Genomic DNA, 114304 nt, shown 5'->3' with positions numbered 1-114304 from the left:
CCTCCTGTGGTGGCTGTGCAGTCATAATCTGCTCAAGGGTCTTTTGCTTCCGGGGCAAGTGGTGTGATGGTAAGCATTGAAGGTTCAGATGGACAGTGCAACAGCGGTGAATCATCTGAACCACCATGGATGTTCCAAAAAAGTGCAGGCAATGAAGGAAACGGATACATTTCCACTGGGCAGAGAACAATATGGCCCTAACAGCTGTCTTCATTCTCGTTGTAAACAATTGGAGACTATTATCTCAGTAAGCAGAATGTGCAGGACCTTGTCCTTCCATCATGATCTTTTTTTTTAACAGCTGTTGAGGCTGGGCTAAGACTAGGTTCCCTGAAGATTCAGGTTTCATCTTCATCACTAATATTACAAATAAAATAGAGTAATAAGTTCAGAAATAGCCTTCATATGATATGGGACTCCACTTATAATATATGAAGACTACTTATGGACTTATTACTCTCTATGATATCAATTTTATTTTTTTCCAGTAATATTAGTGACATTTTCCATAAAATATGCTAGTGCAGGGGTAGCCAACCCTGGTCCTCAAGAGCTACCAACAGTGCATGATTTCTAGGTCTCACAGAATCACAAGTGAAATAATTAGCTCCACCTGAGCATCTTTTCAAATGTGCAAGTGAGTACTGAATACACCTGTGCACCTGCTAGGTGCTCTGGAAAACATGAACTGTTAGTAGCTGTCGCGGACCGAGGTTGGCTACACCTGTGCTAGTGACTAAACTGCTGAAGTCATCAATTGTAAAACTGAATAATCAAAAAAAGATTGTCTGAGGTTACTTGTCTCATTCTGTGCATGCTACACAACCTCACCATTCATTATAGCTCTTCCCTGGGAGTGAAAGTGAATATGCTTCATATGGGACATTTACCCCACCCCACTTTCTCGTCACTAGAACCTTTTCCTGTAAATGAAACCTTTCCAATCATGAAAACCCGTGACAAACATGTTGTAGATGTCCACATGTTTTCAGACTTTTAATGTCTTACTGTTAATTATTAAAAAGATTTAATAAACTTATATACACAAAAAGCTAACTCTGTTACTTTTGCCTTTTTTTTTATTATACATAGGATATCTGAATAGTTTTACACAAAGACAATTCCAAAATACCTTTATATAATTTAAAACTAATCTGATACAATATATTAACTTTACAAAGGTATATTATCTTGCTATATAAAGCATTTTCAAAACCACACATTCTACTCCAGCATTATTGCACAATATCTATATGAAAATATCATTCTTTTAAATTATAAAACATAAAAATGCATTCTGTATAGAAATGGGAAAGTCTTGATGAAACAACAGTGTCGCTACTCCACATTAACACGAAAAGGGGATAGAACATTCATAATTCTTAATTTCACTTAAATTGTTATTCTACAGTATGGAAGCTAACAAATTCCAGTTTATGAAAACTATAGATTTGATTTCTATAAATTCATGCAATTGAATTGTTATAAATTCACCTGTATGTTCATTTTATTACTAAAAAGCCTCACTAAGGTAAAATACAAGCTAGCATATATAAAACGGCTTTATATTTATAATGTGTGCACAAGTTTCCTAAAAAAAAACTTTAGAAATTTTAGAAATGGCCCGTAGCAGAGAACAATTCATTAATCTTTCAAACACAACATTATTACAGATGTTATCCCAAATTGGTTTACTTTTGCTATGCTTGTTAACTTTAAAGTCACTTGCTAAATTGTATATGCTAGGTCAGTGGTACCCAAACTCTGTCCTCAAGGCACCCTAACAGTCCATGTTTTAAGGCTACCCATGGCTGAGCACAGATGTTTAAATCGGGATCGGTATGAATGACCGCCGGACCCAAATCTCGATGCCAGAAGACCGGCAGCAGTGAAAATCCAGACAGGTAAGTAAATACACTATCGCTAACCCTTTCCCCCCTAACCCTCCCTTAGGGGTGCCTAAACCTAACCCCCCGTCCCCGCAGCCTAACCCTCCCGGGAGTGTGCTTGCCCCTAAGTCCCCCCCCGGGAGCCCCTAACCCCCTTCCCACGGCTGTCATAATTTCAACGCCTCTCATTAGTCCCCCATCGGAATTGCACAGTCGGGAAGCCGGCGGTCGGCATTTCGACCGCATACCATTTAGATCAAATTGACTGAGGTAGTAATTAAGCCACCTGTGCCCAAGCAGTGTTATCCTTAAAACCTGGACTGGGTTTGGGAACCTCTGTGCTAGGTTATTAATTAGAATCAGGTTGCTGAATTTTTACATCTTATGTCCTGTCAGATTTGTAATCTTTGAAATATTAAATAACTGTGATTAGCATTAACAACTTGTATTTAGGTTTAGTGGTTGTTTAAAAAAATATATACTTAAAGGCACAATGCATCTTGGCATTTCAGCAAAGTGTCTGACTTCTGTAAAACTAAACTGGTCTTAATTCAATAGCGAGAATTACATTTTCTTTTTCCAAGGCAAAATAATTACAAATTTGTGGGATTCATTTGTAGCACCTTTCTGTCTTCATTATTAAGATCAAACTGCAGAGGTCTTTTTATGACTTTAAAGATCCCCATTATTACAACTGACTAAACTTTTTAAAGAGGTTCCATTATATACAGATGTGTTCTCATTCACCTATCCTTTCTGCACCATATGGTTAAAGATGCATGGCTCCACCACTGGTAGCGATTCTTGGACTTTTCATACTTCTAGCCTAATTTATCATTTGTGACACATTGTACCTGCATCAAAAGTCACTTATAGTGTCCTGTATCCTTAGGATTAGTATTTTTGTTGCAATGGAGTTGTTATAAAGTGGCAGAGTAAGCACAATGCTGCATGGCATGGCTCACTCTTATCAGTCCTCAGTGTTTTTGCCTTTTTTCCAGGTAAAGCTGGCCATACACCAGACCAACTTTCCTCCAGCCATCCAACTAGTTGGCTGGTTGAAATGAAAATTTGGTAATATTTGGGAGCAAATGGCTGATTCTCATTTGCTCACAAACACCAGAAAATAGTCAAAAACTTTTTCAGACAAGTTTTTTAAATGAAACAGATTTAACCAACTTGTCTGAACAGGATGTAGTTATGAGACCGGTGGCCACAATGCCGCCGGTCTCAATACCGACATCCAAATCTCGACACCTATCTTAATCCTGACGTTGAAGGACGCCAGCCCAAACGAGGTAAGTCCGGGGCGCTCTTAGCAGGAGGGTTAGGTTTAGGGAGCATAGCGGGGTTAGGTTTTGGGGGGGAGGTTAAGGTTAGGCACCCCTATAGGGGTTAGGGGGGAAGGGGGAGGGTAAGTATACTTACCCGTCCCGTCGGGATACCAACCATCGGGATGCCGCTGTTGGTATTCAGCAGGAGTTACATACATATTCCGTCTGAACGACACGTATGTTTTCCGTCATTTAGGCGCAAATGGATGATTGTCATTTGATCCTATACATTACCAGATTTTCATTCCAACCAACCAACTAGTTGGATGTTTGGGGGAAAGTTGGTCTTGGTGTTAGGCCAGTTTTGCACGACCAAATCGCACACACTGCTGCTGCACGCAATGCCTGCGCCAGTGTCCAGGATATTTGTGCATTGTACTTTTGTTGCATTAGTGATGTTACTAAAATTCATATTCGGTACATAACTGTGGTGGGATGCATGGCATGACTTAGCCCCGCTTGGTGTGCTACAGATTGTGACTATTTGGCGCGATTTGAGAATAGGTCATCATAGACACATCTGAAAGACACTGTCCTGATTCTGCACACCTTTGTTCTTGCTAATCTAACTTGTATACTCCAATCTTGATTTATATAATAACCCAACCTTTACATACTCACGGATTGCTGTGTGGTTATGCATACTTTATTGGGAGCAAAACCCTTATAATATGGGGACACCTAACTCAAATTTAAGATCTTTTGTAAAACAAAACTTTCAATTATACTTCATACCATGCACAACAGATACTGTAGGTCAATTGTGGGCTTGTATTCTACTTTGGTCTGAATATATTACTGATATACATGATCAATGACACATACATAGGTACATTGGGACAGTCAACTGTATTTGCTCCCACATTGTGGGCATAAACAAAACACATATTGTGCCTGTATGCAGAGGTGTACTGTACACATCTTTGAGGTCAGACTGCCTCTATCCATACTCTGATACAAGTCATTATAAATGTGCACTTGCACCACCTCTATCCCTGTTGGAAAAGATCCATATAAAAACAGGCATAATTACACGTTTGTACAACACGCAATTCTGACGACATGCCCGCTCTGATCTTAGCCTTCGGTCACAGGTGGAGATGCATGAGGCTCTGCATGACCCATACTTGATACAGACTCAGAGCGTGCTTTTAGTCTGAAAATATGTAAGCTACGTTTGCCAAACCGACATGCAGTCAACTCTATCAGCCCCATTGTCTGAAGCAACATTAACCACCTCTCCTTTGACCACTGTTATTGTCTGCATTGAGGAGAAGCCAAATGTAAACCTCCCTTATAGTCACCTGGCATGATAAAGGAGGTTTAAGTTTGGTATTTCTGCAGTGTTGCTGCTTTATCTATCACCTATACCACAGGTTCTCAATCTCGGTCCTCAGGACCCCAGACAGTGCATGTTTTCCAGGTCCCCTCACAGCATCACAAGTGAAATGATTATCTCCACCTGTGGATCTTTTAAAATGTGTTAGTGAGTAATGAATACACCTGTGCACCTACTGGGTGACCTGGAAAATGTGACCTGTGTGGGGTCTTGAGGACAGAGTTTGAGAACCACTAACCTATACAAAGCTGTCACTTCTGCTTGTGTGTGTACAAATAAAGTGCTAAGATGGAGAACTTCCAGGAGGCAGTTTTTACAAATGCTTTGTGAAAGCATATGGCCACCTATTAGCCTCCACAGCAAATGGCCCAAATGTTATTGCTCTGATCACCCATATATACACTAAATCGCCACTCTGGCCAACTTGGCCCGGCCACCCATCCACCATCTCCATTACCTTAACCAATCATTAGCACACAAACTGCATTTTGGACACCTTTTTCCTCTGTCGGTGAAGCATGCGCCTGCGTGTCCACAATGATGTGCAATGCGTGTGGCCGCACATTCATATTTTTCATGAATTGTTTTGCATATTGGTGACCTGGCAAATGTTGAGTCTATACTCCATATATAGAAATAATACACTTTTTACAATGTAATCATATTAATTCAGTAGCCAATGTGCCTAAACAATTCCTGCTTTTGGGAGTCCTTTCTAGTGAAGTTCTAAATGCATTTCATCCAACAGTTCTTTCTACCTCAGATCTGATTTGCAGTTTCTTGTACCTTATTTTGTCCACAACAGTATCACCTGCCAGATTCGGTAACGTATTTCCACTCTACTTGCCAACTATAAAACTTATGGCAAACATGTTAAACACTAGAAATGACTGTTACAAGTTCTGTGACATACATCTCAGTTACAGCAACTGACTAACGATATACAATCTATGAATGAGCCAACTCATTACAACATGATGCATGTTTTCATTTTGTGCACTTTAGGTATACAATCCTTATTACACATAGATAATAAATCCTTGAATGTCTTACCAAATAACATTGCCCTCCAGTATAGCATTTGAGTTATACAATTTTAAGGTCCAAAAACTTTTTTTTTTTAAATTAATTTGCTATCATTGATATTGCATTTTTAAACTTTGAAACAATGAACTAGTCAGAAAAATAGAAATGAAGTGTATTAAAAAAATAAAACAAACCTTAATGTGTCACAATTATTATGGACCATTTTATTCAAGCAGGAATGTACCAACCAGACACGGCCTGACTCAGATGTACGCTAATGACGCTGTAGGTGTGAATTTGTACGCAGTGGCTGTGCGAAAAAATGTCACGGCCGCCAGGACTTGTATTCAAAAGCATCCACTGGCGGCTTCGCAAATCGAATCAACTGTGTACAAAGATGCAGCATCTGACGTAGATCAGTCCATAATCAGTTCTGAGTAACCCTATGATCGCGCAGAATGGCCGCTGGAAGGGCATCAGTATTTAATGGCAGCCGTTGGGATGCCTCCTGTCAGAATACCGAGAGCGGCATCCTGATGGTTGGTATCCCGACAGGTCAGGTAAGTGTACTTACCCTCCCCTTCCCTTCCTTTTTGTAGCCTAACCCTCCCCATTAGTGCCTAAACCTAAGTCTCCCCCCTTCGTGCCTACACATATCCCTCCCCCTTAGTGCCTAACCAGTGGTGCCTAACTCTAACCCCTCCCCCACCCCCCCATCTGACCCTCTCTATCGCTCTTAGCCATCGCTAAGGGTGCCCTGGACCTACCTCATTCGGGCTGGCGTTCCGGCGTCAGGATTAAGATAGGCGTTGGTATTTCGACACCTATCTTAAGTCCCTTCTCGGGATTCCCGTCGGTATGGAGACCGGCGACATCGTGGCCGCCGGTCTCATAACTACATCCCGCTGGAAGCTGAGACGCCGAAGCCTGCAAGATCGCAGTCGCAGACAGACGCGTTCTCAATTTGGTCGCCGCACGCCTGCATTTGAGTCCCCACCTCTACGTTGCCGCCTACAAACTGTCTCTGCTTATCAATCACTTTGCAAATAATTCCTCACTTTGAGCGACGTCGGTAATGAAAATTGACGCATGCGTAGTGCGACCCAGACAAATACTCAGACCACTGATAATCTCCCAACTGCGTTTAACATTGGCAGTGTGTCCACCTATGAATCAGGCCCTCCATATGTTTTCAATTCATCTTTACTGTTGGGAAAACAATATGATGTCAATGTCTTTAATTACAAAATAATTTAACTCTTTCATAGTCTGTTGTATTTAATATGCATATGCACTTAATTTTATGTAAAAATAAGAAACCCCTGTCGATAAGACAAAATAATAACACTTTAAAACAAATGCCTTCAATTTTGAAACACGAAAGATCTTGGTATAGAACCTGAGTCTTTTATGTTACCTGTACAGACCTAATAATATACAGTATACCAAACTAATAATTATAATATATGGGAAAATGTATGCCAGGTACTGTAACAGTACTAATACTATTATTAAAATTGTCATCTACATACAGTTAAACAGAACTTTTCTAGTCCTAGAAAAACATAGATTATAAACTTTTATCCCCATAAAAGTAATCTGTATCTAAAAACTTGAAAAATGAGTACAATGACACCGCTTAAAGTCAAACATTAGTGTCTTTGTGTTGTAGTTTTATCAGATTATGTTTTATCTTATGGCCGGCATAAGCAAATCTATAATCTATTATCTGTCTATCTTAAACAATGTTCTAGTGAGTGGTTAACAAGCTATTTAACGCTAAACTTTACATTATAATACAAAACACTTCTAAATGTACAAAACAGCTCATCTCAACATTATATACTCTAGGCCCTAAAGGTTTTAAATCACCCTTTTCTAATAAAATCTATACAAAATCAAGCCAAAAAATAATTGCTTAAAGGTAACCAATAGTATGAAGGTTAGTTAAGATCTCACAAGAGTGCAAATTGAAAAGCATGGTTTGCAGAACAGTAGGCCAGTCACTAATATCAGCATGTTAACGTAACACTGTGATCATCGCTCATTTGTCGATTAGTCCAGCCTCTTTAATTTTAGTGTAGAAGAATTTTTCCAGGATGTTTGCACATTTGAAGTATTCACTCTCCGGAGGATTGTACTCTCTGCAGTTTGTAAAAATCCTCTGCAGATCTGCCATGAACAGCTTCTTTGTCACGTAATATCTGTTCTTCACTCGTTCACTCATGGTTTTGAGATCTGTATTTAAAAAAAATATAATGCACAAATTAGATGTATGACCCTTGTTTCATATAGAAGTGTGTTTGCCAACACACAATCTTCATGCATCAATGTTTTAGGGGAGCCTCACATCGCTCCTATTGAGGAACCCGGTCCTTCCACTATGTCTAGTGGAAATGACAGCACACTCCTCTTTTGCTGCCATGAACATCCTGATAATGTTATTGGCAAATAAATGGGAAACATCGACGTGGAGGCGACAAAGATGGGTAAATGAGACGTTTTTTTTTTCTGTTTTGCTTAACATGGTTGAAAGTGTATCGGTGTGTGCAATTAAAACAGAACATTTGTACTTGCCAGTAAAATCTTTCTCTGATTCCATGAGAACACTGCAAACAATGGGGTACAGACTGTGGTGTGTTGAGCCTGGAACTTTAAATCTTGAATGAATTGAACATGGCTCCTCCCGCTCTATGCTCCACATAACGTCAGTTGAGTTTAACTAAGCCTACGACGAGATGGAAAGAATAGAGGAGAAGTAAAGCCCCCAACTGACAGAACACATCACCACAGACATAATGGCAAACAATCAACAAAACCGCATCACAAACAGAATATCGCCATCTAGTGGTGGGGGGGGGTGGGTTCCCCCATGGAATCAGAGAATGGGATTTTACTGGTAAGTACAAAAATCCTGTTTTCGCCATCGTTCATTGAGGGACACTGGAAACGTCCCAAGGTAGTCCTCACAGGAGGGAGCATGTTGTAGCAGTACAAAGTACCCTGCACTCAAAGCTGAACACTGGAGATGTCCCAAGACAGTCCTCATGGGAGGGAGCACGTTGTACCAGTACAAAGCTCCCTGCGCTCAAAGTTGACCTCTCTGGGTGTAAAATGGCAAAAGTGTACACAGAAGACCAGATGGCTGTCCTACACCGCTAACAACAGCGGCCCCATGGCACACACCCCATGAGGTGCCAACCAAGCAAGTGGAGTGAGCCATAACCTTGGAATGCTCCGACTGGCCCTGAGCAATGTATGCCTGTCGAATGACCACACAATGCCAACGGGATACTGTTTGCTTCAAGGCCGGCCAGCCCTGCTTATGAGAATCACATATGACAAACAAGTAATCCACTTTACGCAAAGCTGAGGTTCGGCCTTCGTTGGGCCTAAGAGCCTTTGCAACATCCAAGGAATGACCAGAAGAATGCTCAGACAATGAGCCACCACAAGAAAGGACCAGAACTACAATTGGCTGATTGATGTGAAACAAAGACGACCTTCGGCAAGGAGGGTTTGGTACAGAGCTCCACCCTGTCAACACAAAAAGACGGGATAAGGAGAGTGACAGGATAAGATACCCAGCTCTGACACCCTTCTGGCCAAGGCAATCGCCAGGAAGACCATCTACCAATTAAAATGCTTGAGGTCCACCGACTCAAGTGCCTCAAAAAGATCTGACTGCAAGAAATAAAGGACCAACTTCAGGTCCCATGGAGTTGTAGAGCCCACTGCATAAATATCTACAATTAGGGAAGCAAGGCGACAGCTGTATCTTCAAGGATCCTAAATGAAAACCAGTCTCTGGACCCACCTGGAGGAACAAACGAAGATGGGAAAGGAGGATGCCTCTTGCACCAGGATACAAAGGCCCAGCATATGCACTGGTGATACTGAGCAGAGACCGGCTTTCGAGCCTTCAACATTGTCAGAATAACAGCTTCCGGAATACCCTTTGCTCTTAGGATGGCGGCCTCAATGCAGCCAATGCAGATGGGTCCGCATACATCTAGCCTCCTTGCGCGTTAAACAGCCCTTCTAGTCGCGCCATGCCGTGGTGTGACTCAGTAGATCCGAGCTTCTTTTGTGCAACTTTCTACCTTCAAATGCGTCTTATTTGCACAGTGATGAATAGATAGCACAAGCAGCTTCTGCTGCTTAAAATGATATGCAGCACGCCTATGTTACGTGAGCGTCTGCGGGTGTATCTGCATGCGAAACTCTACGTTACAGTGTCAGCGGCTGTAACACTATTCGCATCGCTGTGCAAATAAGATGCATTTGAAGGTAAAGTCACATGAAAGTCGCTCAGCGCTACCAAGTCACACGGAGCTCCTGTGTTATGTGACGCGACCTGTAGCACACGGAAGATAGATGTATGTGGACACATCTGTAAGGTGGGGTGGATGAATGGCCCTTGTTGAAGGTCTAGGCGAGCAGGAAGAACCCAGGAGATGTCTATCAGAAGACCTCGAAGTTCTGAGTACAATGCCCATTGTGGCCAATCTGAAACCAGCAGAAAAACTGGAAGCGGGTAGAGCAGATGAAAAGTTCTTGGCACAGTTGAGTCATCCACCATTACAGCTCCTGGGTATTTCATTCTGGAGCAATAAAGGACCTTATGGTTTAGTCAAGATACTATGAGATCAACGTTCGACAACCCCCACCTCAACACCAGATCCTGAAAGACATCCGGGTGAAGACACCACTCCAGGGTGAAGATATTGGCAATCTGCCTCCCAATTTTGGACCAGGGACTGAACACAGCTGCTATTAGAAGAACGTGGCTTTCTGCACAACGTATGATGCCCATAACTTCTGCATGGCCAAGGAGCTCTTCGCCCCCCTCTGGTGTTTGATATAAGTCAGAGTCTTGACCAGTCACCCCTGCAGATTCTGCTGAACTGCTGACAAGGTCTTAAAGATCGCCCTGAATTCCAGGACATTTACGGGCAGTAATGCCTCCTTATAGGAACAAACTACTTGAAACTGGAAAACCGCAGCTCCACAGCCCCTGAGACTGGCATCCATGGTTACTAGAGTCCAATCCAAATTGTGAAAGGATGGCCGATGCTGAGAGGATAGTAATAAAGCCACTACAGGAGGGACAGGTGAGCCTGAGGAAAGAGACAAATGACCCAAGACAGGTGGAGATGAGAACCGTCCCATTTGGACAGCAGGGCCAATTGAAAATACAACCTTCCAAACGAGACTACCTCAAAGGAGGAAACAAGCTTCCCCAACAGATGCATGCACAAATGGACTGAAACAATTTTTTTCCGCAGAACCAAGTGCACCATTGACAGGATGGCCAGGAACTTGACTGGCAAAAGAAACACTTTCTGCAATGACATCTTGAACATAATGCACAGGAAAATCAGTCTGTGATCGATTGGATTTTTATTTAAATTCACAATCTAACCATGACATATGAGAGTCTGATGTGTTAGAAGGACATGAGTGAAGGACCCCCCGGGGTTGAAGCCTTTATCAAAAGGTCGTCAAGATAATGAGTGATAGTCACCCCGAATGACTGAAGGTGAGCCACCATGACTGACATCACCTTCATAAAGACCCGTGGGGTGGAAGAGAGACCAAACGGGAGGTCTCTGAATTGGTAATGGTCATCCTGTATCGTGAACTAAAGAAGGGATTGGTGAGGCTCCCAAATAGGATATGTGGAAATACGCCTCTGAATGTCCATAGATAACAGAATTTCCTCCTGTTTATCACTGAGTGCAGGGAAATGTAAGTGAATGGGACAACTGGGACTGATGGTCTTTAGACTTGGCACTCCTGGCAGAAGACGACTTACCCTTGGACCCGTGGAAATGCGACTTACCAGAGAGTTGAAAGAAAGATCTAAAAGCAACTCTGGGTTTTGGAGCAGAAAAAGAATAGTGTAGAAACACACCTAAATTTAAACAATTTCTCAAACACTGCAGCTCAGGAATGCTACTACACCACCATCCATTCAACCCCCCCTGAGACTGGGGCAGTCTTATGCTGCAGCCCAATCACACTCAACAAACTGCTGGATGCGACAAAACCGCACACTTGAGTGAGGGAGAAGCTAGACGCAGGCCGAATTACATGTCCTGTTGCAGTTTACTCCATTATTTTCATTTCTGATTAACTTTACCATAGTTTTTATAATGCTGTCACCATTGTTTTAACTGCCATTTTATGCCTTTGTATTAGGCTTCTCTCTGCCTGGATGTTATACTTCCGCGAACTACACACCCTGCCAGAAATAACTTACGCAGATGGCTGCCTCAAATGGTTCTTTCTTAGGCAGGATGAACAACACGTAGATCTATTAATGCAGTGCATATCATATTACAGATGTTTCAGTCAACCGTATATGTCTTAGGGCCTGATTCAGACCCGGACACTAAGCCGTGATCGCAAGCTATGGCCAATAGTCGTCCGTCTGCGCATGCGTCGCAGTGCGCGAGCACGTCACTGCGTTCAGGAATCGTGCGCTCGTAGTACAGACTGGACGCTACTTTGAGTGACAGTGCCATTTGTGGATGGTGTCAGGGGAAGGTCTATGTAAACGGGGGTGTGGATGTGTGAACGCAGGCGTGCCTGTGTGATCTAACGGCGTTTCACGGGCGTGCATAATTAGCATGGAGGGGTCATTGTACACGTCACCTGGTTGCATTTCAGCCTGCAGTGATTGCAGTGCTTGCGGCAGGATATCGTCTACTTCAAGGGCTACGAGCAGCTCTGATGGCTTTTGATGTTACTGATATTACATACACCTCCTGGAGATGACGTGTGCTGCGAAGGAAAAGGGGGCGTCTTTAGACCGGCGTGCGTTCGCACTGCCGTCGCTGTCGAAGACATAGAGGGTGTCCTTAAGCCTTGCCGGGCGATCATGGAATTTGCCCTGATGGCAGCGAAAGTGCGCTGATTTGCGTCCGGGTCTGAATCGACCCCTTCGTTTCTTGTATGACTTATGTCACACTTGGAACTGATGGTTATGTAAGGGCTCTGCTTCTACCTTAAACTAAGCTGTAACTTCTCCATTTTGTGTCATCTGTTCTAGGCTTATTCCAACCAGGGTAACCTATGTAGTGCGCCCAAAATGGCTACCTCGTTTGGTACTTTTCGTGGGTTATGTAACCTGTGAAATTTATTACCCAAAAGAGCTGCACCAACCATGTATTAAGTTAATTGTCCCCGTTATGTCCACTCTGTTCATTGCTTTTCATTTTATTTTCTTCTTGCTGTAATATTAAAAAAATCTTTGCTATGCTATTGATGCGTGTAAAGCGACTTTGACACCTGCTGGAGAAAAGTGCTATATAAATAAAATGATTATTATTACCCCACCATCACCACCCATAATCAGAGCAATGATTTTGTCCAGCTTGGACCCAAACAGAATCTTCCCTGAAAAAGGACCACTTAGATTCTGCATCAGCTTGCCAGGTTTGCAACTAAAGGACCCTACGAGCAGCAAGAGCCAAAGCAAAAACTTTAGAAAATAACTGGTCTGCATCAATAGCAACCTCACCTAGATAAGAAGTTGATTCTCGGATATGCTCAACTAGTAGAAGCAGATCAACCCTAGATGTACCAAACTGCAAACTGTCAGCAAGCAGGCCCGTCCAGTTCCCATCATATTTACTGAGACACAGACCAAGATGGGCTGAAGAGATGCCCCAGCTGCCACATAAATTAATTTCAGTGAAGATTCAATCTTTCGATGTGAACTATCCCTGAAACAGGTAGATCCCAGAACCGGAATAGTAGTTTTTGACAACCTGGCAATAGAAGAATCCACAAAAGTTTGGGATTCCCATTTAGATCTATCTGCTGCTAGCAGAGGATTAAGGAAGATTATGCGCCTGGAAATTTGGAACTTGAAATCCAGATGCACCCACACCATGGACAGATCCTCAAATTGAGGAAAAGTAGGAAAGGTAACTGGCTGTTTACACTTCCTCTAGAAAAGATAGATCTCATGAGTCTCCTAAGAGTCAGGATCTGATATACCTTGAAATTAACCCTCCGACTTTAAATCCTCCCAAGACTGAAGTCTTCTCTTTTGAGGATCACTCTATCTGGATGCCTCCCCTGAACCACTGGAGAAGGGGTCAAGTAGTCTCTCTAGGGAGGTAGAGACATGTACCAAGCAGGTCAAACCCTGAGCCCAAGCAGGCTCAACAGACTTGAAAGACTAGAAAATGGGCAGCCCATCAGGAACCAACTCAGAGGAGGGGCCTCCCAAGCATCCCGCAATCGGAGACTGAAGGGGCAGAGATAGAGGTGCTGCCTGCTAGCAGCCAAATAGTGTGAAAGTTCTGACATTGCCCCGGCAAGCGTTGCCACCCAAGCTGGTGTCAAGTGCAATGAGTCTCTGCAGCAAAAAAAAACACTCCAGCCAGATCGTGCATGAGGAATTTTGGTTTAACACTTTGCACAAGCAAACACTTAGTACAGCCCTACTCTGATCAAGGTGTGACCTCCGCAGTATTGTCCTTCAGACATAATGGTGAAAAGGAAGAGAGACAAGTAGAGAGGTGCAATAGGAAACTGACCCACGAGCAGCATGGGTTATAAAACAAAAGTACAACATGAGTGCAGCAATGACATACAAAATGATAGAGGAGCACAAACAGCAGAGCCTTTTCACAGAAGACACATTTTTTGAAAAAAAACTGGGAGAGACTGACTGTGCTTAGTAAGTCACTGACATGCAAGTCTGCACAAACACACCGCGGCTTACAGAAGTGTCGCTCTATCCCTCTATTCACGAGGACGGATCCTACTTACTGCTACTATCAATTTTCCAGTGTGCAGCGGAGCTATACTGTCCGATGACACTGTGCTCAGGGAGCCTAGACACATATATGTGTTGGTAGTGGTGGGTCTCTACGGAGGTGCCCACATAGCGGGCAGAGCCTTATAGCCAGAGTCTGCCCGGCAGGATACTAAATAGAAAAAAAAATGTAGCACAGGCTGCCCAGCAGCCTGAGAAAAAAGTGCCTGAATACATCAAGCACTTAAACTAAACTGAGGTCAGGTGAGGCAGGGGGAGGAGCCATGTTCAAATCATTCAAGATTTAAAGTGCCAGGCTCTACATACCACCGACTATACCCCACAGTGTTTCCAGTGTGCCATGTGGAAGGGGGAGAAACAATGTTAATATCAAGAATGTTTTAAGACTGGAGGGGACCTTGAGTAGATGTTCACCCTTATATAAAAACATTTCACCTATGGCACTATGCGCAATAATTATCTTTGTACATAGATATCACCAGTGCCATAAGGTAAGTAACGGAAATTCCCCCAACTAGTTTATCTATACTAATATAAGAAGAATGCTGTGTCAGTTTGTTTGTTTGAAGTTGGTGCAAAAACTACTGACCCGATTTTCATTAAGACGGAATCATTTTGTAGTGGAAACTGGTGAAGATGCTGCTGCCACCAATGTCAGTATGTACCCTGTGCACAGACTGTTATGTAGCCTATCCTATTCAAGTGAACGTGGGCACAAAGCACCTCTCCCCCCACCCCTTACCGGCGATGCGGATGTTACCACACCTATATATTTAAACACAACGGAGATGGTAACAATCGTGCACTGTGTCCATTTGCGTCCCAGAACTAATATTCAGAGTCCTATATATCCATTTGGAGTGACCAGCCTGACATGCTGTATTCTAGGAGAAAATAAGGGGCGCACAATTGTAAAGGTATATTCAATTTTATGTAATAAAAAAGTATACAGTTATCCATTAAGATTATGATCTGTATGGACCAGTCTGTTAATTGCCGATATCCAGGGACCCGTCACCGATAGCCAAAACAAGATCATAATCATGGGGGCCATCAGCTGATCCCGGCAGAGACCACTCATCAAACACTGTGCCTGGGACTGCAAGGCACAGTGTGTAATGAGCGGTCTCTGCTGGGATATAGCTTGCCTTAGCTGCTGGCCACCAGGATTATGATCTCATTTTGGCCAACAGTGACAGGTCCCTGGATATTGGTATGGAATTTTACGCTCCTTATTTTTTTTTCCAGAATATATATATATGTATATATATATATATATATGTGTGTGTGTATACATTTAAATATATATACAAAAATATATATAGATCAGCAATACAGGCAGGCTCGCGGCACTTGTTTGAAAATAGATCTTGTATTCACATACAGTATAGCGGAAAAACAGTACCTACTGTAGGTACTGTTTTTCCACTATAAGTGAATACGTGATTCAATTTCAAACAAGTCTCTGAGTGCCGCGAGCCTGCCTGTAATTGCTGATCTAAGAATTGATTCCAGAGGGCACCTGAATACAATGAATTTCAGACAGGAGAGTGCCTGTCCTTGTGTGACTGTAATATATATATATATATATATATATATAGATATATATGTATATGTACTGTATATGTAAAGAATAATAACAAAGTGCCCTCCTTGTGCGGAAACCTTAACCAATATACAGTTGTATAGTGTGACACTATGGTCTCCTTACATGTTTTGTTCTCTCAGACTTTTTAATACTTCATGACATATATTGAAAGAGGAAAGGAGTTCACAGCTGGATAATTCTATTTTATTCGCTGGTTCAGATAAGCATTCATTTAATTAACCTTTATTAGTACATGGCCAATCACTTAATAACTCACACTATACTATATTGGTTACATTTTCTCCACTAGGAGGCGCTTTTGTTATTATTTTTTAGTGAAACTTTCAGTAATCATCAAGTGATAATCAACGAGGTGCTGCTACTCTATGCAGGGAGAAATCTAGGCATTATAGTTCTATTGGAAGATAGTATTTGATGTTATTTTTTGGAAGTGCACAGTATGGGGTGAATTAATTTTACTTAGCACCACTATTTTATGAGAGAGAGGGATGTATGTATATATATATATATATATATCTGAATTCAGTGTTTCGTTACTATGTGCATCATAAATATTGTGAAATTCAACACTTTGTTCTCTGATGGGCCAGAAGGAGTTCTTCCGGCTATTTTTTTGTATTTGCCAACTTGCTCTGTGAGTTCTGTGTTTGTCCTCATGACATCATTAAGTAGCGGTGATTTTGGCAAAAAAATTGAGACCATTACGCCACGAGCAAACCTTTTGGGAGGGAAGGCTGTAACCACTACATCAGCACCTGATCCATTAAGAACAAGATATCATTTTGTGGAATAAGATTTAAAATTATCTCTTAGGAGTGGAAATTGCATATTTTATATGAATTTAGGCTCACAGCCAGGTATTTCTCAGGCACAAATATCCTGACATTTTCAATGTTTCAAAGATTGCAGAAATCAGCACTTTTATAACCAATGTCATATCTTCTGAGCATGCACAGGGCTAACACTGGCACAGTGATGCCACAAGCAAGGCTGGCCAAGAAGAGCAGACCTTTGGCCTTGCTTGGGAGAATTTGTGATACCGTATTCAACCTAGGGGTGTGCACCGGCCACTTTTCGTGTTTTGTGTTTTGGTTTTGGATCTGGATCTTTCTTCGTGTTTTGGATCTGGATTGGTTTTGCCAAAACCACCCTTCCGTGTTTTGGGTTCTGGGTTTTGTGTTTTGGATCTGTATTTTTTTTTTAAAAAGCATAAAAACAGCTAAAATCACAGAATTTGTTGGTTTCTCTGCTCCTATGCTATTATTAACCTCAATAACCTTAATTTCCACTCATTTCCAGTCTATTCTGAACACCTCACACCTCACAATAGTGTTTTCATGTCCAAAAGGTTGCACCGAGGTAGCTGGATGACTATGCTAAGCGACACGAGTGGGCGGCACAAACACGTGACCCATCTAGGAGTGACACTGCAGTGGCAGACAGGATGGCAGTTAGAAAAACTAGGCCCCAAACTGTACATAATGCAAAGAAAAAAAAGAAGTGCAAGATGGAATTGTCCTTGGGCCCTCCCACCCACCCTTATGTTGTATAAACAGGACATGCACACTTTAACAAATCAATCATTTCAGCGCCAGGGTCTGCCACACAACTGTGGCTGAAATGATTGGTTCGTTTGGGCCCCCACAAAACAAGCTGGAAATTAATGTGTCCCTGCACAAACTGGCTCTACGGAGGCAAGATGTCATCCTCATCCTCCTCATCCACCGATTCCTCACCCTCTTCAGTGTGTACATCCTCATCCTCACAAAGTATTAACTCGTCCCCACTTGAATCCACCACCACAGGTCCCTCTGTACCTTCTGGAGGCTGGTCTCCCTGGAAGAGCTGATAATTCATTTTGATGAACATCATCTTCTCCACATTCTGTGGAAGCAACCTCCTACGCCTTTCGCTGACAAGGTTCCCGGCTGCACTAAACACTCTTTCGGAGTACACACTGGAGGGGGGGCAACTCAGGTAAAATAGAGCCAGCTTGTACAGGGGCCTCCAAATTGCCTCTTTTTCCTGCCAGTACAGGTATGGACTGTCTGACATGCCTACTTGGATGCTGTCACCGATGTAATCCTCCACCATTCTGTCAATGGTGACAGTATCATATGCAGTGACAGTAGACATGTCAGAAATTGTTGCCAGGTCCTTCAGTCCAGACCAGATGTCCAAACTTGGTCCTGCCTGCCCTGCATCACCGCCAGCGGGTTGCTTAGGATACCTAAGTTTTTTCCTGGCAGCCCCAGTTGCGGGAGAAAATGAAGAAGGAGCCGTTGACGTGTCACGTTCCGCTTCAGCTGACAGTGTATTCACCAGCAGGTCTTTGCACCTCTGCAGGCTTGTGTCGGCCGGAAAGAGAGACACCACATAGGCTTTAAACCTAGGATCAAGCACGGTGGCCAAAATGTAGTGGTCTGATTTCAACAGATTGACCACCCTGGAATCCTGGCAAAGCGAATGAAGGGCTTCATCCACAAGTCCCACATGCCGAGCGGAATCGCTCCGTCTTAGCTCCTCCTTCACTTTCTCCAGCTGCTTCTGCAAAAGCCTGATGAGGGGAATGACCTGACTCAAGCTGGCTGTGTCTGAACTGACTTCACGTGTGGCAAGTTCGAAGGGCTGGAGAACCTTGCACAACACGGAAATCATTCTCCACTGCGCTTGAGTCAGGTGCATACCCCCTCCTTTGCCTATGTCATAGGTGGATGTATAGGCTTGTATGGCCTTTTGCTGCTCCTCCATCCTCTGAAGCATATAGAGGGTTGAGTTCCACCGCGTCACAACCTCTTGCTTCAGGTGATGGCGGGGCAGGTTCAAGAGTGTTTGCTGGCGCTCCAGTCTTCGGCACGCAGTCGCTGAATGGCGAAAGTGGCCAGAAATTTTTCGGGCCACCCAAAGCGTCTCCTGCACGCCCCTGTCGCTTTTCAGAAAATTCTGCACCACCAAGTTTATTGTGTGAGCAAAACATGGGACGTGCTGGAATTTGCCCAGATGTAATGCCCGCACAATATTGGTGGCGTTGTCAGATATCACAAATCCCCAGGAGAGTCTAAGTGGGGTAAGCCACTGGGCGATGATTTCCCTCAGTTTCTCTAAGAGGTTGTCGGCGGTGTGCCTCTTACTGAAACCGGTGATACACAGCGTAGCCTGCCTTGTAACGAGCTGGCGTTTCTGAGATGCTGCTACTGGTGACGCTGCTGCTGTTGCTGCGTAAGGTGATACATCTACCCAGTGGGCTGTCACAGTCATATAGTCCTTAGTCTGCCCTGTTCCACTTGTCCACATGTCCGTGGTTAAGTGGACATTGTGTACAACGGCATTTTTCAGGACACTGAGGACACTTTTTCTGACGTTTCTGTACAGTCTCGGTATCGCCTGCCTAGTGAAGTGGAATCTAGACGGGATTTGGAACCGGGGACACACTACCTCCATCAATTGTCTAAATCCCACTGCACTAATGGCGGATACCGGACGCACGTCTAACACCAACATAGCAGTCAAGGCCTCAGTTATACGTTTTGCTTCAGGATGACTGCTGTCGTACTTCATCCTCCTCGCTAAGGACTGTTGGAGGGTCAATTGTTTAGTAAAAGTAGTGGTGTTCCTACTTCCTCTCTGGGATGATGAACGACTCCCAGCAGCAGCAACAGCAGCAGCGGCAGCAGTAGGCGTAGCAATGCAGGATCCTCCAGAGGAATCCCGGATAGGAGAGTCAGTCATGCCAGTGACATGGCCTGCAGGACTACTTCCGATCCTGACTAAGGAGGAAATTGACGAGGAGGGAGTTGATGGTGTGGTTTGCAGGCGCTTGGATACAACAGGACAACGGGATTTAGGTGTCCCTGGACTGCTTACGGTCTTAGCCAAAGTTTCTGAACTTGACAGTAACTTTTTATGAACGCGCTGCAGGTGCCGTATAAGGGAGGATGTTCCTAGGTGGTTGACGTCCCTACCCCTACTTATTTCACCTTTACATATGGTACATATGGCAAGACAGTTGTTGTCCGGATTTGGATAGAAATATTGCCAGACCAAAGAGGTGGAATGTTTGGTCTTCTGCCCAGGCATGACCGTGATGGGCTTTTTCATCCCACGGACAACAACTGTCTCCCCCGGAGCCTGATTTAAACAAACCACATCACCATCAGAATCCTCCTCGCCAACTTCCTCCTCAGCGCCAGCTACACCAGTATCCTCATCCTGTTGTACTTCAACAGTGACATCTTCAATTTGCATATCAGCAAGTGGACTGTGGGTGCTCCTTTCAGCACTTGCAGGGGGCGTGCAAATGGTGGAAAGAGCCACCTCTTCCCGTCCAGTGCTGGGAAGGTCAGGCATCGCAACCACCACCACACTTGGACTCTCCTTGGGGATTTGTGATATCTTCTTAGAAAGCACAGTTCTTCGCTGTGCTTTTGCCAGCTTAACTCTTTTGATTTTTTTAGTGGGAGGAGGGCTTCCATCGTCATGTGAAGCTGAACCACTAGTCATGAACATACTAGGGATCGACCTTAGCCGTTCCTTGCCACTCCGTGTCGTAAATGGCATATTGGCAAGTTTACGTTTCTCTTCAGCTGATTTAAATGTCTTTTTCAAGGTCATTTTCCTGAACTTTGCCATTTGGGATTGTATGTGCCCTCTACTATGACATTGGGCATCGGCCTTGGCAGACGACGTTGATGGCATGTTATCGTCTATGTCATGACTAGTGGCAGCAGCTTCAGCACTAGGAGGAAGTGGTTCTTGATCTTTCTCTATTTTATTTTTATCGGAGAAAGTTTGGTCCTCCATTTATGTTATATCGATTTGATATATACGTGCGGCTAAACACAGAAAATAATTTTTTTTTTGGTTTGGACTGGAGTGTACTTTGTGGGTTACAGCACCCTTTAACGGTCAAGCCAGCCGGCCCTTTACTTATGACACAGGCGCACTCTTGGCACTACTTTGTTGATGCACGTGCGGCTACTGCGCACACAATTCACAAACACAGAAAATAATTTTTTTTTGGTTTGGACTGGAGTGTACTTTCGGGGGTTACAGCACCCTTAACGGTCAAGCCAGCCGGCCCTTTACTTATGACACAGGCGCACGCTTGGCACTACTTTGTTGATGCACGTGCGGCTACTGCGCACACAATTCACAAACACAGAAAATAATTTTTTTTTGGTTTGGACTGGAGTGTACTTTCGGGGGTTACAGCACCCTTTAACGGTCAAGCCAGCCGGCCCTTTACTTATGACACAGGCGCACGCTTGGCACTACTTTGTTGATGCACGTGCGGCTACTGCGCACACAATTCACAAACACAGAAAATAATTTTTTTTTGGTTTGGACTGGAGTGTACTTTCGGGGGTTACAGCACCCTTTAACGGTCAAGCCAGCCGGCCCTTTACTTATGACACGGGCGCACGCTTGGCACTACTTTGTTGATGCACGTGCGGCTACTGCGCACACAATTCACAAACACAGAAAATAATTTTTTTTTGGTTTGGACTGGAGTGTACTTTCGGGGGTTACAGCACCCTTTAACGGTCAAGCCAGCCGGCCCTTTACTTATGACACAGGCGCACGCTTGGCACTACTTTGTTGATGCACGTGCGGCTACTGCGCACACAATTCACAAACACAGAAAATAATTTTTTTTTGGTTTGGACTGGAGTGTACTTTCGGGGGTTACAGCACCCTTTAACGGTCAAGCCAGCCGGCCCTTTACTTATGACACGGGCGCACGCTTGGCACTACTTTGTTGATGCACGTGCGGCTACTGCGCACACAATTCACAAACACAGAAAATAATTTTTTTTTGGTTTGGACTGGAGTGTACTTTCGGGGGTTACAGCACCCTTTAACGGTCAAGCCAGCCGGCCCTTTACTTATGACACAGGCGCACGCTTGGCACTACTTTGTTGATGCACGTGCGGCTACTGCGCACACAATTCACAAACACAGAAAATAATTTTTTTTTGGTTTGGACTGGAGTGTACTTTCGGGGGTTACAGCACCCTTTAACGGTCAAGCCAGCCGGCCCTTTACTTATGACACAGGCGCACGCTTGGCACTACTTTGTTGATGCACGTGCGGCTACTGCGCACACAATTCACAAACACAGAAAATAATTTTTTTTTTGGTTTGGACTGGAGTGTACTTAGGGGGTTACAGCACCCTTTAACGGTCAAGCCAGCCGGCCCTTTACTTATGACACAGGCGCACGCTTGGCACTACTTTGTTGATGCACGTGCGGCTACTGCGCACACAATTCACAAACACAGAAAATAATTTTTTTTGGGTTTGGACTGGAGTGTACTTTCGGGGGTTACAGCACCCTTTAACGGTCAAGCCAGCCGGCCCTTTACTTATGACACAGGCGCACGCTTGGCACTACTTTGTTGATGCACGTGCGGCTACTGCGCACACAATTCACAAACACAGAAAATAATTTTTTTTTGGTTTGGACTGGAGTGTACTTTCGGGGGTTACAGCACCCTTTAACGGTCAAGCCAGCCGGCCCTTTACTTATGACACAGGCGCACGCTTGGCACTACTTTGTTGATGCACGTGCGGCTACTGCGCACACAATTCACAAACACAGAAAATAATTTTTTTTTTGGTTTGGACTGGAGTGTACTTTGGGGGTTACAGCACCCTTTAATGGTCAAGCCAGCCGGCCCTTTACTTATGACACAGGCGCACGCTTGGCACTACTTTGTTGATGCACGTGCGGCTACTGCGCACACAATTCACAAACACAGAAAATAATTTTTTTTTTGGTTTGGACTGGAGTGTACTTTCGGGGGTTACAGCACCCTTAACGGTCAAGCCAGCCGGCCCTTTACTTATGACACAGGCGCACGCTTGGCACTACTTTGTTGATGCACGTGCGGCTACTGCGCACACAATTCACAAACACAGAAAATAATTTTTTTTTGGTTTGGACTGGAGTGTACTTTCGGGGGTTACAGCACCCTTTAACGGTCCAGCCAGCCGGCCCTTTATTTATGACACAGGCGCACGCTTGGCACTACTTTGTTGATGCACGTGCGGCTACTGCGCACACAATTCACAAACACAGAAAATAATTTTTTTTTTGGTTTGGACTGGAGTGTACTTTCGGGGGTTACAGCACCCTTAACGGTCAAGCCAGCCGGCCCTTTACTTATGACACAGGTGCACGCTTGGCACTACTTTGTTGATGCACGTGCGGCTACTGCGCACACAATTCACAAACACAGAAAATAATTTTTTTTTTGGTTTGGACTGGAGTGTACTTTCGGGGGTTACAGCACCCTTAACGGTCAAGCCAGCCGGCCCTTTACTTATGACACAGGCGCACGCTTGGCACTACTTTGTTGATGCACGTGCGGCTACTGCGCACACAATTCACAAACACAGAAAATAATTTTTTTTTTGGTTTGGACTGGAGTGTACTTTCGGGGGTTACAGCACCCTTAACAGTCAAGCCAGCCGGCCCTTTACTTATGACACAGGCGCACGCTTGGCACTACTTTGTTGATGCACGTGCGGCTACTGCGCACACAATTCACAAACACAGAAAATAATTTTTTTTTGGTTTGGACTGGAGTGTACTTTCGGGGGTTACAGCACCCTTTAACGGTCAAGCCAGCCGGCCCTTTACTTATGACACAGGCGCACGCTTGGCACTACTTTGTTGATGCACGTGCGGCTACTGCGCACACAATTCACAAACACAGAAAATATATTATTTTTTTAGCACTTGGGGGGAGCACCCCTGATGGACAGAGCACCCCCTGGACAACACTACAGCACTCCTTTAGGACTGGGACACTGCACAGGACTTTGGAGTGGACACAGCCCCTATGGAGAACTGACTGCACAACACAGTCCAGCCAGCCCCTATGGACTTTGAAGTAGTGGACACAGCCCCTATTAACAACAGCAGCACAACACAGCCAGCCCCTATGGACTTTGAAGTAGTGGACAACAGCAGCACTACACTACACTACACTACACTACACTACACAGCCCTAACTCCCACCCTCCCTCTTCACTGTCCACAGCCGAGTGAGAAAATGGCGCCGACGCGGGTACCTTATATAGGATCCAAAACCCGCGAGACTCGGAAGGCGGGATGATGACGTTTTGCCTCGATTTCAGATCCGAGTCAGGCGGGAAAAGTCGAGCCTGACTCGGATCGGGGGGGCTCGGGGGGGTTCGGATTTCAGAAATCCGAACCCGCTCACCCCTAATTCAACCCCAAGCTCTATGTCTTCAATTACCCTTTTAGACTACAAGCCCCTTAGGGAAGCAAACTGTATCCTAACGTACTTCCTGCACTTGTTCACTATATGTAGAAAATACGTTAGGATACAATATTAGAAAGCAGTAGTGTACAAAGTGTGGCACCACATAAATAAACTTATGTATGTAATTAATTGATTAGAAACTACTTGCTGTTTTTATTAAATTGTTCTCTGGTAGAAATAAAAATGTATTAATCTTTGCCTTGATATTCTGGCAGTATTATAATTTATTTTTTAACCCAAGAAAAAGATATAACTGAGTAACTGAGTAGCACCACATGTTTGCCAGCATTTACAAATTACAAATTCAATGGCTAACTAGAAAAATAACTTTTCAATGTCATTACCCATAGGAAATCTTATAACTTCATAATATCCTGGTGCTTCTGTTCTTTTCACAGGTTCCATGAAAGGCCATGCACTTTGATGACTCTTAAATAAAAATAAAATGGGTAACATAATTTAAAAAACCAACAAAAATCTGTAACTCTTGTACACAGGCAGATGTATTCATGCTCCAAGTTCTGCAATGTTTAAAAGAATAAGAGAATTTGTATCCAAGGTAAATACTGTTCCCTGCAGAATTGCTCTCAATATATTCACAGTAAGGTGAAAGACCTGTCGGATCACAAAAACGTCCGCAGCCAGTTTCCCAGTCAAACAGCCTATTGCTGGGCCCTTACATCAACTCTATTGTAATACAAAATTACATCAACTATATTGTGCCTAGACTCTGCCTGTAGTCTGACACTGTACTAATGCTATCCACTAATTATATACAGAAGTCTTTATTAAAATATTAAATCTTCTCAGTAATCTGTTTCATACAACTTGGTTACAGATTAATATTGTTGTTCTGGTTTTATTCTGTAGAAAAATGATTGGGAGTTACCGTATGACCAGTAAGAGCATGATAATTTATCACTCGCTGCCAGTGCAAAGCCACAGGTTCACTATAAGACTTTAATTAAATTACATTTACCAAAGAAATACTGTGTATATATATATATATATATATATATATATATACTCCAACTTACCTTTACCTGCTGTAGAATATTCTTTAGGGTGTTGTATAGCTGCTCTGGATCTTTTGACTCTTTACTTGAAATAAAAAGATGACAAAACAAAAAAAAATAAAATAAAAACAGCAAGGGAAAAATAAAAAAGAAATCAGTTTAGATTAACTATACTACACTTACTGCTTAATCAAGATACTTGTTGGTCTTTCTGACTTGTAATATAAGAGAAGATTAACCTCGTGAATAATACCACCAAGCTAAACAATAGCATTACGTGATAACTCAAAATTGCAAGCTGTATACATTAGAGATATGCCACTACTGTGAAGTCTATTGAGTCTATGTACTAATATTGGGCTTTAAAGCAGAGTATTGTCACCAGACATATAGTTATCTATTGCCGCAATAAAATAAATATCACTGCAGCTGCTCAGCAATGCTAACAGACATCCCGGTCCGCTAATGGAATCACATGATATGCAATGAGGATTGCGGATTAATCTCTGCACCGTTTAGCTTCTTACCATTCCTAGACTTTTGTGTTATCGCTTTGGACCCCATGAATAGGATTTATAGTGAGAATACCAATTTACTTGCTGCATAAGGGTACGGTACTGAATTTGGAGGGTGCTGAGCCATTACAGCATTCTGGAGAACACTCCTAATTGGGATCATCAGCTCTCACACCTCATAAAGACTCCCTAATACAACCTTTTCTTGTAGCTGTTTCTAAACACTCACAATTTAGTGCTGTCTCTCATTTGTTGTGGACTTAAAAAATTGAAAAAAAAAACTCTGTAGATAAAACTTATTTGTAGTAATCCTGACATTACCACAAATCTGTAGCAGAATAACTCCCCACATAATCTTAAATCCATGATACCCTGGAGCAGTAGATTACTAGATTATATTGTGAACCTATGTGTGAAGTAGATAAATACTTGTTGTACAATGACAATTGGTATTGCATCCCAGGTCGAATATGTATATCAGCTAATCATGAATGTTTTGGAGAGACAAATTACATTTACGCCACTGATCATTATTATTACAGTTGCTCCCTTAATAACTACAAATGACAGCTCATTTATGTTATGTTGGGAAACATATTAATATGCTTCGGTTACTGGGTAGTAGGGGTACAATAATGTTCTACATATCTATAAATAAGTTAGACAACTACCAATTGACATTATTTGTACAGATTATAAAAACCACTGTGAAAAAGGAGCACTAAAGTGATTGGCGTACATGTTACTAGGTTGTTATTTGAAAGGATAATATGCAATTGTAACACTGCATATAAAACATGTCTGCACCACACGGAAGATTTAACTATGTGACCTAAGTATAAATTACCTTCTATCTTTTATGCTTGGTTTCCAACCTGTCTCTCCTGAAAGACAATGAAATAAAATAAATACTATTTCCATAATTATAAGGTGACACAACACATAGTCACGGTGCCACTCCCAAAAATAGCAACGGTCATATGATTAGTAAGGAAAATAATAGCTGCTTCAATGCTAGTATTTTATAATTATCGTCCTGCCACTTGTCCCAACTAGACCTGAGAGTGACAAATTCACTTTCTAGCTTGGCGATATTCGCTGGATGAGATCTGGCTGTTTGGCTCTTGTGTCAAGCAGCTGGATCACACATGCATAGTGCTGTAGGAAGATGACTGTACACACAAGCCAACTGCATTCACAAACATCCCTAATAATGATCAAATCAATCATCAGGCATTATTGCACCTACTTTGGGGCACACACACAGTGATATTAGGCAACTTAGCTGATATCGCATCATGTGATACAGGGGAACATCACTTCCTATTTGCACCACTATATTAAACAAATCAGCTTTTACTTGTATGAAAACTACGTATGTACATTTCTCCTGCTATGCCAGCCCACTGTGGTTGTTGGCACATGCACCACTGTGTAGCAAGCAATCACTTGCATACTGTATAGCCCTTATACAGCACAGTGGTGCATCCCCACGTAGAGCCGGATTCAGTTACATGCCAGCTGCCATTATCAGCCAGTTTCGGTAGGCTCATCCTGCTCGCACCCCCATAGGCTGCAAGAAGAATCAGCCTTTAGTGAGGTAAGGCACAAAACTATTAAAAGCCGTCCCAGCGAATTCCGGACTTAACTGAATCGGCCTCTTTATTATGATATATTCTCTGTCAGATAAGAATTTGTTCTAGTTTTTAAATGTGGTCTGTTTACCATTATCGGATTACTGCAATTATTATTACCTGTAATAATATACTGGCCAGATACTGTAGAAGCACTAATTGTGGCTCATGCAGTAAATAGTGTAACTATAATATTGCTCACAATTAGGATATCTATCTATCATTTCACCTGGCTTTTACATTTATTATATTTGGACAGAAGAAAGATCAGTGAAGCTCAAGTGGTTCTTGGCTGTGTGTTAAAACATACCAGTATACAAAAATACCATCATATCATTTCACAATAACATATATTACTAGATGAATTCACATGATTACAAATGCTATTTTAATACTTTAAAACTTTAATGAAAAATAAGGCCAATACCAAGCAGGTTATTGAAACTGAAATTAATACATACTAATTCCCGGTATGCTTTCAATTGGTATCTGTCGTACTCCTTCCTTAAAGCAAGACAGTCCGGGGTACACCTTTCTTATCTGTGCTTGTTTCCTTTCAATCATCTTTTTTATTATCTGTAATAATGAATATTGATGTTTAGCCCTATGCATATTTTCTTCTACTGTATTATAGTAGATGTTACACTTTGTGCCTCAATATTTTGCATGCAGAAAGTTTTGAAACAATCACATAAATAGGCAATGTATTTGCAAATATAATAGTACTACTACTAATAATAAAAAGACATTTGGGGAATGGTTACTAATGGCCGCAAGAGTGGATTTTCCTTAACATTTTTAACTTTATAAGAGAAATTACAATTATGTGCGAGTTGGGTCCTGCGGCATGCTTTAACCATGAATAGCATTTGCAATTCAATTCCAAACTCGCATCACGCTTTCTAATGAAATTTGCATTTTTTTGTGTGCACCCCAGAGCAGATGAAAATGTAGGGAAAATCTTTATTAAAAGGTATAAATGTCGGGCCACAGTGCAGAACCGCTGGTACACCCTCCTAATGAATAGTTGTGCACTTGGAGGGGTTTAAGTAGCATAATTTGGTCAATAAAACATGTCACTTTTCAGGTGACTGTCTCTAAAAAGCTCAAAACTTGAATAAATTATGTGAAACAGGTATGTGGAAATATAAATGATGTGGGACAGGTATGTGGAGGTGTAAATGATGCGGGACAGGTATGTGGAGGTGTAAATGTATGACAGGTACAGTACGTGGAGGTGTAAATGATGTGGTACAGGTATGTGGAGGTGTAAATGATGCGGGACAGGTATGGGGAGGTGTAAATGTTGTGTGACAGGTACAGTACGTGGAGGTGTAAATGATGTGGGACAGGTATGTGGAGGAGTAAATGATGTGGGACAGGTATGTGGAGGTGTAAATGATGTGGGACAGGTATGTGGTGGTGTAAATGATGTGGGACAGGTATGTGGAAATATAAATGATGTGGGACAGGTATGTGGAGGTGTAAATGATGTGGGACAGGTATGTGGAAATATAAATGATGTGGGACAGGTATGTGGAGGTGTAAATGATGTGGGACAGGTATGTGGAGGAGTAAATGATGTGGGACAGGTATGTGGAGGTGTAAATGATGTGGGACAGGTATGTGGAGGTGTAAATGTTGTAGGACAGAAATGTGGAGGTAAAAATGATGTAGGACAAGTATGTGGAGGTGTAAATGATGTGGGACATGTATGTGGAGGTGTAGATGTTGTTGCACAGGCATGTGGAGGTGTAAATGTTGTAGGACAGAAATGAGGAGGCAAAAATGATGTAGGACAGGTATGTGGAGGTGTAAATGATGTGGGACAGGTATGTGGAGGTGTAGATGTTGTTGGACAGGCATGTGGAGGTGTAAATGTTGTAGGACAGAAATGTGGAGGTAAAAATGATGTAGGACAGGTATGTGGAGGTGTAAATGATGCGGGACAGATATGGGGAGGTGTAGATGTTGTTGGACAGGCATGTGGAGGTGTAAATGTTGTACGACAGAAATGTGGAGGTAAAAATGGTGTGGGACAGATATGTGGAGGTGTTATGGTTGGATGAGGAATTTAGAACTTGCAGAAGAAGTAAACGTGTTTATTGCAACAATTTACAAACTTGTATAAAGCCATTTGACACCAAGAATGTAATATAGTGGAAACTTCTAAGCAGTTTTAACAACAAATACACATTATGGGGTCAATTCAGTTAGGAGCGAGTTCGCGAAAGTGAGTTTGTATTATGGAATTCACATAAATCATGTGAATGTGCTAACCTGAGATGAGAAATTCAATTAGAAATGCCAATTCGTGGTACTCTGCATTATTGAGCAACTTTTCTACAAAAAGCAACCAGGGAGAAGGGCATGAATACAGTGAGGATACCATTCTGGAACCCAAAAAATTGGCAACTGAGATAGCAGAACCATATAGAATATTTTGTTATTGCTCAGCTTTAACTTGATAGATTGAGATGAAACAAAGTGCGGGTTATTTCTAGGAGGTGATGATGAAAGTTCAGTAGTTTTTGTGCTAACCTTGGAACAAACAGACAGACACAACATTCTTATAATATTAGTGTAGTTTGCCGTCCATATAAGCATTTTATCACCCTGCTGTGTTTCTGTCAAATGCCTCTTATGTCCCTCAACTGGAAATATGCACTTCACCCTTATAAGTGTTAATATAACGATACTTACACTAGCAGACCATTTTTTGGGATATATGTATATTCTCTATATGGATACACAACACTCTCAGGTAAAGTCATAGAATGCGGTCCTTTTGTATGACCTACATGTCTCCACTAACAACTCTGCTAATTTCTATAGCTTTTCTACTGCAACATCTCCATGCTGAAGTCCGGCTGCAGAGCATTGGGTCCTAGACCACCGATGTTACTCTTTATACCTGACAAGGCGGGTTCCTGTGAGATGGAAAAGGTCAGTGTGACATTCTACATTGCATCCAGAGGGCTTCTGGTTGCTCACAGCTAAGCGGGCTTATCCCACTAATGCCTCAGAAGCTGCTCCTGTCAATGCAACCTGACATTACACAACCGTTATTCTCCTTTCCACACTCTAGCTGCTGTCCTAGCAGTCATTCGCCCTTTTATGGTACCTGTTCATGTCAGTTGGCTCTACAACTTAGAGTTTTCCTAGCGTGTAGGTTCATAGTTCCAACACTGAGATTAGCGACACTACTTGACTAGAATCTGTTGGGGTTATACTACATTCTGGTCTGAGGTACATCTATGGGCTAGTGCACGTTTGCATTAGTGTGACAGTCACAGGTTCGGTTCCTATGACAGCATTGTTCCATGCAGGGGGAGTTGTTGGTTTCACTGTTCAGTATCTGTTGATACTTTCATTACACTGACAGGTAGCAATTAATACTTAGAAAAAAAAAGCCAATGGCGCTAAATGGAGTAAAGAATGAATTAAGATAAATGAAATAAAATAAATGACCCTCACGCAGCTGTCAAAATCAGGTGGCAAACCAAAAAACTACTGAATTTAAAATATAGACAGCGCTAGAGAAGGACACATATAACCTAAATAAAAATAAATAAGCCCATATTTATAATAAAATTAATTAATGTTTAATGAATAACAAATTACTGTTCTGAATAAAATACTAAAATATATAAATACAGTTCACATAAAAAAAGGAAACATGACCTTTAAGCAATTCTACACATATACAATATATAATACATTGAATATACAAAAAATAATTATTTGAGATGACCACAACAGACACCCCTCTGAAGAAATCCCAAATAGGGAAGAAACATGTTCGTCTACAGAGAGAAATCCACACAGTATTACACGGGCTGCACGCAGACTATCGTGCATGTCCCGCCACCTGCTGTTCCAGCACTTGTTATCGCTAACTACCAGCCACTGCCTCGAATGGATTACAAGCTACGGCTCTAGGTGTAACCTACTTAAGCCTTGCCAGTGGGATCGGATTCCCCCAGCCAGTACCTGTGTGCCGTGCGTCCACCATACAGCAGGACGGAGATGGAGATCAGAAGTACCGTCAATTACACCAGACTTCTCCGGCTGGTGCATTTACAAACCCTCCGGAGAAAGGGAGACGGGGATCGGGAGTCCCGCAAGCTATATCGGGTCCCTACAACCGGGGCCTCACACCATATACCCTCCAAATAGACGGAGACGGAGATTAAGAGGCACATGGAGTGTTTAACTCAGGCGGCCAACTTCCTATAAAATACGGAGGTAAAAACCATTAACTGCATCTTTTTCATGTAATAATCAGCTGACACAGATCTGTTTGCTCAGCATTTTGTATCATCATACAGCTTGTTATTAAATACCAGCAGTGAGCATATCAAACAGCTTGTTTCTAACCATAAAAACTGGAACATTGTTACCATTCCAACAACATTTTGCTTTTCTGGTTAAACAGCTACATTTATATGGAACATCCAATAGTTTATTTCTTCTATATAAACGGAGACATTATATTACCATAAAATCCAGTGTCCCCTTCTATTCTACATCGTGGGACTGTTTATCTCAATTGTCATTGACTATTGGAGCTGGCAGCAAGTTCAGTGTGCATATCTATGCTGAGGGATTTTCCTTTGATATCATAAATCCCCTCCTATCAATACTGTTATGGTCATCTCAAATAATTATTTTTTGTATATTCAATGGATTATATATTGTATATGTGTAGAATTGCTTAAAGGTCATGTTTCCTTTTTTATGTGAACTGTATTTATAGATTTTAGTATTTTATTCAGAACAGTAATTTGTTATTCATTAATGGTTAATTAATTTTTTTATAAATATGGGCTTATTTATTTTTATTTAGGTTATATGTGTCCTTCTCTAGCGCTGTCTATGTTTTAAATTCATTACACTGACAGGGACTTTCATGGTTGTTCTAGTGCCCTAGCCTCGTTGTATAGGATACTTCCCTGTATCGGTAGCTCGCTCTCACGGGGTGCTGTTGCTTCCGTGATTCCTAACTGCTTGGGTATCCCGGTTGTTTCCATACTATGTTCGGACCAGAAGCTGGTACTGACTACACACTTTCATCACATTGGAAATTGTCTGTTGTTTGGGGTTTTCTTTTCCACTGTTGCCAGAGGTTGGTTGTTTTTTCCAGGCGAAGTGGACGCTTCCCTTCGCCTAGGCTCGCTGAAGGGTTCCAATGACTCTTTTATCCAGAATGGGTTGTCCGGCTGTCTGACCCTCTGTAAGGAGTTGTAGTCTCAATCCTCTCGATGCTGCCTCTGCCTCATGCCTGTGGGATTTCCACTTTTTGGAGACTTCTACGATCTAACCCTTCCGCTGGTTAAAAACCCCTTCATTAGTTCAACCTCAAGAATGGTCCTGGTCAACTGTTCGGTTCTTGGTTTTGGCCTTCATGTATACTCTTTGTTAGAGTCAGCTCTGGTTCTGTATAATTATACATATATCTATATAATTGTTTTTGCCAAGCAGTGCTGGGATTCTACTGTCAGTGACTGATGCATCTTCCTATGTTAAACTCTGGTACGGTTTTCTCGAGTTTTGTTCACGTGTTGCTGCCCTTCTCCTATGGCTTCTTGTTGGGGCTCTCTGCTACCAACGGTCAGGGTTGGTCTAGTTTCAGCTGAACTTACGGTGTCCTGACGATTCTCGTCTGCTGTTGTTCAATAGATAATTGTTTTTCTTGTTCCATTCTACTTACGCTGTATGTTGTGGACTGTTCTGTGGCTGTTAAGCGAGGAGTTCTGATTGTCTCCTGTGCTCTACGAAGCTTGGTCCTCAGCTCTTGCTTTTCTATTGGACCTACAGTTTCTGGGGGTCCCTGTGGGGTTGGCAAGTACTCAGCGTTTCCCACCTGGGAGGTTAAGTTTAGGAAGTTCCCAGTGTCTTGAGCTCCAGTGTCCCCTAGTGGATGAAGGACAAAACAGGATTTTGGTACATACCGGTAAATCCATTTCTCTGATTCCACAGGGGACACTGGACGCCCGCCCAGCGCTGCGTACCTGCCACTTTGTTTGGTTCATTATATGGTTGTGTGACTGCATGTGTTCCCTGCAGTGGGTTCCTCTGTTCTCCTTCAGTCGGTCTTGTTCCGGTCTGTGAACGTCTCCTCGTTTTCCTGTTGTCCTCCGTCTCCTCTTGGGCTCAGTTTCTTAAACTGGGGTTGATGGGGCATAGAGGGGGAGGAGCCTGTCACACTTCTAGATTATTTAAAGTGCCAGGCTCTACTCTACCACCGTCTATACCCCAGTGTCTTGAGCTACAGTATCCACTGTGAAATCGGAGAAATGGATTTACCGGTAAGTACCAAAATCCTGTTTTTTAAAGCTGCAATCATTTTAAAGGCAAAACCAGCTTGGTTGTGCTTTTAAAATGATTGCTGCTTTAAAAATTAAAAATAGATTCACAACCTATCACATAAGCCCCTATATGTGTAAAAATACCCTCTCATCGTATGAAGGTATAAGCTACCTTGCCGACAACAATGTTGATACAGGTTGCATATTCCTTTCACTCCAAAACTGTATAAACTTAAGAGGAACAGGACTAACAGAAAAACTAAAAGGAACATATGCGCCTTATTAGGAAATGTTTTCTATGTTCCAGTATCCCACTGTATTACTGGCACGAGTCCTGCAGTGAGCACATTTATTTCAATGTTCCTATTACACAGCACATGTTCTTAGATTGATAGGAGTATTTGTCTTGTTTTACTAAATGATTTGATGTGTGTGGTGACAATGCCAAGTTTGACTGTTCAGAAATCAGGACTTGGCCTCATTCAGACCAGAGCGTTCGGCTCTGAATCAGGGCCCTCCTCCCTGAAAATGCAGCGGCCTTATGGACGCTCCCATAGCTATAGCGAGCGTCCATGATGATGGTCGCGATGGTCACGACCATCGCGACCATCGGGCTTGCGACGGAGAACCTGCGGTAGGGTCTCGCTGCCGCAAGCCCTGGAGTGATTTTGGCTCTATCAGAGCCAAAACCACTCCCACTGACATCACTAGTGATGTCAGTGGGGCCGGCTTCAGACGGTAGGCGTTCCCATGGGAACGCCTCCATATGGCAGTCACGCCCCGGGCACGCCCACCAACGGGGTCGTGCTGTCAATCAACATCGACATCACGCCCCCTTTAGTGCGAGACCCGGAGCGACGGAGAGCCCGTCGCTATCCGGGTGTCGTGCGCATGCGCAGTGGGGCAACATCGACCCGCTTGCGAGCGTCCTGTGCTCGCGAGCGGGTCTGAATGACCCCCTTAGTTCTAATACAACACAGTTGCAAGACTGGACTATAAATTACATTGAGGATTAGTTTGACAGCAACTATATTGAATGCTGAATGTTAAAGCATATGGGGATATGTAGATTGGGTGGTGTTTTATGTTTTTTTTTATTCTATAAATGATATTTGTTTATAATCATGTAACAATTTGTGTGAAGACCCTTAGCGCTCCCTGCACATTTGTTTTATTTTTCTGTGGGATTTTATGTGTGAGGGTCAGTGCCTCATACTGGGAGAAGCAATTAGGTCTACGCATTAAGGCTATTTGATTTCAGTCACATTGGATCAAGATTTGCACCTTAGATATTTTGTTTCTAACAAATAATGACAGGTTAATTTAATTTAATACATTAAGATAACAATTATCGATAAGGGAGAGACAGACATGTACATGATAAACAATTTACACTACTTTCCAAATCCCTTTATATAACTATTAACATTCAATAGTCATTTGTTCAATACAGATATCAAACTATGGGTTTGAGTATTTAATATACAATGCAGAGATGATTTATTAAACCATTCCAATGAGTTCAAAGAGTGCACTATTATATGGCCTTTTTTTATACGAATATCATGGACGTCTCTTACTTAGTAACACTAGACTACTTATTCTGCAATAAGATGTTTTGTTTTTATTTAAATTATATATATTGACATATAGAGACAGATCCAATTAGCACCAGTGTTTACAGTGCGGCTAAAGCTCCGGATTTAATGCCTGGAGCTATTCAATTATTGGGCAATTTCTCTGCACGGTTAAATCCAACTGCTAACCTGCGTTATCCCATAGATTCTGGGCTAAGTGCACAGAATCTATGGGTTACCCTGTGTGGTAAGCCCCGGATGGTGCATTTATCATCATTTTTTTTCCTCACAGATGCTTGAGGCTCTGGGGCTTACCGTGCGGGGTGCAAAACTAACTAATAACTCAGGGCAAAGCCTTAGCCGTGGGGTAAACCATGCGGCTAATTGAATCTGTCCCATAGCAGTCATGCCTAAATTCTAAAAGACTTCTACTTTTTGCATATTATTGTATTTAGTCTCCACACATGTAGTTATTTTTTTATATATCTCATTGGATCTCCGCCATGTTTAACACAACAGGTATGAATCATAGTCTGATATATTTGCTCTAGTAATTCAAAAATATAGCTGCCGATTCTCTAAGCCTAAACTATAGCATAGTTATACAGCACTTGAAGGGAAAATGCCCTCAGAAAATGTCATCCTTCATGCATATTCACCTATTTTTATTGCCCTGGGATAAATAGCATACAAGGACTGGTCTATGTATTGGATACAATTTTATCTGCACAGATCTATTGACAAATCTCAAGTTGGCTGTTTTGTTGCTATTTTTATAATCTTTTAAGTAAATCACATACATAATCATTTTGAAACCAACAAAAACACTATACCTCTTTCTGTTTCTTTATGATGACAGAAAATTCTGTGTATGGTATCCTGGGATTTAACTCACATCCCATTAAAGTGGCTCCTTCATAATCCTTGATATATCCAACATACCTTGCTTTAGGTACTTTAATGTCTTTAGAAAAACCCTAAATCATAAAACAAACATAAAGTAACTAAATACAAGTCATCTGAGTTCTCAGTGGGGTACAAACAATCAACAGTAAAAAGGTTGGCAGTCAATAGGTCGATATGAACAAAAGGTAGACAGTGCAAAAGGTCGAGAAGTTCAAATGGTCAACACAATATTTTTTGTACTTTAACCCTAGTGCCTAACCCTCCCCCGGGTGCCTAACCCTAACCCTCCCCCTAGTGCCTAACCCTAACCATTCCCTCCGGCAGCCTAACCCTCCCCAACATCCCTAACACTAACCTTAAAAATGAAAAAAAAAAAAAACATTACAAACATGTTGTCCATTTGTGTGTCGACCATTTGAAACTGTCGATCTTGTTTAACCGTTGTCCTTTTGTACCTGTTGACATATTGCATGTCGACCATATGATGTTGATCTATTGACTGTCATGCGCCCACCCGTAAATTCACAAGCCTATTGACTTTGGAAGCCTGCATGACGCAACTCCCAGGGCTCCAGTGAGGGGCGCTCTGGGTGGGGTACTTTTCATCACCAAACCTAGGAGTACAGTATTAAAGCATCTAGTATGTCGTCAGATTTCTTACTGTATTTTCATTCCACTTACCAAAGCTAGAGTTTCTATTTAACTATTTAGAAAGCTACAGGACCATCTCCATGGAAGGTCAGTGGTATTTAAATAGGATTTACAGACAACAACAAAAGCATAACAGTGAATGACAGAAGTAAGCAAGGCCGGTTTAAAAAAGATTGATCAGAATACAAACTGGGGCCTTCCTATGCAGTAAGTAGTATGTCCACTAGTATTAGAACTCCCATGCTTCAATTGACCCTTTAACAAATTTTTTTCAAAACAAGCAAGAGGATGCCCTAGAGACTGAAGATTTTTTCTATTTCCAATACTAAAAGATAGAGTGGATCTAACCTTCAGCCATGGAAATATCTAGTGATGTCTCCGTGGTAGAGCAGATGTATCAATCTTGGTTTACAGTTTTAAGAAAGATGTCTGTGTAGCCGCCACCTCATGTCCTAGTCTTATAAGAATACTGGGGCGAGTTGTCCATGGCTTTGAGCAGAGGTTCCCAAACGCGGTCCTCAAGGCTCCCCAACAGTTCATGTTTTAGATATATCCATGGTTGAGCACAGGTGAATTAATTAGTACCTCAGTCAATTTGATTTAACCACCTGTGCTCAACCATGGATATCTCTATAACCTAAATTGTTGGGGAGCCCTGAGGACCACGTTTGGGAACCTCTTGCGTTGAGGTTTGCTATAATGAGCTTTAAGTGGTGCTATATTAAATACAGCGAGGTTGCTACTGTATGTGTTATAATGAAGCATGCTATGCAATAGGAATTAACAGTAAATGCACTATTTTGCCATTAAATTAAACTTGAAGATTCACTGATCAAATATGAAAAAGCATCTAATGAGTGTATACACCCAATAAACTAATGTAGAATATTTAGTGACTGACACAATCTGCTCTACTTTGGGTGGCAGAAAGTGTATAATCTCTCATTGTAAAAAATAAACAACGAGCAAAAAAACCCAAGATGTTCACATACTGCAGTATGGATGCAGCGTTCCAGGAATTTACCTGTTTTTTGAAATAGCCTATTGCATACTCATCAGCATAGGTGAGGAAATTCAGTACATTATGTTTGATGTGATACTCCTTCAAGTGGTTCATTAAATGAGTGCCATAGCCCTGCAAGGCAAACACATAGAAAATGAATCGTTATATGAAAAGCATACATCTTCACCAATATCACCATGCCTGACTGTGTGATGAAGTCTGCTTGTGTTTGTTCTACTAAATTTCTAGCTGACATAACCTGATCTAAATTAACTCATTAACATTTTGGGTATTTGGAATTCATTCATCATACTGTAAATAAGTTGCTAAAGCACCACACTAGGAAAAGAAGTGTGATTAGCAGAAAACATTAAAGGCGTTACACAATTCTATTTCCATACTTACAGTAGATTTCAAATTCTCTCTTTGTATACATATATTATAGAAATAGGGGTATATAGAGAAATAATTAAGATGTATAATGAGTGGAATTCGGAAATGTTTGGAATTTGATTGTGTCATGAATACCAGGATATTCCTAATAATTAGAGATATTTATTTAGAATTTATAGCTTTCATTTGTAACCTAACAATAATCAGGTTTAAAGGTCTTGTCTTGGAATTCCTCTTTCATACAGTATGTCCAGACATTCACAGATATGGAATAATATTCAGTACATACATTTGCCCTTTAGCATTCAAGCTTTGTACTGTGCTGTTTGGTGGGAATAGGGCTGTAGTATACAGTGCATCCGGAAAGTATTCACAGCGCTTCACTCTTTCCACATTTTGTTATGTTACAGCATTACTCCAAAATTGAATAAATTCATTTTTGTCCTCAAAATTCTACACAGAATACCCCATAATGACAACGTGTAAAAAGTTTTTTTGAGATTTTTGCAAATTTAATAAAAAAAACAAAAAACTAAGAAATCACATGTACATAAGTATTCACAGCCTTTGCCATGAAGCTCAAAATTGAGCTCAGGTGCATCCCGTTTCCACTGATCATCCTTGAGATGTTCCTACAGCTTAATTGTAGTCGACCTGTGGTAAATTCAGTTGATTGGACATGATTTTGAAAGGCATACACCTATCTATATAAGGTCCCACACTTGACTGTGCATGTCAGAGCAAAAACCAAGCATGAAGTCCAAGGAATTGTCTGTAGACCTCGAGACAGGATTGTCTCAAGGCACAAATCTGGGGAAGGGTACAGAAAAATATCTTCTGCTTTGAAAGTCCCAATGAGCACAGTGGCTTCCATCATCCATAAATGGAAGATGTTTGGAACCACAAGGACTCTTCCTAGAGTTGGCCGGCCGTTTAAACTGAGCGATTGGGGGAGAAGAGCCCTAGTCAAGGAGGTGACCAAGAACCCGATGGTCACTCTGTCAGAGCTACAGCATTCCTCTGTGGAGAGAGGAGAACCTTCCAGAAGGACAACCATCCCAGAGGCAATCCACCAATCAGGCCTGTATGGTAGAGTGGCCAGACAGAAGCCACTCCTTAGTAAAAGCACATGGCAGCCCACCTGGAGTTTGCCAAAATGCACCTGAAGGACTCTCAGACCATGAGAAACAAAATTCTCTGGTCTGATGAGACAAAGATTAACTCTTTGGCGTGAATGCCAGGTGTTATGTTTGGAGGAAACCAGGCACCGCTCATCACCAGGCCAATACCATCCCTACAGTGAAGCATGGTGGTGGCAGCATCATGCTGTGGGGATGTTTTTCAGCGGCAGGAACTGGGTGACTAGTCAGGATAGAGGGAAAGATGAATGCAGCAATGTACAGAGACAACCTGGATGAAAACATGCTCCAGAATGCTCTTGACCTCAGACTGGGGTGACGGTTCATCTTTCAGCAGGACAATAACCCTAAGCACACAGCCAAGATATCAAGGAGTGGCTTCAAGACAACTCTGTGAATGTCCTTGAGTGGCCCAGTAAGAGCCCAGACTTGAATCCGATTGAACATCTCTTGAGAGATCTGAAAATGGCTGTGCACCGACACTTCCCATTCAACCTGATGGAGCTTGAGAGGTGCTGCAAAGAGGAATGGGTGAAACTGCCAAAAGATAGGTGTGCCAAGCTTGTGGCATCATATTCAAAAAGACTTCAGGCTGTAATTGCTGCCAAAGGTGCATCAACAAAGTATTGAGCAAAAGCTGTGAATACTTATGTACATGTGATTTCTTAGGTTTTTTTTTTTTATTAAATTTGCAAAAATCTCAAAAAAACATTTTACACGTTGTCATTATGGGGTATTGTGTGTAGAATTTTAAGGACAGAAATTAATTTATTCCATTTTGGAATAAGGCTGTAAAATAACAAAATGTGGAAAGAGTGAAGCATTGTGAATACTTTCCAGATGCACTGTATACTGATTATTTGAAGATATAAACAAGCTAGTGGTAGTTACCTATGGATGGCAAGAGGAAATGAAAATTAGAGGACCCTAACTATGCTATTGGCAATGAATCAATAGACTGAGGATTTTTTTAAACACTTCAATAAACACAGACATAGTATCCATAACTGTTGATATGCTAAATGTATCCAGTAATTGTTTGGCTGGTGATGGACACTAAAGTGTTATTTTAGCAGTTATTTTTCTTTGGACCATGGTCTCAGATACTATTTTTGTAGCAATTCTAAATATAAAATATTAATGGAGAATTAGAAACTGAGAGGCAAAGTGCCTGTACCATTACATTTATACGTTTATAAAACCTCTATACTATCACATGTTTATTACATTCTTCTGCTTCAAAGTCAGCACGATTCACAATGACCAGTTTTCACCTTCACTTGCTCATTTGAAGTCACCGCACAGAAGACTATTTCTGTGAATCCTTGGCTTGGAAACATTCGAAAACAGATGCCCCCGATTACACGTCCATCTTTGATTAAAGCAAGTGTTTTGTGTTTTCTGGAAAAAAATGAAATAAAACATAAACACTGTCCTTTTTTTTGACATATTAGATATGCTACTTAGGCTACAATTCAATTATCTGCAATAACCCATTTCCGCAGGTTAATTTTTGCTTACAGCCCCATGGCAGGTGAAAAGTAGTGAAAAATCCCTATTTTAAGGTAAAAATGTGAGGACTTTAGAAGCCCTAAGACAACCTCCACCATCCATTGATAAATAAGGCACTTAGAAGCTTCTAATTAGTATTGTTTGGCCAATAATGACAGGTAATTTTTGGGGTGATATTCTACAAAAAGCAGAATAAAGGATTAAATGATGTGGGACAGGTATATGGGGGTGCTATATAGATGGGACAGGTGTTTTTAAGTTTGCAGCTGGGAGTTACAGGTATTTTTTGACACATTTCTCAAAATTGCTTAATAAACACAAACATCGACTTACAGACATTTTATGCACCCCAAAATCATCTACAGCCCTTAAATTGGTGAAAGGCATTTATTTTCTATGATTATTTCACTGTCAGTAAAAAAGCAAAAATCAGCCATTGACACCTTTTAAGATACCCTAATACTTTGTTTATAGCCACTAATAGCCTTTTACACAGTTATCCAATGTTAGTTGCCACTTTTTTGGGGTTCAGTGTAATTTCTCCATTTTTAATGCAGCTAACACCAGGCAGAGCTACCGCACTAGCCACAGGATAAGCATTTTAGAATTTAAAATTGTGGGAGGGCACATACACAGCAAGGGAAATGACCACTCAGTAAGCATGTTAACGTCAGCTGTGGTAAAAAAATAGTTTACAGTGGTTAATTGATTTCAGCCATTAGAGTGTCATTAGTAATATAAAAGAACCCTAAAATTAAATACCTTTAAATAATGTGTATTTTCTTATTCAATGCTCTGTATATGTGCATTAATGTAAACGTAATATAAATGTAAAACTATTGTACTTCCACGATAATATATCATTCATTGAAGCAAACAAAACAATGACCCTTATAATATTAATAGAATTGTTATGCAGCTTCGATAGTAACTTCAGAGCTGAATATCAGAGATGGGAACAGGGTTGGACTGGCCCACAGGGGTACAGGGGAATCCCCCGATGGGCACCACTGCCTGTGGGCCCACCCTCTCCTCTAGGGATCAAGTTCAAGACTGTGCACTTGAACTATACATTATACATATGTTACATTATACTGCACAGGACTATGGTGTATTTCCTACAATGCACTGCTGTTATTAATCTGGTACATTATCATGCATGCACTAGAAGTATTCACTATATATACATTTTTAAGGAGCCAAGTCCACGCACTCTCTGGGGAGGCTGGCCACGCCCCCTTTAGAGGCTTGCCACACCCCTAAATATGGGCCCCTATCACTGCATTTTCCCAGTGGGACCTTCATTCCCTCAGTCCGACACTGGATGGGAATAACAGTATATTACTCAGTAAAAGGACCTCATTCAGAAGCGCGAGATGTGACTTACTCTGTACAGGTAGTAAATAAGCCTCCCTCCCCATGCAAGTAAAAGGAGCAGATGCGCCAGGAATACAACAGACATAATAACACAGTACACAACTCATACACATTACAGTAAATGGCAGAAAAGTGTAGATAATAAGTTTCCAAGTCATGTGGAGCTATTGAAATGAAGAGTAACCAACACAGCAAAGCAGGAAATATGCTTCATTTAAATCTAAATTTTTTTTTTAATATTTGCAAAATTGGATGCATCTTCGACACATTCGGCGAATCAGATGCAGCCGTCATCATCAGCTAGTAACTTGCTCTGGGTTTACATCATCCCTCCAAACAGGCACATTTGTCTCTTTAGGAGGCATATTCAGGGCATTTTGCTTCAACTTTCCCCTACTGTACTTTGGTCTGCACACTCCACCAATCCCCATACCGCCTGCCTTGTCGTAGGGAGTTGTAACTGCAACTTGCCAGGAAAAAAGATGCGCATGCACACTATGAAAAAGAACAAGTCGCACCCAAAAAAAGGTGCAACTTGGGTTTACATCTAACTCAGAATGAGGTCTAATGTGCATAATAGTTTTGAAACAAGCATTTTTTTTTTTCATTATTCACAAGATTTCAGAATGAAATATAAAATAAAGAAAGAAACTGGGGATTACTTATGTTATCAATAAAACATGCAACAGCAATCACAAATAATAAAAAATAGACTTCCAAAAGCAAATATTAAACATCTAACAATTACCGTTGAAGCTATTACTCTCAGTAACTGACATACAAAGTCTAAAAACATTCTGGTATGTAGATATCAAAAAGTAGATTTAAAATATATATATATATATATTTAAAACATATATGTATTAAGAACTCACGGGTCAAAAACAAGACGAGTGATATACTCTTTAGGCATCCTAGGTAGCTGATGTGAGAAGACATTCTGTAAGCCAACGAGCCAAATCATGATCTTCTTGTTTGGTTTCTGGTTTAGAGAATTTCCGACCACGTGAAACTCAATTACTCCCCTGCGTTCCTCCAGCCTAGCTGCTTCGTCTCTGGCAGAAATAGCAGATAGGAAGCTAGTCTTATGAGGGAAAAAAAACAAAGCGAAAACAATTGTAATTTATTCTTCAACACAAATCAATGTAAATGGTTGAACAGTTTTGTTTTTCTAAAAAAAATAAAAACACAATGCTCTTATTTGGTGGAAAATGTCACCAATTTAGTTGTCTGCTAACTTTATAAGGCAAATGCCTTACATGAGATGTAATATAAAAATTAGGCTTGTAATGTGATTACTATTTAGAGCATGATTTATGTCCGATATTTCCAAGCTAATTTTGTTTCACAGTTTACAAGATACCTGACGTGGACTGAAGTATTCAATATTTGTGTAATAAAAGCTACTAACCATTTTAGCAACAATTAGGTGATTTTTAATGTATTTGTTGTTACTACTGTCAGCCCCCGGCAGACGTATACACTGATGTATGTTTCTTTATGATGCATGAATACCACATAAAGACCCTCATTCAGAGGCGGTTGGAGGATGCAAGCGGTCGCTCAGAAACTGGGCGGCCGCTTGCATCCTGACCGGCCGCCTCTGTTTCGGTCGTTAGGCTGTGGGTTTACATCCACAGCTCTAACGACCGCTAGGGTGATGGTCGTGATGGTCATAGACCATCGCGACCATCGGGGCTTACGACGAGACCCTAGGGTAGGGTCTCACTTGTCGTAAGCCCCGGAGAGCTTCTGGCTCTGTCAGAGCCGGAAGCTCTCCACTGACATCACTAGTGATGTCAGTGGGGCCTCCGTTTGGGCTGCCACCCCACCGGCCCGCCTTCCAAACGGGGCGAGCTGTCAATCAACATCGACAGCTCACCCCCTTTGGAAAGAGACCCGCTACGACCGGCGCTGTCGGTCGTAGTGGGTCTCACGCATGCGCACGAAGGAGCCGGCTCCCTCGTACGCATGCGCACTGGACAAACATCGAGGCGGCCGTGCAGTCGTAGACCGTACGGCCGCCTCTGAATCAAGCCCAAAGTGTGTAGAACATGGCGGCTAATGCAGCATTCAGTAAATGGTGGATTCAGCAACTGCTGCTGTGGAAAAAGTGTTCAATGTGGTCAGTATAGTACATCATATCAACCAGAACCATCTGCCATTCACCCCAGAGTAAAGGCAGGGACTCTGAAATTGGAAACCTCAGCTATTCTGTCACCTGTAGAGTGATTGAGCCATACCCATATTCCCTGTAGAGTAAGTAAAAATGGGAAGTATTGATATTTGTGGAAACTTTAATACAACTATCAATCCTGTAGTAGTCCACAGTGCAGTATATATTACCAAAGAGTGTGGACATATATTCTGTCCGGAGCAGATAACTTCACAAATATAGATATGGTACAAGTTGATCTACAGATGGAAATTGAAGAAACATCAAAAATATATTTGACAATTGACATGCATAAGGGCTTATTATAACACAACTCTCTTGTTTTTGGAATTGCCTCAGCCCCAGCTAAATGGACCAAGTATTACAAGGAATAACGGTTATCCAGTGCCATCTGGGGGGGGGGGGGGGGGGGGCTGCTGACAGGACATGTAGAACTATCTGACCCAGCATGCCACACTGCTAAAATGTTCACTCAGTTAGAGACAAATGCATTTTCATACACACATTAAATATGTCTTTATACCAAACCCTGAATACCCACACATTTCATATTCATACATAAGGTTCAATAAGCTTTAAAGTGTATGATTCAAGAAGGTTCAGTTAGTTTAAATGCTAAGAAATAAAGATATTTGTTAACTAAGGAATTATACAAGATAAACACGTCATTCTTGGAGTTGTTCTGATGCATACTCTTTCCACAGTTTCCCGGTGCTATCGGTGAGGAGATCGCATTATGCATTCTCGAGTTATGGACCGCAGAACCTACAAGCAACCAAAATGTATATTTTAGATTCAACTGTTAGGATGCTGAAGAAGGCGTGAGGAGGAAGACCCCTAGCTGTTAGAGGCAGGGAAAGTCTGTTTAAACCAGCCTGTTAGATGCACTGTAACAGATGCTTCACCTGACATCAGCAACAGACATACCTTTTGTCTTGTTTATACTGGGGGGGTATAAGTATGGGTGCACGGACACTATTTGGGAGTCTTTGTGCTGAATGCTGAATGACGAGGGGTCTCTTGCTGAAGCCTATCTCTGGGTCCAGAAGCGCCTGCGTACGTATACTCTACTTGTGGTCTGTATGATTTACTTTTGCGCCTAAATTGTGTCTTGATCAATTGCGTGTAACTGTCTGAACTTTTACCTGAATATCACTTGTGCTTTGGAACCACAGGTTCTATGTCTAAGTCTTTATTTATGGTGTGACTGCGTACGCAAATTAGCGTCATCCTTAGAGGTTTATAGGAAGGATTTTAGAAGGTACAGGCAGGGGTACATAGAGGTTCTGATTAGGGATGTGCAGGCTCGGTTCTACTCGGTTCCGTTCGGTTCTTTTTACCGGATCTTATTGGGTTTCAGCTGTCACGAGTTTTGGATAGCCAATAAGGTTCGGTAAAAAGAACCGAACGGAACCGAGTAGAACCGAGCCTGCACATCCCTAGTTCTGATCCAATATTGTTACCGCTTATCCCCGTATTCAATTCGAAATCAGCGAAACTAGAACCTGGCGAATTCGGACATGGCAAAAAGTGCAGTCAGATTTGGGGAAATCAGCCTGACATCCCCCAAAAGATGCACTGACATTGGGAATACCCCTGAATAGGCCTGCTGAAGGTATTTGGGGTACTTAAATTATCTCAATAGCTGCTAATTAGCGTCTTTGCAAAAGTAGTGAAGAATAGCATTTAGCAGTTTTTTTTGCAAAAGATAAGTAGTCCCAGCAAATGTGGGGTACATGAACAAGGGTGCTAGCATATTTTAAAATTGCTAAAGTGAAAGTAATTTTTTAGGGTGTTCTTAAGGTTTTTTTAAACTTCTTTTGGCACAGTTTAGCTTTGGGGGACTGTCCCAAGGGTGATGGGTGGTGCCCGCAAGTTTGCACCCCGAAACCCCAATTCTGCACTTTTTTTTGACAGGTTTCATAGGCGAATCTTTTTCGCTTATTCCAATGCATTGACTTTCCGCACCTACGAAAAATCTTGAGAACTGATTACAGGGAAAAGTTTTCGCCTGGCGAAATGACGTCACCGCGAAACTTTTCCGCACCTAATTGAATACCCCCCAAAGTCTTACATAAAATGTAAGAGTGTTTCAGTTGCTGCTACATTGTTACTTACATGTTGAATCATTGTTTCTTGTCTAAAGCTGCCCACACACAAAGCGAAATTTTACCCGATCTGGCCAATTCCGACACATTGGAACGACAGATCATATAAAATATGGCCAAATTCTGAGTAAATCGTGAGTCCCCACTCACGATCACGATGCGATGTGCATCCCCGCTGGCCGCACATCGCATCGTCAGATCTGCCGTGCAGTAGGGCAGATCTGACAATCTAGGACCTGATGCACCGTGAAAGTCTGGATGCAGGAGAGAGCGTATGAAGATTGGACACCAAATCGTGTTCAGATCATGTGCAGAGCTGCCGGGGAGAGTTTCAATGGAAATCGTACACATCGGTTGATCGTGAGCACATCGCTATGTCTGTGGGCACCTTAAGAAGTGAGGAGTGTAGTGTGTATTTGTTATTATAACTTTCAGCTCCAGGGCAATGGGTTTTTGTAAGATGTATGAATACCATATAATGTGTGTATTGCCATGTGTTCTGTAAATGGTAGATTCAGCTGGTGCTGCATCTCTCCAAATGTGTGTAGTGTGGTTATTACAGTACAGTATACACCACACTTTTTTGGTAATGTTCTCCTTTAGTATTCCAGTTTTACCTCTGGACCCAGCATGGCAGCTGGATCTGTAATTGTGGACATTACTTCATTGATCAATTCAATAGGAATGTCTCCTACAACTCTTGGTCTTTTGGAATCTTCTCCAGAATATGGTTCACTGCTTTTCCTTTTTTCACCTGTGAGAATAGAGGATTATTTAGTTTTTATCCTCATACAACAATATATGTTGATTTAATGAACATAGTGTAATGTTTACGCCGTTCTTGGTGCTACTACAGGGTTTTTGTGGACGCGCACTGCCTACAAGGGAAATGCATGTAACAGCTATAACAAGCCCTGACTGTCTGATTCTTTCTCCTTTAGCATAGTATAACCCAAACACACATTAGATATAATTTAAATTACCATCTTATATTATACACACACTCACAATAGAAAATGTTCAGTTATATGCAAAAGTTTGGCCACTTTTGGTGAAGTTGCCTGTTTCGGAGTCACTAAGTTAAAAAACAACAATATTGTTCCAAAATGTTTCCAGCCTTTTTAAGTATTGTCTTACATTCTGCGGATGTTAAGAATTAAGAAGCCTATTCATTAACATTGATTTTAATCGCTGCGTATCGCTGTGATAAGAAAAATCTGTTAACACAGAAATCAATCAATAAAATGTTGTATTAGTGGTACTGGTAATAAGACTTATGCAGGGTACACATGGATAGCTATATCGCCCGTTCCATTGCATGAGCGATTATCTGTAACGCATCGGTGGGTGTGTACAGACAATGACGTAGTTCAGACATATCACATCTGCTCTGCAGCACCACTGATGCCAGTATATTGGTACATCTGGGTGTGTGTGTACTGGCGACCCGCCCATACACTTGCTGCAGGCACTGCTGATGACTGACATCACAACTGGACGGGCAAATTTAAACACCCGTCCAGTTGTGATGTCAGCTCAGCTGCTGTTTAATTGCGTAGATTTTTGTTTCTTTAACACTTACCTATGTTTGATTCCAGTACTGGTTTACCAGATGGGCTCAGGCTTCCACCGTTGGGCTGCTCTAAGGCTGATGGGCTGGCCACATAAGGAACTGTTCTTGCTACTGGAGGATTTGTGATAACTAAAATGATATAATTAAATGCAGATGATATTTAGCAAGCTCAAATACAAAATATTAAAGCTGTGAATTCATTTCTCTACTGCCAAAGGTTCCCTAAGGGAGCCTATCCACTAGGCGACCTGAAAGACTAAACGACTAGCGTTCAGACCTTCAGGTTGCCGAGGTGCGGCGCCCGCACTGAACGGCGTTCACTGAACGTCATTCAGTGCAGGAGCCCGACCTCCTATCTCTGTACATGTCGAACCAGACGATCGTCGTCAGGTTGACGGGCATGTTCAGTAGTCGGGGTCGGCAAGGCCCCAACGTGCAAGCACATCGCTGGTCCTTGATGGCTATCCATTACACGACTTTCTGTACAATACGACCAAAACCTCCTGGTTTTGGTCAGATCGTGCGAAAAGTCGTGTAATGGATAGGCCCCTTAACTCTGCCGTTGCAGTCCAGGTTTAAAGGATATCCATGCTTGAGTCCAGATGGTTAAATGAAATCACCTAAGGTGCTAATTAAGTCACCTGTGCTCAAGCAAGGATATCCATAAACTGTGGACTGTAATGGCGGAGTTTTGAAACCTCTGTTATAGACCAGTGGTTCTCAACTCGGTCCTCAGGACCCCACACAGTTCACTTTTTCCAGGTCGCCAAGCAGGTGCACAGGTGTATGTGTTAAGGCCCCCATACATCAGAGATTGATTGCAGCAATCGTGCAATTTGCAATCGATTGTGTATAAAAATCTTTCCCTTTTTCAATCGATTGCAGATTGCAGAATTGCCACAATCGATTGAAAAAGGGAAAGATTTTTATACACAATCGATTGCAAATTGCACGATTGCTACAATCAATCTCTGATGTATGGGGGCCTTTACTCACTGACACGTTTTAAAAGATCAACAGGTGCAGCTAATTATTTAACTTGAAATTATGTGAGGAGACCTGCAAAACATGCACTATTTGGGGTCCTGAGGACAGAGTTTGAGAACCTGTGTTATAGACCATATAACAGAGGCCATACCTCTGTTATAGGCCATACCTTTCAATGTTGCTTTAGCTGAAAAAGCTACATAATACAACACAGTCTCAAAAATTTTAATATAATCAAAAAACTAAACAAACATACTGTAATAAAATACATTTCATTTTTTAAAAATAGCGTTTTCTGTTTTTATGATTGCAGCAACTTCCTCCACATATTATTAATGGTACTCTATGACAATGTGATCAGTGTAATAGGCAAAATCATATCAGAATTTCATGCACACTTTGGCCCTCATAATAGCTATTTTTTTTAAATAAAATTACCAGCTTGGATTCCAAGCTCATTCGTCTGGGAAGATGATGACATAAACTCTTCATCCCATATTGGAGAATTTGAACTGTAAACCTCTTCTTCCAACATAGACAAAAATCTAAATGACGAAAAATAGAACCGTCCGTTATACAAAGTGGTAAATAAATATTCTTTGTCTAAGACTGCTGTGGCAGATGAACATGTTTTACACGACAACACTGGTTTAACCCCATTTGCCAACAATTTATGTTATTGGTACATAACTTGATTGGCTCTAGGGATCAAATTTAAGTGAGTTCTAAGGAGCAGGGACACTGAATTTGGAAACATACAAGGACAGTGCTAAGTATCTGCTATTTTGTATCGAAACTGGTTACTATGAATTAACGTTATAATTTTATTATGTATATTGTAGAAAACAATTCTAGTCAAGTGATTAAAATCACTTTTGTATCTATTTTCTTTTCTTATTCTTTTTTTTATTAATAACACTTTGCCTTCTCTAATGCCAGTGGCACACAATGAAAAAAGCAGTCAGAATCAAAATATATATTAGTAAGGAAATACTGTCCCCATTACTATACCTTTGGGTAAAAAACCTCAAAGAAGGCTATAAAAAATATTTTTTCTAATTAAAAAAAACAACAAAACAATGAATGTATCACTTACTAACTGTAATTTGTACATTATGCTTAGAATCTATATTAGCACAATCACTCCTACTATTATGGGCTTAGGCACTCTCCAGTGCACCCCTCTTCCTGTCTACATTTGTTCTACTGTGCTCTAGGGTTTAAAAAAAAGTTGTGTAATATGGTGTTACATAATGCTAAATGCATCATCCAATATGGTAACTATAGCATCATACAGTGTTGCCTCCCTTCATCATTTATCTTTTTAAGTTTTAAACTTTATACATTTTTTCTTTCTTCTTTACTGCTATTGTCTAAAGATTTTTTTTTATATAATAGAATATATTGGTGTCTACTGTATAATTCATACCACCATGAGCATTGGATAAAAATACTCAGATTAAAAATGAAGGTGCATTAGATTTGAATATCCCTGCAGCATCCAATGAAAGTCTTCACATATATGCAATATTCACCACTTTCAGCCTATTTAAATATATTGCACATTACTACATGCTATAGACACACACCCTCATTGTAAGTGCTGTTTTTTGGGGCCTTAGAATGATGCGAGTCGGCTTCATTAACAACCCTGATTATCAGCTAGAATTAGTATTAAAGTTTTAAAACAACAATGCGATTTATATTTGAATGACAAAATGTAGAATATTTGCAGATATTTCAACTATACTTTTAACATGTCAGTTTACGCAGAACAAGACATGTGTTACTGGATGTGTGTCATACTTCGGAAAATGGGTCAAAATTAATGTTCTCTTCTCTTGTGGAAGCTTATCTTTCTCCTGCCTGGCCTGCTCCAGCAGCTGGCGTCTCATTACTGTGAACACTGAACGCAGCAATGTACGGCCAAACACCTGTGTCGTTTCATATCGGTGCAAGCTGTCACAGAACTGCGGGACATTGCAGTAACATAGCCACCTACAGTATCAAAAACAATGTTTCCTGTTAGTTAAGAAACATGGTTTACAAAACAAGCATCTCATTGGAAAAAATATATAATTCATTATTTAAAGGTCAACTTGCAAACAGAGAAGGCATCTTGTAACATTCACAATGATCTAGGTAGAACTTTCCAACCCATAAGATAATACAATGGCATTTAACCAAACTTATGTATCAGATGCATGTCCGACATGGTAAAAGGTCACTGAGCTACTGTGACACCGCACCAGTCTGCCTGCACCAACATTTGATTTATTGGTCCTGACATATCTACCCAGAGAAGGATGAGGGGTGGGGTGCACAGGGGGTATGTACCCCAACCCCTCTCTCAGGGCCCCCTGCCTTTATTTTCAGAACTGCACTGCAAGCTGAAGAAGTGAACAATGAGATGGAAATAGAGTCCCGGCAGGGGGTGGGGCTACATGGCACTGCTGCAGACAGTGAGTGTACAGTATCAAGAATGATGATGTGATGATGACTATCCAACTGTAAGGTAAGAGGGAGACACTTTATTGTCTGTATATGTGTGACTGCATGTATGTATGTATGTGTATGTGTGACTAAATGTGTATATATGTGTGTAACTGTATGCCTAACACTGCATGTGTGTGACTGTATGTATGTGTATATGTGCGTGAATGTGTGTATACTTGCATGACTGTATGTGTGTGACTCTATGTTTGTGTATATGTGTGTTACTGTATGTATGGACCCCACCAACCATCATGATTTTGGCAGGACAGTCACGCTTTACGGGATCTGTCCCACTCATGGGACGCAGTGTCCCACATGGGGAATGATATGGAGGGAACTCTCTCACCTGCTGCACAAGTGAGACTAGAGACAGCCTAGCATCTTGGGAAGAGCTGTGCATGTCCTAAATCTGACGAGAAACAGCACGTGACTCATGGCAATGCCCCCCTTTCTTGTGCATGCCGAAGGGCCTGTTTCCCAAATGCAGCTCTTTAGGCCCCCCAGGACTTAAGTGCCCCTGGCCCCCAAAGCCTTACTCCAGCTCTGGGTCCATCTTCTACATTCTGCTCCTGAAGCAAGTACAGTGGGTATAAGGGAGTGGTGCCTATATTGTGCGTGCACAGTAAGCCGCAGAACTTAGCTCCACAGCAGGTGATGACCACGAGCAGGGCAGCACCAGCCATTATCAGATGACTGTTCGTTTTCCTTGTTCAGTCAATAGAAACGCAAACACAAAAAACTCCAGGTTACAATAGGATTGCCATTTTATCTTTCTCTTCTCTAACACCACCCCAGAGAAAAGAGAGGTTCAACCCAAAGATATCACAGCCAAGGAAGCGTAAACTTTATAATTGCTGCCAAGCTCCTTACATTCCATTACGAATTGAGAATTACATGTGAGCCTGATAAATATTTACATGCCATCACAAAAGTTTATTTTTGCTGAGCAGGAGGAATTTGGTGGCCAGGTTGCCCAGTAGTACCAAGTGCTCTATTCCATCAGTTGTACATTATCCTTTGATTTTAGATTTTATCTCTAGCTCTAATCAGATTTACTTTAAGTCTCTCAGAACTGGTATGGCAGAATGTTTTACATCCAACAGCTAATTGAATATAGACAAAATGTACAGGATCATAATATATGTCCAAGCATTTACTATAGTCCTAGAGGGAAAATTAAAGGGTATTTGTCACCTACTGTATACATAGTGATGTTTTGGGGTGATCCAAAATATATATCAATTTGTTAGGAAGCAGTGTTATCATTGAAGAAATTTGTTCATAGGAAATTGACAGGATGGATTCTCATAAATATAGGTCCAATTCACAAAATGTCTGCTTACACTAAAGGTAAAGGCAGCCACTTTGTACTTCTAGTACAAATCTAGTGAATAACAGGTATATTTGTTAAAACTAGTTTGTGGGAATTCCTATGAAAAAAAAAACACTTTCAGAGGGTATCCATAAAATGAAGTACCCCCTAAATGTAAGAAGGGTTAACCACAGTAGATATCAACAAGCCCATCCATTTTCATGTGCAAAAGCTACAATATGAATTGTACCAAGCCTTGCAAAGCACAGCTTCCAGAGCTGGGCGCTGACCGTTTTGATGGCATTAGCAAGAGGGATCCAAAGTCCACTTGCATATGTGCTGATGGATGTTAAGAGTTAGAGCAACTGGAATACTATGACAGAATATGTGAAGCGTTTGTTAAGGAGTAGGGTCCTCTGTGCAGATTTTTTTTTTTTAATATATATATATATATACTGTATATACAAATTAGGGATGAGCGGGTTCGGTTCCCTGAGAACCGAACCCACCCGAACTTCGGGGATCCGGGTCGATCCGAGCCCAAGCTCGGATCTCCCTGTCTGCCCCGGATCCCTCTCCCGAGGTAAAACCTCGAGATCTGCTGTCGGATCTCGAGGTTTTGCCTCGAGCGGCCATTTAAAAAAAAATGCCTTTGCCTTTAATGGGCAAAGTGCTGATTGGCTGACAGAGCCGTCTGTCACGGCTCTCAGCCAATCAGTATTATGGTGCTCATTAGCATGTAGCACGGACTCGTGAGATCCGTGCTACATGCATCTGTGTGACTGACAGTGACACAGAGCACAGATGGGTCAGTGAGACCCGTCTGTGCTGCTGTGTATTTCAATGACACAGATGCACGCACGGACCAGGAGATCCGTGCTACTTGCACCTGTGTCATTGACACAGAGCACTGACGGGTCTGTGAGACCCGTCTGTGCTGCTGTGGTAAAAAAAAAAAAAAAAAAAACCTGTGTAAAAAAAGAAAAAAATGGCGTGCCCCCCCCCCCCCAAAAAAGAGCAACCAGCCCCGGGCATTAGTGACCCAGTGCTGGGTGTGCTTAAATACAGGGGACAAACGACGTAGGGGTCCCCTGTACTTAAGCACAACCAGCACCGGGCTAGTCAGAACCAGCGCTGTTTGCCAAAATACGGGGGACAAACGACATAGCGGTCCCCCGTATTCTGCGCAACCAGCTCTGGGCTCTGATCCGGTCCTGGTTCTGGAAATACAGGGGAAAAAAATTAGTAGGGTTCCCCTGTATGTTCCAGAACCAGCACTGGACTTTTTCTAGCGGGGGGCTGATGCCACAGCCAGGGGAGCCCTTTCACCGGGCCCCCCAGCCGCAGCATCAGCCCTGATCGCTAGTCAGCCCAGGCCGGGGATCCCTGGAGAGCTGGGGACCCCCCCAATAAAGGGGTCACCCTCTCCAGGGCACCCCAGGCCCAGGCTGATAGCCCGGGGCTATCCCCGCCACCCCTGGTGGCGGTGGGTGGTGGGTTGATTGTGTGGTGTGGTGTAAATAAAGAATATCAAACATTGTCTTTACAAGTAGAACTGCAAGTCCCAGCAAGCCTGCCCCGCATGCTGGTACTTGGAGAACCACAAGTACCAGCATGCAGGGCATTAAGGGCCCACTAGTACCTGTAGTTCACCTGTAAAAAAATGTTTAAAAAAAACACAGGACACACACACCGTGACAGTATAAGTTTATTAAACATACATACACACACACACACATGTACACATACTCACCTATGTAACCTGTAGCATCGGTCCACTTGGGACCTGTGAAAAAAACCATACTCACCATCTCCTATGCGAGGTTCTGTCCTCTTCGTTCCAAAGTAGGCATCCCCGGACTTGGCAAAAAAACAAAACGAAAACGCGATCCACGAACTTAGTACCGTTCTATAGAACGGTACTTCCCGAATGAGAGCTTAGCGGCGGGGTATCACCATGGAAACCCCGCTGCTAAGCGTTCATTGGCTGAGAGAGGTCATCTCCCGTCTCTCAGCCAATGAACGGCTCCCTCCATTGTAGTCAATGGTGGGAGCCGCAAGGTTATTAAAGTTTACCCTGCGGTTCCCACCATTTCCATGGTGATACCCCGCCGCTAAGCTCTCATTCGGGAAGTACCGTTCTATAGAACGGTACTAAGTTCGTGGATCGCGTTTTCGTTTTGTTTTTTTGCCAAGTCCGGGGATGCCTACTTTGGAACGAAGAGGACAGAACCTCGCATAGGAGATGGTGAGTATGTTTTTTTTCACAGGTCCCCTATGGATACTTTACCGGACAAGTGGACCGATGCTACAGGGTTACATAGGTGAGTATGTGTACATGTGTGTGTGTATGTATGTTTAATAAACTTATACTGTCACGGTGTGTGTGTCCTGTGTTTTTTTAAACATTTTTTTTACAGGTGAACTACAGGTACTAGTGGGCCCTTAATGCCCTGCATGCTGGTATTTGTGGTTCTCCAAGTACCAGCATGCGGGGCAGGCTAGCTGGGACTTGCAGTTCTACTTGTAAAGACAATGTTTGATATTCTTTATTTACACCACACCACACAATCAACCCGCCACCCACCGCCACCAGGGGTGGCGGGGATAGCCCCCGGGCTATCAGCCTGGGCCTGGGGTGCCCTGGAGAGGGATCCCCGGCCTGGGCTGACTAGCGGTCAGGGCTGATGCTGCGGCTGGGGGGCCCGGTGAAAGGGCTCCCCTGGCTGTGGCATCAGCCCCCCGCTAGAAAAAGTCCAGTGCTGGTTCTGGAACATACAGGGGAACCCTACTAATTTTTTTCCCCTGTATTTCCAGAACCAGGACCGGATCAGAGCCCAGAGCTGGTTGCGCAGAATACGGGGGACGCCTACGTCGTTTGTCCCCCGTATTTTGGCAACCAGCGCTGGTTCTGACTAGCCCGGTGCTGGTTGTGCTTAAGTACAGGGGACCCCTACGTCGTTTGACCCCTGTATTTAAGCACACCCAGCACTGGGTTACTAATGCCGGGGGCTGGTTGCTCTTTTTTGGGGGGGTGCACGCCATTTTTTTCTTTTTTTACACAGGTTTTTTTTTTTTTTTTTACCACAGCAGCACAGACGGGTCTCACGGACCTGTCATTGCTCTGTGCCAATCACACATGTAGCACGGATCTCCGCGGTTCGTGCTACATGCAAATGGGCACCATAACACTGATTGGCTTCCTGTCTGCCACTGCAGTGCCACTCCTAGATGGGCCACGTGTTTGTGCCGCCCACTTGTGTCGCTTAACATAGTCATCCAGCTACCTCGGTGCAACCTTTTGGCCTAAAAACAATATTGTGAGGTGTGAGGTGTTCAGAATAGAGTGGAAATGAGTGGAAATTAATGTTATTGGGGTTATTAATAGCGTAGGAACAAAAAAAGGCCCATTTTATGTGATTTTAGCGGGGTTTTTTATTTTTTAAGAAAAAATCCAGATCCAAAACACAAAACCCAGAACCCAAAACACGGAAGGGTGGTTTTGGCAAAACCAATCCAGATCTAAAACACGAAGAAAGATCCAGATCCAAAACACGAAAAGTGGCCGGTGCACACCCCTAATACAAATCAATTCAGTAAGATGAAAAGTAAAGCCAGAATCACATTCATAACTGAGATACAGTTACTGGATAAAATATATTACCTTGTGTAATTTACTTTATATGCAGCAATGTCATCGGTCGGGGATCTTTGCCTTCCCTGTGAAGGAGTTTCTAGGTGCCAGTAGTTGATGCGATTCAGAAACATTTTTGCCAGCTCTATAATAGTTTGTCTCTCTTTGGCTGGTAGATGACTAAATTTATACTGTACAAAATTATTTACACCCTGTAGTGAAAGAAAAACATAATCAAAAATAAATATGCTACAGCCATACACTTAATAACATTGGTCAAATAAAAGATCTGCTGTAATCTATTGCCAGTGCTAGCACTGATCACTCAGTTATGCCAATGAAATTAGATCTATGACTGGTTGCTGTAGATACACATATTTTAACTTATTTAAACTATGTTTTGTAGTCTGTGTAAGTTTTTTTTAATAATTATAAGTTATAAAGTAAGTGGATGCCAATTAATATTAGGTTATATTAAAAACAGTGATGACCTCATCAAAAGTTTACAATTCACTTTGGTATGTTTCTTTACAGTACCTTTATGGAACTTTATATGTTTGTGATCACAGTGGTTTTCAAATTTTATTTTCACCTACAATAAGTGTAAATAATTTCTTATTAAGTGTAAGCGAATATTATATGTTTACAGATAACGATCTCTGTTGTAAAACTTGCTGTGATCGGTAGTGCATAGGAATATTCGTGTGTGTGTGTGTCAGTAGTGCCATACCCAATTGGCAGATAGCAGGAGTCACAGGTGGAGTAGTCCTGGTTGACAATTAAAACCACGCACAGATATAAAATACAAACCATTCACTAGAACATCATTATGTGACCTTTTACACACACAGGTCCATTAATCCTTTATGTATATTTTCTGGAGGTGAAAGACACCACAAAAATACAACAGCAATTTCATTTATTTTACACATTATCCAATAACGTGTAATTAATGGATAATTATCTAGGTAAGATTATTATTATTCATGTATCTGACGTTACTCATAATATGCACATTACCTATTTTAAAGGATATCACACATTTTTAATTGATCTTAAGAGTTTAATATTTTAATTTGTTTAGAATGCTAAAATATAATTTAATAAACGTTTTTACATTGGCAACCAAAACCACTTATATGTCTTTCAATCCATACAAGCAAAAAGCTAATTACTAGTAATCTGTGTAAATGAGAAACAATAAGACACCATATTGGTAATTGTAACACTTTACTTGGTCACAACACTAATACAAAACATGAGAGGTCATTTTCCACTGATTCCCAAAAAGTTTTCTAAAAAATATTACCAGGCATAAAAATCATTTGATATCTTTATACTGTATGATGTGAATTGTTTTAGTCTCTGCAGTTTCTTCTATAGCATATGTTGCTGTTATAGAGATCAGTGGTTCCCAATCTGGAGTATTAGTACCCCCAGGGGTATTCGCTGTTATGTTCAGGGGAAAGCAGTTTCCTAGGGATCTCTTGCCCCGTGCATGACATTGGGACCCTGATAACAAAATGAAAAAGTCCATCCCTGTAAAAGAAAGCATATGTGGACTATAGTTTTATTGTCAGCTTTTCTTCAATTGTAATATTTGAGCTTTATATATGTAAAAATCTTGTTTACAGCACATTTATTGTTTTCATATATAGTGGCACCTAAACATTTTATTTAATAGCAAGATATTCAAAACAAGTGTATTGCTTTGCAAATGTTGGGGGTACAATTAATGCTAATGGGTTGCCAGGGATACCCAGGTATAAAAAGGGAACTACTGATAGATACCAATTGTCTCTTAAACATAATAGAAACTAAAGTATCTTCTCAAAGTCAGAAAAGTTTATTGGCTAAAATGATTGAATACTAGTTAACAGTATATAAACTGTCTGCTTTGTCCACTTTAAGAAGTCAAGAGAGCTCTATGCTGCGACAGCAAAGCAGTAATGAGTTAGCAAATGACAGACTCTGATTCAGCACTTCCTGTCTGAAAGTGTGCGGTTACCTCAGTAGGACTACTTAATGAGCAAAACTAATCATGCACTGCAACATCGCTGGAATAAAACATAAACTGGAACATGAACACTGCAAAGATTCTGATGGATAAGGACATTTTCATTTAAAAACAGCAGAAGTTACATTACATAAGCTATCCTCATTGCATGTTGTGCTGCACAAAAAATTGTTATCCAGATTGCTTGAAACTTTGAAGCACTGGGCAACATTTTTGGAAACTGAAGGAAAGGTAGTGCTCTACCTAGCAACCAAACATATGTAATCTTTCTTAGAAAATAATAGCAAACATCTGATTGGCTGCTATAAACAACACAACCATTTATTTAGTTACCTGTAGAATTCATAAATGTCCCTCTATATGTTTAAAACTGAACTTTCGTTGGTTGACATCTCTTTTTTTACATGGTATGCTGGCATTCCCGCAAGTGGTGGCTGTACAATGCACACATTAACTAAGTTGTGACTCTTGTGTGGGGCGTGGTCCCTATGTATATTAAATATAACGTAACTATCTTTGTCATATGCTGGGAGAGGTACTGGCCACAGATACAGAAGATAAAGGCTGGTTATGGTGGCTGCCTATGGCCTTTTCCCTTCCATTAGTTTTGGAATTAGAACAGCTGTTGCAACCAATTAATTTATCTTACCATCTTTATTTATATGAGGCTGGTGTCTCAAATATAGCAGTTTATAGATAAGTATATATTCAAACTAAGGCCCTGTGCATGAAGCCATTCATTCCCTTTCATTGCTCTTTAAGGAGGGACACAGAGGCAGTAGACATGGACTCCAATGCAAGAGCAAGTATAAGGTAAGGTAGAGCGTTCTCTGGGATCCAGCAACGACGATGGTGTACCCTCAGCAGCAGCATCTCTCCATAGAGATTAATGATGTAGAGTTTTCAAATATAATTGGCAGCACAGTGGTTGAAACTAGAATAATCATATAAGGAACTGTAGTAAGTGTCTATGGGCAACCATGGTTACCCTAATAATGCAATGAAATCACAATCAATCCCATTACCTGTTCAATACTTGGCTTCTCAAATGGTGGGCCTTCCAATGATCCTTCCACCACAGGTTTCCCCATCTGTAGAATACACTTTCTTAAAAGCTTCATGTAAGAAAGGAGATAAAAACAATAAGCTGTCAATGTTTTCTCTTTAGGGACTATTAAGGACTAATGTTGTCTGTTAGTTCACTATGGGCCTGATGCTGAGTTAAGTACAGATGTGTCCTCTTACATCTAGCCTCCTTGCGCGTTAAACAGCCCTTCTAATCGCGCCATGCCGCGGCGTGACTCGGTAGCGTGAGCGTCTTTTTGTGCGACTTTTGCCTATGTTCCCTGTGCGTCTGCGGGTGAATCTGCATGCTAAACACTACGTTACAGTGTCACAGCCGCTGACACTGTAACGTAACATTTCACATGCAGATACACCTGCAGTCACTCAGAGAACATAGGCATGCCGCATATCATTATAATCAGCAGACACTGCTTGTGCGTCCTATTCACATCACTGTGTGAATAAAAAACATTTGAAGGTAAAAAGACCCATGGAAGACGCTCACGCTACCGAGGCATGCGGAGCTCCTGCGTTATGTGTGGCGCGACTTGTAGCGCATGGAGGATAGATCTATGTGGACACATCTGTACACAACTGGCCATAGATGCCCGCTCATTACATGCATAGCAATACATACATATTTTCACCCAAAACTAGAGTTGTACATATCTTAGCTGTGCTCCTGTCCTCTATTCATATGCCTGGTTTGACACTCATCATCACAATAAGGGAGCACTTGCAGCAGCCTATACATTGATCTTTGTAAGATCGCCTCTTTACTGCCCAGTTACACCTCTTCAGTGGTAAGTTGAAATGTGACTGCAATGCGTACAACCCTGCATTGCCTGTACTTGAGTACAATTGGTTCTGGAGCATGCGCAGTGCAAAAACACACGACCTACGCTCTGCAAACAGGCATACGTTCAACTCTACATCAGGCCCTGGGACTCTGGGACTCTGGGACAACGCCTCATCTGGTGATAGTCTTATTTACTTCCTCAGCATAGTGCAAACAATAGGTCATTGAGACTAAAGGAAAAAAAAATCTACCTTGTTCATAGCTGCAGTAGAACATATTGAGCCGTAAAAAACAGGCGATAATTTTGCCAAAAAACAGGCGAAAACGCAATTGGCGAAAAAAAACTGGAGAAAAGTTTTCTCCATTCCAGACCAGGAAATCCATATTTTTGCCTAAAACACTTTAGACACCCCCCCTAATGATAAATGACCCCCCAAAAAATCGTAAGTTGCGCACTTTGGCAAAAAAACGACCGGCAAATTTTGCGTTTAAAAAAAACGTTAATTATTGGGTCTGATTTTTCGGGGGACGGTATGGATGTGTGAGGTATTTTAAACATCGCTCACGGTCGCAGCAGGCGTTTTTTTACGGTTTTTAAAATTACGTTTGTACGACACGAAAATATACTTGCACCCATTTTAACATACCCCCAATTTACGTGGAACAGTAATTTCCTGGAAAAAAATTGCTTCCTATAATTTACAACGTTTTTTTTTTCACCAAAAATTGTGCAGTCGTTTTTCACCAAAGTGTGCAATTTATGATTTTTTTGGGAGGTAATTGATTATTAGGGGGGTTTCCAAAGGGTTCTGAAAGAAATCCCCACATTTTTAGCCAAAAATAGGGATTTTGCTTTTTTTTCGCTTGGTCTGGGATGGAGAAAACTTATTTCCAGGTTATTTTCGTCAATTGCGAATTCACCTGTTTTGGGCGAAAATATCGCCATTTTTTGGCGAAAAACGTCCGTCTTTGCCTATGACGAAAAAAATTTCTGTTTTCGCCGCTAATTGAATATGGCCCATTGTGCGAAATACTATACTAACCCATTCTGATAGCAAGGTTTTGATATGTAAACCACTCTAAATTACACTTTTTTATATTTGGAGGCTAAAGCAGACAACGTAGGGAGTCAAAAATACTACCCCATTCAATAGTCACCCCTTTTACTGGGACTAGTCATCACTGGTCCTTAGCTGATGAAAGAAAACAGACAGACATACATGCTACGCAGGGTAATAGCTACATCTCAGTCTCTGCCGCCTTTAGGCTCATGTCCAGCGATAGTCTAGTGCTGAACTGTGATATGCACATGTATTTACTGTAAATCACCATCCAACCTCCCCTGAACTGCATATAGTACCTTAAATAGATAGAAATACACTTGTTTAGTATCAGCATCCTCTTCTTTGTGTACACAAGTGAAAAGATATTCAACATCTAGTACAATCCCCAGGAGTCTATTAATTTCCTCTTCTGACACATTCTCTAAATGGGAAACATGTGAAGCTGAAAGAAAACAAGATTGGAAAAGGACAAACTTTTAGGATCATAAATATATATATTTTTTCTCAGCAAAAAATGAAAAGATCTATTAAATCTCTAAAATTATTTTGTTATAATAAAGTATTTTAAAAATTGGTATTTTTTAAACAGTAAAAATAAAACATCCATAATAACTACAACAATGGATGGGGAATACGGTTTTTGGTATTCTGAACTGTGAAGTTATAACAAACAGTATATAAGTAAAAGATTCAAAATAATTGCCACTTTAACCATGACGGGGAAATTCAATTCTAAGCAGCAGCAACGAAGTGCCTGCTATAACAGTCGCTGCCATTAAAATTGCTAATTTTCCCTAGCGCCCCATAGAGCAGGGGTGGGGAACCTTTTTTCTGCCGAGGGCCAGTTTGATATACTGTATATAACATTATTTGCAGGTTGGTGCAGGCCACGCCCCACCATGTGAAATCACATAGGAGCGGGGCCACAATCGTCAGTGATTACAGCAAAGCCCGGAGCATCTCCAGAAGCTGTAAGGGCAGCGGTGTGACCGTCTGAAGTGTCCTAAGGACGCTCCAGGCGACACTGCTGCATAGATTCTGGCTGCAGGGTGCCATTCTAGGCAACCTGCTAGCCAGATGAGACTAACAGAAAAAAACTCAGAGGGCCAGACCAAATGATTCTGCGGGCTTTATACGGCCCCTAGGCCTGAGGTTCCCCATCCCTGCCATAGAGGTTGGTGTTCTGTATTCTACCATGAAGGGTGCAACCAATCATTGCGGCCCAGAGAATTGAGTCACATATCAAATTAATCAGTGCAGACTCCGTAACATCCTCGAAGTCAATGGTGAGGTTACCAAAGGTTAGCCTGCGGTTCTCAACATTGACTTCAATGGTGGGAGCCATTCATTGGCTGAGAGAGGCGGAGGCTGACCTCTCTCAGCCAATGAACGCTCAGCCAAAGTACTTCATCTCAGCCCGTCATTAGGGAGGTACCATCCTTCGAGGATGGTACTGAGTTTGTGGGTCAGTATTTTGAATTTTTTTTATTTTAAGAAGACCAAGGATGCCTACATGGAGAAGTGGACCAGTCCAGGTATTGTAGGTGAGTATGTTAGAGCGTTTATGTGTGTATTAAACGTATACTGTCACGGTGTGTGTGTCTTGTCTTTCTTTTAACATTTCTTTATCAGTGAACTACAGGTACCAGCGGGCCCTTAATGTTCCGAATGCTGGTACATGTGGTTCTCCAAGTACCAGCATGTGGGGGAGGATTGCTGGGACCTGCAGTTCTACTGGTAAAGACAATGTTTACACTTCTATTTTACACACAGGGGTGATGTTTCGGCCAGGAGACCCAGTGATAGGATTTCCCTGGCTGTGACATTACCCCCCCCCCCCCCCCCACTAGAAAGGGTCCGGTGCAGGTTATGGAAATTACAGGGGAACCCTACACTTTTTTCCCTGTAATTCCAGAACCAGGACCGACTCAGAGCTTGGTGCTGGTTGCACTAAGTACAGGGGCACTCTATGCATTTTTTCCCCTCTATTTACACAACCAGGACTAGCTATGAAAAGTCTGGGGCTGGTTGTGCTCTGAGGGGGGACCCCAGGTCAATTTTTATTTTTAATTAACACTTAACAAGCTTTTTACACTAAGGACCTGATTTAGACCCGGTCGCTGAGGAGCGATCGCTCGCTGCCGGGAAAATGTTGCTCAGTGCAGATGCGATTAATTTGCAGCGTGCGAGTGCAAGCCAGTCTCAACGATGGGGAATCGTGCGCTCGTAACACACAGACTGCCCGCTACTTTGAGTGACAGATAGTGTCGTTTGTGGGTGGTAACAGAGGAAGGTGCTTGTAAATGGGGGTGTGGTGTTGCGAACTCAGGTGTGTGAAGCCAACAAAACGCTGTTTAAAGGGTGTGCATAATTAGCAAAGTAGCGTCATTGTACACGTCACCTGCATGTATTTCAGCCAGCACTGATCGCAGTGCTTGTGGCGGGTTAAGGCTACCTCAAGGGCTGCGAGCAGCTCTGATGCCTCTCGATGTTACCAATTAATCCAACAATTCCAGGAGATGACGTGTTTTGCGAGGGGAAAGGGGGCGTCTTAATACACTTGCGAGCGCTCAATGCCATAGCTCGCTAAGACATAGAGGGCGTCTTTACGCGATGCAGTGCGAGCACTTAATTTAAATATCCGGCCCCTTTTTGCCAGCAAGCGGCCGCATCTTTCGAGCAGGTCTGAATGAGCTCCTAAGATACATGCATGCATCTCACTGATGTATGCATGCATCTGTGTCAAAAAGAACTGCTCATGCTGAAATCGAAAGCATGAAGCTCTTCTATTCATTTGGGGATTTGCAGTTCGATTTTGTTTTCGTTTTCCTTTCGATTTGCAAATCAAATGTTAGTAAATGAAGGGATCCTATAATCTTCTAGGGGAAAACATCGATGTTTTTCAGAAATTCGATTTTGAATCAAATACATTTTTCTGTTCGATTTGATATTCGATTTGGGCTTTAGTAAATCCCCTCTAAGAAAATCGAATGGCAAATCGAACGGAAAAACAAAATCAAACCTTTGTAAATATAACCCCTGGTGCGTCTCAGTCGCATCGCATCGCAGCTAAGATACATTTTCGGACAAGCAGAGTTGCATGGGACATGGCTGCTCACTCGTATGAAGACACATATGTATGATATCCAATAAAAACGAAAGGAACACTTTTAAAAAAAAAATTTGGTTATATATTACACAGCATAACCTTACCGAATACATAATTCATGATGACTATTCTGATTTTAGGAGCCAAACAAGTCACTCAGATTATCTATGTGAATAAACGGATGCCTAAAGAGTAGGGTATGGATGCAAAGTAATTGGGGTTTCCATCTGAGTCTGGTTGTAGGTGGGGAAAGGCGCTGTGCACACCAACATGTTTCTATTGGTCCATACTTTCACAGCCCCTTAGGCTGTGTGCCACATTTGCTATTAACAAGGCTGTACCCAAAAAGCAGCTGCAATAGGGCTCAAGTCTGTACATGGGGCCTTGTGTGAGATTACCCATAAAAGGACAGTTTTAAAGAAAATCTGGGCATGGGGTTTTGACTCAAATAGAGGAACTGGTAATAAGAACAAGCAATACTACATGGGCAGGCAGTTAGATATGTGTTTAACGCTTTTACCACAACTGTCCAAAGGCAACATGTCGACATCCTCAGAATGTCGACATGTTCAAGATGCTGACATCTGAAATCCTGATATGTGGAAACTCAACATGCTCAGAATGTCGACATAAGGGTCAGGCAGTGGAAAGGCAAAGTTAGGCACTAGGAGGAGGTTAGAGGTAGGCTGTGGGCAGAGGGTGTTAGGGTTAGGCACTAGGGAGAGGTTTAGGGATAGGGGGAAAATACTCAACCGATACCACTGCTTCAAGGTGTCCGCTGGGACCCGGAAGACGCCGCTGGTGCAGGGAGCAGGTAAGTCACCACTAGACCACCAGGGATGGTCTGTTGACATTCTATCATGTCGACATTCCAGCAATGTACACGTGATGAATGTGAGCATGGTAAATATCAACATTTTAACCATGTGGACCTTATACTATACACCCCATTTGATCTGGCTACAGAGGGATGAGAGAGAGAGAGCAAGGGATAAAAGACAATAACAATAACAAAAGGTGCTGTGACCCTACTCATAAGCACCTGGAAATATGTTTCCTTACCAAGTGTGTGAGAACAACTACGGCATGGCTCAGTGAGGCTGACAACGGTCTGCTGAAGATCTATACGGGGTGGCGTGGGCGGCGGATTTGGATTCTTCCAGCCATTGCACTTACATGTTTCGTCAGCCTGAAATCATTGCAAAATTTTTGTTTTAATAAACACAAATCAGAAACCCAGTGTATTACTTATTAGGGTTATTTATTATTTACAAGTTTTACAAGACAATTCCCTGAAATGTCAATAAAAATAGAGTTGCAGGATGAGACTCTATCTAGGCTATATACAGGTATTGTGTCTGTGAGTTTTTCTCTGTGCTGTTTTCAATAGCTGATATAAAAAAAAACGTGTTTCTGTTTCTATACTGGCTGCTGCCAAATGTTAAATGGTTATGTACCATTTTCCCTGTCCCCCTACTCGACTCCCTTTTCTTATTATTTTCCCTTACGTATTACCTACAAAATCCTACAATAAACTGAAAGATTTAAAACAAAAATATAGCAGTTGTGTGTTAAATTAATCTATACAAAACTTTTGTTAACGGGAATTAAAAAGCAACATTTAGGCTACAACCAGGCATATCCCATCTTAGGTAGTAAGCTTCCTCTCCTCCTGTATGTATTCAAGATTTTTATTATATTAACTTACAATTTTGGACCTATTAACATCTCAACTTCATTCACATTCCACTTAACATGTTACCTGGCAAATAGAGTATTTGTTTATTACCATGGGCAGAAACACCTTTTAAATAGGTCTAAAATAAGGTAAAACCTTTATATTTTACAAAATGTATATTTTGTCTGTCTGTGCTCAAGTTACAGGCCTAACGCAATTCTGTCAAGACTCATTTTGAAAGTGTGCCATGATGTCAGTGAAAGGAAAACATATATGTGATATGCTAGATATAACATAAATGCAACTTATTTTCTATGTGCAGGGCTTGAATTGTGCAACAAAAAAATGAATCAACAACAGCAGCAAAATTAAGACAGTTGCTGTACTATAAACTAGGCATAAGCCTATTACACTGATAAATAACACAGCAACCCACAAAGCAGTTGATACCACATTAAAAAGACAGTGATATGCATGTCAGAAGTAGTATAGCTTAAACATTCAAGGTAAGTCGTTGCTGGTCTCCTGCAAAGTAGTCTATAGTAGTAGTAGTAGTAGTAGAAATAGTTTTACTTTTAAATATCTTGTTTCTTTTTGTCTTAAAATATCCATGAAGTTTTAAAGTCGTAGAAGTTGACCTCCATCTGTTGTAATTAAGTGTTTTCTCCACCACTTCTGCTGACTGTTGGGTACGGGATGCCGGCGATCAGAATACCAACAACGGCATCCCGACCCAATTAGGTGGTGTCCTATCCCCTAACCCTCCTCCTAAACCTAACCCACCTTTCCCGCAGCCTGACCCAACCCTCCCCTCCCTTTTCCTAACTCTAACCCCCCCCAGCCTAACCCTCACCCTGCCTAAGCCTAATAGGTACTGTCGTGGTGCCAGCGATGGTAACTACATCCCCTTACAGCTGCCAGGAGCAAATAGATACAGTGAGATGGTCTCCAACTAATTCACAGGCCTGAACTATTTCAAATATAATATTGCATTGCGGCAATCAGAAGATTGCTTTCCCACAAGACATTTGATAAGTCAGGCTTTGCATCAGAAAGCTTAGAGGATTCATTTAAAATATTAAGGGGTCTATTTACTAAGCAGTGTTAGGAGACAGAGTGAAAAGTGATAAGAAAGTGATAAGGTGCCATCCAATCAGCTCCCAACTGTTTGAAAAATTACAATTGGGAGCTGATTAGCTGGCACCTTATCACTTTTCACTCTGTCTCCTAACACTGCTTAGTAAAAAGACCCCTTAATATGTTAACCTAGGCCGGCGCTTCAGAGCAGCAGAAATCACTGGGAAAATGGCGGCATGCACAGTACTGCTGTCCCCGGGAAAATGGCGCGGGCACCATTTTCCCGGAAGAACCACGCATGCGCAGTAGACTCTGGCATAACTGCACTGTGACTCACCGCACGAGAGAGGAGGGGGCCCGCACTAGGTCTGCACAACGCCCCTGCTAGAACAAAATGTGTAATTGAAATAAGATGAAGCAGTTTCCCTCATTTGTAAGTAGACAAGGAGCAACAAAAACGCTTCACTTATGTTATTCCCACTTGTAAAGAGTACAGCAGTATTTAAACTAACAAAGGAGCAATGATCTGATATTCATCATCTACACTATTCCGGCCGTATTCCTGTTTTGTTTAATTCCACATGTCATTTTAATGTATACATAGATAATACATGATGTACAACAGCATGGATTAGGACAAAGTTCAACAAAATTACTCTAAAATACACCGGTAGTTCCCAAACTGTGTGCTGCAGCAAACTCACACGGGTGCTATGGGACCACACTAATAGTTCATAACTACAATGTGAGCAGTCGCTGGTTGACAGCTAGCTATAACGAATCTGAAAGAAATTACAGCCACGCATGCATTAGCATCCGCCTCTGAATAAGGCCCAATATTCTTAACCTGGGGTATTCCAGGAATCGAAACAGACAAATCACAAGTGCACAACTCCAAATTACTAATTATATATAAATACATAATGTATTTATATATACGGTAATTAGTAATTTGGAGTTGTGCACTTGCAATTTGTCTGTTTCTGTGCCTGCAATTAGTCTCATGAGGTAGCACCTCCCATTATATATATTCAGGGTGTGCAGTCCAGGAATCTTTCCTATGTATTCCAGGAATCACCTAAACTGGACCGTGAGACTCACACTGATGATATGCCCAAAGCAATTATTAAATTTTTTTTAGTCTCGTCTTTTTCACATTAACATATCAAAACAAGTGAGGCAAAAAAATAATCGCACCACATAAAATGTGTGTCACTAACCTCAGTGACTCTGTATGGTAACAATCAAATGTTGTAAAATCACAGATAAGCATTCCTGTAAAGGTATAGTGTTACCAAGGTTTGCTTGCCAATGGGAGTATAAACTCATTCTGTAACCCATACACTTACAATTTATGTGTGGAAAACTATTTTATTTGCCAGAATGTAAAATGCTGCAATGAACTTGAAAAATATTACACACTATGAACCTATTTATAGACTGGTACTCCTGAGCGAAACAAATTAATTGCTTCCACTTACTTGCACAGTCACACATTTGAGATGCAAATTAATAACACAATTAGCACTTTCATGGCAGGCACAGAAACCCAACACAATACACTGAGGAGCAAAGAAACTGTAATGTGATAATGTACAGGATGTAGTTATAATCCAATAGAAAGGATGCTATCACCTGTATACTGTATGCCAAGTTATCTAGCGCACTTAGTTCATGCAACCATGGAAAATAAGAAAGTGCATTAGAGTAAAAACATTGAAGATTTAGATTTATAATTTTTCCAATACTGTTTCTACATATTTTAGTTAAACCAAAAGCTTAAACCATAGTAATCATGAAGTAGCTATTGTGATGGATTGTGAAGAGATGGAAAATCACAATTACATAGCAGTTGTTGTCAATATATTTGCAGATTGTAAAAATGTACTGAAGTTTCAATTAGTAAAAAACAGACATTACTGTACTCAAAGAAAGGGCTACCCAAAAAATTTCAAACGCATTTAAGATTAAAAACTCTCTTTTCTTTGAAAAATCTTGGTATCACCAAAAAACATTAACAAGGAATTACAAACCTGCTGACAGAGGTGTATGTTCATAAGAGTGCACACAAATAAGACGAGAAGAACTGGAACACATCCATAAGTCAGTGCCAAGCATGAATACGGTAATGGTTAGCAAACTGCCTCACAGCACTGAGGTCTTGGGTTTGACTCCCACCAAGGCCCTAACTGTGTGGAGTTTGTATATTCTCTGCATGCTTGCGTGGGTTTCCTCCCACACTAATATATACTGATAGGTTATTTTTTGTTGGAAGCAAATTAACCTTAGTGTGTGTGTGTACATGTGGTAGTGAACATATATTGAAAGCTCCAGTCAATCAGGAATGGTCAACAATGTAAAACTGTCTGAGGTTCTCTTATTTATTATTACCAGTTATTTATATAGCACACATGTGCACGCTTTACAGAGAATATTTAGCCATTCACATCAGTCCCTGCGATCGTAGAGTAATTGACAGGAAGTGCCGGGTGGTCAGGCGAACATAGCCGTGCCAGCGCGTTTCAATGCCGTTGCTGAGGCATGCATAAATTATCCACTGCGATACCAGATGCCGCCTGAGCCCTCATAGCGTGAGCAGAAGTTAGCAGTTCCTGAGTGAGGTCAGACCCTGCTTTAACTGTGCGTATGGGTCTGATGTTACCGATTATTTTGCTATGTTGCCAAAGTATATGGATGTAAGGAGAAGTGGGCGTCCTTATGTTAGGTTGTGATCGCAATGCAAATGCAAACATTTGCAGATCACCGCTGATATTAGCAACTGCGTTGCGTGCGTATTAGCAGAATAGCAATCCTTGCTGAATTAGGCCCAAAGTCCCAACCAACCAGCTCCTGTCATTTTTCAAACATAGCCTGTGACATGGCAGTTAGGAGTTGATTGGCTGGTACTTTATCTCCATTCACGGCTTAGTAAATAGACCCGTCAGTGTCTACAGACGCTCAAAATGGTTGTCTCAGTCACATTCAGACACACGGCTGTACATCAGGGAAGGGCTTGTAGCATTATTAAGATAAAGTTGTAGACACGACTGCTGCAAAGACACGGACGTGTCTGACTCAGAATCACGCCCAATAAGTATATAGATTTGATATACTTAAAATAATCCACTACACTGTAAGTGATCAAGAGCACCTTGTATTCTCATCCGTAGCCCGTCTCCTCCTCTGTCCCGCATGTCTACGAGCTGTATATTTGTACAGTTTCTACAATACTAGGGGGTAAAATTACAAAGAATCTTGTCTGGTGGAGATTGCATTTCCCTTGATTTTGCAACTCGTGAATGTGTAATAAAGGGATAAGTCATTCAGTGTGTGTGACCTTTTCTTTTTATATATATTTTCTTCACAGTGAAACGTATATTGACATGATTAGCTATTGGTATAGAAACACTGCAACCGTTTGTTTGTATAATAACATGTTTTGATATAATGCTACTGTATGTTTGAGACAATATGCTATTTATATTGTTGTATACGGTCTGCTCAATTTGTTTATCTGGTTCCCAGGACGGTAACTAGGGTGGTGCAACAAGTGCCATGGCATAGAGCGCAGCAAGGCAGGGGGCGCTGTTCCAATGGCGCCTATCAATTTTCTGTTTTAAATCAATTTCACTTGCTGTACTTCTGGTAGCTGGCCCCTACGGAGATCCATTTATGCCTTTCTTTGATCACTGGCATCTCGTCTCCCTGACTTGCTCTGTTTCTAAAATCATCCCCCCCCCCCCACCGCCCCTCCTTCCAGGATGGCTCCCTGGCCACCCCCATCCTTCCCATCTCCTCCCTGGTCGACTCTCACCCTGACCCCTCTCCTGTTTGTCAAAATTCCCCTCCATCCATAAGTAAGGCTGACAAAGCAGAGACTTTTGTTTGTCCAGTAAGGCTTGTCCTCCTCAGGTGAGCAAGAGGGCGGCGACGGTGTGTCTAAAGCCTCCCCTCCGGATGAGTGTGCTGTCTGTGAGTATGTCCCCATGGGAGAATGCACTCACCTTGGGGTCAGGGTCGATAGCACAGGGGGTGGCTGAGGGGGGTCTCTCCACACACTCGTGGCAGATACGTGGAGTGGGTGCCCTCCGGTACCTCCGGTATGCCCTGACACTTGGGGTTAGGCATGGGGCAGAGTGACTGGCTCCTGTGCCTCCCCTGCATCCACCTGTCAGCACAAGCTCCTCTCCTATACTAAAATAAATAAATGCAAAATCTGGTTCTGTAGACGATTGCATCTCTCTAGATAGATACAATTCCAGATAGGTCCACACTCACGTCTTCACAAACATTTTGCTGGGGTAGCTTACCCAAAAGGGAGTCACAGAACCACCCTTAAAAGACAAAAATTTGAAAAAATGGGGTGCACTCAACAGTCTTCTGAATAAAACTCCTTTATTAAATTATAACATAGCAGGTTTCACATCAAATCGACGATTTGATGTGAAACCTGCTATGTCATAATTTAATAAATAAAGGAGTTTATAAAGGAGTTTTATTCAGAAGACTGGTGAGTGCACCCCATTTTTTCTAATTTTTATCTAGATAGATATTATCCCAATTCAGAAGATGTAAGCTTTATTTTACCTATATTGTATATGTGGGATCCCTAGCTCATTGCCCTGATATTTCTGTTACCCTGTTAGATCACCCACTTATGTAGAATAGAGTCTGGTGCATAGTTAGCTGCTTGGGGACCAGAGACAAGACATTTGGTAAACCCCGGGCCGCCCCGGAGCCTTAATCCGGCTCTGAACACAGGCGATTCCAGACATGCAGTGTTACCAGCACACTTCCTACAGTACCCTTGCCAGTGAGTTCAGCTGCTGGCACAGGGTACATACACTACAAGCAGCACTCTTTCAGTGATCTACACTGCCGCCTCTAGACTGGTGCACGGATGTTCTGATGGACAAATCCTGCTGCAGGTGCAGCCTCACCAGCGCTCTCCTACATCTAGAGTTGGTCTGTTATACTGCATAATTACTGTGTATCATCACTGCAGCCATTGGATTAACACTGTATTAGTCAGTGCACCTGGAGAGCTGTGGTACAATGGGATCGGTACCCCTTCATCATTGTATGGGACAAATTTGATTTTTCACGCCCCTTCCCCTTGAGGCCAGGCCCTTTTTGCACATGACTAATGTCCATATTTAAAAAATATGTGTGTGGTAGGTGGGGGTTTGGCACCAATGCTCTTTCTGGCACAGGGCACCAAAATGTCTAGTAGCAGCTCTGCTGGTTCCTATGGTGACAGGTATCAGTGTAGGATAATGTGGGGTGCGCCACATCTGCAATGTGATGATGTAATTTTTCAGCAATGCCGCTCTGTGGCCGGGATTCGGTGAAGTGATTACACACATGTAGTGATGGTGAAAGGGACATAAGGTAAGAGTTTGCACTTTTCTTTTATTACCCTGATGAGAATCAAATAGACTGAAACATTGATATTACCTCTGTAGTTACCTCTGTAGTTTGAATCCTGAGTGCAGCACACCAGCATAGGTGGTGTGTGTGTGTGTGTGTGTATTTATCTATTTATTTATTACACACACGTGTTTTATATTATATATATATATATATATATATATATATATAACACAAGTGTATCTTTGACCTGAGTGTTGTGTATATAAGACCTAACCAGGGGCATAAGTTCATACAAGGACCCCAGAGGAGAGTTAGTTGTTGGTAGTAAATGCAAGCACTCACACACTCCTCCTAAACCACATTCACTGCCAACACACCAGCAGCACCCAGTTACACACTTTCTTCCCCCTGTATTCACACCCAACACTCCAGCACCACCCAGACACCCACCTATCCACCCTGCTTTCACTACTGACAACTTAGTTGCACCCAAACACACATCCCCCTCCCCTGCATTCACTGGCAATACTCCAGCAGCACCCAGACACACACCTTCCATTCGGGCATTCACTGCCAACACCCCAGTAGCACCCAGACTCACTCTCCTCCCACCCCATTTACTTCCAAGGACCAAGCAGTAACCAGACACACACTTTTCTCCCCAGCATTCACTGCCAACACCCCATCAGCACCCAGATGGACACCTTCCCCCCTTCGTTCACTACTAATATCCCAGTAGCATCCAGATAAACTCACTCCCAACTGCATTCACTACTAACACCTCAGTAGCACCCAGACTCACACACTCACCTGCTTTCACTGCCAACACCCTAGCAGCACTCAGACACATTCTCCCCCTCCACATTCACTTCCAGGAACCCAGCAGCACCCAGACACACTCTTCCCTTGCTTTCACTGCCTTCCCCCCCATCAGAAACCACACGCTTTGCCTCTCCGCATTCACTGCCGTGCAAACACCCAAGCAGCAGCACCTACACACACATTCCTCCCCCAATTAATTACCAACACCCTCGCACACAAAACTACCTGTAGCTGATCATTATTGCTATTTACTGTTCCCACAAACAACAGCAGAGGAAGCAGGTCACACGTGTGTGAGGGGGAAGAACCAACACAGGAAGAAGGGCCCAGCACTCCAGGCTCTGCCCTGCACAGGGCACCAACCCTTTTATGTACATTGGGTTAGTTTCCTTGCTGGAGATCTGTCCCTAGAGACTAGACTCCAGGGTGGGGGCCCTGGGAGAGGGAGGCCCACCGCACATGCCTGCTGGGTTCCCTGCTTATTCCTGCCCTGAGGCGCATAAAGCAGAACCTAAAACAATGGAGGAGGTCATCAGTGTGCCCCCTTCAGGCCTGGTGCCTGGAGGTGACTACCTTCCATTGTCTCCTGTATTTACGCCCCTGGACCTTACAGTTTTTTTTATTAAAAACAGTGGTTCATTTGATCATTAGATTATCTCCTATTGGGAATATCACCTAGAATTGCCAGCACAATTAGGGTCATAGCTAATTAGTTGCAGGGTTTACCTCATGACTAATTGACAGCCCGGACCTATTTAACAATATCCTGCATGAGCTGTGAGGAAATATCTGCATTAAATGTAGTTTCTGGGGTTTCAAGGGGGAAACTCATGGATTCCTCCATTTTAAGCAGAATCTAGCCTAGGGTTTAACATGCAGGAAAATGCAGAATTATTGAATAGCTCTAAGAGTGAAACCCAGAGCTTTACCTGCACCTGACTGCACATGCCTCAGTGTTTATTTGGACTTACTTATTTTGGATTAATTTTATTGACTAATGCAATTGTTAAGCACACTGCTACAAATTTACATACAAGCGAGAAAGAACGTCTGTCTGTTTGTACTTTATGTACGGCCAGAGTTTTAGACCTAGCTAAATAAAATTTGGCATGGGTGTAGTTTGACCAGGATTAGGTTTTTGCCTAGGTTTGAACTTCGTCAGGACCACACACTGTCACACAATCCCTAAAACTGGGGATGCTCTTAAATTACACAAGTTCCGGGACTGGCTTCAGTGGAAATTGGAAGTCTGCCAAAAACCTGTGGGAAAGCTTTAAAAGCATCCTTTAACCTCAGTCTGAGCAAACTTGATGACTCATGGAAGTTCATATTAAAATCCAGAGCCTCTGTGTTTGCATGCTAAAGGTAAAACTAGAACTTTGTGGGCCACATAACAAGATCTTAAAGGGCTCCCCAGAGGTAAAAAAAAAAATACATTTGCCCCCACACAGTGCCTATTCAGGTAATGCCACACAGTAGTACACCTTATACACATTATGGCACGCAGTAGTAGTGCCCCTTATACATTTATGCCTCACAATAATGCCTCTTATATATTATACCCTTTTAAAGATTATACCACATACTAGTAGAGCGCCTTATAACACATTCCATACAATACTAGTGCCCCTTACACATTATGCCCACCCCCCAGCAGCTCACCTCCCCGTGTCCCTCCAGCAGCCTCTCGCCTCCCCATGTGCAATCAGCAAGTGTGGATTTGGGGCCAAGCCACCAGCTAATTACAGTTGGCGCACTGGCAGGCATGGACAGACAGCACCAGAGCAATTTGAATCTGGCGCCGGTCGCAAGCCAGTTGGAGCTTGAGGATCAGCAACCAATCAGGAGCAGACACTGCTTATTGGCTGCCGGACCACAAGTGCCTTGCGACCTGCAGCGCTCTCGCTCTCCATAACTGCTTGCCAGTGCACCAGCTGTAATCAGCTGGCGGCCGGCACAAAATAAACATCACTGACACAAGGGCCCCCCTCAACAGCCCTGACTGAACCTGCCCACCTTGTGTGCATGACTGGGTGTGGCAGGCCACAGAGGCAGCTCAGGCACCATAGCAGCTGCACCCTTTGCACCAACGGTAGTTGCACCACTGTTTGCATGCATGTTAGCAAACAGTGTGATCCTTTTCAGGATCCATGGAATGGGGTTATAGGCGAGAACAATGTAAACAAATAAAAGCTGCAGGTGTATTTCATGGTAGAGTCTTCAACCTGGGCAACACCGGGTATCCCAGCTAGTAGATAAGTGATAGAAAGATCTTCCTGGTATGACCAATTTAGCAAATACGGGTTGGGTACGGGATGCCGGTGCTCAGGATCCCAGTGGTCAGAATCCCGACATCGGCATCCCAACAGGGTTAGGGTACCGACACCTTTCGGTCAGTATTCTAACCTTCCCCCTCTCATTACCCCTCCCCGCTTTCTAAACCTAACCTCTCCCCCGCAACCTAAACCTAACCCTCCCCTTTAGTACCTAACCGTAACCCTCTCTCTAACCCCAGTACTTACCAACGGGATGCCGGCGCTGGGATTCTGACAGGTTTCCGGTGTTGGCATTCTAAGCAGTGGCATCCCGACTGTCGGTATTGTGGCCGCACATCGGCAAATACATGTTTGTTTATTAAGCAAATTATTTTATAATTAAATGAAACATTTCCACTGATTTTCTAGTCGTGTAAATTAAGTTTTGTTTGTTTCTCTTTCTTTGTAGTAAAATTCCACACCAGAACATGTTGCAATTAAAACTATTTTATTGTGCCATAACAACCGCTGTTAAGTTATTTTTATCCAAAGGATTTATCTGCATCTCTCACCACTTATATAAGAAGTAAACAATTACAATTTTATTCAATTCTGATGTCACAAAAAGTCAGTAGTAGGGTTACATACATAAACATACTAACATACTAACTCTGTTCCAGTGAATGTTCAATCAAATAGGTGGTTGTTATACAGACATAGGTATACTGTACATGTCTAAAGGGAATTCAAATACAAAATAGAACAAAAGCAAACAAAAAATAAAAACACAAAGAAGTAAATATAAATGAATCAATCTTGTGGACCAAAGAATAAATAGGAACACATGTTTGGGAACCCTCCCACCCCATGCCTAAACAAAAGACACACCAATGATTTCATTAGTGTCCCTTAAAAATAAAATTACGTATAAATTAAATGAGTATAAAAAATTATTTTCCAATTTCTTTTAGTGGAAAAAAACCCTTCATGTGCATGTACACGATGCGTATGATGAGTCCAGATGACTTGAAGTGAAATAAAAGTAAGATTTAGCATAGAAGGCACAGAGTCATGGCAATTCAAGGTTCACATCCAAAATGCTTCTTGTTCAGGAAATCTTTGGGAAAAAAAATCTGCCACATCTGGGAAAAACATAAACTTAGTCAATAAGCATACATTTAAGGACACCACAATATAGCCATTCTCAAGGAAATGCTTAGTTATGGGGGTATACAAAATTTATCTTTTCCCGAAAGCTTGTCTTGTTGGATTTATGTACAGAAATTATATCCTTTAATATTCAATCTTTTTTGCCTTTTGAATTATTTAAAAACATTTGTCCATATAGGGATGAGTAAGAGCCTCATAAGATTGCCCAATACAATATAATCTGTAGTTTGATAAATCACTCATTTATGTCAGAGTGGTAAATATATTGGTCTCCAACAATGGAGCATTAATAGCAATTTTTGAACATAGTTTTACGTGTTGTGACTCAATTCTGATTTCAGTTCAATAGCAGATTCCAACCTCTTGTCAGTGGTAACAAATCCGCCAGCACCATCTACTGGCAGTCAAGAAACAAGTTGGCACTGGTAAAGAAAAGAAAAAAATCACAATTTTAACAGAAGAAATCACATTTCAATACTAATGTCAATTAAATATATAGGATAAACCTACACTGTAAGAGCAGGGACCTCAATCTCATGCCTGCACCTCCTTCATCACACAAACTCTAATCTGTCATTCTGACTGCATGCCCTGAAAGTTTTGTGACATCTTATGAGTACACGTGAATAGTAACAACTTCAAAAACATCATAGTGATTTTAGCCAATTCTTTTATAACAATTAGGTTACTAGTAAAAAGCAGAACACAAAATTCAGATTTTGAAAGGGAATTAAGCAGCTGAAGGTGTTATTACTGGTGAAATGCAAAGTGAGTGCCTATCAGTCACCTAAATGTACATTTTTTTGTTTATGAACCTAGACATTATTTATACATCTGTATAAAAAAATCAGAGATTCCTGACACATCAGAACAGCAAACTAGCTTGTCATTGCTGTTAACGTCAGGTACAAACTGTAATAAAACTAAAAAAAACCTCACTTCCTGATTCAGTCTACAGGACGAAGATACAATCAATAGAGCACATTTCTGGGGAAAGAAAAAAGTTTATTAAAAAAGATTATCAACCATATATTGGCTTATGTAAGTATTCACATACCCCACATCTATAATTAATACCATTGTGATTTCCTGTCATGGAAAATAGTTATTGGTCTAAAATTTTAAATTATTTTAGAATAACAATAACATAAATTCCACTAACAGCTTGAAGTAATCCATTGGTAGATCGTAGTTTAAAGAGCATCTTAACTTTTCTATTGAAAAGACTAACCAGTGATCATGATGGTGGATCAGTTGGCCCTTTCCTATTGTACTATTCCAGTCATATCGTCAGGTTGAATTTAAATACATCCAAATGTTGCCTACATCAAAATGAAGTAGTGTCTGTGGTACATAATTGACTTTTCTGCAAAATATTTAAAATTTATAGTGGAACAATATATATTATCAAATTAACTACTACATTATCCCCTTCTGAGAGTCTTTTGCAAGGTACTGCTTGTTTCCTGCTATTGTGGATGGGATAGCTTACTCTTTTTTTGACAGAAAAAAGGCTGTGTGATTAATTGTGTGGAATAATTCTCCACTGTTACCATAGATCAGTGTTTCCCAAACTCATTCCTCAGGGAGCAATAACAGAATCACAAGTGAAATAATTAGCTCCACCTGTGGATCTTAAAATAAATACACCTGTGCACCAAATAGGAAAATGGAAACCATGCATTGTCAGTGCTTCCTGAGGAATGAGTTTGGGAAACACTGCTGAAGATGGAACATCGGTGCCATTTGTAACTGGTCTTAAATTATACTTCTTAGGAACCATTTGTATTTAGAAAGAATACAGACTCATTTGTAAATCCATTTCATGATTCCTTGATTCACTTCTAAAGTGTTGACTTTTTGGAAGCATTCTGTTCCTCTCCATGTTTTGACACATTTAATTCAAGACCCGAAATCCACTTCATTACCTGATGCTTCTTCAAAGTACTAAACTGAGCTGTTTCAAAGGCTGGGATATCACTTTGGATTGCTGCCAATTCTCTGCACACTGCCTTATTGTCCAATAATGGGTATTTTTCTAATTTTGAGAAACTAATGAGAGATAGATAGATATTTCCTTTATTACAGTTCAAACTCACATTAAATGGAGCATTGCTTGAAAAATATTTTTTTTTTTCAATCTTCCCATTGCGTCTGTAGAAGACTCCGTAAATTATAAGTGGTCTGCATCAAGACCAGAGAGAGTAGGAAAACAAAAATAGTCTTCAGAAGTGTGTATGACCAGGTCAAGATAAGCTGAAGGAAAATAAATATGAAGTATACACCGAAAACATTTTAGAAATAATTATATATTCAGTCCCTAAGGGCTAATCAACCCAGGGTGTACATCCAAAATGTGTCTTCTTGAAGCACTCTTTGGTTATAGACATGGCCGTCGGAACAAACATAAAATCGTTCCAACGCCCGTGGTTATAGATGCTCATGAAGATTTTCTAGTGCAAATCAATAGTATACCTGTTGGTGGGATCCCCCAGAGAGTGTGTGCATTAATCCATTGTTCCACAAGTTTATCTATATGTATAAACATTTTTAAATTTGTCACCAGTCTGAAATATGATACACTGCTGGTACAGCCACCTGAACATGATTTATAAATGTAAAACAATAGTACGGATAGCTTTGGAGTTGTGGAGTTGTGTGTGGATCACTATAAATTGGATCACTATACATTAACTATAATAAAATAAATTGGTATTACTTGGCAGCTCAGTCTCACTTGCAGACATGTCATGCATTAAAAGCAGACAAAAAACCCACTAACTTGTTTGAGAGAATAGTTGTAGAGTATATTGCTACAAGACATCTACTGCCTTCAGAGTGATCATATACAATAAAGCAGCCAATATAACAAGAAAATGTTAGGTGTGAGGGGCTATGTTACTTCATTCAAATAATATGGAAAAAAGAAAAAAAAAAAAAAACAGAGACACTTTGGCCGCGATTCAATTCCATGCGATGTTGAATTGCCCCGGGAGGGAGCTCCCAGAGCTATTCAATTCAGCACTTTATTAACCTGGGTGTTCAGTCGTGACAACCACCATTCTCCAACTAAAGTGCCAGCCATGAGGCTGTTAGCATCGCCCTAGGCCGGCAAACAGCCGCGTGGCCGGCACTTTTGTCGGATTTCTCCTCGCATTCCGAGGAAGATGTAAGAAGAAATCCTTTAGTCCAACCAAACATCTCGTTGAAATAAATAGCTTTGGCAGCTCCCTTCTGGGGCTATTAAGCATCACATTGAATTGAATCACGGCCTTTATTTTTGGGTGCATCCTAAACAGATCATACAGAGCAGAGGAATGAAAACTGTATATAAAGAAATTGGACCATGATATGTGTAGTGTATGCATACTGATGTATCTGTAGAGATCCCATAACTCTGAACTGAAACTTACTATAGTCACAATAAACGATCTATAGAGATGTGGACAAATTGGTTGGTAATCCTTACAATTTATTAAAAGAATGCTTCATTCCTCCCGTTAAATGATGAAATTAAATACTATTGTCTCACATATACCTGCATGTTTTTGCTGTGTCATAGAACACAGCAAAGAAACTCTCCAAAAGGTATTCTAAAACAGCCTGGACAGATTTATTTGTACCACTTAGAAAAGCTAATAAATAATTGGATTATAGTGATATTGAAAAACTAATTGCTTTTTTTATTTCGCCTCACACATCTTCAATATTTTATTCATGCAGACTATTTAAAAAGGAGAAAAGTAGTCAGTTAGGTATCATCGTGTGCACCACACTGAACATGGACCAGAGAAAGCAAAGGAGAGAGTTGTGCGAGTTTTCCAGAAAGAAAATTCTAGACAAGCATGAGTGTCCTAAGGCGAGCTCAGGGAGGACAGAAACCTCCCTTGGAGCAGAAGGGCAAAAGCTTGCTTGATCTTGATTTTCAGTATGAATACAGACCGTGAAAGCGGGGCCTCACGATCCTTCTGATTTTTTTGGTTTTAAGCAGGAGGTGTCAGAAAAGTTACAGCTTGATGCTCCTGTGACTACAGTTACAAATATTAAGAAGTTTAAAGCCTGTGAGACTGTAACCAACCTTCCTGGACACGGCCGTAAGAGGGGAGAAAATAAAATAATCTATTCCTAGATTAAATAGCAGGCTAGCGAGAATAGTAGAAGAGCTGCTTAGGAAAACTTCAAAAAAGATACAAGCTGAACTCAAAGGTCAATGTATGTCCGAATCTGATCGCACCATCTGATTATTTTTAAGCAACAGTGGTCTCCATAGAAGATGAGACAGGAGGACAAAAAAAAGCCAGACTGGAAGTTTCTAAAATGCATATTGGCAAGCCTCAATGCTTCTGGGAGAATATCTTTTTGACAGATGAGTCTAAACTGTAGATTTTTGGCAAGTCACATCAGGTCTATGTTCACAGATAAAAGAATGAAACTTTCAAAGAAAAATAAACTGGGATATTTGCAGTTTGATAAGAAGAAAAAAAAGCATACCTACTGTGAAACATGGAGAAGGCTTGGTTATGTTTTGGGGATGTTCTGCTGCATCTGGAAGGGCACCATGAAATCTCAAGACTACTATGGCATTCTGGAGCGAAAACATACTGCCCAATGACTGAATGCTCTGTCTCAGTCACTTCTTGGGTCTTCCAACAGAATAATGGCCCACGGCTAAAAGTACCCAAGATTGGAGAAGAACAAAACATTGGACTATTCTGAATGTCCTTTGATGAGCCTTGATCTGAGTCCTATCGAACATCTATGAAAGGAGCTGAAATATGCATTCTGAAAAAGGCAGCCATCAATCCTGAGACAGCTGGAGAAGGTTGCCCAGGAAGAGTGGGACAAACCACCTGTTGACAAGTGCAGTAATCTCATTGAATCTACATAAATCACTTGATTGCAGTATTTGCCTCTTAAGGTTGTGCAACAAAATATCCTGCAGTATTTGCCTCTTACGGTTGCACAACAAATTATTCTGTTAAGGGTCTAAGGTGTAAATTTACTAAGAATCGAGATTTGTCGAGGTGCCAATCTCGGGTGATTTAAGGCTTTATTTTCATCTCGCAATTTTACTAAAGGCAAAGTTGGGTGAGTTAGAACTCATAAAACTCGGGTGAGATCGCAATCTCGAATAAAATCACCATCCGCCCAAATCGGAAGAACTTTTTTCCTAAAACATACATCACTCAAATTTTCCATGAATCGGGATGACAAGCTCGGGGGAGATTGGAGCAAACTCTCTTGCAAAATCAGTTTTCAATCTCTCAACCTCCTGAGCTGCGAGATGGTCAGAAACATACACAAATCATTGTGATTTGTTTATGTTTCTGCATGTAAATAGTTAAAATAGGGTTAATTAATTTTTTTTAAATGACGTAAGGTCCGCCCCCAAAAGACTAACCAGCCGCAGACTTGTCAGCCTGTCCTGGTACCTAAAATTACGAGGAACAAAACAAGAAGGGTTCCACCGTAATTTAGGTACCAGCACCAGGCTGCAGGGCCAGTCCTGGTTTTAAATATAGGGGGGGCGAAATTGCGTAGGGGTCCCCTTACATTTAAAACCAGCACCGGATCCAAAATGACCGGGGTGAAATGCCACAGCCAGGAGACTGTTACCGGGTCTCCAGGGCCAAAGTATTCTCACCCCAAGCCGGGGATCTCAGGGGTGGTAGGGACCCCCTAAAAAAGGGGTCCCTCTCTCCCGACACACCAGGCCTGGTCTGAAGCCCGGGCTCTTCCCAACACCCCTGGGCTATGGGTACGGGGGTAATAAAGTGTTAAATTAAAGAAACTATTGTATTTTACAGTGGAAGTAAAGGTGCCAGCATGTAAATTTTTACCCCCCTTTATTTAAAACCAGAACTGGCCCTGCAGCCTGGTGCTGGTACCTAAATTATGGTGGAACCCTACTCGTCTTGTTCCCCATAATTTCAGGTACCATGACACGCTGACAAGTCCTGGGCTGGTTATGCTTTTTGGGGGGGGCTTGTATGATTTAAAAAAAAAAAAAAAAAAGATTTGAACCCGTTTTTTACAGGACTAAAACACAAGCAGCTTACACATATATCTCACTGATGTGCAGGCTGCTAGCTTGGGAGAGATTTGCTAAATACTGCAGTCTCGGGTGAGTAATCTCCTGCAAAGCGAGATACTCAGGAGAGATGGCTTGCTCTGCTTCACCATCAGCCAACTCGATTTGCCTCAAATCGCCTGTTGGTGAATTTGATAGATAAAAAGTTATTAAATCACCCAAGTTTTGCTGAGTTCCAGCGAGATTAATCTCCTTGAAAATCGGGACCATCTCGAATCTTAGTAAATTTACCCCTAACAATTTTTGTCCATGCTATTTTCAATTGGTTTATTAAAATATTCTAATCAAATGCAAAGTCTGTATTATGTTTACTTTATGGAATAAATAATGATGGATGCCAATCACTTTTGTCAGTTTGTTTCAGAGAAAAATATGGGTTCTTCTTGTTTCTTGGAAGGATAATAACAAATTTGACCACATATGTACATTGTTTTGAATCCCAAATGAAGTAAAACAGATTAGAAAACAGATGTCTCTCTGAAGGAGAGGAGCTTGCATGAGATATACAGCGTTTCAGTGTAAAGTGGGAGGACTGGAGGGGTTTTGGTGAAATAGAGGATGGGCTCATTTTGTTCTGCTTTTCCAACTTAAATGTTGGTTGTTATGATTTTACCTTCACTATTTATATATAAAAGTTTACATTTGGATATTTAGTGGTTATTGCATATGCAGGATCTCAGGTGGTAAGAATGCCTGAGCAATAGTGATATTATATGTATGCATTTGTAACCAAGTGTTTAGTAACTAAATACCTGATATATGTTCACCATCGTATCATAAATATAACGAGCAACTCTTTAAATGTGGTCAGTTTCCTATATATCAACCCACTATTAATTTATAATCCTTAGTTAAAATCTTTGCACGATTACATTTACCATATTAAGTATCACTGGTTGCAATGTTGGGTTACGAACTAGCTAGTTAGTAACTATTTCAAAAATATTTTATGTGTTCTTTTCATATGTTTAATAATGAATTTTACTAGTTCTAAATATGGTCTTTTCATGTGCACATTATATGCCAGGCATCATATGTTTCAGATTTTATTGTGTACTATGATGATTATATATAACAATTGAATGTCAATATATTATGACTACTGTTATCACAAATAAATTATACGTGCATTTAAAGTAACTAGTCCCTACGCACACAATAAAATATCAATGTAATCTTTTATCATTTCTATGAAGTGACACAATATATTTAAATTCTGATGAGGTAGGTTGATTACCTGTGAAATGCATCATAGGATTATGCAATAAGATTACTACTCTATCACAATCAAGCTATTGTACTACAAAGACATTTAGATCAACTGTATTATTTTAACGGGACGCTTTTAAAGAGACGATTGCACTGTTTGTTGCAATGGACTATAATATTTAACACCTATTTTCCACTTCTAGTAGAACCTGCGCTCAAGAGGAAATTGTTCTCCCATATCTACATAAGAGACTATTCTGGATCCCTCATGATCACTGAAAGGCAGCATAGTTTCTATAGTGGATAAGCATGGATCGACCACTTCTATACTTTCTGAATTCAGAGTTATTAAAATGTATCAGTGATTGAGAACCCTATAGATCGTAAGCTTGCGAGCAGAGCCCTCTTACCTCTTTGTTATTAGCGAGTCTTGTTTTTTTACTGTTTGTTTTGTTCCCAATTGTAAAGTGCAACATAATATGCTGGTGCTATATAAGTAAAATGTTAACAATAATAATAATAACTTTTTAATCTGCGACCTCATAAAAAGGGATTTTGTCAATAGGTCGACATTTACAATGTTTACAGACAACATTTTGACATTGTCAGAATGTCGACATTAGGGATAGACAGTGGGAGCAGGTTAGGGTCAGGCTACGGCAGGGGGGGATGATTATGGTTATGAATAGGGGACGAATACATACCAACAAGCTGGAGAATAACATGTCTGACCTGGAATTAATAGTCACATGACCGCTGGGAGCCTGAAGCAGAGCTTGAGCCACTGCAGCTGCCCGGAACAGGTAAGTCACCGCTGGGCCACCAGAGGCGATATGTCGACATTTCATCCGTGTCTACAAGATGAATGTCGACATGGTCAATGGCGACATTATGTCCATGTCGACACCTTGTGCCTCATGTCTCAAAAGTTCCAAGAGGGTTAATTGGCTCAATTGGTCTAACACACACATAAAAAAAAATTTGCTCTGTGTTTAGGGGACTTCTACTCTTTAAATAACCTCGATTACTGAATGCATCAGTCTGGAATAGTGTGGACACACTCATGCATTGAGCAATATCTGATGTTACCGCAGGACAACTCATCATTGTTTAATGTCAGCTGTTTGGCCTGTAACAAACAGAGTGTAAAAAACTCAGTTGTGGCTCAGTGACAATCCCAGTTTAGCTACTGCTGGTTGTGTGGATTGTAGCCTAGATGGTTCAGCATTTACTTGGTACATGTAAATCTTTTATCTTGTACCAGCACACAACTGTTATCCCTCTGGCAGTCTGTGTGCTTTTGCAGTGTTGTGAGGAGGGGGCGGTGGTAGAGCACAAAGTAAGTTTTATTTCAGTTTGTCTTGTTTTGACAGCACACGCAGGTGGAGTTTAACTGGTTGCTTTTTCTCCTCCCTTTTGAGGTTATTAATTTTTTTTAACCTGTTATCTCCTGATTAATGCCAATTTGGATGTTGTAACTATCGATACATCTAAAAATGAATGGGAATTCCAGGTGTGTAAGGATAGACGCATATGTACCATGATCGTTACTCTGGGAGAATGATTTTTATATGCAACCTACAGTTGAGTGACACTGTAAAAGAAAGCTCTGACAAAGCACAAATAAAAGGGAGTAGTTTTTCCTTACAGAGCTTATGCATATGAGCTTTCAACAAGCTAAACAGTAAAACAGTTCTGTATAACTCTAATCTCACAGGGATCAGTTGGACTTTCACAGGCTTTGTGAATTAAGTGTCTGAGTTGGGAAGTAAATAAGAAGCAGCAAGAAACCAGCATGATAGAGCCATTGCCAGTTTCTAGGGGTTTTTTTTCGCTCCTGAACGAGTTGTCCTCATTTCAAGTTGTGATTATACACAAAGCAGCCTCTCTGTTTATACTAAGTGTGACTGTGCCTGCCACTGCTACACACAATCACTATGAAGCACCTCCATTGTTTTTTATTGAATGAACACCTTCTTCTCCTGTGTGCACTAAAACTGTTGCTCCTTCCCCACTACAGGGAGAATGACTTCCTTATAGGAGCAAGAGAAGAGAAAAACTCTGGCAATCTTTTCCCACTGCATACATAAAAGAAAATAAGTTAAGAGGGTATTTATCAAAGCTTGGAGAGAGAGAAAATTGTAAGTGATAAAGTACCAACCAAATCGGCTTCTAACTTACACAGGGAAATAGGGGTAAAGACAGAGGGGGCTAGATAGGGAAGAACTGATAATAGTGGGGGAGTAAAAAAAAAAAAATAATAATAATAAATACCCTGGCAACCCTACGAGTTATGGGGCAAAATTACTAGTTTTATATAGGTGTAGTCAGTCTGCACTTTGTAAAAATGCCTTTATAATAAAACAGGAAGTAATTTTATACAAGCCAAATGCCCCTGGAAAAGGATGTTGAAATGTTTTGCAACTGCTTCTTATTGCGCTTACGTGCTCCGCAACTGCTTCTTATTGCGCTTACGTGCTCCGCCACTGCTTCTTAATGCGCTTACGTGCTCCGCAACTGCTTCTTATTGCGCTTACGTGCTCCGCAACTGCTTCTTATTGCGCTTACGTGCTCCGCAACTGCTTCTTATTGCGCTTACGTGCTCCGCAACTGCTTCTTATTGCGCTTACGTGCTCCGCAACTGCTTCTTATTGCGCTTACGTGCTCCGCAACTGCTTCTTATTGCGCTTACGTGCTCCGCAACTGCTTCTTATTGCGCTTACGTGCTCCGCAACTGCTTCTTATTGCGCTTACGTGCTCCGCAACTGCTTCTTATTGCGCTTACATGCTCCGTAACGGCTTCTTATTGTGCTTACGTGCTCCCACAGAAATGAAAGTTTTCAACTGCATTGTTATCAGACACAAACTAAAACAGAACATGAAGTATTAAAAAATTCACTGCAGGGCAACACAAGTTCAACACATGTTAAAAAGTAAATATGTACCTTCTCATTGGGTATAATATTTTTTCATTTCACATCCATTTGTCTGCACTTGATACTTGTTAACATCATATTGTATGTGGTCAAAGTCAGTTTAGTTATGTAATCTGGAATTTGTTTTTAAACCATCTACAATTTTTGTGGTGTGATTTCTTGAACATAAACATATTTATTAAAAAGACATGTAAACGCCAATTTTTTATAATTCATCATGGCAACAGAAAATATTTTTGGGCCTATTTATTAAATACAAACATGAAGCCGAGTGATACTGGCCGGCAACTATAACAGTGACTTATGGCATTGCTAAACAGTCAGGGACTCTTCTAGCAATGCTGGGTCACACATGTGCAGAAGATTCACTAAAAAATATAAATAAAAAAATATTTTAACATCCTTTTTAACCTAGAAAGCTAACCATGGGACTGACGCATGCGGCCATTTCTAACTTTCCAATAAAGAACATTCAAGTGGCAACTTTACCTCACTCAATTAAGATGTTGCTGAAGGACATTCTGCAAAATAAATGCACCAGCAGTTGGAACAAATATAGGTCTACCAAAACCTAAGAGATGTGGAATATGTCCACCACCAAAAAAAAACAAAAAGACTAAAAGACATCATACCAATGTAGCATATGTCACAAGCCGATGTGCATGAAACATTGGGCAACGATTTGTTCTGATTGTATTTGAATAAAAAAAAATAAAAAAAAATCTTTATTTTGTCAGTTGTAATTTCTTGTTCAGAATATATAGCAGCCATGTATTGCTCCTTTTTTCAATAAATGTTATTTTTATGGATAGTACAGATTTTTCATCTCATGGGTATCGCCCGGGTTAGGTGCTATGAAACTTTTTATTATTAGGTTAGCTTTCTAGAGTTAATAAAGCATTTTTTCTTCACCAGAGAGTTATTTAGACATGTCCACTATGTGCAAGGTAATCGTGACTAACATATGTTATATATCTAAGAGTGGGTTACAGTACTCATTAGCACATTTTATTGGAAATTATGCTTGTTTAAATTTTGTTTTACTATATATTTGTGATTGTTCTAAACTATTATTTTTCATATTTAACGATAGTAATTCTTATTCTAATATTCTCCTCCAAACAAATTATCCTTACCATTGTATAGGATTGTCTGTGTTTGTAAGTGTTAATTAAACTATTCTCAGGTGGAGGAAGCATTTATATTTTATATAGCAATTTCTTTAACATTCAACATTGGCAGCAATACACATAATATACTGTGTCTGATCTACTTGGCAAGCAGGGCGAGGAACATGAAACAACTGTCTTGATGACTAACATTTCTTTTAAATATAGTTATTCCCAGTGTGGGTAAAATATTTCAGTCTTGTAATTGCTACAATTGTTGTTCCCAGATATAGTAAGAGAACGTCTCAGATGTAGTAAGATAAAGCTTTGTTTTTGCATTAATCTCATGTTTTAGTTTTGTTGAGATTAGTTTTTTTAAATATATAACATTTTGATAGATAATATTCCAGCGTAAGCATACTGCAGTTACATCTTCAACATTGTAAGTACAGATATCTTTACTTAGGAAATAATGTTATAATAGTCCTGAATTTCAATCCACTCATCAAATTTTACTGTGCTAGAATTTCCATCAGCCTCCCAATATTACTAGGACAGTCACCTTTTTGTCCTAAATGTTCAGTTTCTTTTACTTACCCTTCTATAATTCCTTTTCCCGATGTGCTCAAAGCTCACTGTAGGCAGTTATAACTGTTGCAGAGTTGAATATGGCTTCCCCGGTTGTCCGCAATGCATCATTTAGCTTACCTAGGGGCATATGTATCAAAGCTTGATGTGAGATAAATTTGTGAGATATATATGACCAACCAAACAGCTTCTAACTTACATTTTGCAGGCTGTGTTTAAAAAATAATACGTAGGAGCTAACTGGTTGGTGATATATATCTCACATAAAGCTCTAATACATATGCCCCAAAAAATTTATATTTCACAAAGATTTTAATCTAATGACACTGTCTGCATAAAGTTGCAGTAGAAGCTAAAGTAACTGTTAGCCATACTTTCTTACTTTTCTGGAATGTCTAGGAGGACTCACAAATTTTCTAGAGACAGTAGAGCAGCCTCACACATCTGGGAAAGTGGGCATGCCAGGAGCTCCATGATGCAATTTGTGGTTGAATCACATAATTCCTGCGGCACAAATTGTGGCACTGGAATGCCAATCCTGAAGGTCTTTTGAAAAATGACGTAATCAGGAATGGCGTTCCGGAACCACCTGTCATCACAGCGTGCAGAGGGCAAGTGGTACTTTCAACCAGTACCTGCGCTGTGAAGTGTGATTTCAGCAAGCCGGCACTAGGTACTCATGCTGTTCTGGTAGTTGTATTTTGTATCATCTCTGCCCGTTCATCCCCCGGGATGATCGGTCGTGTCTTAGGCCACTAAGCATGACCTCCAGCAGCTTCATCCAGATACCTGACCGCCTGTCACTGATGCTCACCCATGACGAGGTGCTGCTGCTGCATGGTTCCAGTATGTGGTGTAATGTGGATACTCCTGGGAATATGGTGCTGGTTGCGGAGCTGTCTGCCGAGAGCAGTCACCCTGAAGAGCACAATCATCGGGATCATCCCCAACATCGGGGACCAGGCCTCTGACAGCGAGGAGATGCCCACCATGCACAGGTGTTACCAGGCCTTCAGTTTGCCCACGGAGAGCAGGAGATGGGAGATCCTTCAGACAGTGTCTTCAGAGAACCGTTGCACACAGCAGGAGCTTAAAAAAAGGTAAGTAAATCTGGCTTTTTCATAGTTTTTAATGTGAATCTGGCTTTTTCAATGTTTTTTTTTATGTGGCTCTGGCTTTTTCAATGTTTTCTTTATGTGGTTCTGGCTTTTTCAATGTTTTTTTTTTTTTTAATGTGGATCTGGCTGTTCTCATATATGTAGAATCGATGTGGCTTTCCCTATATATTTAGTTTGGATTCTGGTCTTCGGTCAGTGTGTTCGTGTGTGAATTTACTGCAGTTTTCTCGTATATATTTATTTATTTGTATAGTTTTATAGATTATATTATAGATTTACATGTTATAATAACAGCCATCAATTTTTTTTAAAAATTGGTTTATTTAGCAATTGATGACCCACACCGTTGTATCTCCACCCACATCTGCCCCTTCCCCATGACATTCCTGAACCTATTTTTCTAGAAAAATAGCACTGGTGGCGCTGTACAATAGAAGGCAGAGCAGGGATTACGCAATTCATGACACCACCTCACCGGCAGCTTCCGTCTTGGCCTTTCCTCTACCATCTCTTGGGGTGCCCGGGTAAAATTTGTCAAGTATGCTGTTACTCTATGGCAATTGGGTGATTATTTTGAAACAATAAAATTATTTCAAACTACTTTAATGGACATTTTTAACAAAAACCTATTTAGATTATGCCTGTGTGTCCATTTAGATTATCTCAGAGTCTTTATGTCAATCTACTTGCTTTCACTCTCCAAATTTAAGAATATTTTACTTTATGTACAATAATCTGCTTCCTATATTCCATTTAAACTGAGGCAACAATCTAGAATCCATTATCAAATCAGTAGCTAGCTGGCGAGCTTTAATAAAGTAGTGTTTTTATCTACTGCCCTTAATCACTTACTAAAGATTAAGAGAAGTACAATCATTTCCCTCCCACTGGCAGAAGAGATACTAAAGAGTAGCAACGGGCATAATTACAATCTGTCCATCGTGTGCTTAAGCAGACACACTGAATCCTTTCACTGTAATGCTCATTGCCAACTTCTATCTTTCATTTGCCCAAACCTTCAATATATTCAGTATGTTTAATGCGTAACACCACCTGTTATTTTATTTATACTGCATAGACATGGGTGTGGAGTAACATGTATTGGAAAAAGAAGGTTAGGTGCATTTTAAATGAGGTCTAGTCATTAAATTCATTGCTATTTATGGCTTGACACTTAACATTAATACATTTTATGTTCTTACTAGGATCATGTGAAACACACTGCCAAGTTATTAGATACATTACAGAAATGAGTTTATAATGTAAGAATTACAATGAGCAGCTTTAGTATAGTAAAATGGAAATCGTATTGTGATAAAGTTAGTGAAGATAAACATGGGATCCATTATCTGTCTACCTTGGGACTTAATTTCCAAGCAATGGGTTTTCTCATTATTTGGGATATATTTAGCAATTACCCCATATTTCCTCACATTGGGCCTGATTTAGAGTTGTATGCTGTTGACGCAGCTACTCTGCTAAAATATGATCACGTCGCAGGAGGCATCTTGTGTAAATAGGAAGCCATAGGATCCCGAGGACGCAGTGTCGGCTCACCCTGTGTGAACATCTGAGTAACCTGCCTGACTACGTTCTGCCCCCAAAAGGCCTCAGCCTGTCAATCCGGGCATTATGAGCCAGCCTGTAGAAGGAGATCTGTACATGCGTAGATCTTCAAACATAGGACTTGTACACAAACCATCGGGTTTGCGTACAACTGTGAATCAGCTCCTAGCAAATGAAAGTTTAGCAGTACTCACGGTGACTTTGGGCCGTGAGTTATGAGTAGGCACAACTAGAAAAGTGCAACTTGGAAAAACCATTTAAGAGAGCAAACTAATTCTTAAATAGTAGTGTTAAAATAACAGTGTGTGTGAGCAACTGAGGAAGTCACAATGGGCCCGATTCAGCAAGGATCGCTATACCACTACTTATACACACGCAACGCAGCTGCTAATATCAGTGGTGATAACATAAGGACGCCCACTTCCCCTTACTCACATCTGTATACTTTGGCAACATAGCAAAATAATCGGTAACATCAGACCCATACGCACAGTTAAGGCAGGTCAGACCTCACTCAGGAATTGCTTACTTCAGCGCATGCTATGAGACCACAGGCTGCATATGGTATCGTAGTGGATAACTTATGCGTTCCCGTGCAATGCCGTTGAAATGCACTGGCATGGCTGCATTCGCCCGACCACCCACAAATGGCACTTCCTGTCAATCACTCTGTGTGGTCACTGTAATCACAGTCCAGATCCCAGTGGCCAGTATGCGTACGCAACAATCGGCCAATTGCGTGCATATAATCAACTGCGATCCTTGATGAATCAGGCCCAATATTCTCTTTGAATTAAATGGAATTGAACCCTTGCATGGTTTATCCAGCTACAAATATGTACTATTTAGCTGGATTTACTCCTAGCCCGAAATTAGTTCCCTTATAAGGCAGTGCTTAGTTATCATGTACATGTGTACGGTAAAGTGCTGTAGGCAATCTGGGATAATTATTTATTTGAGCATTACGCGTATGGCTTGTTTTGTGTTTGTTACAAAATAGCTTCGGTTTTTTTGGGCTTATTAATATGTAAGGGGTACGGATACCAAATTTTAATATATAAAGATAAATACCTAAAATTGTCTCCACAATACTTTTAAACAAACTTTTTAATAGTCATATCCAACTTTATACAACCAGAACTGATACTTTCCTAGGTAGCTACAGCTACTCAGCATAACCCACTAGTCTAGATATTTGTGGTGCAGTCATGATTTTCAGAATAGAAAAGGACCAGACAAATGAAGATGCAGATCAGGGCATGGTTTGATGTTTTAGTGACATAGATACATTTGTCAAAATATTTTATTTGGAGTGTTGGGAGGGATGAGAAGCCTTGCTTTCTCCTCTTTCGCAAACTTGCATCAGGTGGTTTCTCAGTAGAACACCACTAAGATCCAACAGTTCCTAAGTGGCCTATGACATGTGATTAGGAGTACAGTGTGTACTATTGAGGACCAGAATAGGATGTAAACAAGAATGCAAAACGTATGCAAAAATTAGTTTAAAGTCTATCAGCACAGGATAATAAAACGGTTGTTTACAGGACAGGTGACAAATGTGCACCCTCACATGTATGATTACGCCTTCCAACTCAATGCACACATTCCCCATTCATAATATAATCAATTCTGAATTTAACAGAAAAAAAAAACATTTTCCTACATTTTAGAAAGACATGATGAAAATTGCAATTCACAAACACTGCTGCAAACACTGAACAGCCAACTAACCCCTCTGTTACAAATATTCTGGACCACTATGGTTTGTTGTAATAGTTGCATACCAAGGTCAGTTATTATTGTCAAGATCAATAAAAGAACAAAAATATACATATGGAAAGAGAACCAGGATTATGAATAAAAGAAAACTATCACAATCAAATTCTGTATATGGCATATAAACTAATACATAACATGCTAGTTGCATTATTAATTAAAAGACAGTATAATACATATATTTTTTTGCCATGTTTCTTTTTCTTCCTGTATGTCATAAAGTAGCATTTTGACCCAGTATAAATGTTACTATATATGGTGTTTCAATTACAAAGTTTCACATAAGTCTGGGCAGAAATACCACAATGATGGGAAAAAAAAACCATTGGGAGATACAGAATATAATTATCTAGGACTTATGAAAGCAGGCATAGTACACATGAAGCATTATTAGTCACAACATTGCTACAATTTAGTCTAATAATAAGTCAGTTATTCATTTCATAAAAGTGTCAGTGAACCATACATTTACAGAGCTTATCCATGACCAGATATGTACAAAAAACAGATATTAACGCAGTTGAGCGATTATCGGCCAACTGTGCATGTGTCTTAGATGCAATGCGCACATATGGCGTTTGAATTGTGATCAAATGTGACTTTGGTTGCAGTGAGGATTTATTTGCAAGTGATTGACAGAGTCCATTTTGAAGGTATTAACAAGGAGTAGCGGTAAATACGTGACCATTTTCAAGGCATAGTATCTGCGTACATCTGCGATCCGTACGCAGAAAGTATGACGCCAGTGTCTCAGTTCCTGCAGTCTTATGTGCGACCATGAGATTACTCAGATGGTCCATATCGAAGGTTCTGCGACCACCACTGCATGTTTGTATGCACTTGCTTGGATCTGTGAAGCCGCCGGTGGGCATTTCAACACATTTATAGGTTGTTGCATGCATTAGGATATATTTGCACAGCAGCTGCATATGGTATCGTAGCTGCGAATGTATTAGTATCAGTGGCGGCTCCAGGGGTGGGGCTGCAGCGCAGTCTGAAATTAAAATAGGGGAGCCACTTCAACTGCCAGTGAGTCCAGGCCATCTATGTTTGGCAGTGTTTGAAATGGCAGTTGGTGTGTCTCCCCTATTTGAATTTTGGACTGCACTGCAGACCCACTGTTTAGTATACATATCAGTATCAGGCCCAACGTTTGTATAACTTTAATACAATTGTGTGATATTTATATATTATATATATATATATATATATATATATATATACATACACACACACATATATACACATACACACACACACACACACACACACACACTGGATGTATCCCCTCATGTTTAGAGGGGGCTTATATATAATATGTGGAGTACTAATTATTTGGATGACTATTGTTCCTGTAGGACTCTAATGGAACTTATTTAGAAGTTTATTTGCTCCCCACTTCTACCCTGTCTGCTGTAGCTGTAGAGGAGCAGTCTGTAGCCGGCAGAAGGAACTACTCCGTGAAGCAATTGTAAAAGAAACAGACACCACCAAGTTGATAAAATGAGGGGCAATGACCATTGTGTTGGCAGTTCCCGGAGTTACCCAAGTGAAAGTGTGTCCCACAGCGCTCCCTTCACCTCAGCAGAGCTCAGAAATGTCGGGTCCACACCTGGGACTCTGGAGGAGGAGACTGATACAGCTTCCTGGTCTGAGTAAGGAGTGTTGCAGAGTTACTCCAGGGAGGAGCCGTGGCAGGGGTGACAGGTCAGCAGAGTGAGTATGCCGGAGTTCATCCGGAGAGTCTGCTCCCTAGCTTCCCAGCACAGCATATAGGAGAGCAGGTGAGAAGGTAGCAGACAACTCCTGGTACTAAGAGCTGCCTTGAGAAGCCAGTGCCAACTAAGAGTACCCAGGGTTGGAACTGAAGGAGTACTACAGAAACCCACTATAAGACACAAGTACTATATTAGATTACCTTTCTCCCTAAAGTCAGTCTCGATTTTAGCAATGCAGTTAGCTGAGGAAGGGACAGTCTATGTCAGCTCACAGCTAGGAATTATGGCTGGTTAAATGACAACCACAGCGACAGTCTCACTATACAGTACATAAGCTTAGCCTAGGAAATTCCTAAGTAACTTTCTCTTTTGGGGTGAAAGTAACTCAGGGAGAGAGACAGAGCTTCACATTCCTTATTGCCAGTTACAAATGAACAGCCACCAATGCAGCAGTATTACTAAGGGGATGGGTACGGGATGCTGACGCTCGGGATCCTGGGGGTCAGAATCCCGATGCCGGCATCCCGCAAGGGTTAGAATACCGACACTTGACGATCAGTAAACTAACCCTCCCCCACTCCGGTGCCTGACCCTAACCTCTCCCCCTAGTGCCTAAAGCTAACCTCCCCCTCCATTAGTGTCTAACCCTAACCCTCCCCCAAGTGCCTAACCCACCTCCACACCCCGTTACTTACCTTCACGATTCTGGCGGCCGGATGCCAGTGCCAGCATTCTGAGTGCCGAAATCCCCTGCGGTCAGGATATTGACCGTATCCCTTACGAAGTGCTGCACAAATTGCTTATACTAGTTATACTTGTTATAGTTATTAATAGTGTGAGAATTGGAGAAGAAGTTGTATTATGTTCTCGTGTAAGTATATGTTAGTGACTGTTGTACGAATTTGTGAAATCTGCAGATGGTTACTTTAAACTGTGAATTTTTGATTCAATACCAATTGCTTAGTGTAAACTATTTAATGCATTGTTTATGCATTCCAGAGTAATATCTGCCCTTGAAATGTGCTTAAGAAACCCGTTGCTGAAAAATAAAAAACATTAAATTGTATTCTCAGTCACTGTGTCAGCCATAAGTGGTTGCATTGGGCAAGCTACTTGTCTGAAAAAGTACGAAAACAAAAGGAGGTGACCACGCTATCTGCTGTAAAGGGAAAGCAGTAAGTAAATACTGCATATTGTATCAAGCTGGGTACACACTATAGCGATATATCTGCAGATCGAGTGATCTGCAGATATATATGCAGATGATGTTCATTCATACACACTGAACGACCATCATCTACATGCTGCAGCGGGGTGGGTAAGGGCGTGGCCTAATTTGCAGAAGGCATGGCCACTCCCCCTTTGTAAAAAAAACAAACACACATTTGCGGCGCTGCACGCTGGGGAGGGGGGCGCTGTGTGCCCCTCAGCCCGGTGCACAGCCAATTGGGGGCGCAATCAGCGTGATAGCTCCCACCCTTTGGTATAGGAGACTGCTCAGCCTTACGCTTCAGCAGCCTCGGACAATCTCTCAGTGCAGCCCAGCAGCGTGTGCTGGGTTGCTGTGGATGGGGAGCTGTGCCGGACCCAGGTAAGTAGTACCCGCTCGCGGCTCCCCCCCCCCTTCGGCGCCCCTGTGTACGGGCGATCTGCGGATCGCCCATTCACACTTGCCGATGGACAGATATGTCTGCAGACACATCTGTTCATTGGCTGTGCAGCACAGCCAATGCGTTTTGTTGTTGTTCACAGACATATCATCTGTACACACTGGCCGACGGGGGCACGATATATTGGCCAATCAATTGATCGGCCACTATATATCTGCTGCCCATCGGCCATTGTGTACCAGCGATATGTCAGTGAACGTCGTCATTCACTGACATATCGCATTGGCTGTGCTGCACAGCCAATGGACAGATATGTCTGCAGACATATCTGCCCATCGGTAAGTGTGTAAGGGACGTCTGCAGACCGTCTGTGCACACACAGCGGCAGCCGCGGGGAGGGGGACGGGACACGCCCACCAATCTGCCAGGACACACCCGTCACACAGCCTGGCCGCCGGGACCCGCAGCCAGACACAGATGATGGCCATTCAGTGTGTATGAACGACCATCATCTGCAGATCACTCGATCTGCAGATATATCTGTAAAGTGTGTACCCACCTTAATAGTGCATAATGGATTTTATTTTAAATGTGTTGCATTTATTTCCACTTATGAAAGCATGGCTACCTTCTATTCATTTTCATATGTAACATAAATAGAATAGGATATGCTGTATCAGCATTGTCACTCTACATACTGTGCAGGTGTCTGTAACTATATATTAGCTTGCAAATCACTGTATAATGTTGTATATTCCATGATTATAGTAAGGAACTGCAGAATTGCTGCATATATATTATTCTCTCTTCACAATACTTCAAGTATATCTGTATATAATGCTGAGGCGTCAGGCAGGAAATTCATGGATTTGAACCACATAACTATCATGCCTCATGCAGTTTGAATATTTGTTTCTCTACAAATATTTGCACTTTAAAGAAATATTTGACGGCATTCAGTCAGAATGTCGACATGGTCAGTATGTCAACAGTGGCAATGTCAACAGTACATATTAATGCTAGATTTAGGGTTAATGTTGGGTCTAGACTTACAGATGTGTCCTCATACATCTAGCCTTCTTGCGCGTTAAACAGCCCTTCTAATCGCGCCGTCGTGGTGTGACTCAGTAGCGCCGAGCATCTTTTGTGCGACTTTTTACCTTCAAATGCGTCTTATTCACACAGTGATGCGAATAGTTAGCACAAGCAGCTCCTGCTGATTAAAACGTTAGTGTTACAGCCGCTGACACTAATGTAGCGTTATGAATACAGATACACCCGCAGACGCACAGAGAACATAGGCATGCTGCATATCATTCTATTATCGCACAAAAGACGCTCGGAGCTACCGAGGCACACAGAGCTCCCGCGTTGTGTGGCGTGACTTGTAGCGCATGGAGGATAGATGTATGTGGGCACATCTGTAAAAAGTGAAAATATGTTATGTCAACATGCACAATGTTGACATAATGAACATGTTGACTTTTTGTATATGCTGACATGTAACATGTCGATATAACATCCATGTTGATATTCACATGTCGATATAACATACCACACCCATATATGACAATGTGTACTATATGACTTTATACTGAGTGTACCAATATGTTTATTACAAGTATCAGTACAGTATCATCATATTTAAGCTGTACAGTATCAGGGGCAATATATCCTGTACTCAACACTACAGAACTATTGGAAAGAAAACCAAAAAAAAAAAAACACAATTAGGTGTTGGCTACATAATCGGGGGAAATTCAATTCTGGAGCTATTCAATACAACGCGCTGTTTGCCTGGTCAGGAATTGGTTTAGTCAGAGAATGCCGGTCCTCGCGACTTAACCTAGGCATTTAGTCGCGACAACCGGCATTCTCCAACTAAAGTGCTAGCCACGCGGCTGTTAGCACCGCGCTAAGCCGACAAATAGCTGCGTGGTCGGATTTTTCCTCAAATCCCCAGGGGGGTGTGAAAAGAAATCCTTTAGCCTGCCCAAACAGCGTGGTGAATTGAATAGCTTCGGGAGCTCCCTCCCTCCCATCATCATCACATTGAATTTAATTATCTCCCCCCCAATGAGTTTTAAGCCAAAGTAACTTATCGCATAACTTTTATGTACGAGTATATCATGCCCAATGCAATAAGCACATTTTATGCTTGCCTTAGGCTGATTACCCACTGGCATCTAAATGCTTCACCTCACTTACGTGATGTATGTTGGAATAGAACATATTAAATTCAATGTGCCTATACCCAATTGCACTTTTGTCTGTGTGTGGTTGCATTGTGGTTTTTCATATGCTGTTCATTCTATCGCAGTGCATTCAGAGCATGTTCATGTACTAGAAGTAGTCCATTTAAAATGATCTATATTAAATGTATTGTAAATATTTGCACTGGGCGTTTGCCATAGCAGTTTAACTAGGGCAGTGCCATATTTTTGTCTAGAGGCTGAATCAAAGCCATAGCAGGGTACAAAGGCACTCTGGGCAGCATCTCCCCATCAAGATTGCTGTTGAGCACCTTTCAAGGTTGTGAGGAAACTGCAAATGAGTACCCTTGGGGCAGTGGACATGTCACCCCCTTTGCCTCATGCCGTATTGGTAGAAATGGGCAAATGAAATAAATTATGTCTAGCAACACCAATGATATGTGATCACAGTAGACTTTGGGCAACTGCTTCACCACCAGCCAACAGTGTAGCGGGTAGTGTAGGAAACCACTTGAAGACATCTCTATGATTACAATCAAATAACTTCTGGATTACAATTGAAGGACGTTTTCCTATCAATAGAAAGTTGTGTAGTGCATCTTTAGGGGGAAACCATATTCACTAGCTGGTCTTTATCATTCAGTTCTACAAAGCTGGAAACCCATAAAAATTAGCAGGAAAAGCTATGTGCCAAATGCATCTGAAGTAATGTGCAAAAGCATCTGTACATATTGACTGTAGGTATACCCCATCTGACCCACATTTCAATCGCAAGCGCAATTTCATATTGTTTAAATAAATACAGTTTCACATGAGATCTGCACTTACATATTTGTTGCAAACAAAAAGCTACTGGGTAATCAATGTCAATCTATCCACGTAAATGGGTTGGGTACGGGATCCCAGCAGTCGGGATGCCGGCGGTCAGAATCCCAAAACCTGCTGGTAAGTAACCCAACTCCATAACCCTCTACCTACCCCTAATTTCCCCCCTGAAGCCTTACCCTAACCCTCCCACTAGTGCCTAACCTAGGTGAGTCAGGTTATGCAACAAACTGCTGAGATTGTTGCATTAGCTGACTCTCTGAGATACACTTTGACTCACCAGAGCAGAGAGTGACACCCCAGGCAGGAAAGAGGAACTGCACGGGTTGTGACAGGTGCAGGGTGCTAGAATGAACATTACCCTAACCCTAACACTTACTGTCGGGATTCTGGTGCTGGTATTCTGACTGCTGTTGAAATTCCGGTGCTGGTATTCTGAGCGTCAGCATCCCAACCGCCAGGATGCTAACTACATCCCATGTAAATATGGCAAATACATGGGTCCTTGTGAAAGTATTTAATGGTGGAATGTACAATTATTAGTAAATAATTATTATTGTAGGTGTATTATAGTAAAAACATTATAACTTTCACTACATACTCATGTGGGTGTATTATGTAAAAAATTAGTGTGTCACCATAAAGTTTTATAAGTATAGTGGAATATATATTCTGGCCGAGTTATCTTTAGAGCACCATTATATGATTGTTTTGTATGAGAACAGAAGTTTACCAAGTAGGTCCACATAAGTTTAAGTGTTTACTATGTAAACGTTTACCAGATGTTTATATGTATAAGAAGCAATCTCTTATCTCCGTAATAACCCCTCATATTATATTTCTTACTACTGCAATAAACTGTTATTTTCAGTTTCAATTAAACGAGCAGCACATGATTTTCCAACAAGAATCAAAGTTGCCAGCCATACATTTTGGATTGGCAACTTTGTATAATATATTATATAATATGAAATTACAGAGGATTAATTGTACTCTGACATCAGCGTTTATTTATTAACCTGGTCTAATATGCCCCAATGTGCTGTAAACTGCAGCCACCAGAATTTCAGTTTTCAAGTGTGGTTTAGAAAATGGAAGAAGATATTTGATTTGGTCCCTGGAATTTAAACACATTTGGGCATATAGTTGTATTTTATTAAATAAGTCCTAATATAATGGGTTGTGTACTAGTTAAAAAAAAAAGAAAAAAAACTTGAACTGTGGTAATAGTGAAGATAGGGGTCCATATTTTGGAAAGAAGGAATAACCCCAATTTTTTATTTATTTATTTTCGTTATACCACTCTCGAGGTTTTCTCCCCCTCTCTGAAAGTACACTGGCAGGACAATTGCCTTGTGACCAAAAAAAACCCTATGTGTATGTGTGTCCAAGTGGTAGGGAATCTAGACTGCAACTGATTACTACATATTCTCTGTAATATGTGTGCACTATACAAATACTGTAAATAAACAATCTATGGTGGTGTACAGGTAGAACAGACTGCTAAACACAGCTTTAGAGAATGACTGTCCATCTGTTGCCACACTAAGCATACGTGAATTATTATTAATGGATGCATGGCTGGTCAATTGCAATGTAACTCTCTGGGCACAGTTCAATTGTTTTGGCCCCTCCTCGCGACTGACTGAGCTATTCAATTGTTGCTCCGGTCGGGCGAGAACAGCAGCCGGTGCTTCAGCTCGCACCCCCAGGGGGTGGCGAGCTGAAATGCACGAAATGTGACCCGTTGAGCGCCCAAACGGCACTTTTCGTGATCGCACCCAGTACTTTGGTCGGGTATAGCCGTTTTATGCGGCTAAACCTGACCTCTCTGGGAGCGATCAACGCGCAGATCGGCATCAATTCAATAGCGCCCCGCGATCTCCCATCACAGGATATCGGGCGCGCTAAAACAGTTGAATTGCGCCCTCTACATACAACTCCTAAAGAGACATTTGATAGATTAAATTTTGGATCTGCACAATAATATCCCTTTCTCACTGAAGCAAGAACCTGGAAAAAACCTGGCCCATCTATTGGTGTGAATAGGTCGACGTGGGTCATCCGACCTAGGCAGCAGCCCTGGCTTTGATTTGTGATTTTCCCTAATCTGACCCAGGTTGGCTGTGGAATGATAGGGAGTACTAACGATAATCTACCTGGGTTATAACCAAGGAACTACATTGACTAATCAGAGGCGTACTAGTATGACGCCGAATACAAGCTGATCAACAAAAACAATTGAGAATTGGGAAGACTCTGAAGTGAAACATCTTCTGTCCATTGAAGAGGAAGAAGATACCAAAAGACAAATTACGGCACAGTAAAAGATGCTGGTTACTTATACCATCTGTCATGCTAAATGCCCTGTAAACAGTTATAAACTGTTAACTGCTAAGCAGGATAGACATGGGTCTAGTAGTGTGAACGGCGAATGGGTCTAGTAGTGTGAACGGTGAAAGCCCGCAATCAGTGTGGTGTTAAAATGTGCAACGCATGTTAAATTCATTTCCATATTCTGTGTAAGAAAGGGGTTTTATGCTGCTTGTTATTCAGTGGTAGCAGTTGTTTAATACAGTAACAATTTCTGTAAAAAAATCTTTCATGCGCTGTTGGATACAGGAAAGGCAGATTTTCAGGCAAAATATCACAAAACTTATAATGAACAACTATAAAAACCACAAAAAAAACCAGTACCATAATAATTTATGGGAAATATAAGATAGTATTTACAGCCCAACACACTTTTCTGAGCCAAAAGATTTAGGGGTCTATTTACTAAGCAGTGTTAGGAGACGGAGTGAAAAGTGATAAGAAAGTGATAAGATGCCAACCAATCAGCTCCCAACTGTCATTTTGCAAACACAGCCTGTGAGATGACAGTTGGGAGCTGATTGGTTGGCACCTTATAACTTTTCACTCTGTCTCCTAATACTGCTTAGTAAATAGACCCCTTTTTTATAAAGATCAATCCCAAAAAGTAGACAGACATTAGGGTCTATTCACCAAAAGTGACGATGTTGCCCAGAATTTTAATCGGGCAACATCGTCACGATTTTTTATGAATTATTAAAACTTAAGTAAGCTATTCAGCATTATTTTGTGCAGGGACAGCGGTTGCGGTAACACGCTGTCCCTGCAATGTTCCAGAAGGTATTGTTATCGGTTTCCGAAAACAATACCCTCTGTTTTTGCTACTGCACATGCGCAGTCATGCGCTTCTGAACAGTCTCTGTCCCAGCTTTGAGGTGAGCGTGGAGGGGTAAGTTAAATTACAGCCTTTCCAAAGTGATTGACATGTGTATACAGGCTTTATACATGTATATTTATGTGCTTTTATCTTTAAAATGTATATATACACATTTTAAATATAATAGCACATAAATATACATGTGTACAGGCTAGTATAAAGCCTGAATACACATGTAAATCATTTTCGGTATGTTTAACATGCTCTAACTGGACTTACCTGCCGGCGGTCACCTCAAACCAGGCACGGAGACTGGGCGGAGTTACAGGATGCTGCAGGAACTTATGGGAAAATTTCCCTCTGTCCCTGCAGTTTTCAGGCAATTTAAGTAAGTTCTTTCATACAACGCCATTCTGAGATGGCGTTATATAAAGTAGTGATTTGTCGAGCAATTTAACACTTTTTGCTATGCTGAATAGCAAAGCGCGTTAAAACACTGTAGAGTTCATGTCTGATCTCTACAGTGCGAGATGGGAATTAATGGAGAAGATAATTGCGTTATCTTCTCCATTATCCCATTGCTGAATAGGGGATTTACAAAAAAAATGCGGAAATTATGATTTCCGTATTTTGTATGTAGGAATCTTTTCTGAATAGACACCATTGTGTTTAGACATAAGATAGTTATGAACTTAGACAAAAACATGCACAAGTAGTACTTTGTACAAAATGTCTTCCCACCAACAGCTTTGTTATATGTATTGTATAATTATTATTTCCACAAATATGTACATTATTCCTATTATAGTACATTACACACTTTTCCTGCATCAGAAGGTTGTACATGTACATAAGTTTCCTGTAGAGTAGTCACATAATGCAAATGCAATTTGTCAATATTATTGTTCTAAAACCTCATGCAGGTATAGCAGTAGTATTCTATTACTCTACAATAGTTGCTGCTATGTGAATAGAATCATTTTACAGTGACATCCACGTTAACAGGCTAACACTACACATTTCATCACTGCAATATACAGTATTAACCATCAACAGTACAGCCAGTACTCTTGTGGCTATAATGAGCATTATATTACTCTCTGACAGAACTATGGCAATAACACATAGATAATGCTGTGTGTTGCACAGTGCTAGTAGTGGGATGATGTTTGCTGTGTCAGCAGTATTGTTCTAATGGTGCATACACACGATCAGATTTTTTCTTCAGATATGGACGATAACGATTTAAAAATCGTTCAGTCGTTCATATCTGATGAAAAATCGTTCATATCTGACATGCCTGAACGATGGACGATCAACGATGCGCGTTCCCGTTTGTCAGATAACGATATCTGACATCTGATGGGTTTGCAGTCAGACTTGGACGATTCCATTCATTTTAATGCAGTTAAAAATCGTTCAAATCGTTCAAAACTTTGGCCAAATCGTCCAAATCGTCCAAATCGTTTAATCGTTCAGTCGTTCATCTGACAAGTCTGACAAATCTGACCGTGTGTACGCTCCATTACAGTAGCACATGATGTCTGTGTTATTATTATTACCCTGCTATGTAATATGTAGTGTCAGCACATTTGTTACTATACACAGTCATGATGTTAGAGTTTTATTATTATTTTGCTATGTAATGTATACATAGTTCTAGCAATATTGTTCTTACAGTAGTGCATGATGTTTCTGTATTATCATTATTACCCTGCTATGTAATATGTAGTGTCGGTGCAGATTTACTTCTATACACAATCCCGGCAGTATTGTTCTTACAGTAGCACATAGATAATGCTGTGTGTTGCACAGTGCTAGTAGTGGGATGATGTTTGCTGTGTCAGCAGTATTGTTCTTACAGTAGCACATGATGTCTGTGTTATTATTATTACCCTGCTATGTAATATGTAGTGTCAGCACATTTGTTACTATACACAGTAATGTTGTCAGTGATTTATTATTATTATTATTATTATTATTATTCTGCTATCCAATATATACACAGTCTCTGCAGTATTGTTCTTACAGTAGCGCATGATGTTAATTATTATTACACTGCTATGTAATATGTAGTGTCAGTACAGATTTACTTCTATACACAATCCCGGCAGTATTGTTCTTACAGTAGCACATGATGTCTGTGTTGTTATTATTATTACCCTGCTATGTAATATGTAGTGTCAGCACATTTGTTACAGTGTCAGTGGTGATGAGGGCAGTGCAGTGTGAGGAAATGCTGTTGCTGTATCAGTGTTGGTGTGATTGTGCCTTGCTGTCATTACACACACACTACAGTGTCACACACACAGCCCCCGTTACCTTACACGCCGAGTACACTCCCAGCTTCTCCAGCTTCTTAGCCCGGGGAGCGGAGCGGAGCTGCCCCTTCTTCGCAGCGATTCTGAGCGGCGCTGCCACCACGGCGCCTCCACCGGCCGGACTCTCCGCTCCCCGGGGCGCTCCTGCGGCTGCCGCTGAGGCTACCACGGCCGGAGACCCTGCACTGACCGAGCTGCCGCCGGAGCCTGCCTCTGCAGCCGCCTCCGACATGGCAGAAGCCCTGGACCCTGCCCGGGGAGGAGAAACCCCCCTTCCCTCCTCCGGTGCACAGATCCCTGGGCGAGGTGACGAGATCTCCTGCCGCTCCCCCAGCAGGGAGGCAGCTACAGCAGCAGCAGAACATCACCGCCTCCCCTGCCTCTCTCTCCTCCTCCGCCTCCTCCTTCCCGAGCCGCCTCCCTCCTCCTCACTTCTTGTCCTCTCTCTACTACTGTCCACTTCTTCTTCACCCATTCCTGCTCATCATCACCCCCTCCTCTTCTCTGTCACCCCTCCCCCGGGCTCTCTAATATTTCCCTCCCATGTAAAAGGAAACTGCATCAATTTATTTGCGAAATCCCGTTTATACATGCGCAGGTTCCTCTGTGTAATTGTATAATACAAGTTCCCGTTTTCTTTACATGCATTCACAAGGTCAAATCATTTGGAGTGAAGCTACTGGTGACATTCATCCTCACAGAGGTGGCTTCATGTACTGACTGCTCAATAAACAGAGGGATCTATCATAGATCTTTTATGTAATACAGCAAAAATGTTACAAATGTGTAATTATACTTAATGCTGAGTAAGCAAAGGGGAATGGGAGATGGTTGGTAAGGTGCATTGGGAGTCATTTACAAGTAGAACATTGAGGGGCTCATGTAGACACCAGACAGGGTCAGACCATGAAATTGCTGCTAGAAGTGGCTAAAATCATGGGGTTTGTCTGCAATGAAGTAACCTGATACCATATACCTTATGTCTTATTACAGGTGAACTACAGGTCCCATCAGGCCATGGATGCCAGTGCTTATATTTCTACAAGTCTCAGCATGCTCTGATAACTTTGGGCATGTTGGCACCTGGAGGGCAAACTTTCTTTTCAGGCCCCATTCCAGTAAAGAATTCAAACTTGTGCTAAATGGGCAATAGCTGGTTGACACTATGGCAGGTGGACCAGAATGCTTTGGTTTTCTCTGCTATAGTGTCACCAGCTCAGTATGTCACAGTATAGCTCTTCTAGTAGCAGCTTTTATGAAGGAACCCATGGTGTTCTGGGATGGGCTGCTGTGCATATATATATATATATATATATTTATATATATATATATATATAGCCACTACATCTGCTTTATTATGTGCTACTCCATTCTGCTGAGATAAGTACAGTTTTTTTCGTACCCCCGTGGGAATGTTGCTTACTTTCAATTTACCCATTTTTAAACTGAAACTCGGCTGGCTGGGTATCCGGTCAGAAGGTTGACAGTGACCCTTGTTGACATTCATAATGTCGGCACTAGAATGTCAACATGGTTCAAACTGTCGACATTAGAATGTTGACATGTTCACAATGTCAACATCGGAACTGTCGCCATGTGAAAAGACGATGCAGGTGCTGCCAGGCGGGTTATGGTTAGGCTGCAGGGGATTTTTTTCTATGCCTCCTTGCTGAAGTATGGATTATAAATTGGACTGCAAATATTATATGACCATGCACCCATCTAATATGCTGAGAAATTAATTGGGCAGAAACTTTTCCAGCACTGAGTTATCCTCCTATCCAAGTTAAGCATTGCTTATGTTTTTCTTTTGTTTACATGTCCTTTTCACCTGTCTGTTGTGTTTAATACATTTACCACTGTTTGTAAGAAATGTATTATCACATGTGGACAAATTATTATGTTTTCACATTTGCTGAGTGGACGTGCCATTTAACATTGAAAGACGAGCAATAAGATACAAGACATAAGCTTGAAAGATTATTTATTTGGTACCCATTATTGCATAATAAGATCACATGACCACTTTAAAGGAATTGTTTGGTAACTGTGCTCTAAGATGCATCCTGCTGTATTTTCTCATAGAATTGCAATGCTTGACTGATAAATACTGAAGTCAGAATTGTCATCTGGTACAACTTCAGTCCCATAACCATCAACTGGAAATGATCATCCACATCATGAAGAACAACACTAGATGCAACATTGATATTTACATTTTATGGTTTGAACCACCACTTAATTGTCAGGTGTTTTTCTCATAGAGATTATGATGCCTTTTTATACAGTCAGGTGCATAAATATTGGGACATTGACAAAATTTTCATATTTTGGCCTCTATTCACCACCGCAATGGCTTTGAAATGAAACAAACAAGATGTGCTTTAACTGCAGACTTTCAGATTTAATTTGAGGGTAATTACATCCAAATCAGGTGAACGGTGTAGGAATTACAACGGTTTCTATATGTGCCTCCCACTTTTTAAGGGGCCAAAAGTAATGGGACAAACTAAACAATCTTAAATCTAACTTTCACTTTTTAATACTTTGTTGCAAATCCTTTACAGGCAATTACAGCCTGAAGTCTGGAACGCATAGATATCACCAGACGCTGGGTTTCATCCCTGGTGATGCTCTGCCAGGCCTCTACTGCAAATGTCTTCAGTTCCTGCTTGTTCTTGGGGCATTTTCCCTTCAGTTTTGTCTTCATCAAGTGAAATGCATGCTCAATCAGATTCAGGTCAGGGGATTAACTTGGCCATTGCTTAACAGTCCACTTTTTAGCCTTAAAAAACTCTTTGGTTGCTTTTGCAGTATGCTTCGTGTCATTGTCCATCTGCACTGTGAAGCGCTGTCCAATGAGTTCTGAAGCATTTGACTGAATATGAGCATATAATATTGCCCGAAACACTTCAGAATTCATTCTGCTGCTTTTGTCAGAAGTCACATCATCAATAAATGCAAGGGAACCAGTTCCATTGGCAGCCATACATGCCCACGACATGACACTACCACCACCATGCTTCACTGATGAGGTGGTATGTTTTATATCATGAGCAGTTCCTTTCCTTCTCTTCTCTTCCCATCACTCTGGTACAAGTTGATTTTTGTCTCATCTGTCCAAAGGATGTTGTTCCAGAACTGTAATGGCTTTTTTAGATGTTGTTTGGCAAACTCTAATCTGGTCTTCCTGTTTTTGTGGCTCACCAATGGTTTACATCTTGTGGTGAACCCTCTATATTCACTCTTGTGAAGTCTTCTCTTGATTGTTGACTTTGACACATATAAACCTACCTCCTGGAGAGTGTTCTTGATTTGACCAACTGCTGTGAAGGGGTTTTTCTTCACCAGGGAAATAATTCTTCTGTCATCCACCACAGTTGTTTTCTGTGGTCTTCCGGGTTTTTTGGTGTTGCTGAGCTCTCCGGTGCATTCTTTCTTTTAAACAATGTTCCAAACAGTTGATTTGGCCACACCTAATGTTTTTGCTATCTCTCTGATGGGTTTGTTTTGATTTTTCAGCCTAATGATGGCTTGCTTCACTGATAGTGACAGCTCTTTGGATCTCATATTGAGAGTTGACAGCAACTGATTCCAAATGCAAATGTCACACCTAGAATCAACTCCAGACCTTTTACCTGCTTAATTGATAATGAAATAACGAGGGAATAGCCCACACCTGTCCATGAAATAGCTTTTGAGTTGATAGTCCCATTACTTTTGGCCCCTTAAAAAGTGGGAGGCACATATAGAAACCGTTGTAATTCCTACACCGTTCACCTGATGTGGATGTATTTACCCTCAAATTAAATCTGAAAGTCTGCATTTAAAGCACATCTTGTTTGTTTCATTTCAAAGCCATTGTGGTGATGAACAGAGGCCAAAATACAAAAATTCTGTCAATGTCCCAATATTTATGCACCTGACTGTATATTAGATGAGGGCCGAGGTTCTGAACTGTTCCAGATCCGTTCGCTAGGATGCGTTCACACGTAGCCTGCCGATGTTTGCACTCTGCAAGGTTGTCAATTAGAAACTACTTTTAAGCACTATTTTCATGTTAAGGGATAACGTATGATCATATGGAAGTCATACTGAGAAGAATTTCTCAGTCAATTTTTCTTTATCAATGGATGTAGAAGATCGATCCACTGAGAGAGAATTGTCTTTTTTGCTGTAGCAACAACTTTCATCAACAATAGCTTTTCTGATTTGGTTAGGGTAGGGGAAGAAGTATATTTACTCCAAAATACCCATTCAGGGGTCATCAGAAAGTCTATAGCAAGGGTATTTTTAATATGAGTATACCTGATCCCAAAATCGTTTAACATATGAACATGACCAAAGGCAATGGAAAATATCAGCATCATGGCAGTTGCATTTAAAACAGTTAGAAGAAATTGTTATAAATGTAACTCCCCAGAGGCTGATATTTTTCATTGTCTTTGGTCATGTTCATATATGAAGATATTTTGGGACCAGGTTTACTTATTTATTAAAAATACTCTTTATATAGATGTGACCGGATAGCTTCAAGCCCAGACTCCCGATCACAGGTTGGGGTTCTGATCCCCTTTTGACCTTGGGGTATCAGGGATTCCCGCTTACCGTCAGTGACCATATGTCCCTGTCTCCACCCACTGCACCGTGGGCGTAATGATGCTGCCAGCACCAAACTCTACCATCGGCATTTGGAACCGCTTCTTAGGTACACTCAGGCTCCTACCGCCGGCTCCTGGAACCACTCTGCTGCGTATGCGTGAACTAACTGCGGACAAACCTCCTGCTTGGTGTCGGCTGTTCTCACCTGATCCCTCGCAATGGACCAGGTCTGCACGGTAGCGGGCAGAGAGCTTGAGTTTCAGAGACGCCTGACTCAACCCAGAACAGTAGGAGAACGGAATAGCGTTTGGCGCAATTCTGTTGGTCGCAGGGTACAGATGCAGTTGAGTAAAGGCAAAACGTGTTTATTACTCAAAGTCTTAAAAAAGACCCTCCCCTCGGATTGAAGGGGAATAATCAGCATAGAAGAAATCTTATCAATTAGCAGTTGTTCTCCACAAAGGATTTTCAAAGATGTCCAATTTTACCAGGCACGAAGCCTTCTTTTATGCTACTTCAATACACATTACCACAGGGGGTAAGTCCGCCCTGGGTTCCTTCTAGCCAATCATGCTAGCTCACAAAATATAAATAAATAAACACATCTTGCATTTTCAAGATACTAACCTAATTTCCTCTTCACCACCCAAAATCAGTTGGCTTCCTAAAGCATAAATTGAGTTAGCATATACTGTCTCTCAAAAGTTATATATAATGCAAATTTCAAGGGCATTTGTCCTTTCACATGTCTATGACTAAACCAGTTTGGGCTTTCTGAGTCTTAACACCTTCTAAGTTCTTACACAAAATAGAAGCTTCCTAAACACAAACAACTTGCTTTCCCCAAACTTGCAGGTGTATTGTACACAGACACTGGAGACCTCTGCATTGCATTTCAATGAAAGACCTGTAAACAAAGGTTTGGTCACTACATCAGGATAATTAACATGTCACTAGGAGGTGAGAGTGTCTCATAACCATTTGACTTAAATGTTACAGCCTTCTAAAGTAAAACAACTTATACATTCCTTACAAGTGCATTTCCACAACTGCGCACAGCACATTGATTATGACATGTTCAAACACATTACATATACATTTGCAGTACATGGCGCACTGTGCCTAAAATTCCTTTTATAAAAATGGTGCAACGGCAGGAGGGTTAATCCCTTCAATGCCTTGGCAGCCATTTTAATCACGTGTGGTCAGCCTCCGGCCACAATAGATTTTTTTGATGACCTCTGAGTGGGCATTTTGGAATATAAGCCCTCACCGAGGGCCACAAACAGCCGCGCTGGGCTCAGGTGACAGGGGGCGTGGCCTAACTGCGGGTGGTGTGGCAGGGTCGGTTCGCGCTGGGGGGGGGCGTCGTGTGCCCTCAACCCGTCGCACAGCCAGTGGGGGCACGATCAGAGTGATTGCTCCCCCCATAGGCATCGGAGACTGCTTTGGCTGCTGCTTTAGCAGCCACAAGCAGTCTCCCAGTGCAGCCCAGCACACAGCATCCTGTGCTGGGCTGCTGTGATGTAAGAGGGAGGGGGAGCGGTGCCGGACCCGGGTCCCCGCCGGGCCCCTCCAGCAAGCCCGGGCAATTAGTACCTGCTCACCCCCCTTCCTCTCAGTGCTCCTGCCCACACCTACACACATTTTGACTAAATCAGAAAAGTTACTATTGACGAAAGTTTCTGCTACAGCAAAAAAGATGATTCTTTCTCAGTGTATTGAGCCTGGTACACCAACACTGACTTTAATGCTGACCAAAACTTCTTTACTTATTACTATGGATTGGACCTCTACATCTATTGATAAAGAAAAATTGACTTTTTTTCAGTGTGGCTTCCATATGTACATACATAATCCCCTAATTGGAAATTAGCACTTAAACGTATTTTTCAGTCAACAACTTGGTACAATGTAGCTCTTTTAGAAGGTCAGGCTCCTTTTGATAATCTTAAAATTGTGTAGTTTAGAAAATGTATAGACAATGTTATAAGATATAAATACCCGTGTAACCTTTGTAGAATGCTGGTATTATAATCTTTAAGATATTTGTATTGTTTTAGAAAGTTTATATAATGTAATAATTAAATAATTATTTGTATTGTATAATATGTTTATATCAATAAAGAGATATATGTAAAAAAAAAAGAATTGTGTATACAGTGTAAGAAAAAGTGATTAAAATAAAAAAGTTAAAATTATTTTATAAAAAAAAAAAAAAAAACAATTAGAAGTTATAGATTGCCCAGTAAGAATCTTCAACCTAGGGGTAGAGCAGGCTCTATGTAGAATTTTATAGTTCATCTCTGCGCAAGAGATGGAAAGCAAATCTTTATTCAATCATTTGGTAGCTTTTTCTAGGTAGGACAAATCTAAATTAGGGAGTTGTTTTTCCATTTGGCCAGCCCCCCTGAAATAGTAAGTAAATCAATAGTGGGACGTACATAAGAATAAAAATAGGAGGAGGAAAAAGAGTCAGTGGGCAGTGGCGTAATTGCAGAGGGTGCAGGGGGTGTGCTATCTATGGGGCCCGGCGTCTTAGGGTGCCCGCCAGCCCAGCAAGCATCCTCCTGTACCCTCTGTAACTGGTGCAACTGGGAACGCTGGTCTCTGAAGCAATCAGAGACTAAAGACACCTCTGATCGCTTAAGAGGCCAGCGTACCCAGTGATGCAGCGCGCAGGTGTGTGGGTGACGTCATCACATCACCCGACATGTGAGGAGCCTGTGCGCCCGCTCGATCTAGTTAGATCCAGTCAGCGGCAGGCACAGACAGACGCCGGAGTTAAGCTGGAGCGTCGAGAGCTGACATGCGTGAAGACAGGTAAGTACTGCACAGCGGGGGGCGGCACAGCTTGAGAGGTATCACCAAGGGCTCAGCATAATGGGCATTACCGGAGGCACAGCATAAGGGGCATTACCAGGGGCACAGCATAAGGGGCATTACCGGGGGCACAGCATAAGGGGCACTGTATAAGGGGTACTACTTGGGGCATTGCATAAGGTACTGTAATGCAAGGGGCATTGCATAATGGGCACAACTACAGCGGGCATTGTATAAGGGGCATTACTACAGGGGGTATTACATAATGGGGGCCCCAAGGAAATTTTGCTATGGGGCCCCCATACCTAAGATGAAGCACACCATCCAGCCTACACTGCTTATCTGTGTCAGTCAGCGATTGCAGAGTCCTCTGCAAGTAACTGAAGACTTGTAAATACGGGAATAAAGAATAATTAAATTAGGAAAACTCTGCTGTAACTGACTATGGGCCTGATTCAGACCCACTCGCGAGCGGCTGTCCGCTCGCAAGTGGGTCGATGTTCTGGACTGAGCATGCGCACGACGGAGGGAGCTCCGTCGTGCGCATGCGCCAGACGCGACGAGCGAAGGAAAGTCCTTCGCTCGTTGTGTCTGATCAAAGGGGGCGTGCTGTCGATGTTGATTGACAGCACGCCCCCTTTGGTAGGCGTGCCGGGGGCGTGCCTCCCTGACGGGGGCGTTCCCACGGGAACGCCTCCCGTCAGAAGCCGGCCCACTGACATCACTAGTGATGTCAGTGGGAGTGATTTGGGCTCTGATAGAGCCAAAATCACTCCGGAGCTTGCGGTTGAAAACCTCGACCGCAGGCTCCGGCTCGCAGTTTCGATGGTCGCGATGGTCAAGACCATCGCGGCCATCAAACTGCACGCTCGTATAGCCTGTGGGTGGTGACCCACAGCTATACGAGCGTCCAGGAGGACGCTCCATTTTCATGGAGGCCGGCCCTCATTCAGAGCGTGCGCTCTGCTCAGAGCGTACGGCTCTGAATGAGGGCCTATGTGTATAAGGCTGGAAAGACTCCATATCTACCAACTGATATAAATATTTCAAACCATGGAGGGACAAAGTCCTCACATAGGGAGAGGTCTGACCGCCAGGGAAAAAGAGGTTATCTAACAGAGGAAGAAAAAAAGAGTGAGATTTGGATATTTTCAAAGCTGAACGGAACTGTCTCCAAGCATCACATGTTGTGGACAGAAGGATATTGTGTTTTATATCTGATGGAAAAGAAGCCGGGTGCATGTGTAGTAATGCCACCAAATGTATCCCAGGGCTAAACGCTTGTTCAATCTTATGATTACTTAAGTTACTGGTTCCACCGATCCAGTCCATGGCAAACAGGTACTTAGCAGCTAATGCATAGCTTTTACACATATATACATACTTACCAGCTGCAATATTGTAGTCCATCCACCTTGATACTGCACTCTCATTTTCTGAGGTAACACAATTGGGTCAACACCAATACCCCTAATACTGTGAGAGACCAAAAGGGAACCTGGAGGTACTGAGGTGACTCAAGCAGCAGGCTGGGACATCCTCATAATATAAGAACAACCTGCATAACAACAA

At 41.5% G+C, this 114304-nt stretch overlaps 1 protein-coding gene across 7 annotated transcripts; it reads right to left on the bottom strand.

The window, feature by feature from the left end:
- Nucleotides 1-6313: 6313 nt before the first annotated feature.
- Nucleotides 6314-105705, bottom strand: KAT2B (lysine acetyltransferase 2B). 7 transcript variants are annotated; one of them, XR_015875632.1, is made up of 19 exons: nucleotides 105309-105705; nucleotides 65725-65851; nucleotides 61850-61995; nucleotides 59651-59740; nucleotides 56639-56820; nucleotides 50973-51164; nucleotides 49605-49711; nucleotides 48189-48308; nucleotides 47224-47360; nucleotides 43198-43406; nucleotides 40708-40834; nucleotides 37923-38033; nucleotides 36175-36318; nucleotides 27915-28029; nucleotides 26667-26703; nucleotides 25326-25384; nucleotides 24633-24717; nucleotides 8166-8316; nucleotides 7741-7826 (listed from the first exon to the last, which is right to left on the bottom strand). XR_015875632.1 is itself a non-coding variant. In XM_088462727.1 (18 exons), the coding sequence occupies exons 1-18, from the start codon at nucleotides 105537-105539 to the stop codon at nucleotides 7633-7635; spliced, it is 2418 nt and encodes an 805-aa protein (XP_088318853.1). In that variant the 5' UTR covers nucleotides 105540-105703; the 3' UTR covers nucleotides 6314-7632. The 7 variants fall into 7 exon arrangements, 5 of the variants coding, with proteins under 5 accessions (XP_088318853.1, XP_088318854.1, XP_088318855.1 ...); XR_015875629.1 differs by having other exon boundaries at nucleotides 25326-25389; nucleotides 105309-105704; XM_088462727.1 differs by lacking the exon at nucleotides 8166-8316 and having other exon boundaries at nucleotides 6314-7826; nucleotides 25326-25389; nucleotides 105309-105703.
- Between the last annotated feature and the right edge of the window lie 8599 nt (nucleotides 105706-114304).

Source organism: Taudactylus pleione, unplaced genomic scaffold (assembly GCF_031769625.1).
Source record: "Taudactylus pleione unplaced genomic scaffold, aTauple2 ptg000053l, whole genome shotgun sequence".
In the NCBI taxonomy this organism is placed as follows: domain Eukaryota; kingdom Metazoa; phylum Chordata; class Amphibia; order Anura; family Myobatrachidae; genus Taudactylus; species Taudactylus pleione.
Note: the sequence above shows the minus strand (reverse complement) of the source record. Positions and strands in the feature narration are given on the sequence as shown.

Bases quoted from the DNA above. Each gene is read 5' to 3' on its own strand.
- KAT2B (XM_088462727.1), bottom strand. From the start codon at position 105,539: ATGTCGGAGGCGGCTGCAGAGGCAGGCTCCGGCGGCAGCTCGGTCAGT. The intron at 61,996-65,724 runs GTAAGGAAACAT...GTTTTCTTTCAG, and splicing joins TAGTTGTTCTCACACACTTG to CTTCACATGTTTCCCATTTA. The intron at 51,165-56,638 runs GTAATATATTTT...TTGATACTGTAG, and splicing joins TATAAAGTAAATTACACAAG to GTGGCTATGTTACTGCAATG.